General features: G+C 38.3%; 1 protein-coding gene and 1 pseudogene across 2 annotated transcripts; both read left to right on the forward strand.

The window, feature by feature from the left end:
- The first annotated feature begins 784 nt into the window (after positions 1 to 784).
- On the forward strand, positions 785 to 98,983 carry LOC145770158 (beta-hexosaminidase-like). 2 transcript variants are annotated; one of them, XM_082581747.1, is made up of 18 exons: positions 785 to 875; positions 1,931 to 2,109; positions 5,561 to 5,711; positions 18,662 to 18,899; positions 20,551 to 20,699; positions 21,882 to 22,005; positions 31,331 to 31,442; positions 42,483 to 42,569; positions 62,254 to 62,363; positions 64,008 to 64,208; positions 66,533 to 66,673; positions 66,840 to 66,992; positions 71,970 to 72,074; positions 73,001 to 73,139; positions 80,958 to 81,132; positions 82,657 to 82,820; positions 96,075 to 96,223; positions 98,316 to 98,983. In XM_082581747.1, exons 1-18 carry the CDS (start codon positions 836 to 838, stop codon positions 98,593 to 98,595), a joined length of 2,697 nt encoding a protein of 898 aa, XP_082437873.1. In that variant the 5' UTR covers positions 785 to 835; the 3' UTR covers positions 98,596 to 98,983. The 2 variants fall into 2 exon arrangements, with proteins under 2 accessions (XP_082437873.1, XP_082437880.1); XM_082581754.1 differs by lacking the exon at positions 82,657 to 82,820 and having other exon boundaries at positions 98,316 to 98,456.
- LOC145775421 (EPM2A-interacting protein 1-like) lies at positions 44,798 to 46,108 on the forward strand (annotated as a pseudogene).
- Positions 98,984 to 144,179: the final 45,196 nt, after the last annotated feature.

The following is a 144,179-nucleotide window of genomic DNA, read 5'->3' on the forward strand; positions in this document are numbered from 1 at the left end:
ATGGCAAAAGATCGGTAAACTACTCGCTACTAGTAAATGAAAAGTAACGCGCTATCGTTTCCGTTACTCAGATCAAAATAGCGTGTTACTTTTATTTTGAGCTAATATTGGAAATCTCTACTCAAGTACCTTGTGAAGTCAAAATGACCTTGAAAGGAATGATAGTAACGTTTCAGTTTCACATTTGCTTACAATACCATTTCAAAACACGTTCTAGGTAAAATTTTGTTCTTATGCTCCAGTGGTACCATTAAACTCTAAAAACTTTTTTTTTTACTTTAAATTAGAAATTAGTGGGAAGCTGGTAGTGGGAGTGTGACTGAAACAGATGTAGCTCTTATCCCCTACCCTACATTGAAAAAAAAGTGGTGTGGCTACTGCAGCCGCTACTCTAACAAAAATGTAGCCCCGCTCCAGTTATCTCTACTGAAAGAAGGAGCGGCTGCCCATTTCGGACAATGTGCTACAGATTTATGCAGTGTAGGAGGCTATGAGTAAGTTGTTAAGTACAGCAAACAAAAAATAGATTGAAATCTGATTGATTGAAGTTGTTGTGTCGGTATGCCTTTATGGTATGCTTATAGAAACAATAGATTGAAATTAACATCAGGGAAGATGTTATCAAGTAAAAGTAAAGTATAAAAATTTAATACAGTAAATGGTGTGGAAGAGGAAATAATTTAAACACCAGAAATCATTTATTTCCGCCTTTTTCTCTTTTATAACCCACCACTTAATTTTCTTTGTCACAACCTTAATTTCCTATAAAATTTGATAGGTGTAACCGATTTCATTGTACCTAAGATTGCAGTTAAATGTTTCCATCTCTTGAAGAATGAAACTGATCGGGATATTTGCAACAATTTTTATTCAAGGTTTGTTTCTAAAATTTATGTTTTTCCATCTCGCATTTTTCGATGCATGTAATGATACACGTACATTTGAAAAAGATAAACCTTTCGTAACAACAGCCCAATAACATAAATTTTAGCAAAAGAAGTAGTAATAATGATACAGTTTTCTTCGTCATCGCTCTACAATAGCTAAGGTCATTTAATTTTGTATCGGGTTTACGATGTTATCACATTATTACCCGACTTATTCTCACTGCGTTACGCAAAAAAAGAACACAGTTGGTACCATTTTTAAAGTCTTCGGTTTGACGCGACCTGGATCGATCTCTGATCTACCAGCACCAGAGCCCGAAGACAAAGCCACCTCGGCCACTAAGCTGATCGAGAAAAGAGGTCACTTCCCACAAAAGGCAGTTATCTCTTAGATCAGTTAGAATGGTAATTTGTTTAAGTTTCCAGGTATACTAAATAGATTTTAGGCATCTGAAATCATCGCCGGCTTGAGTTCAAAAGTGCTCCATAAACCTTCGTGTCAACGCTACTGCATATAGCTGTATAACGTAATGCGGCCAGAAAAAAACGCTGTACAGCAGGGTTCCTCAACTAATCTTAACAAAGGTCCAGTTTGACAAGTTGAATATTTTTAGCGGTCCGGTGAATAAGTTATTTCACACGCAACCACGAAAGTTAAACTATCTGTACCAAACCACTTTTTTAGGTAAAATGTGACTCGAATTGGATTTCTGAGAAAGTGTTGGGGAGTCTGAGAATCGAAGCCCCCCAGCAACTAGGATAATCATGTGCAGTAAAAATTTCTTGCTCCCAGTAGAAATCTGTTAAAAGAAGCCCTGAAACGTGGCATGGGGTTATTCTTGCAAAAGCTCAAGGTCCACCATTAACACCCAGAAGGTCCGGATTCGGACCGCGCTGTGCCAGTTAAGTAGCCCTGCTTTACAGCATTGCAGGCCACTGTTTATCAATTTTTCTAATATTTTGTACAAATCTTCAATTTCAACTAGTTATTCGGTAGAAAAACCTGATTATTTAGGTTTTTAACCTATTTCTCTATTTTTAAGCTGTTTTATCAAACCAATCCCATGGACGAGCCCAATCAAATGTAGATCAAGAGTTTCTAAATTATGTCGGAACACACTTACAAGTTGTTGTTGAAATATTGAACAATACGAATGGGAATGACATCAATTTTGATGCCGCGATCCATCTGAGCAACCATGGAAACATCGATATTGTCAAGGTATGAATTTTCACTGTTGGTAGAAAATAGAAAATTTCCACTGCAGAATTTGGTACGCAGTGCTACAATTTAGTTTTTACAATAATTCAACTGATAAAAACTATTTTTCTCTTCAACAATTTTTATTAAATGGCATTTCAACTTTTTTGGGCTTTCGCCTTTATGGCACCTCATGCCAGACATTTTAATCCATTTTCTACAACAGTTACTGTAACATTCATAGGTTACTAAAAATTATGCTTAGGTCAGGGTTGGAAGTAACGACTAGTTGTCACTATTCGATAGCGTTATTCGTTACTTTCTGAATATCGAATGCTTATACCCATTTCTTTTAAAAATAAATATCGAATGCGCGTTATTCACTGCTTTTTTATGCAAGCAACGAAACCATTATTCGGTTTTCACTAATCGATATTTAGGAAAACTGCTGAATCATTTTTGTTATTCACTTACTTCGTCGTGAAAACAAATTTACGAGATTTAGTTTTCGGATTACTATCCGACCTAGTCCCATTCCGGTTGAGAGTCGTTAACACTGTTGCCAACCTTGCGGTTTTCCCGCAAGTTAGGGCTTGTTTTTTTTCGAGTTTTCGTATTTTTTTAGAGTTTGTGGGTTGCTTGTTTTTGGGCTTGTTTTTTGACCAGTCAAATTTAGTAATTACTATTCATTGCTTTTTTTAAGGATCGATAGCGGAAAGTCGTTGCTTTTTGGGGCGCTATCGAATAGTGAAATAATTATTGCTTTTTGACTAACGACTTCCAACCCTGGCTTAGGCTATATGCTACCTTTTCAAGGCAAAATTAAAATTACCTCTGCATTATTTGATAGGCTACGGCGCTACACAATGGCCAGTATGGTAGAGTGAAATGTTTTCTTAAATTCAAAATCTTAGATAATAAAAAAATGAAAAAGATTTTTCCGAAGTTTATTTTATGTAGTCACAGGTAGAAATGGCCTTGCTACCCGTGACTTGCTATAAATCCCAGTGGTTTGTATCTTGGAGGAATTCATGAGTTTAAAAAAGAAATTTCTACTTGTGAATAAGTTAATCATTATACTGTGGTGTAGTATTAGAGTTGAATTTTGCAACTAATTGTATCGCTGAAGCAAGCATTTCATCCTCACCACCCTCTGCTGCATTTTTAGCATATCCTAGAACATGCCCTCCAGAAAATCGCAATGTTTCGATCAGCTTTACCTCATCCAACATTACATTGACCAATCGCTTCTGTGGCTTAAGCTAGTCGAATAAGGTTTTGAAGTTGGAGTCCTGTACACTACTAGCAAGCATATGTTTTACCTGTTTTGTTGATGGCAGAATGATTAAGTCGGATCGACGAATTTGTAAGCACTGGGTTTTGTGAAGTTGAATTGCGAAAATCATAGTGTCGGTATCAAATCGGCGACCATTAGGGAGTTGTAACATACGGACGCAGCTGCGACAGAAGAAAGGTGAAATGAGCAAGAGCGTATGCCTCAGTCATCTCACAGAGCTGGCTTATAACACGTTGAAGAATTTCATTGCTTGTATGCTCATAGGTGTTTCCCTGTTCCATTATTTATTTAATCCGGAACCATTTTGAGAGCAAACTATTCTTCTGCAGAAGAAAAGGTTGTTTGGGGACCTCGATGCCATCTTTCTCAACTCTTTTCAAGACTAGGAATCCAAAGGGTGAGCCATGGATCACTGAATCAGTGATATAATTCAGTAATCCATGGGTGAGCTGACTTGTTGAAAATGAAAGAACTGCTTGATCATTTGTCCAGTAGCATCAGTTCTTGATAGGTACAGGCTATGCTGGTCTTTTAGGGCATTAAAGCTAGCGAAATAAGAGCTGATTTGAGCACAAAAGTGATCAAAATCTTGGATCTTGTCTGCAGCCTCTTCAGTTGCCTGCACCTTTTCAGATCTTGCTTCTGCTGTAGACGGTGGTGTTGGGCGTTGGGCTGACGTCACCTGCTTAAAAACTGATTTTGGTACTTTAGGAAATATTAAAGGCGGTTCTTTGGGTTGTTTGCCGCCCCTAACTGACACCCATTCACAATTGAAATGAGTCTCACAAACATATATCTTCTACAAGCGCTTCAAGCTTTCTTTCGCATGTGCCATTGCCAATATCCATCGCTCCCTCTTCTCAGTATCTTTTGGAAAGGATATGACCTTTACATAGGGCGTCCTTTGATACTTGCCTCTGCAACCAAAGCAACTGCAACGACGTGGCATATTGTCACCAAAGCAGAAAACAACACAAAGACCCTACGAAATCACCAGCTATAGGACAGCTTTTGAAAGACAAACAAAATGTACACTAGTAAACGATGATAGATATCAACCAATAGATGCAGTAGGTGCACAATATCATGTTTCGTCACAGACTTCTTTCAAATAACTTTTCTTTGCGAATTAGACGCAAAAATGGGGGAAAAATGACCAGACTTCAGTAATTTGACCTTATATAATATTTTGAAATGACAAATATTTTGAATATTTTGAAAAAATATATAATATTTTGTGAATCCTGGACTGTATGCCCGAAGATAGAAAAGAAGATCAAAGTGCTGAAATTTGGTTCATTCGTAGAATGTTGGGAATTAACTGGATGGATAAGATCACTAACGAAGAAGTGTGGAGACGCTCTGGGTGCACCCCTGGCGTCCTCATCACAACTATCAAAAAAAGGCAAATGACATTTATCGGGCATGTCTACCGCAAACGCGGAATTGAACACTCGGTAATGATGGGGCGACTTCCTGGTCAAAGGCACCAGGGCGTCCACGTTTGGAAATCTTTAAAAATCTTTCAACATGGACAAACCAAAATTTTGCAAACCTAATAAGAACTATGGACAATCGATCGTTGTGGAGACTCACGGTAGCCGACGCCTTATTCAGGCATGGCCGATGATGATGATGATGATGATGATGATAATATTTTGACCGTGAAAATGACCTCAGATGGTGCTGAAAGTAATATCATTGAACTCGCCATCCTAAAAACTCTAGTATGGATTTCAAGATTGTGTGTCTAGCTTCTTTAGAAGTCATTTCAGCCCAGGACTTAAGTTAAACCCTCAGACTCAAGTTATGGGAGGTTCCAGTCCTTAACTAAAGGAGTCTATGGTACAAACATATTAAGTGCATTATGGAAAATTTATTAAACTTTATTTGTTTTGAAAGGAGACAAAGCACAATAAAACAACCATGCAAAGTTACCAATAAAATGTTCACCAAACGCAATAAATCAGCTGTCAAAAATAAGAGTGGCCTTTACAAAAATTGAATTTCAATGCCTTATAGGCCACATATTCTCAGTTTTATGGGTTTATTTTATAGAGGAATACAATAAAAATGAGAGACAAACCTTGATCTACAGTGCAAATTCACACACGTTAAAACAGTCATTCAGATTCACAGCTACTTGTTGACTAACAATGGATTGCACATTTCCAGGGGAATTGGGAAGTTTTCTTCTATTGTTTGTTTATGATAGAGCCGGACCATTTGACAATAAATAATTCTTATGAAGTTCCTCAGACTGGAATTCGAGTTTCGCATGTTAATGGAATCTTGTTCAAAATGGAACCGACGGAAAATTTTAATTGTAAGTTTATGTTCATATTACGTTTAAGTCATGCTAGATCTGTCACTTGTTAGTATGTAGTAAGAGTCAGAGTTAGCGCAAGGCTTATTTTCACCTTTGGAAAGCTTTCACTTTTGCGTCCAATTTCTCCAAAGTTTGCTCTAACAAGTGGACAATAAAAGGTGTGATTTTTTTCGGTTTCAGTAACTCAAATTGTTGTTAGTTAAATTACTTTACGGTAACAAGTAGCAGTTCAAAATGCTGGTCTAAATTCACGCAATGCTGGTGCACTAATACAAATGTCAAAATCTCATTTTTGTGCTTACTTCATTACTTGCAACTTGGTCACTAATTCTCCCAAGTTGATCGCGGAAGCATAACCATCAGACTCGATAGATATCGTATAGTGACTATCAACTATACTATAGTCCAGTGGTTCCCAACCTGGGGGTAAATTACCCCCGGGGGGTAATTTGCCTATTTTTGGGGGGTAACGAGACCCGATTTGGAAACAGTGAAGCGAGTAAAGGTTGTGAAGTTTATAAAAGCGAAAGAATTGACCAGCCGTCTTTTCAAGGAACTGTGCAAGGAGAAAGATACGAAGCATTACTGTACCACAGAGAAGTATGCTGTTTCGTGGCAAAGTGATAATCCACCTGGGAGAACTTCGTGAGGCTATCCATGTTTTTCTGATAGAAAAGCCCGACTTGGCTGAATACTTCACTAACCAACAGTGAATTTCCCATCTGTGCTACCTGGCTGATATCTTTGCCTTTGGTGAATTGAAAATAGACAATTCAAGGCAAGAATGTAACTGTGATCGACACCAAAGTAGCCGTAGCAGCAATTATCACGAAGGTAAAGTTTCAAGCGAGTTGGAAGAGGCACAGTGGCGCAGTTTCAGACGCTCGACAATCGACATGTACTTCCCAGGCAATGGACTTGAGTTGACAGCGTCGTTGAAGGAGGACATAGCTGCTGACCACTTAGGCCAGCTAGCCAAGAAGATTGACAACTATAATTTTCAAATTTGGACATGCACACGGCTAGTCTCCAATGGTGCATTGAGCCCTTCACATGCGATGACAGCCAGGTGGATGATGACGACTTTCCGGCCAAAGAAGAAATTATCACTCTCCGAATGAACGAAGGGTTGAAACTTGATTTTAAGGGTAAAGGCTTGGAACCCTTCTGGATTGGCAGACTCCAGGATGCACTAACATAGCCGGCTACCACAAAGCCCAGGATCACAAAGCTGGCGGCTGAAGTTCCGGCTCAACTTTTGCATTGAATGTTTACCGCACATTGTTATCTTGTATTCAGTGAAACACATAGCAATAAACACCTTTGTTTTTGAAAATTGATCGAGGGGGTAATAGCCTCACTTCAGGGTGGAGATTAGGGTAACAACCAAAAAAAGGTTGGGAACCACTTGTTCACGAAATTATGGCCAAGTTATCTGTCTCCGTATTGTGACAGATTGTCGCGCAATCGCGACGTCATCATTGCGATGCACTGTCACGCCTGAGCGACAATCTCTCGTCATTCTTTCTCTATTTTTCTAACTTGTGTTTTACAAACGTGTTTCGTCTTCCTTTTACGATGTGTGAATCTAACGGACGGACGTAATAAGAGTGTGAAGTGACTATTCCACATCACAATTGAACCCGTCTCATTTGACAATATACCATCTTAACTCAACACATGTGGAACTTGAGTCAAAAGTTAGAAAGAAGACAGGTTGGGTAACAGTTAATGCATAGCTGTTACCAGAAAGAAAGAACATCTTCAATTGTGTTAAACGGGAGGTCACTTCAATCGTGAGTCTGTAGTTACCGATCTTCAATTTATTGTTAGCTGGTCACTTCAATCGTGAAGCTACAAAGATTGTTTGTTGCTGGTGTTGTCAAAACGCATATTGCTGGCCAACAGAAGCGGCCAAAGAACAGCAATCGAAAAAGCGAAACCAGATCTCCAGGTCGAGAAGTCACTAATTCTACTGTGGGGCAGTATAAGCACGGTTACTTTATACTGCCTGAAGCGGCTGGGGAACGGTCACCAGACCCACAATCCGTCGACGATCGAACTGTCCGAGGAGAGCAAGAAACTGTGATATTCCACCGACCACAAGACGAAGCGCGCGACGCCATTTTGAAACTGGACCACGTGGACAAAGGGTGCGACGCTTCTCGTAAGGGCAGTGGTGCGAGGACTATTTCCTGCCTCTGGTCAGTGTGCTACTTAATTTGATTGTGTATGTTATCGAGCTTTTATAGAAAATTTGTGTATCCTACTGAAATTTAGTAGTAAAAGATTAATTTGTTGATTACCGTACATATTCCATTTAATAAGTTACTGAAATAATCAAATAACTATGAGTGCCGCTTCCCTTGAGGACTGTATGTGGGTCTCGGGCGGGCTGGGGAGTGTACAGGAGCCGGTCCGTCGCTCTTTGCTGGGGCGAGGTGGATCTGTCGTGGAGAGTGGGGCCACCGTAGCGCGGCTTCCGGTGAGTGGACCAGTAGTACAATCACAACTGCCCTCAGAGGTTGTTGGAGAGGAGGTTCACCAGGAAGTGTTAGGGCTACAGAATGACAGGGAAGCCCGTCAACGAAGGCGTCAGCTACTTAGTGACATCAGTGCGGCCACGAGACAGCTTGGGGAACTAAGAAGCAGAGACGAAGTCTTAGAATTTGAATCACAGCATGTCAAGGCTCTAGATTGGAGGGTTAGAGACTTTTGTGCCATTACACAGAAGGAGGACTCCGAACCTCGAGTCGTCCCCGAGTTTGAGATGTTGGTGAGAAGATGTAAGGAACGATGGGAGGAGCTAACAGACTCGCTCCCAGTCAATTCAGCTTCCCTGCCAAACATAACCATTGGGGTCCCTCCCTCATCTGCAGGGAAAAGCAGAAGGTCTGCGCATATTCTAGCTCAGATTGATTTGGAAACTCAATTAGAACAGATTCAAATTGAGAACCGCTTAGATGAGGCGCGAGAGACAAGGAAATTGAAGGAGGCCCAAGAACAGGAAGCCCGAGAAGAGCGTAAGCTGGCCAGAGAGCTTAAGGAGGCCCGGAAACAGGAAGCCCGAGAAGAGCGTAAGCTGGCCAGAGAGCTTAAGGAGTTACAAGTACGTGCAAGCTTGCAGAAGCAGATGGCCATGTCGGAATGTTATACAGAGAAGACACATAGCTTGAGCAGTTGTCGCACGCAGGATTCCAAGACGAGCGCCCAGGTGAAAGATGGTCCCCATCTCAAGGAAAGCGAGAAACCAAAAAAAGCCCCTCACTCAGTGTTGTCTAAATTCTGTGCCCATATGGAGGCTGCTAACGAAGCAGACAAGTTAATGGCCCCTAGCTTAAATGTACCTGTCTATGAGAGACCTATTAGATCTCCGCCAGGATTTACTGATACTACTAGGTATATCCCTAAGGGTAGTGCAGTCCATGATGGGTATCATGGCTTACCCCTGCATGAAAGTGACGTGATGGCAAGGGGAGAACAGCAACCGCCCCTAGCCTACGACGGAGCGTGCGAGAAGGCGTCAAGGAAGGACTATCTTGACATGGCCTCGCTCATAAAATATGACGGGTTTTCTATGCCCTTTATTGTTTTTAGAAACGAGATAAATGCTTTGTTAGAAAAATGCCCGTATGAGGATATGAGACTGAGCTTGATTAGAGCAGCATGTATTAAAACTGCTGCTCAAGACATAAGCTTGGTGATCAGTAGCACCCCAGGTTACAACGAAGCAATGCGTGCTAATATGGCATTGGAGCGTTTGTCTTTAAGATTTTCTGTTCGCGGCGGTTTTAATTCTGAGGCTTGTGTTAAAAGTATCCGATTTGGGCCGCGTGTGTCGGGGGCTGACATTACTGGTTGGCGCAAGTTTCGGGCAGAATTACTAGATTGCCAAATATATGCGGCAGCATACAAGCGGTTGGACTACCTTGAAGGGAAATTTGTCTGTGATCTAGCTAAACGTTTGCCCGTTTATGCGTGTCAACGCTTCATTGATTTCTTAGGTGATAAATTTGGTGGTACAGCGGACCCTTCCTTTGATAGTTTGTTGCAATTTGTCATTGCGGAAGAAAATGCGAAATCAACCGACTTTGGCGTTTGGTTAATGAGTGAGGACCATAAGTCGAGCAATAACCATTCTTCTGGTAAGTCGGAGAGTAAAAGGGATGCGGGTGCATTTCAAGTGAAACATACGGCGGCCAAGGTTGACGGCTATGGTAATATAAATTCTGCAACGTCAAAAACGAGTGTCTCGTTGTGTGAGTGTTGCCTTTCGTTTGGTGTGAATGTGGATCATGGTTTGGAGGTATGTCATCGTTTGCAAGGTATGACTGTGGCAAAGCGTGAAGAGTTTTTCTACAAACATTGGCTCTGTTATAATTGTGGAGGAAAGCATCGGGCTAGAGATTGTCGCTGTGCCATGAACTGTGATCAGTGTCAGGATGCTAACTATAAAACGCCGAAGCATTTCGCTATGTTGCATGAATGGGTCGTTAATGATAGGCCAGCAAACAAACCAGTTCCAAAGAAGGTACGCGAGTCCGCTGTGGACAAAGTTGACAAGTCTGCGGTTAATAAAACTGGAGTTCAAGGTAGAGAAAAATCAGTCTCTTTGAGAAATGTGAAAGTGACACCTTGTGAAGTTTTAAACCGAACAGTTGCTGTGAAGGTCATAAACCCGGCAACTGGCTTAGAAAAGTTGGTGTACTGTCAGCTTGATTATGGATCCCAGATAACGCTGGTATCAAAATCTTTGTGTGCAGAGTTGGGGTTACAGCCCTATGAAAACATTTCCTTTACCATGAAAACCTTGAACGGTGACGCGAAAGTTGATACTGGTTTGGTCAAATTTGTGGTAAAATCGTTGTCGACTGGTGAGAGCTTTAACATAGACAATGTTGTTTGTTCGACGCCATGGAGCGATGACATTGAAACCTTGCCCCATAAGCAAGAATTGAGTGGTTACAGACATTTTGATGACATTAGTGTGTTTGAATTAGAAAATCGTCAGACTGTGGACATTTTGATAGGCGATGATTGTCCATTCTTGTTAACTGTGCTTGAAGAGCGAGTTGGTAAGACGTTGTATGAGCCGCACGCGATCAACACACCGTTGGGATGGCTAGCCGGTGGAGGGCGGTCTCCTCTCTGTTCGGATAGTCGTGTCACAGTCAGGAAAGTACAGGTTCGCGATGACCTTGAGAACGTGGACTGGTTAAAACGTGAAATTTTGACGCGCGACTGTATTGTGGATGAATTAAGACAGGAGTTAAAAGAAGCCACGCTCGCAGATTCGCAGCGGAGCATGTCACGCGCTGATAGGAAAGTGCTGAGATTGACTAACGAAAATCATGTGTTATCGGACAATCGTTATGAGATTCCTATCCCATTTAAAGATGACCTTCAGTTACCGGAAAATGAAAGCCTGGCTCGAAAGCGGTTAGGGGCGTTGAAGCGAAAAGCCGTGTGTGACGCCGAGTTGTACAAATTTTTGCTAGAAACTTTTCAGGAGCTAAAGGAAAAAGGATTTATAGAACCCGCTTTGAACGAGTCAACTGAATGTGGCTCTTGGTACCTTCCATACTTTGTTACATCACAAACTAAAAAAAGGATTGTATATGATGGGAAGGCAACATTTAATGGCACTTGTTTAAATGATTGGATTTTCACCGGCCCCGATTTGCTTAACAGCCTGGCGGGTGTTCTTGCGCGGTTTCGTATGGGTCGCTATGCCTTTATGTCGGATCTAGCTAAATGCTTTTTTCAGGTAAAAGTGCCTGAAGCGCAAAGAGATTTGCTGCGCATCTTGTGGTTTGACAACGATGATATTAATGGCGCTATGCGGCCGTATAGATTCACGCGCCATGCCTGGGGACTTAAGAGCTCACCCTTTGTAGCGAGTTTTGCGATTCGTAAGACTTTAGAGGATAATGCAACTGGCGCATCGGACCTGACTTTAAACACTATACGAGAAAATATCTATATGGATGACTTAATATTTGCGGTGGATAGCTTGTGTGATGCAGAGTCGGTTGTAAACGAGTCGATTTCTTTGTTTAAAAGTCGCGGGTTTCATTTGGTTAAGTGGAGTGCTAATGGTGAGGCACTTCCAGCGTTGTCAAATTTGAATGTAGACTCATTAGCGTCTGGTTTCCGAGACCTAGACTTGGATGATGAATGTCAGGATGACATGCCTGGCATGAAGGCTCTTGGTTGTATCTGGGAGACAAGCTCTGATTGCTTAAAACTCAAGTCAGAACTGCAACCTTTGAACAAATACACGCGAAGAAGCATGTTAAGCCAATTAGGCAAGTCGTTTGACCCTCTTGGGATATTTTGTTGCTTCTTCGTGAAGGCTAGATTGATCTTGCAGCAATTAGCAATTGATAACTTTGACTAGGACACCCCGGTTCCAGACAATGTTGTAAAAGATTGGGAAACATGGTTTCAATTGATAAAGTCACTGTTAGACATGTCATTGCCTCGGTATTACTTTGCGAATTCTATCCCAGTGGAGCCCAATGATAAAGTGGTTTTCCAACTGCATTGTTTTTCGGATGCATCAGAGCGTGTCTTTGGTAGTGTTGTTTATTTACGTCGGATAGTAAATGAATCTATATCAGTGTCGATCGTCTTCGGCAAGAGTAAAGTGGCTTTAAGGCATCAGCGCTCTTGGGGAATTCCGCGAAAGGAATTGGTTGCTGCTGTAATGGGTGTAGAGTTACTCCGACAGGCTAAGGAGTCGTTAAAACTAGATAACTGTAACCCCTTTTTGTGGTCTGACTCGAAAACTGTTTTGCATTGGCTAAAAAATGACGAGTTGAGATTGGACAAATTTGTAGCACGTCGTGTTGACAAAATATTATTGTTTTCGGAGTCTTCAGATTGGAGGTATTGTCCCACAGATTTAAACCCGGCAGATGTTGCTTCAAGACCAGATGGAGTTAAGAAGGAGACATCGAGAAGTTTGTGGTTTCACGGACCTAGGTTTTTATCACAAAGCTGCGAAATCCCTCTTGTTGATGATGGTGTGGGTAGGGTATCCTGTCATAAGACTAATTGCACAAAGGTTGAGATGTGCCCTGGTGACGATGATGACAGTCTAGAACAACTCACTGCCTCTGCACCGTCGTTGTATGTTTTGCAGAAGCGTGTGGCCTATAGGGCAGCGTTTGTTCAGTTTCTGTTCTGCAAAATCAAAGGACGCGAGTTTCGTAAGCCGAAGTTAGATGTCGATTATCTTAACTGGTCATTGGAATTAGTTGTTAAATTTGTTCAAAATAAAGTGTATGGGTCTGCTGTGGAATTGATGACTGAAGAATCGCCAGAAGCCTTGGATGAGGCGATCAAAAAGCTAAGCAAAAGGAGTAGCGTACGTAATAAACAGTGGTTGGGTGATTTGAGATCATTACGGAGGTTTAGACCATGCGTAGATGAAAAGGGTCTGTTAAGAATTGAAGGAAGATTGAGTAATGCACCGGTTTTGTCTGAAGATAGAAAACATCCGATTATCTTGCCAACAAAGCACGCGCTCACGCGGCTGGTTGTGTTATGGTATCACAGCCGAAATGGTCATGTTGGTGTACAAAATTCGCTGCTTTGTACAAGGCAGAGGTTTTGGATCATCAAAGGTGCATGTGCGGTCAAAAAATACTTAAAAGAATGTGCGAGGTGTGCGTTGGAGAAAGCGAAGCCCATAAGGCAGCTCATGTCAGATCTCCCAGTAGCTCGTACTGCTACATGTGATAAAGCCTTTGACATCTGTGGCATGGACTACTTGGGGCCAATTGAATTCGTTCAAGGGAGAAGTACACGTAAGGCGTGGGGATTGTTGTTTACTTGCATGGCTTCAAGGGCAATACATGTCGAACTTGTCACTTCGCTGTCATTGAATGAGTTTATATTGGCATTTAGCAGGTTCACTGACGTAAGAGGCTCCGTGACGAAATTGTTCTCTGATAACGGGTCTACGTTTCAAGGGGCAGCTAACCTTTTGCCAGAGTTGCTTGAGTCTTGCGAGTGGTCGAACTCTCTACGTGAAAGAGGTGTTAAGTTTGAAAGGATCCCGCCATATGCCCCATCGCAAGGTGGCACTTGGGAATCCATGGTCAAGCAGTTCAAGCTAATTTTCACAAGAACTGTGCACGAGTTGGCACGTAAGCCAAGCTATGTTGAATTGCTGACGTTTTCCTCGAGCGCCGTTAGGATTGTCAACGAAAGACCATTGGTATCGTTAAGTGATGACCCTGACGATTTTGCAGTGATAACACCTGCGTCATTGCTTACACCCGCCTTCGGCCGTTATGTGCCCTTGGGGGATCCTCAACCCAGGGACCTTCTGAGGCGTGATTACCGGTTTTTACAAGGGCTCTCTGATAAGTTTTGGGGTCACTGGACAGATTTCTACCTACCTCAGCTGCAGGGTCGGGGGAAATGGAGAGACATCTGTCGCAATTTAGAACCCGGAGACTTGGTCCTGGTATGGGATATGAACGATCGGCCTAAACGAGGGGACTACCGAGTCGGCAGAGTGGTTGAAATTTTACCGCAGCATCGAAAGGGTAAAGAGTTTGTGAGAAGGGTGAGGGTGGCCGTGGTAGCATGGGACACTAACACAAAGAAGTCGCACGTTGAAACCGTGCTTCGTGATATTTCTTGCGTTGCTCCGGTAGAGGGCGCGCGGGCACGCACTGCTGTGCTCGCTCCAGTTGGTTCGGGCCCCCCAGATGGACGTTAAGGGACGTCACTCATAGAAAATGTGTTCACTTTTTTATTAATGTTTAATTGTTTATGACTTGTGTGATGTATGATGCTTATGCTCGCTGTTTACAAATTAAATAGATACAATCTGGCTGGAACCGTATGTATTTATCAAGTAGGCTACATATTGTCACTTTGAGTTACGCCAATATCGCTTACAGCAAATTTGCTTGTGATACCTGTGACTAAGCTGAGCATCTTATTCATTCTTTCACATTTAATTTAGTATCTTTATATGACAACTTTGTTTTTGTATAACCGTGTGTAGCCTGTAGTGTGTAAATAATGTCATGTAAACATGGTCCGTTTTAAATACCTTCAGACAGCAGTGCGGGACTACAGGTTCATCTACAATCTACATGACTATGTCGTATGTATGTTATTTATACGACAGTATTATGCGACATTGCAATTATGTTTAATGTGTGGTAGGTATGGCCAATGATTAGTAATTTCGTTTAGGTAAAAATAATCTTCTGGAAGATGGATATTGTAATATTCATCTTGGAGGCTGCTATGTTCACGAAATTATGGCCAAGTTATCTGTCTCCGTATTGTGACAGATTGTCGCGCAATCGCGACGTCATCATTGCGATGCACTGTCACGCCTGAGCGACAATCTCTCGTCATTCTTTCTCTATTTTTCTAACTTGTGTTTTACAAACGTGTTTCGTCTTCCTTTTACGATGTGTGAATCTAACGGACGGACGTAATAAGAGTGTGAAGTGACTATTCCACATCACAATTGAACCCGTCTCATTTGACAATATACCATCTTAACTCAACACATGTGGAACTTGAGTCAAAAGTTAGAAAGAAGACAGGTTGGGTAACAGTTAATGCATAGCTGTTACCAGAAAGAAAGAACACCACTGCTATAGTCATTAGCGTTGATATGAGTGGTCCAGTGTGTAGTTTTGCACCAGGGGCCGGAGTTATTTTGAGTACACAAAAACTTATTGAAAGGCCTGAGATATTTTTAGAAATGTCCCCATTGTTGCACTCCAATAGCTGAGGTAGGTGTTCTCCTTTATGAAATAAACATTTAACTTTTCTCGGAAAAAAAACTTGTTAAAGATGCCTTGTTGTTTCAGAGAAGGTCTAGAATTACGCTTAAACCCGTGCCCGCCATGTCTACAATATCAGTCTGCAGATGAGATTCTTCGCATAGCTTGTAGGCTAACTGCGCTGCCATGTATCTGGTGCATTTTACTTGTAATGTAGGCTATACTTTAAAACAACTATTTTACCAATAAGCAAGAACACCACAAATTGGAACTTGTAAAGTTTGTATTTGCAGATGAACCCACCAAACTTGCAGTTTTAAAACATCAGTGTGATTCTTTATGTCTCTCAAAATATATGTCCTGCAGTTCGTGCGACAAGATTCGAAACATAAAAATAGGCTTATTCAAAGAAAAATCATTTCAAGAAAGTTACAAAACCGCAAGAAAAATAAATTTTTGCCCCTCCTGGAAGGCTGCGCCCAAAGCGACTGCCTAGTTCGCCTAATAGACGCGCCTGAGCAACACCATAAAATTCTTTTCGAGTGGCTATCGTGACCATTATTTTTCAAAAAGTTTGGTCATTGTTATGGGATGTAGTGTAGTACTGGGCCAATTAATTGGAACGCAGCATTTTCATAATACTGATGCTATTGGTTTTTCTGTGAGCACCACGCTAAAGTAAAAACAGTTTTGTATGATAATAAATCTATCACGAACCTTGATTTACGTTGTTTTAACAAAGGTTTTATTGTTAGTGAGCTGTAATTGAACAAGTGCTCTGATGCCTTAAGCTAATGCCTGAAGCCGACGTGTTGATTCACCGTTCACTGTTGGTGACAATATGATTGCTGGGAAGAACCAAGCTGATCACGATCGGAACTTGGAAGAATTTTTTAAAGCCGCGTCGAAAGCCAACTTAACTATAAACGAGAAGAAGACACAGCACTCTCAATCAAAGGTTTCTTTATTAGGATATCAAATCGAACATCAGTCAATCAAACCAGATCCAGACAGAGTGCAACCACTTCTCGATTTACCAGTACCCAAAACGCACAAAGAGCTCCAGCGCCTGGTTGGACTATTTGCTTGTTATGCACGCTGGATTCCTAACTATTCGGACAGAATACATCCGCTTATCAAAGCTTCATTGCCTCTGCCAGAAAGCGCCAATCAAGCCATTCAACAAATCAAGTCAGTGCTGGCTACAGCTTTGTTGCATCCTATCGACAACTCCCTACCCTTGACCGTGGAAACTGACGCTTCCAATTTTGCTATTGCTGCGACTCTTAATCAAGATGGACGCCCAGTTGCCTTTCCCTCACGAACCTTGTCGACGGGTGAACAGCGTCATTCTTCTGTGGAGAAGGAGGCATATGCTATCGTGGAGGCTTTGCGCAAATGGAGACACCTATTAATCGGACGTCACTTCACATTAATCACAGACCAAAAGAGCGTATCGTATATGTTCGACGTCAAACACGCAAGTAAAATAAAAAACAAAAAGATAACTAGATGGCGAATTGAACTCTCTCAATTTAGTTACACGGTCTTACACAGATCAGGAAAGGAAAATATAGGTCCCGATGCACTTACACGTGCATTCTGTGGTGCAATTAGTAAAGACAATTTGCGTGAGCTTCATGTTGCTCTGTGTCATCCCGGTATTACTTGACTCACTTCGTGCGAAACAAGAATCTTCCTTATTCCGTAGCAGAAATACGAGACATGGTTTCCAAGTGTTCCGTATGTGCTGAAGTCAAACCACGCTTTGTCAGATCGGACCAATCTCAATTAATAAAGGCTACCCAAGTTTTCGAAAGAGTCAACTTGGATGTTAAAGCACCTCTTCCCAACGTAACGAAAAATAAATATATTTTGACCATCGTCGATGAATATTCCTGATTTCCATTTGCTTTCCCATTTGCCGACATGACGCCAACAACAGTAATCAAGTGATTAACGGAACTGTTTGCTACTTTTGGAATGTGTTCATATATTCGCTCCGATCGCTGGTCTTCCTTTCAATCTCAAGAATTAAAATCTTGGCTGCACTCTCATGGGGTAGCTGCCAGTCGAACGACCAGCTACAATCCTAGAGGAAATGGACAGTGTGAAAGATACAATGGAGTTATATGGAAGGCGGTCCAATGTGCGTTAAAATCTCGTCAGTTGCCACCTTCCCATTGGGAAGACGTTTTGACCGATGCCCTGCATTCAATCCGTTCATTATTATGCACGTCGATCAACTGCACACCTCATCAACGATTCTTCCAGCATGCTCGACACTCGGTCAACAGAACTACTATTCCGTCGTGGCTTAAACCAGGTCCAATTTACGTCAAAAGACACGTGCGAAATAAGAATGATCCTTTAGTGGACGAAGTGGAACTGCTTGAAGCAAACCCAGGTTATGCTCACGTTCGTTTAAGCAATGGAAATGAAACCACCGTGTCTATTAGAGATCTCTCACCATGCAACAGGTCTGCCGACGACGCTGCTGTAATCCGGCGTGTAATTCTGAAAACGAATCTTTTGCCGAACCTGATGCTACTACTCCAGAATTCTTGTCCATCGTACCTCGAGAAAGTAACACTTCCGAGCCGTCGTTTTCAGAAACGATGCAGCCTGATGATGGACCAAGCGAAACTAATGAGAATAGCGTTGTCCCTCCAAAGCTGCGCCGCTCTGAACGGAGACGCAAACCTGTCGATGACTACGGTGCTGTGCCTTACGTTTGATACAATTTGTGTTCAACTTCACGCTATGGCACATGTAAACATTAGATGTTGTAATAACGGTGTACCTTCAATTGCAATTTTAAGTTCCAATTGTTCTCTTTGTTTTTTTCAACTTTTGGTGCTGTTCAATTTTATATGGGGGAGAATGAGCTGTAATTGAACAAGTGATCTGATGCCTAAAGCTAGTGCCTGAAGCCGACGTGTTGATTCACCGTTCACTGTTGGTGAAATTGTATTTCTGTTCGCAGTTTTAGTTTGTGCAAGTTGGAGTGAAGGGTGTTGATTTAGCTGGTCTGCTGTTAACTTGAGTTGTGTTATAGAATGATTATTTATTTTGCAGATTCGAGTTTTAAGTTTAATAAAGCCAAATAACGGTTACAACAGTTAGCTGTCCTAATGATTCTTTTCCATGGAATTGTTTTATTTTCTTTTTTGCGTGCAGCCCTAACAGCAAATGGAGAAAGGCTTACTATAAATCTTGTTATCAAGTTTTGGAGTGTTTCTCGAAGTGACGTCATGCCAAGATGGTACGTCACAAGCACTGGTTTAAACCCTGTCGTCATTGCTTCAACTGAGAATATAAACAGCGAGTTTGTGGTTGACTTGACTAAACCATCTCAATACAAACGATATTCGTACGACGAGTATCAGCCGTACACCGCGGAGGAGAGATTTAACAGGTTAGTTTCGATACTTTCAAGTCGTCAATGCAAAGTAGGTAGGCTACCGAGAATCGGGGAATGATAAGATAAGGTTCTTATTATTGTCGGCCTTTGGCACTAACGAGAGTAGAGTGGCTAGTTCCTTCCTCACACGTCTTAAGCAAGCCTCTTTGGTTTAATGTTGATTATATAAATCAGCGTGGTCCAACTTCTTTTCATCGCGGGCCAAAAACTTTTTTTTTTGGGGGGGCATTGTTTTTAAACAGCGATTCATAGGCTTATTGCTGGCAAATTATATATAGTCTATGGCATATAGTTACTATTCTCTAAAACCTCTACAGCTAGTTTCACCCTAAAAGGGGGATCATCTTTAACTTAATCAACTTTAGATTTTAATTTTAGACAATAGCGTTGGTAGTTGTATCCACGAGAATCGTAGTTGTGGTCATGCGAACGCAAGCGTAAAGAGCCTCGTTTCCAAGTTGATTTCGAATTTTGGTTTTAATATTGTTGATTACCGAAAACGTACATTCGCAAATGTATGTAGCCTACTTCAAAACATCGAGTGGCCTACAGGTTCAGAACAGCATCTTTTAAAAGGGGAAACTTCTTCTTTAACACTAACTTCCAAAAGCTTGCAGGATTTTCCATTTTCTTTGACAGCAAAATCGGATCGTTCTGAAGTTCACATAATTGGAGTTGAAGCTCTGGGGGCTGTGCACTAACTCTCACACAGTGGTATTGTAATGCATCACAAAGGATCATTCACAAAGTTTTTTTGTCAATTACAATAACAAAGAAACAAAAATTGAAGTGATATTGCTAGATTAAAGCAAAGCTGACTATCAGTTCGAGGGCCAAAAAAACGGAGCTCGCGGGCCAAGTTTGGCCCGCGGGCTTGCAGTTGGACCACGCTGATATAAATGACTAATTTTTGTCGCTTGAACAAATTTTTTGGTATTTCTTTGCATTAGGATGACGCAGCCGGTAAGGTGTTCGCTTTAATGACGCCCGATTGAAGCTAGTTGTTGATAAATGCCGTTCAACGATACCTAACGAGGCTTGCTTAACAGTCGCATGAGGTACAATCTTCTCTGACGAATGAATCAACTGACAATTTAACCATTGCAATATTTGACAAAAATCCAATGCTTGATTTTAATTTACCAAGTAGGTGACAAGCTAGCCCCGCAACTTATTAAAAGTGCAATGATCCAGAAAAAGGCAACTAAAATATTCATTGAAGCAGATTTCAAACACCTTTGTCAAACCAAAGCACTGCTAAACATTTAATTGTAGGCTTTGAAAATGTTTTGGTGACACTATTCCCACTTAATATAACACTCACACTTTTATACCCTTCTTTTTTGGTTTCAACTTTTTTCTTTTTCGTTTGACAGCCCTTCTATTTTTTTGTCTCTTTTTCGTTTTTCCTTGCAACTTGCAATTTTCGTTTTCCCTATGAATCAGATGACTGCAGACTGCAGTCATTGTGACCTTTCTAGCACTCAGCCAGAAACTTGATTCTAGCTTTGAATGATATGTAAATAGCAATATGACACAACAAGAAAGAAGAAAAACGAATGCAATGTCCTCTTAACCTATGCATTTCTGCCCATAACGTTAAAAAGTGATGAGAACTTTGTGAAACATGTTAATGTTTTTTTAGGTACGACAAATGCAACTCAAACGCAGAGCCTAAGCTCGTTATTCCGACTCCTTGGAAATTGAAGGTGAACGGAAAAGAAACAACAACTATTACAAAACAATGGAAGATAGTTTGCCGGAACTTTTCTCGGGAATGTCAATATCTAAGTGGTGACGTATACATTATACGAGCATTAAAAACTAATGACTAAAGCGTAAAGCTAATCACGTCGAAAGTTTAGTTGATTGAACTGAAAGTATTTAACGTATATTAACGTAGGATACCAATTGCAACAATCTCTATAAGTTACTCTTCACTATAAAGTAACTGCTTCTGCTTAAAGCATTTGCAATATCAACAATATTAACTATTTAAAAAATAAATAAATAAACAAAATCATAAAATCATTAGGCCTACAAAGTAAAATATTCGATATAACGTATTTCAAAAGTAAAGTATCAATTAAAGCAGTAGGTAAATATTAGTAACCTCTCAAGTAGCCTACATGCAGCTCCACGCAGAGTGAAAATTATATGACTTTTAACTCTCTCTTATTTATAAACAGATAAAACCAAGCAGCCACACGGCATTTAACATCATACAATTAGAGTGAACATAAAACTATAAACTACAAACGTTTTCGGCCATACTCAAGTTAGCCCTTCTCAAGTAACGAAAATATCTGATTTTACAATAACATCTACATTAAAAAACATTTTCAAAGGTGATTTTGTCTTGCGTTTGTTTTCTATGACGTGGCCTGCCTGCGGATGCCAGGCATTTTCACTCATAATCGCTTCTGTTGCCTGCCAAAAGCCATTGTGTTTGAGAAGCCAGGTAACCTTCTGTGTTAAATTCAGTATTCGTTGACAAGCGAAAGGATGCCAGGACGCTTTTCCAGACTGTGTGCTATTAGTTTTGATTTATAACTATGTGAAATCCTTAAGTGTGCAACAAAAACATCAGGTTTTAACATCATCAGATGTTGAAAAACAAAGACAATTTGATGTCGAAGATTTTAGTCAGACTGTTAATTTTTCAATAACAGTCTGATTGAGCGTTTTTCAATTCAATTTTTCTCATTTGCTACTGCTTCCCCAAGGCAACAAAAAGCTTTTATATCATTAAGAGACAGCAAAAAGTAAAAAAAAATCTCAGAAAATGTCAGTCAAACACTAGCAGTAGAGGTAATCAAAATCTGCAAAATGTGACAAATCAGGCAGGTGGCCATGGTACACCTAAAATAATTGCAAATGTACTTTTAGTGACTTTGTGGGATTTTCACTGGTCCGTTGGGCAAGTTTAAAAAAAATGGTTTTGCTGCATTTTAATCAATTGCCTTTCTTCCACAGAGCGTCTATCACTAGATATCACCTACGACAATCCTACAACCTTAATAATTCTCATTCAGCAAGGTGATGTCCAAGTAGATAACTCTCTTATCCAAGACGAAAGCTATATGCTTCATGTTGAAAGGTGAATATTACTGCATTACTACCTTATCTACTGACATTTTTAATGTTGCAATTGAAATTCTCTGCCCAGGGAATTTTATTTCTATTTCTACACTTCAACATAAGTTAAAAATAATAATTTGTTTGCAGTACATCTTTATTCTTATCTTCCATTATGTATAGCCAGTGGTGGATTCAAGTTTAGAAAAGTCTTTCATGTAGGGGCACGAGGCAACTACTTGACTCATCTTTGCCTAAATTCACCACTGGTTACACTGCAGTAGAAGTTCGTATTCTCTTCATGCTTTTCATATTTTCGTGGCCTACTGTTTTGTCTCGTTGTGAGGCAACGTAAAAGCAATGCAGAGAAGAGCATATGAAAAGAGACCATCTAGAAAATGGTTTACCGTGTCATTTCCGTTTGTTTTGTCTGCTTGTTGAGTATTTTGGGTGTATTAAATCAACTACCATATTTTTTAAAGGAGTTCTTCTTGTTGTCCGAATACAATTTGTTCAGCCCACAGGAAGGCTTATCCTTTGATAACGAGAGCATAGTGCTCAGCGGTTGTGAACAACTTTGGGATACAATAAATTCAAAACCTATCTTTTGCAGAGTGCCAAGCAAAACTGAAGTTGAGTACCACTTTTAAACCGTCTTTGGTATGACCCGATGCAAAGTCAATCTCACATCTACCGACGCAGAAGCGGCACTTGAACCACTAAGCCATTGAGCAGGAGCACTTCTGTCCAGGGCTGTTCGAATAAAAATCATAAATAGGCAAAATCATAAAATAAAATATCAATAAAAATCATAAAATCTACTTCAAAAAAATATAATTTTGTTTCGACACAAATGTGCTTCATCTTAGTTCCGTTTAGTTTCAGCTTCTGAAGAATTACGTAGCCTACGTTTCATAATATATTTGAAACGAGAAACCAAACAAGCAAGAATCTCGAAAATAAAAAATTTCACAGTGTGTGGCTTCGAATCGTTTTTTTCGCGAATTTACTAATTAAAAAAATATTTCAAAGAATTATAACAAATCAAAGAGAAAATTCGGTCGGACTCAAAAATAATTTGTTTCTTGGTGTGAAGATTTTTTTCTCACTAGTAACAAATTCGTTGCGAGTGCATTCACCTCTGTTCCGTTACATTCAATCATTCTTTACTTTTACCGTTTATCTTCCCTTCTATTAATGATCTTTGAGTCTAACGAGTGCCTTATTGTGTGTCCGAAATACTTCAATTTTCTTCTTTTGACTATTTTTAAGGGAATTTTTCTTGAATTGTATTTGTTTGTTTGTTTTTCCATATCTTTATCCTGCATTGCGGGAAAGCGGACTTGAGCGGTATGCATCGGTGTACGCCTTCCGACGTACACCTGACCTATGCTGCAGCCGACGGCAATGTCTGTTTCCGGTTGTCTACTCTACTTATGACTTAAATTTGGTACTACCCATTACTCGAAATCGATCACTGGGTAGAGGCAATTATCGTAAAGTTTCTTGCCCAGAGAAAAAACAGCAAGTGCGGGTGGCTGGAGTCGAACATGCAGGCTCTCGACTGCGAGCCCAACGCGCTAACCACGCGGCCACTGCTGCCACAATTGGAGAGTGCTTCATCGTTAGTGATCTTTTGTTTCCATGAAATTTTTATCATTTGCCTGTATGTCCAGAGCTCGAAGGCATCGATCCGTTTCTCCATTTTTTGTGACATTGTCCAAGTTTCAGAATTGTATAATAGGGTTGACCAGATATAACATTTCAAGATCCTGAGACGAATTGATAAATTTAAACGTTGATTGGTTAAAATATTTTTCATTTGTCCAAATGTAGTTCTAAATTGCTTAGTGTAACATTAAATCAACATTTGTGTTTGGAAAAGTTTGTCAGTGACACTGTTAATCTTGCTTTTTTCCTCTCAGAAGCATTGGTTTTATCAGACAGTTCATAAATGTTGATGCTTGCAAAACCTTAACTCGTGCACTTAAAACATCCAGGCCTGATTATTCAAATTCATTGTTAAATAACATTCCACATTGTACCATTTTGAGTCTTCAAAGGGTTCAGAATGCTGTCGCTCGGTTAATTACTTTAACACGTAAACATGAGCATATTACTCCTATACTAAAATTCCTGCATTGGCTTCCAGTATTGTATCGTAGTCGCTTCAAAATATGTCCATTAATTTATAAAGCTTTCCCTGGTTTTGATCCAAAATATCTTGACACTTTGCTTGTTTATTTTCAACTTGCGTTCTCAATATCAGTTGCTCTTATGCAACCTTTCATGTAAGACACAATATGGAAATCGTACCCTCCCAGCTGTTGCTGTCAGTTGCTGGAATTGTTTGCCTATTTGTGTAAAAGAAGCTGAAAATTTAAATGTAGGGGAGATGTGGGACCTATCGGACAAAATTGACCTAACTCCTATTATTTCTAATTTTCAAAGCGGTGTTGAATGTTCTTACGTGTTTTTGTTTACTTACATTTATAACGAACTCATACTGACCCATAGACAGCGGTTCCCAATAATAACAGTAATTTTATTTACATATGAAAAAGAAGACTCAAATGTCCGAAGGGTCACCACCGGTGGGGATCTTTCGGACACAGGGTGGGGACCTTCCGGACATAAAAAAAATGAAGTAAAATATCATAAAATAATATTTTTACAGCTTTAACAATTACCGATGTTACAAATACTGTGAAGATTGGCTATATAAAAATCGTCTTCAAAACACGATTTTATTTACAACCCATACAAAGCCAGATCAGTCCCAAACCTAAAAACTTCACGTAGTCGTTTCGTAGTGGCAACTGGGATGGTTTGGGAAACACTTAAACAATGTTATTCAACGTAACTGATGCTGCATCTACTTCTTTAGGAAAGTGAAAGGCGTCTTTGATCTTCTGTGATCGCTTCACAAAATTTACCTCGAAGCCACCATCTTCATCAGGCCCGGCACAGATATTTCCGATAAAATTTTTATGTTTTCCCTCTGATGAAAAATCTTTAATGACAGCAAAATCTCCAACTTCCACCTTGTGTTCCATAGAAGTTGGACCACCTGACGTGACCTGAGATTTCACTTATTCAACTTAAGATAGAATCATCGTCACTTACAGTGTCCGATGATAAGTGTACAAATATAGCCTATCACTTTCGCTGCTGGAAGAAACAGCTCTTTTTGGGTGTTTCGTCGGCAGCTTGTTGCGACGTGAAAGAATGATTTCTTTTTCTGGAGTATCTGTAATTATTACATTCTTGCATCTATTTTTATTGGAACGTTTGGAACAGTGGGGACCTTTCGGACAGTGTCTTTTTATCCTGTCCGAAAGGTCCCCTGACCTCCATTTTGACCAAACTTACAAAATTTTCTGAAGTGAGAAAGGCGTTTTTATCTAAACTCTATTCCTTCTGTGACCATTAAACAAACTTAACCAAACAGCATAAATAAAGTTACAAGAATATTTAAAAAATGTCTCAAAACTCTAAAAGTATCTGGTTCACTATTTTTACTTTGAAGCATGAAAATCACTTTTCTTTTTACAAATTTACACCTCTTGCTTAATGTTTACAAAAACATGTGGTCTGATAAAGAATGAAATCTCGGATCCATAGAAGAAAAAGAGAGCGTGACGGTCACGTGGTATCAGAAATATGCCGCTGTCCGATTGGTCCCCGTGTCCGATAGGACCCACATCTCCCCTATTCAAAACTCGCTGGAAAACGTTCTATTTCACTGAACGTTATGACTGAAAGCACCGTATTATACTATTATTTATCACCATTGTCATGTACAGCGCCCAGGAGCATAGTTTGTACTGTGGATGTGGCGCTATATAAATACTGTAATTATTATTAAGATGTAAGCAGTGAAAATTGTCAATGCAGGGTAGTAGTCATGCAAGGGCATGGTTGCGTCTTGCGTGGCCCTGTTCGGTGGCGGCTCGTGAAATGGTGCTGTGGCGCTGCAGCTCCACCAACTTTTTGAGCTCATTCTGCCCGTAAAACAAGTCGGGATTTTTCATTATTTTTGTTACATTTGTTTTAAAAAAGTTTGCAGACCTTTCCAACTTTTTCGCTTTATTGACTGGAAACTTCTTCTCAGAGAGGGAAACTACCCCGTTGTCACATGACTTCCACTCAAGCTTGACCGCTATGATTTCGCCCTGTGTGGCGCTGCGATTTTCTGTGAGCCGAAGCGCGAGCCTCATAAAAGCAAACAAACCAAGTCGAAGTCACGTGACAATGACCTAGTTTATCAGTCTGGCAATGCTAACGTTCGTCGTTTTGGCGCTGTCTTGAACAGCACGCCTAGGGTTGCCATATTGACGACTTTATCGCTAAATTTAGAAAAAACTGCCCATTTTCAAAGGTGTTTGTCTACATATTTGGAGTTTGGTTATTTGGTTCTTTTTTAACTATATTTTAGAACCGATTTAGTCTAATTAATTGTGTTTGGCGATTTCCCAACCTATATTACTTGCAGAACAATACATTACAAAAGTGTTTAGCAACGTTTTCTGTCACACTAATGGCTGCAGCCAATTCACCAATTCAATTTATTTTTCCTTGTTTTAATACAAAAGAAACGATATTGTGGAAATAAAACACAGCAACGAAACCAACAAAAGGAAAAGGAAAAATTTTAAACCACGAAAGTTTTATCTTAACTTTTCATTACAATTTAGAGCTGAAGATGCGCACAGAATGCATCAAATTAAGTGTCATTTTTCAAATTTTTCTGGGGGAGGACCCCCAGACCCCCGTCGTTTTACTCGCCTTCGACGAAGACGCAGCCGGGCTGCGCCCATCCGCAGCACCACCACTTTCACAGCTCACCAGCCGCCACTGGGCCTGTTTACTATTCTGTCTCCGGCGGTATTTCTCGGTGCAAAGTGTTAGAATGGGCTATCATATCAAAAGTAAGATAAGCGGTAAGCGTCGTTTTTAATTGCTGTTAAAACGTGCTCATAAGTAGAGATGGAAATGCAAAAAAACGAAAAACACTCGTTTTTTGGTTTTTATTGTTTTTTTTGTTGTTTTTCTGAAAAAGTTGCAAATTTTTTACAATTTGCAGCTTAGTTTCAATAGTGCTCTTGAAAAACATTAAACTAGTAAAAATGGTTTTATTGGTGTGCTGAAATTCCTAAGTGTTTGTGCTTGGCAGCATATGTTTTTTGCATAGCCCTATAGCCTACGTTGTTTCACTTTCTTCTTCATTCTCAGGCATATTTGTGGCAGTAGACCTGACAAACATTGAATTAATGCAATTTGATACATGACATAATGTAGATGAGTTAATTTCTTTTTCCTTTTATGGAAGTGCCCTTTATGGAAGTTAGCCTACGATGTTAGTTGTAAGTATACCGGTACTGGTTATTCTTGTAGGCTACACAATTAATGGATTGACGAAAATTTGGCAAAAACAAGATGGCAGTATTCAGATCACACATTACCTTGTTTGTGGTAATTTCATCATGCAAGCTATTGCTAATAGCTTGTTTAAACATGTGTTTTAACACTTTGCTCCTCAAGGGGAGGCCAGATTTGGCCCCCCCCTCATATTTCCTTTGATTATTTGAAGCACAGTAACGCCATGCACTTGGTTTTTCTTGACTTTTCCTAAAATTGCCAGGCGGATCTGATGATATTAAATTTGATGCTAAAAGTTGTGTAGTTTTCTTGTAAATTCAAGATTTTGGTGAATTTTTGCTATTTCTAGCTCACTTCCAGCAAAGCGTGAAATGGATTACATTGCGATAACAAGCCATAAGCTCATAATTGCTTCGTGCATCGATATGCGCGAGCAGAGAGAAACATCCTCTTGTTTTCCTTTGTTTGGTTTGACCTCAATAATACAAAGCGCGTTATTTCTTATGCCACAAAAGAAAAGCCAGTGATCACAAAGCTGTAGAAACAATAATAGCAAACGTTTTTTGCGTTATTAGCTCTACAAAGAAGAATAGCAATCCACGATCAAAATAGTAGGCTATGTAGGCCACAAACTATTCAAACCAGTTGTTTCAAGCAGATAATATTCATTGACGAATAAAAAACGTTACAATAAGAAATCTTCTCTTGGGTAAATGCACGAAAACCTGGTTTCGAAATAAACGTTCTATGGAAATGCTCTCAGTGACAAAACTTGCAATTGAGGAAATGTATCACCGCAAATGCTTTTGGGAGAGGCCGAAGAAATGGCGTTTTTGCAAACAGTAATTGTGAGATACACTCAAAATTATGAGATAGGCTCCATTTACACGTAGCAGCTAACTCGATGGCTACATGTCCCTTCCCTGCTTTATGTTGCCTACTTGTTGTTATGTCCTGCATTTTTGTTTCACAGCGCACTGTGTGTTGTTCCAAAGAGCGCAAAATAAAGATGATAATGCCTCATCTACATTACTAAATATTTTGTAATGTAGAAGAGGCATAAAGCTAGGCGTCACATCAGATAAACAACAAATCAGCTTTTTTCATCATTGATTCAACATCTGAATACGTTGCGCCAATGTATAAGAGGTCGGCTATTGTGAAGACCCGCCATTTATAAACGATCCGATTATACCAAAAGTGGGACAAACTAGTGGATCAAAGAATGAATAAACAATGCTGAGAAAACTAAATCTAGGTGACGAACAATACCGATGTCTTCATTTATCTTGGAAAAATGCTGCCTAAACTTATCAACAAAAAATACCGTAAATAACGGCAAGGACCCGAAAGCAGAATTTTCTCGACTTTAGCATGAATGTGGTCAGACATCTACAGTAATAATTCCACACATACAATAACGGGCACTCAACGGCTGTAAGATACATAATAATCAACCTGGTTCTGGGCCGTTTGTGTAACAGCTTAGGGGAAGACACTACTTGAAATGATGCACCACACAAATTATTTTCAATGAAGACTGAGTCTAAAAACCGATGTGGATTGTGCTTCACAATGACTTCAAGTTTCGGACAGAAAAGGCACAAAAATATCACGATAAAAATAAAGACCTTGTGGGAAATTTTCGAGAATCATAACACGATGCAAATACCATAAACGCGTAGTTTGCATGCTGCTCTAAGCTGGCCGGCAACCACAAAGGTAGACAATACAGGCAGTTTATAATTCGAACAACGCAATAAACATTATAAATACGTAAACCGACAATTTTCTTTTACAAACGTTTTACGTCTAATGGTAAATTTTCCCCCAACAATTTTTTGTGAAGCGCTTGCAAACCACGGTTTTGTAAAATAATTCATCATTATTATTTTTTACTTCTCGGATATTGTAAAACGTCATCAGCAAAATCACAAAAAAAAATTTTATTACTTCAATGTAGTAGGCCTAAGAATTTTTTATAGAATTGTAGCCACGTTGTTTCAACAAAGAAGCCATTTTTTGGCAATACAAAGTTATAGAAAATAATTTGCAATCCTGCAAATGTTTGGAAAGAATCTAGGAAGTCTTCTCACAATCTGGCACAAAATAATTATGTTTATTGTATCTCTGCAATATTTTTTACGACAAACTTTGAAGCTTCGTTATAATCATTTTTATCTTTGAAGTCAAAAGTTAATTTTTTTTGGCCAGAAACATAATCGCTGCCTTGCTGATGTTGTCGCCTTTACGCGTATTTTTTGTGTTTCAAACAATGACGACCCAGTCAGCAATCCAGTCCTTTTACATTGATTCAACATTTGTAAACGTTAAATTTATGTAGCTTTGCTGACTGTGGGTATTTCACATTTCCTTTGTTTACGCATGTTGATCAATTCGCTGTTGCATTGTTTCGACGCTGGCGAACTAAAAATGTATTTTCAAATTGATTGACACAATCTTCAATAAAAAGTTTAGCTTCGAACTTAGCTTTGTTGAGGTAAATGCTGTATTGTTTGTGGATGTAATTTATGAGTCATGTTTATAAACACTCGTAAGCGAAATGAGTTATGATGTAGCCTGCATGATATTTGTGATGCGACTTGACACAAATCCACAATTTCAAAAGCACCTAATTTGAACTTAGAAATTTCAGATAAATTTCAACAACTTGTTCAATTGTCTTCTCTCTACTAAAAATATTCATACTACAAACTCAATTGTAGACCTAAAATACACAAACGAAGATGTAAACAGCTATTCAAGCAGGCTAAGCTGTTACTTATGAGAAGTTTGGTTCCATAAAACTAGAAGCTGGCCATGAGTTTGGGAATGCATTAGTTTAGGACAAAAATGTAAGACAACAAACGCAGTTTTTTTTTTCAAATTCGTGTAACAATATTACTCTGATTGTAACTATTTTAGAATCAGTGAGTAGCTTACAATAAGATTTGCTCGCAAGTCGTAAGTAAATCTTTATCAATGCAATGATTCGGCACACCGCACACACACTTCGTGCGTTCGCTCGAGCTCTTTGTTATTCAGAACTTTGCATGAAATCGGATTAGCACGGTAATTAAATAGCGGCAAGATAAATCAAAATTGTCGTTTTTGGGTACCTTTGCAAAAATTGAAATATCAAGTTTAACATTTAAAATTTTAAAATAATGACTTTTCAAACTTATAGACAAATGATTTTTTTTCACACCAGTGCAACTTCTGTTGAAATAGCACCAGCGGATAACACGTAACAGCTGATTGAATTTTATCCAAAAACGGCCCCCCCTTGAGCAGTTAACTTCCAAAAAAACGTTGAAAAGCAAAGGGTTAACTAATAGCTTAGCAACGATGTATATACTTTATAAATGCTGAAACAAGTACCGGTATTCCTTTCGTGTGTTGTAAGGTCTTATAGACACTTTGTCATTGATGCTTCTTGCAGATCATTTGTGACATAATGCAAGAGATCTTATCACTGATATTTTTAGCTGTCAAAAGTAAGTGCATTTGTCAGAAAAGGTTTAGGTTAATGTTCCTTCCAAATGCCCACCACCCATGTAGACTATTGCTAGTACCATAGGACACTGTTACTACTATTTGAGACGATGAGAAATCTTTATGGCTCGTGTGTTGAGACTTGAGATCTACAAAATTGCAATGAAAAAATATAGCCTATATACCAGACATATAGTCTGATTTGAAGTAAGTTATACGAGTTATGAGACGGTTTGTTTGTTGAAAGAGACGCTATTGCAATGAGTTTACCCTAATTGCTGCATATTGTGACATTTAATGTCAAAATAGGTAAAAAAAAAAAACGAATAAAAAACAAACAAAAAAAAAAACGACAAAAACAACAAAAAAATGAGCTTGTTTTTTTACATCTCTACTCATAAGCCTTGCAATTAATTTCACCAAAGTTAAACTAAACATTGCCAAGAGTAAAAATTGTTTTTGAATTGCAGTAAGAAGATCGAACTTACATCTCCCAAAACGGCTGGAGCTTTCTATGCAATCCAAAGTCTTCTCTCCCTGGCAGAATCAAACAAGCGCATTATACCCTTTGTAGATATAGTGGTAGGCAATCTATAAGTCAACATTACTTGGCAAACATTTTCACAAAATACAATAAAATTAAAGGTTGAATCAAAGTGTGTTAGCCAATCTCGTACCCCCCTAACGGGGGGGCTTAGACGGCCCAAAATAAATGCAATTTTCTTGCTTTTTTTGCAACAAAATCTTTCCTTAGCAATGACTAGGGCAAGTTTTTATTGACCTAAAAATGGAAAAAAAATGACTTTATTGACCTAACGAAAATTTGACCAAATGAACTATTGATTCTTGCATTTACATAATAAGACAGCTTGAACAACACTGAAATCGTCGACATATTTTGTTTACTTAATAAGGTTGCCATAACAACGCTTTATAAAACATAGCTAAGCATAAACGTAAAGTAAGCACCTAAACTCTTTACAACCCTCACAACACAACTGAACTGAAAAGTAGACGTTGAGAAACGTAAACAAGAGCTTTACAAATCACGCCAGAAGCCAACATGTGGACTGTGTACAGAACAACGCCAGATCAATTATACACAAACAATCAGAAGAGAGTATCAGAAGTTTTACAATATTCTCGAAAACTTTTATATTAAAGCAAGAAATATTAAATACACTTTACAATCGTCGGCTCCAGCTCGCGTCCGAGCATTGGTTTGTCTTCAAATCGAATTTAGCTTTGGATGGTGATGTCGTATGTGGCTTTGGGGGCCCAGTCTATGATGGAAAAGACGTGAGCAAAAGGCACATTGTATGGAGGGTGGGGGGCGTGGTAGTTTTAGCTTTTCTTTTCTAATGTTTCGTTTTTCTTGGGCTCTTTGTATCATGTTCTTTTCGAAAATTTCTGTGCCTTCCCTAGTTCTTTTTTTTACAATAATTAACTAATAACATTGAACGATCAACGGGGCGTGGTGCACGAGTAGATCGACGTAATGGTTCAGGTGCGAGTGCGACAACATTTCGTCCTTTTGTTAGATCGTTTGCAACAGTCCTAGGCTGTGTATTCTCAATTGAAGTGACAGCTACAGTACTTCAGACAAAATTATTCTGTATCTCAGACAAAATTGGTGTATTATTCAATTCCGATACTCCTAGAGGAGTTTCAATGATGTCAGCTTGGTGGCCGACTTTACTACTACTCATAGTATTTTCTTCATGGTCAACTTCATCATCTGGAGTAAACACTCTGTCACAATTGGGTATGATCTCCAAATTTTCAGAAGATCCTCCATGCGGTGCTAAATGCTTTGTAACTACTGTTGAGGTTCGTCCATCTGGATCTTCAACACGAGCGTAATGTGAATTTTCTTCAATGAGTTGTACTTCATCAACTAACGGGTCGTTTTTAGATTGACACACAAGTTTTTAAATTTGATTTTTAGACACACAAGAAGTATTTGTTACGATTACGTGATGGGAGAGGTCCTAATCTATGCTTAAGCGTTCGAATAGTTGAGTTTCCTTTACCAGGTGTCGTTCGTCTGGGCGGTGAAAACGAGGTTTCATTTCACTACATATTCTGCAATTAGCTATAGTTTGGTTTAGATTGTCAATTGAATAAGGCAAATTACGTACCTTCGCGAATTGGTCCAGTCTTGTAACTCCAGGATAATTCATGCTATCGTGTATTTCGTACAAGACTTCTCTTGAAGGAAGAGCACACAACATTCTTGACAAGGCATCTGGAGCTACATTGTCCTTTCCTGGTTTATGCATAATGTCAAAATGGTATCCAGCCAGTTCAAGTCTCCATCGCATAAATTTGTCATTTTTGGTTTTACCTTTGTGTCGTTGATCAAACATGAAAATGACACTTTTTTGATCAGTTTTTAAAACTAAATGACAAGCAAGGTAAGGGCACCAATGGCGAATGGCTTCTGCAATTGCTTGTGCTTCTTTTTCCACATCTGCATGCTTTAGTTCCGAGCCTCTACGTGTCCACGAAAAGAAACCAACAAGTCATCCTTCTTGATTCAAGGTGAGAGCGAGGGCGTTTTCTGAAGCATCTGTCTCAATTTGAAAGGTTGCGTCATTGTTCACACTTCACAGCTATTATCACAGCTTCTGCAATAATCCGTTTAAGATATTCAAATGTTCGTTTGGTTGTTTCATTTAAAGGAAACGATTTACATTTAGTGAGTGTCTGTACATGTACATGATGAGAAAAACGGGGTATCCACTTAGATTCCTAGAATAATAATAAAAAAATCCCTAACAACGACTTAACTCTTTCGCATCAGTTGGCGTAGACATTTGACGTAAGGGTTCTAGTCTGCCAGGGTCCGGTCTAATCTCAGCTTCAGAAACTTCGTAGCCAAGTATTGGTAACTTCCTTGTTGTCCGAATACTTTTCGCTGCATTGAGGACAATCCCTTTTTTCTTGAAAACCTCGATAAACTTTTTGAGGTTCTTGTCGTGATCGTTTTGATTGTGTCCACATATAGTTAATAGTTACTGTATGTTGTCTAAACATGGGCAGACCTCTTCGAAGTGTTCTTCTTTGGTGATTTCTCGCCGAAAACAAACTACTTCGTTACTGACTCCAAACAGCAGCCTTTTAATTTGTATAACTTACCATCTGCTTCCAACGCCGTAAATTTTCGCTTTTCTATTCGGAGAGTGCACTGGTTAGATCGACCGTACTTGTCGTCGTCGTCGTCGTCTGAGCTTCTGGGGCCGAGGGTCTATCCTTTTACCACCCCAGATTCACGATGTTCCCGGACTACACTGGAAGGCTGCTAGAGAGCAGCCAGTCTTTAGTTTCATCATCCATGACGCGCAGACCTTCCACTCCGTTAGGTGGCTTGAAGATGGTACAGTCATTGATGATGTGGTCTGCGGTCTGTTCCTCGGCACCACATTCACAGGAGGAGGAAGAAGCCATTCCCCATTGGTGCATGGTTGAGCGGAAAAGCCCGACGCCCGTACGGAGACGGTTGAGGCGCACCCATGCCTGTCTCTCTAGTGTCAGGCCGATGGGGCGTGTGTCGGCGTCGGGGATGAATGAGTGGAGTCTGGTGGTGCTTGACCTCCATTCAGAATTCCATTTATGGTCCGCCCAAGTAGCCGCAGAGATGTCTTGTTCATCAGCTTCGTTGATCAGAAGCCGAGCGGCTGGCACGAATGGGTGTCTTGATTTCAGTCGGCGGGGGTGCTCGTTTGGGAAGGCAGAGATCTTGTGGTGGAGAAAATGGTTAGGCTCCAGTGCCCGTCGACCGAGGGACAGAGTGGCTTCTTCGTGACGAAGCTCAGCAGGTTGGATGCCAGCGAGAATGGGGAGATTATCTAACGGTGTGGGACGCAGGCATCCGGTCACTGTGCGCAGGGCGCTATTTATGGCAGTGTCGATGTTGTAGCAGTGAGCACTGCGGCACCAGACAGGTGCACAGTACTCTGCAGAAGAGTAGACAAGGGCTAAGGCTGCTATTCGCAAAGTGTCAGCCCTCGCCCCCCAGCTAGAGCCTGCCAGGCGCTTCAGTAGTGCAGCGCGGGATGTCAGTTTCTTGCGCAGTGACACCAAATGGTGGCGGTATGTGAACGATCTGTCTAGTGTCACCCCAAGATACCTTGGCTCGGGGCAGAAGGACAGAGGTTATCCGTTGTTGTGGACATGTAGCTCACGATCAGCTTCCCGATTGTGTAGGTGAAAAGCTGCTGCCACAGTTTTGGTTTCACTGAGTTTCAGTCGCCAGTTCTGGAGATAAGCTGAGATGGTTTGCATGTCCTGGCTCAAGGTGTCTCCTAGATATTCCCACGACTTTGTGGAGTGGAGAATTGCCAGATCGCCCGCATAAGCGTATTTTGCGGAAACCGTGGTTGGCAGGTCGTGGGTGTAGATGTTGAAAAGAAGTGGAGCCAGGACCGATCTCTGTGGGACGCCGTTTTTCAGGCGTCTCAGTCTGCTTCGTCGTGGATTGCCGGTGGTGAGGGTGAAGCTTCGATTCCTGACAAGTTCCATAATCATATGGACCATATGTCGGTCAGGAAGCAGGCGAAGCAGCTTGTAAGTAAGGCCGCGATGCCATACAGTATCGTAGGCAGCTGTGAGATCTAGAAAGACAGCGCCCGCCTTCTTTTTTGCCTCAAAGCAGTCCTCGATGTCTTGGGTCAACAGTGTGACCTGATCTACAGTGGATTTTTCGCGCCGAAACCCAGCTTGCTCTTTTGGAAGGAGCGGGTCGATGATTGGGTTCACGCGGGCATAAGATCAGCCTTTCGAGGATTTTGAAAGGAACGCAGAGGAGGGATATCGGACGATAACCCCTTGGGTCCTCTGGTGGCTTGTGAGGCTTAGGGATCGCAACTACTAGAGCTCTTCTCCAGATTTTTGGAATTGTGAGGTGGTGCAGGCAGAAAGAGAGGAATCTACGTAAGCAGGACTTGAGGGCATGGCCAGCATGGAGCACAAGCTCAGGGCAGATCTTATCCGGCCCTGGAGACTTGTGTGGTTTCACCAGGCGGAGGGCGGCAGCGAATTCCTCTGGAGTGAAATCTCCAGAGATTGTTTCTTCTTGTGGTGTTACCACTCGCCGCAGGGCAGACACTTCCTTGGCGACAAGGCGGGATGTCTCGCGGTCTTTTGTCTTGTAGACCCCGTTCTGCACTAGCTGGGAAGCGATGGCATTTGCAGAAACGGGGCACTGGCGAGAGGAGTTTGCTGAGCGCCCAGTGAGGTTGTTGATGATGCTCCATGCTTTGCGGCTTGAGTGTGAGAAGTCGATGGTTTGGACGGCTTCATTCCATCGCTCAAGCTTCTTTGCGTCCAGCCGCTTAAGTAGTCTGGTGGCGGCGGTGTTAGAAGCAGTACCCGGGGTGGCGTTTAGGTAGGAGCGATAGAGAGCTTCACACAGAGTCCCAGCATGGTGTATAGCTGGTTCGATGGCCACGTGGTATTGTGGCCTTTGCCGCAATTATTATAGCATTGCAGAAGTCCTGGTATGCCTCGTCTGCGTTGCATGTTTCAGGTGGTGGTAACTTTGCAGTAGACTCATTGGTCAAGAGGCTGTATTGATTCCAATCGGCTTTTTTGAAGTTCCATCTCTTCACCGGTGAACTCGGGACAGGAGCCACAAGTTTTGGGGCGATGATGAGGGACGGCCGGTGTTGGGACCGCGGGAACTTCTCAAGCACACGTCTGTCTGGAAGAGAGCTGTCGACATTCGCGAAGGCCAAGTCAGGGTTTGTCCCTGTTCCCCAGCGGCCGGAGTGGAAACTGGCTGGTTCCTTTGGATTGAATAGGAGGGCAAGATGGTTTGTAGAGGCCCAGTCAGCCAGCAATTCTCCGTCGCTGCTTGTGTTGTTGTAGCCCCAGTTGATGTGCTGGCAGTTGAAGTCGCCAGCGTAGAGACTGGGGGAGGGGAACGTTGGAAGGGATGATAGCAACATTCGCGAGGGTGGGGGCTTGTAGATGTTGACGATGTTGTAGTCTGAGATACATATGCACACCCACTCAATCTCGGCATCAGTTGGAGATTGGTCGACAAACGTCCACTTCAGGCTCTCATGCACAAACGTGGCAATGCCGTGCTTCCTGCTTAAGGTAGACCCGGCTAGCATGTAGTTGGGAATAGCTAGCCTATCTGCAGAAGTGCAGTGGGTCTCCTGGAGGAGGATGACGAGTGCCCGGTTGGTATAGGCAAGCTGCTCCACAATTTTGGTCTTGCTTGTTGTGTAGCCTTCTATGTTGAGCTGCAGAATGGTGGGGCGTCTGAACTTATCAATTGCCCCTTGCAGCTGTGCCGTCCGGGTGGAGGCTCTTTGTTGACAAATTTCGTTTCTCATCTGGTTGAAAGCAGATGATACTCACAGGATGGGGTACGAGGAGCCATTTGTCGTCCATCCCAAATCGACCGTACTGAAAACTCGGTATTGAGCAATTTCGTTTGCTAATTCTCTCATGTTAGGCAACTGGAAAGCATCTATTTATAGTTTGTGAGTAATCGATAGCTAACCTTTTTTTGGTGTTTTGTCCTTTGACAACCACCACTTGAGCTCCAAGGTAACTGACCTTTTTCAGTAATCGATTCTTGTAACAGACGAGTGGTTTCTGTGCGAATGAATTCCCGGTCAACTAGAGAGCATTGTGGTGATTTCATAGTGATGGGGTGACAGTCTGTGGTTAGATGTTAGATGTTTGAATGGTTCTGGGGGTTAATTTTCAAATAGAAAAACTGCAGACAGGCACAGAAACACTCGGGTTTTCCCTCCATAATTCTCCTGCAATCGGATTTTCTCTTCCATGATGAAATGTCACACTTTCATGTTGAGATTGAAAATCTGATTCGAGTATGACATCCGCGCATAAGACGTCAAGTACACCGAGCTTCATACCTAGGTATACGTGGTTTTGGTAGGAGGCGTCTACTGTCACATACCCCAAAGGTTCAGCGGAACACTTCGAAGATGCCAGAGCTATAGTGTTCTATTGTGATGCCAAATTGAGGTTAATATACTTTAAAATGTGAGGGTGAATGAAACTCTCAGAACTTCCGCTGTCAAACAACGTAGAGACAGTTTTGTCGCCCATTGTAACAGGGGTCGCCGCCTTTGAAAGAGAACTAGGAACAAAACCTTTTATATATCCAAGTGTACGTCTTGGTTTAGGATACTGTTTGAAACTTACTCCGATTGTAGAATGTGAAATGGAAGCAGATATTTTAGTTGGTTTGTTTTTCATAACATTAGCACTTTTCTTTGTACGTCGAACATTACCAAAATGTCCTAATTTATGACAATTAAAACAATGTTCTTTTGCTGGACACACATATCGGCAATGTCTTGCTCTCCCACAAAACATACACTGTTCCTTATCGATAGAGGCCGACAGAGAGTTTTCCAAAACATTTTCCATGACCGATACTTCGGGTTAGGTGGCATTAATAGCGTTCTTAGTTGCATACGATTGTGAATCCTTTACAACCGCTTCTAAGGATTTTTCTTGATCCGTTGTCTCACTTAAAGTAAGTGTTTTATTTTCTAGGAGCCACTGAAGGATCCACGAAGAATATAGGCAATCCCTCTTATGAATGCATCTCTAACATATTCGTCTTGGTATTCTTTTCTTGAGACTTGACGAAAGTTGCAGTTTTTACACAACTCTTTTAATGCACGCAAGTATGCGGCAATGGTTTCGGATTTGTATAGGTTTCGAGTTGGGAGTACATGGCGAGCATATATTTCGTTTTTTGGTTGAGCGAAGATTTATTCAAGTTGAAGCTTATCTTCCTCGTACGAAGTTCAGTGGCGTAGCCAGGAAAACAGTTTGGGGGGGGGGGCAAATATTTGATGAATTGAAGAGAACGACAAAGTGTTTGATTTGAGCCATTGCCATGTGATGTGCAGTGGCGTATCCTGATGGGTTGAGCAAGAGAAGCAATAAAGCTGATGGGGGGTTAGAGCGTGCCAAAGGCACGCGTTTTCTAGGGGGTCCGGGGGCATGCCCACCCGGAAAATTTTTGCAAAATTACCCTCAAATAATGGATTATAGCGCATTCTGGAAACACTTTTAAGGTAATATTTGTATGAAATTTATTAGCAGATAAAAAGCTATTAACTTATTGAAGGTAGCTCTTACACACGAACAGGCAAAAACTACGGCTAAACTTTGAGAACACCAAAAACTCAGCTACACAAAAACTCAATAACTACACAAAAACCCAACAGAGTAAGCCATTCTGAAATTGCTTCCACAAATTAGTTAAAAGAAACGTAAATCGCGTAAATTTTGCGCGATTTACGATTTGCAAAATTTATTGGTGTCTTTCTGTGTGTCTAAAACAAGTCCTTGGGGGTGTTAATAGCCAGATCTTTTGGAAAACTTTGTAAATTTCTACAAATTTTATTATATTTTCAACAAAGGTATCAACTTTGGAATCTAAACTTTGAAAATTTGGGGAAGGCCATGGCCCCTTTCGCCCCCCCTGGCTACGCCTATGACGAAGTTGTATTGCTAATAAAGCAATACACACGTGGAAACACATAATTGAATAGAACACTCAACTTGTTCAAATCTTCTTGGGATAAAATCGCTCAAAAAGTCTGAAAAGTGCGTATCCAATGCTGCCACGCCCATTCTGTTTCCTTCTCGGTTGGAACAATATCGAATTTGTCTGGTGTCAACACTTAATTGATTTCGTCTATTTATCTTTTCAAAAGCTATGTTTTATAAATTAACACATTTTAATAATGTGGTTAATTTACCATAACAAGGCTTTATAAAACATAGCTAAGCATAAACATAAAGTAAGCACCAGGGGCGTATCCTCAATGGAAGCAAAGAAAGCATTGCTTTCTCTGTCAAAATTGAAAACAGAGAAGATAATATTTTTCAGTAAAACGATTTCGTAATTTCTTTACCTGAATACGAATTAGAACAGTTTCTCACTCATGTCCCCGTATGATTTCAGCTCGGTTTTAATTTTTAAAAAGTTGGAAGCTTACGAAAGCAGAGATTTGTACCGCATCCGTTGCTCTCGTTTTTTCTACACGAAGAAACAAGTGAGAAACAAAGTAAAAAAGCAGCGCAAAGTTTACGTGATTTACGTGTCTTTTAACTAATCTATGGAAACAATTTCAGAATTGCTTACTGTTGGATATTGTAATCTCGTTTTTGCTATACGAAGAAACAAAAGAAAAAAGCTGCGCAAAGTTTACGCGATTTGCATTTCTTTTAACTAATCTATGGAAGCAATTTCAGAATTGCTTACTGTTGGGTATTGCAGCCGCGCGTAATGAGAAAATCTAAGGCTTCAGGGTTATATCTGTCTCGCAGTGTTGTACGTTGATGCCGTCATCTTTTTGTTGACGCTGAGGCTAGCACCGTCATTTTTTTTTAATTGACGGAAGTGATAGCGCCGTCAACTATTTTGCCGATTTTAAGCGTCAAGCGCTATGCGTCATGTTTTGTTATCTCGTTTCACAATGTATTTTGGCCAGCGGGACTCAACCGAATTACCGGCTTTCGCGTTGGTTGGAATGGCTACCTGGAATACAAGCGGAAGAAGTTCGCCAAATGGTGATCAATGATCACTAGGGCCATTTTTATTTTGACCTAAAAAAAATTTTTTTTGATTTTATTTTTATCAAATTGTGACTTTATTTTGACCTAACAAATTGCTTATTTGTAGAGGCTACAGTTCTTCCTTGAATTGATACCAGTTAACCAAACATAATATTTTGTCGATTTCAGACCCAAACGTGTTCCATAAAAGGGGCTTGTTCAATAAAAGTTTGCCTTGATTGCGATGCTTGTCGCTCCAATCCAGCTTGATGGCGTTTACTTTTCCTGTGGCTTTCAACAAAATACTTTTTAACGCACTTCACTATAAACTCGCAAAAATTGCACCTTAAATCACCCCCGGCAGTTGCATTAAATTCATTAGGAAAATCTCGACAAATCTGTCTAACTCTTGCTCAAGACGATTTAGCTTGCTTAGGTATTTTTGTATTACAGAATGTCAGTAAGCTATTCCTAAAATCCAAACTGTTGATCTTCGAAAAGACCATGTTTGTGAAGAGGAAGTGTTTTATAAGAATTATTTAAATACGTAACATAAACAATGGACAATTTGCGATAAAAGTTACTGCTGATCCAAGTGGGCATTGTGACATATTTCCTGCTTTTGTGGGTTAATATGATTTAATTGGGTCGCCGTTCTTGATTTACAATGCTTCTACGAGGATTTAGATCCCTGATTTAGACAAAGAACACTCTCAAGAAACACAAAAAGTTTGCCAAAAGCCATAATTTGACAAATTTTAAATTTATTGAAAATTTTGACTTTATGGTCAATTTTGACTTTATTTTGACCTATAAACTTCTTAGAAACAGTCCCCTAGGTGCTGAAAACAACTTTATTCTTTGATTCGTGGACAGACGAGGTCCTTAAAAAATTTTGACTTTATTGACTTTTGCGGGCCCTATAGTGATCACTCATATCGTGAGCAGTAGCCTATCGAAAACGAGAGATCAGAGAGAGAAAGCGAAAAATCAATGAATGTCATCGCGGAGGTTGAAGATACTTTATTTCAAGAGCTCTATGCCCCTGAAAAGAGCGATTTTGTTGCAGTGGACTTCGTTAAAAGATTTATATATGCTAAACCATCACAGTACGCTTGGAACAGTGATACCTTTCCGAGTAAACGTTTTTAAGGCTTGTTTTTGAAAAACAACACACCAATAACATCCAGCGCTGCTGTGTAACACATGTTTTCACATGGAAAGGACATTATGCGTCCCAAACGCAGCAGATTGTCAGGCAAACGTTTCGAAATGCTTGTGTTTCTACAAGGAAATAACTAATAGGCTAAGCAGCTAATTACAATGCAGTCTCAAAACATAATATCTGCTCTTTATTCATAGCTTTTGTTAACCTAAACTTGGTTGGAATACTTCTGTTTTGTGAGACCCTGGCTAAAATAGCGCTAGAAATTAGCTCTGACGCTGACGCCGTCAATTTTTTTAAGAGCTGACGCAGTACTTTACGCCGTAAAGTTTTTAAGCAATTTGCGCTGACGCTGACAATTTATTTCATTGACGCGTACAACACTGCTGTCTCGTAAGGAAAAGTTTAAGCCTAATGTTAGATTTACACTGTTATTCTGGCTACTACAGCAGTAGGTAGCTTTAACTGAGCAGTTGAGCTGAACCTTTAGTGTTCTCTAATTTGAGCCGCAGTTTTTACCCGTTCGACGTTCATGTAAAAAATACCTTTAATAAGTTAATAGCTGTTTATCTGCTAATAAATTTCATACAATTATTACCCTAAAAGTGTTTCCAGAAAGTACTATGATCCATTATTTGAGTGTAATTGTGCAAAAATGGGGACCGGGTCCAGAAGTACTTCTGGACCCTCCTGTCAACGCTACTGCTCCCAAGGTGCAAAAAGTAATTTAAGGATATTGATGTTAGCTGTTGTATGGTTTACGTATGTAACTAGTAAAGGCTACAATGTCTAGGCTACATCATGGAAAACTATATATAAATATTACCTCTGCTTAAACAAGGTTAATTTTAGGCTGGCAAAGAACACTCTGACGCAGCTATCGATTGTTTCAGGATGCGCCACGTTTCGAGTACAGAGGAATGCACCTGGATGTTGCAAGAAACTTTCTACCAAAAGATGACGTTATTACCTTGATAAAAGTAAGACGACTTGAGTAGGCTAGTTTCCAGTACAAAGCACATTTGCTAGATTCTATTTTCTAACAAGAAGTACCATGTGAATTTTGAGCTCACAAAGCCTGCTTTGCCGAGCACCAAACTGTTACTGCCGATACTAGAAGGGTCTTTCATAATCCGATTAAACTTTTACACCCCATTACAAGTTTGTTTGCTTGTTATAAGTATGCTTTCAACCAGAACCACCACAGTTTACATGGATGCAATTACAAAACTAACCTCTCAAATCTTACATACCTTTACTTGCCCTAATAATGACTAAAAGAACAAATGGGGTTGAAATGTGGGCATTCCTTAAAATGCAGAGGATTTCCTGGATTGACAGAAAAACAACCAAAATATTTTAAATCAAATTAATCAAACAAAGAATCTACTGAAAAATATTGAAGAAAAATAACTTAATTTATAGGACATGTGCCGCGTAAAGAAAACTTGAAACATTTCTCTCTCACAGGCAAAATTGAAAGAGAGCGTGCACAAGGCAGACAAAGATTAACTATCTTAAACCAACAAACAAACAAAAATAGCACCAACATAGACAGAATGCACACAGCAATTGAATAGACCGAGAAACTTGAAAACGTTTCATAAAAGAGGCAGTCAATGCTTGGAATCAGGTGAAGCAAGTACATCCACGTGGTCGTCCGCGCAAGCATCAACTTGGCAAACTAAACTTGCTATAACTGTCACCATAAAATTATCATGCGAAAGAAAAAAATGTTCGACAATGAAAGCAGAAGAATACTATTTCTTCGATATAGTTCACTTTAACCTGGAGTTGCGGCCTGATTTGTCACATTTTGTAGATTTTGACTACCGCTACTGTCTGCCTGAAATTTTCTAAAAATATTTACTTTCTCGATTTTTTACTGGCTTGTGATGACATAAAAGCTTTTAATTTCTTTAGAGAAGAGAGAAACCTTTTATTTTGTCTGTTGCGGGAATAGTATATGGTGCAATTATAAATAACATCAATAGAATAGAACCCTAACAATCTACATGCCACAACAGACAGGAAGCAGCGAAAAACTATATTAGTCATCTAGTCAGCTGCTTCCCGTGTTTTTAATGTGACAAATGTCAAGCATCGGCAAATCACGTTAAAACAAAATAGGCTGATGCTTAGTAAAAATGAAAATAAATAGTTGTAGACTGCTGCGATAGTCCAGTGAAATCCTGTGGTTTCATTCAAATAGCAAAGGCTATCATGCCCTACAAAAGTAGTATGAAAAAAAGGTGCACGGTCGTTTGGTCGACAGACATTTGGTCGACAGGACGTTTGGTCGACAGGACGTTTGGTCGACAGGACGTTAGGTCGACAGAACGATTCATTTTTGGGTTAGGGTTAGGGTTAGAGTCAGGGTTAGATTAGGGTTATGGTTAGTTAACTAACCCTAACCCTAAAATAAATCGTTCTGTCGACCTAACGTCCTGTCGACCAAACGTCCTGTCGACCAAATGTCTGTCGACCAAACGTCCTGTCGACCAAATGACCGGGTACCGAAAAAAAACACCTATGCAAAAAAAACTGTTCTGCTAGCGTAGACCGTAGAGCAGGCATGCACAACATACGGCCGCGGGCGAATTTTTTTCCCACGAGATTTCTGTCTCATTTACATATTTTGGTAAAAGTTTGTATTAAAACCGTGTGAATGCAACATTTTTTCGTTGGCACGGTTGGTTCAGTGGTTTCATCCTCTGCCTAGTGATCGTGAGAACGAGGGTTGGACGCCCGTCGAAGTCAAACTTTTTTTTTCTTGAAATTAATTTTTGCGGTGCACAAGAGCTTTTCAAAAAAAGTAGGGTAAGCTTATATTTTATTTTCATTGCAGAATTTCATTGGCAAATAGTTATTTTGCAATCTGAATCAACCAATCTCTCAAAACACTTTCGGAAAATCTTACTTTTAGAGTGACTAGAATCAATGAGACAGAAATCTCGTGGGAAAAAAAATTTTGCGGCCCGCGAAACCTTTTCATACGGCCCACGAGATATTCCGTGATTTCGCTCATTTTTGCTGAAAAATTTTACAAGAACAATCCAACCTTTGTTGCTTGTTTCTGCAAAAAGTGCGCGGATGAATATTTTCAATACGCAGTGTCTGGTGCCGTAGGTGTCAGTGTACATCAGAATTTTACTGTTGGTTGAGTTGTCAGCATTTTGTGAAATATACAGTACCCCGTAATCGCGTTATGACTGAAAACAAGAGAAGGAAGATTGAAAATGAGGGCAGCAGTGGCGGCTCGTGGTATTTATAGCAGGGGGTGCTGCAACCGGAAGTAGCCTATACGTGAAAGAGCGAGCGCCAAAGGCGCGATGCCAAGGGGTCTAGGGACATGACCCCCATAAAATTTTACCTTATTTTAGTGGTATTTTATGAATTCTGAGGCTATTTGAGCACTTAATTTCCTGATGTTCATCAAGTTTAAATAGGCTGTTTTAGCATGTGACCTTTGGCCTTAACTTATTATCGTAAGTTAACAATGAACCTAGGTTACATTTAGTTTATAAAAAATCCACCAGGTTTGGTAACTACAAAAATTTATTGGTAGAGCTTTTCTTAAATTTAATTTAACAACACTAATGAAAACCTAGTCTAAGCTTTATCTTTTTGTGCAGAAAGCAAAGCACATTAGTCTAACCATGTAACAGCATCAGTCGCAGCCACCTAATATCGTGCTTGAAAACAACAGTATTTGCAACAGTAGCTAGCCTGACCACGTGACCAGCAACTGCAAAATTTGCAGTTCGAAATTGTGGGATTTGAAGCAACCTCAGCCAAAATATGACGTCACAATTTCTCTTTGTTCTTCTTTTATAAGATCGCAACTGCAGGGCTTGCAGTTCAGAGCTGCCAAATACAAAACTTAAAAAATCATCATATTTTTTAAAACCCAGAAATTATGAAACTTCCAGTCGGTAGGATCTATAGAAAACACGAAAAAAAACGTTAAATTAATAAAAAAAATAAAATACTGAAATGTGCAGGGGGTGCTGCAGTTTTGCAGTTTCTATGGACGAGCCGCCACTGGAGGGCAGAATCTTTAACCCAGAATGGACAAGTAAATACTTATTTACAGTAACAAACTCGAAAATACTGTGTCTTGTTTGCCGAAATGTGGTTGCAGTCCCAAAGGAGTATAATCTGAGACGCCATTTTGAATCGAATCACCCGAACCTAGCTGAATTAGATGCTACTGAAAGGAACCTTAAAGCAGAGAGTTTACTTAAGAATCTTTGCTCGGAACAAAACTTTTTTAAGCGTCCGGTAAATGTTACCGCTACCAGAGTTAGCTTCGAAATATCAAGGGAAATTGCTGCTGCAGGAAAAAGTTTCACTGAGGGAGAATTCATTAAAAAATGCATGTTGAGTGCAGTTTCTTCGATTTGCCCGAGAGATCGAGAAATTTCGAAACGTTAGTCTTTCACGTACAACTGTACAACGAAAAGTTGAAGATATTGCGGGAAACTTAACAAATCAACTAGCCTACAACAAAAAGTAAATGAATTTCATAGTAAATGAATTTCATTGTAAAACCGTCGAAACATAGTTACAAGCTCTTGACAGTAACCATCTTCTCAACGATATCTCTTATTCGACGGTTAATCGGTCACATTATAGGCTACACTAGAGTAACCATATTTGAAAAAGCAAAATTCCGGACAGTGCATGATTATTTTCATGAGACCATATATGCGCTACCGAACTATTAGCCATTAGAATTAGTCAAGGATTCTATATCAAAAATTCACTAGGCTTCCTCCTCTATGACATTTCAAGTAAATCTCTGATTATATGTGCGAAATCGCCTGCTTTTATAGACTGTTGGAATGTTCTAGTAATTTTCGCAGCATGTGATCTATATCTAACCAATTCTGATTCAGCACAACAGTCAATAAGTTCAAGAAAGTTCCAAAGCTCAAGAAAGTTCTACGTGGTAAACATCATTGATAAGGAAAACGCTCTGTTACATCATAATTCCGTACAACTCGTAGTAAAAAAAATGGCAGTGTTGCACAGTACGATTGCAGATGCAGTGAAATGAGCTGGCTGAGCGAATTTTCTAAAAAAAAATTTTCTAATTCCCCCAAAACGCCCATCATAAAATTCCGGACATTTGAGCATTTTTTAAAATTCCTCCCGGACGCAAAATTTTACACTAAATTCCGGACATGTCCGGAATTTTCCGGACGGTATGGCAACCCTAGGCTACACGCTAGTTACAACAACGTTAGCACGCGGCCCGCGAAAAATTTTTTTTTTCTAAAACGGCCCGTGTACTGTTTTGAGTTGTGCATGCCTGCCGTAGAGAACGGAGCAAAAACACTAAAAGTAGGCCTAATCATTGTTTATAACTTCATACTCTAACACAGTCAGTCAGTTTATCATCATCATCATTTTGTTCCTTCCTCGTATGGAGGGTTGGATACAATGCGCCATTGTTCTCGACCATGAGCTGTGCGTACTGCACATTCATAAGTTAACTTTGTCCATTTTGTGATGTTTGTTGTCTAAATCATTCTTGGTCTGCCTTTACTTCTTTTACCGTTTATCTTCCCTTCTATTAATGATCTTTGTAATGAATTTTTCCTTATTGTGTGTCCGAAATACTTCAATTTTCTTCTTTTGACTGTTTGTAAGAGCATTTTGCTTGAATTGAATTTGGAGAGTACTTCATCGTTAGTGATCTTTTGTTTCCATGAAATTTTTAACATTTGCCTGTATGTCCAGAGCTCGAAGGCATCGATCCGTTTCTCCGTTTTTTGTGACATTGTCCAAGTTTCAGAATTGTATAATAGGGTCGACCAGATATAGCATTTTAAGATCCTGAGACGAGTTGATAAATTTAAACGTTGATTGATTAAAATATTTTTCATTTTTCCAAATGTAGTTCTTGCAATTTCTATCCGTCTAAGAATTTCATGGTCACACCTCCCATCTTCAGTTATTAAATGACCAAGATATGAAAAAGATTTTACTTTTTGTATAATTTCGTTGTCAATTATAATTTGGAGTACTGAAGTGTCTGGTGATTTTGAGATTATCATTGATTTGGTCTTTTTAGCGTTAATTTTCATATTAAATTCTTTACCAATTGAGTTAACATTGTCCAATATTTCTTGAAGATCTTCTTGTGATTCAGCCAACAGAAGAGTATCATCAGCATAGCGTAAATTTGTTATATTCAAGCCACCAACTTTTACTCCTCTCATATCATCAATGGATCGAAAAATCATTTCTGTATATAAATTAAAAAGACATGGAGAAAGTACACATCCTTGGCGTACTCCACGCTTGATATCAATTCCTTTAGACAAATCTTTTTCCATGCGAATAAATGCTTTTTGATTCCAGTACAAATTGATAATAAAACGTAAGTCTTTGCCATTCATACCAATATTGGACAAACAATGAATCAGTTTCTCATGGTTAACTCTATCAAATGCTTTCTCATAATCAATAAAACATGCATATACACTTTTATTTACTGCATTGTAACTCTCACAAATTGTTCTGAAGTTAAGTATACCCTCTCGTGTTCCTTTACCAGTTATAAAGGCCAATAGTCAGTTTATAGTCAGTTTATAGGCCAACTTAAATAGAGTCTGTAACTAAGATGACGGCCTATATAGCACGTAGTACCAAAAATGTTCAATTTGCAGTAAAAAATAAGAATGGTAAGTTAAAAAACGTTCAATCAGATTGGGACACCGCAAAACGCGTGTTTCAAAGCATCATAGAATAAAAGGTTATGGATTTGGTCTAATTTCTAATACATCTAAATCTAAACAAAAAACAAATAACTGTAAATAATGGTAATGATAAGTGACTAAATGTGAGTTTGCGTGATGGTCTGGGCTACGGCCGTGTGACACACGATCAATCAATGATTTTATTTTTTGTCATTAACGCGTCCGGGACGAAAAAGATACTAACTACAAAAATCGATATAAACGTACCAGCACGTTAACGAACGGGAAAAGGTGGCAAAACCTTGAAAGGTTTAAAACGTGCCTGAATGAAAAATTATGTAGTAGGCTATAGATCAGTAGTTAGCACGGCCACAAAACCCAAAAAAAACAAATAGCAAAAAATAAAACAAAAACAGAGAGAAGCACACATGTAGTAATGAATGACAGCCTAATGAAAAGTGTTGTGGATTGAATTTGCCAGTTCCAGTATTGATGTAGATGAGCAGTCATAATAATAATAATAGTATGGAGAAAGAAAACCGGACATAAAAGCAGTGATGTACGCGCATACAAAAAATATTGACGCCGTCAGCGCAAACGCAAACGTTCGAAAAACTATACGCCGCATGCGTCAACGCAACTTGTAAAAAAAGTTGGCGGCGTCAGCGTCAGGGCATACACTAGCGCAAACTCATTTTGTTTGCTAGGTGCCAAACATTCACACGGTATAAACCACTCGAAACAAACAAGTTTTATTTTGAATTTCCACGCAGAAACACAAGCATCTGAAAGTGTTCATCTGACATTTTGCTGCGTTTTGGTTTCAATATGTCTTTGTCCATTGAAAACATTCTTTCAACCGCAGCACTGGAAGGTATTGGCGTGTTGTAGCGAAAAAAAGTATTTTGGAAATCTTTCGTTGGAAAAGCGCGCACGGTTAATGGTCCTTTGTGTGGCCTCTCTTCCAAGTACGCTTTTACAACCTCGTCTATGCTGTCTTCGCCAGTGTCCTCATAAAGAGCATGGAGTAGCCCACGGGGTTCGTTGTCGCTGGCTTCCTTCGTCTGGTTGCAGTGGCTCTCAGCCTCAGAGTTTTTTAACAACTTTGATATGTGGCGAGTGCCTATCAAGAAAATTCTAGTATTATACTAACTGTCGCTCCTAGTAACCTACTAACTGTCGCTCCCTAAAAATCCATTATAAAAAACACTATTTTTAAAATGATTCCGTTTGAATAAGACTGATGTTGCTTTTAATGCCATAGTTCTCTCAGTAAGCTCTATGCTTTTTTCTGATAAGATTTTTAAAAAGTGGGTTAATGGAAGACAAAACTGCCAGACACAAGCAAGTTTAGATTCTGAACTGCACAACTCTTTGTTATTAGCATTCAGGGATAGTTAGCATTGGCCTACTAGTGTTATTAGCAGTAGGCTACTCAAAAGCCTCTCACAATTGGCCCCTGGATGCATGTTTTGCTAAACTGCTCATCAAGTTACAAAACATATATAATTACGTAGGCTACTTACGCAACAGAATGTATAAATTGTCAAGTAAAAATTACCTTAGCTTGATAGCCTACTGTATGTAGGCCTACACATTACTACGCTACATAGGCCTAGCCTACAACAAGAATAACCGGCAAAGGCAAAGTAATGTACTACATATACCATACAGAGTACAACATCATGCAAGCAATCACGGTCGGAGACCAAATATTTGAGTTTGTTTAGATACATAGGCTGCACTGCTCATTGCCTGAGAAGTTTCTCATTTGCCCCAAAATGCAAGACTTAACTAATATAAATTAAAGTGCTCACAATAGCTTACAAACGCCTTCAACACTGCTTGACTAAAAATACTTCACACTACGAAGCCAAGTCATTGTTGACATTTTACATGGAGCGACATTACCAACCTACCTACTTGCTTGCTTACATTACATTCCTGTTCTTACCCGTAATTTACTAATTTTTCAGTAGGCCTAAGTTGTTTTAACTAATTCTTTCTTTTTTTCTGCAAGACTTCAGTCTCCACGTGGGACTCTAGCGTCAAAGGCTGTAGTGCGATATACAAACAAACTCCAGCTGACTGAACAATAGATGACACTGTGACACAACACTAGAACAATGGGCAATTGCAAGACGTCAACATTTCGCAGTTTGACAAAAAAAATTGCAAACAACAACTAAGACATTAAAAAGTATGCGTTGACGCTATGCGCTAAAAAACCGCGAAAACTTTACGGCGCAGCCTCAAGCGCAAACTCACCAAAAAATTGTGGCCGCAAGCGTTAGCGCAAGCAAAAAGTCTACGCCGCAAGTATGCGGCGTAGAATTTGCGGCGCATACGTACATCTCTGCATAAAAGAAACCCATCCTCAGGCAAACGCCCGTTTCAATGTGGCCCAGGAGAGCAGATGTTGAGCTCTTTCTATGGTTAGACTGCACATCACACAGTAGCCTAAGACGATTGAGGTTTGATATCCAGTTTAAGTTATTGTTTCTTGTCCTGGTGGGTGATGAAATGGATGAGCTGGTAGATGATGATGATGTCCTGATGGTGTTGATGAAGCTCTCATCCCCTTTTGCGACGTGTCGTGTTGATTATGAAGTACCGGTATTGCGTTTGCTGTTAATATCTACAAACATAAAACTACAGCACAAGCAATCGATATTATTGTTGGGTAGCCTAAGCCTAATCTTTTGTAAATAATTTCGGATTTCCACTAAAATCTTCACAATGAAGAAGAGTGACTAAACAAATAATTGCATACGCACTGCAATACTTTTGTTTAGATGTATTAGTTATTTCTTAGTGAGGGTAAAGAGTTCTTGCCGAAAACGTTTGAATTTGTATTATATTATTATGTTGTTAGTCTGTTAATGTACTGTATTGTTTTGAGTAATGCTATTCAATCTTATCAACGAAAACAGAAGATCTTTTAACTATGACAAAACTGCATCCAATTGCAGCAATAATAAAATCAAAAGTTTTAAAACTGTTCGGCCACACTAAAAGATCACAATTCGGAATCAGCAAAGTTTGCACAGAAGGCAAGGTAGAAGGAAAAAGAAAACGTGGCAGACAACCAAAACGATGGCAAGACAATATCCAATCATGGACCGGACTCAACTTGGCGACATTGAGCGAGTTGGCTCAAAATCGCCACTCTTGGTAGCAAATAACCCATGTTGATGCGCAATCTGCTACAGGCGGAGATGACGACTGATGATGATTCAATCCTATTAAGTTATTGTCAGTCATCTGCTTATGGTATTGTAAAATTATTTCTTTCTCAAACCTATACTGTCCTATACTATACGTTGTCCTAATCAACTGCAGTATACCAGTCAGGCACAATATAAAATCCTTTATGAATTTCTTCAATATTGGATTACATTGCATACATTATATAATTAATATAGGTTATTATAGCCTAACATTAAAATTTTAACCTAAGAAATATCTAAAAATTTTGATGTTTTCGCAAAATGTAGGCTAACAGACATTTTCGGAATCAGTATCTAAACTCATTAAGAATCACTTATCGCGACATACGTTTAAAATGTGCTATTGACCAGTGTTGTTATTATTTACCTTGCAATGAAACAGTTTTCATTTTCTTGGATTTGTCTTCAGCAGTTTGTCTTTGTACCACTTTTATAATGCTGGCTACGAGATTACGTACGATTTTATTGTGTAGGCCAGGGGTCACCAACCTACGGCCCGCGGCCGGAACTGGCCCGCGAACTAATTTCATCCAGCCCGCCACGTGCTGCGGAAATAACAGCTGCACTACAACTGTTAAGGAAAAAAGTTACCAAACTTTTTGTAAAGGACTGACGTTGCTGTTGAGCTACACGCAACCTGCTAATGATTTTTCCATATTGTTTCTTCTTATGACATCACAAACTTTGTTGTTCAAAACACCAATGTTTCATCAGTGTAATGTTTTTTCAAGAGCGCGATGCCCTGTAGTGTATTACAGCAGGTGATAACTTTTCCAGCAACCTTTCGATTTTCATCACAACTTTGCTATTCCACCGCTGACTTTGTTATTTATTGTTCCTCAATTAGACCTTGAGCATGGAAAATTAAAATCAAGAAAGCAGCAGTATACTTATTCAGGATGCAGTTTGTTACAAGTAAAAAATCTATCAAGTGGAAAGTACAGTTTAGAGACAACAGCTTGGAATGAGTTATTAAAATTGAAAATCAACAGGATTAAGCCAACCAGGAGAGGAAAGAAAGCAGGAAAGTGTTTCAGAAGACCAATTTCAGTTGTATGCACAAAGTCATCTGGTAGGCCTATAACTTCTCATCGAAAACAAAGTGACTTGAACTTAACTAATCTATTTCCAGTCCAACGTTTTCCCACTTCTAGTAAATTTCACTCCCCCTTAATTATTGGATGTTTAAATATAAGATCAATCAATAATAAATCACTTTCCTTAACTGACTTTATTTTTGACTCTAAAATTGATGTGTGTGCCCTGACTGAAACTTGGTTAGGGAGTTCAATTGATGGTCATGTGTTAAGTAACATCACTGCTAAAGGTTATGACATTTTGCATGTTCCCAGATCTCAAGGAAAGCGTGGTGGTGGTGTAGGTTTCTTGTACAATGTCTCTGCCAAAGTTGACAAGAGTCAAATTTTTGCTAGCTATCAGTTTTCTCAGTTTGAACATATGGAATGTATTTCAAAGCATGGTAATATTCCAGTATTAATTTGTGTAATTTATCGACCTCCTCCCTCCATAAAGAATGGATTTAAAACAAGCATATTTTTTAATGAGTGGTTTAACTATTTGGAACAATTTTCTTTATGTAATAATGAAATTATTGTTACTGGAGATATAAATTTGCATCTTGATAATATTGGTTCAGTGGATGTTGTGCAATTTAACAATATTTCATCTACATTTGGTTTGAAACAATTGATCAATGATCCAACTCATGCAAAAGGTCACATACTAGACTTCATGTTAGTGCGTTGTCATACAAACATTGTTGTTGATAAACCACTAGTCATTGATCTATGTCTGACCAATGTTCAGGGTACTTTCTCTTCTGACCATTTTGCATTAATATTAAAAACAAATCTATACAAACCACCTCGTCCCAAGAAGCAAGTAAAATTTCGCAAATGGAAGAACATTATTGATATAGATTTTGCTTCTGATGTCTGTCTTGCTTTTCAATCTTTAAAATTGAACTGTTCTTGTGAAGAACTTGTAAAATTGTATAATTCAACTCTTAAATCTATTTCTAATGATCATGCTCCCATCTGCTCCCAATTGCTCACACTCAGAACAAAATCTCTCTGGTTTACTATGGAACTCAAGAAAGAAAAACAAATTCGAAAAAAGCTTGAACACAAATGGAGAAAAACTAAATTATCTATTCATCGAGATATTTACAAAAAACAATGCAAATATGTGAACATGTTAGTACTTAAGGCCAAGAAAAATTACTATCTTAATTAAGCAAATCAGTGAAAGCAAAACTCCAAAACAATTCTTCAAATTTTCTAAAACATTGATGGGCAAAGGTATAATTAATAGAAGTGTTCATCCAACTGGAAAGTCTGCTCAAGAAATTGCTGAATCATTTAACCAATACTTTTCAAACAAAATTAGTTTAATTAGGAATACTCTTCCATGTCTTGACCATATAACTGGAGGAACTCAGTCAACAGATCCTTGTAACCATAATCACATTGATTTTTCATTTTCTAGTTTTTTTGAAACGGACAAGACTGAAATTCTTAACATTTTAACTGCATTATCATCTGCATCTTGTGAACTGGATCCAGTACCCTCATGGCTCCTCAAAAAGCATTCATCATTTTTTCTGTCTATTCTGACCTCCATCGTAAACAAATCCTTGACAAGTGGTCTTGTTCCCCCAAAACTTAAACATGCCATTGTTCGTCCACACTTAAAAAAGCCTAGTCTAGACAAAGAAGAGTTCAAGAACTATCGCCCTGTGTCCAATCTATCTTTTGTGTCAAAAATATTGGAAAAAGTAGTTGGCAGACAGTTAAATGATTTCTTAAACGTGCAAAATTTATTTGATATCAATCAATCTGCTTATCGTCAACATCACTCCACAGAAACAGCTTTACTAAAAATCCATAATGATATTGCTACCGTACTTGACTGTAATCACAGCGTTGTTCTACTTTCTCTTGATCTTTCAGCTGCTTTTGATACCATTGATCACAAAATTCTTCTAAATCGTCTCAAATCAGATTTTGGCATTACAGGAATGGCACTTGACTGGTTCTCTTCTTATCTTTATGATCGAACTCAATCTGTAGCAATTGAAAACTCAATGTCTTCTGCAACATTCCTTTCTTCTGGAGTTGCTCAGGGTTCTGTTCTCGGCCCTGTCCTGTTTTGCCTCTACATAAAACCTCTGTTTGACATCATAAAGCGCAGGCCCGTAGCCAGGGGGGGTTCTCGGGGTTCCCGGGAACCCCCCCTTGAGCCAAAAAGGTCCACATTTTGGAGAAGGTGTAGTGTACATACGATCACAGGATCAGCTACCTATGATCAGCTGAAACCTTCCAGATAGTTCTGAATAAACATGTTAATATATTGTTGCTTGTTTAGAACAGGGGTCCGCAAATACTTGTTGGCACGACCCAAAAGACAATCGTTCGAAATCTTCGCGGCCCAAAGGTTTCAGAAGCATATAATTTTGCGCAAAATCTTTTGCAATTTAATATCAATTTCAATACGGTCGTCCCCGCTTATTAAGCCCACATCGGGACCGGACAATTTTGGGCTTATTGAGCGGGGGGAGATTTTCTACCACTCCTATACTTTTAATAATTCAGAAATGGACCAAATTGGGCTTAATAAGCGAGTGGACCTACTAACTGTGGTCGTCGTCATGTAAGCCTCTGGGACCGAAGATCTACCCTTTTATCATCCCAGATTCACGATGTTCCAGGACTACACTGGAAGGCTGCTAGAGAGCAGCCAGTCTTTGGTTTAATCATCCATGACGCGCAGACCTTCCACTCCGTTCTAAAGTCATTGATGATGTGGTCTGCGGTCTGTTCCTCGGCACCACATTCACAGGAGGAGGAAGAGGCCATTCACCATTGGTGCATGGTTGAGCGGAAAAGCCCGACGCTCGTACGAAGACTGTTGAGGCGCACCCATGCCTGTCTTTGTAGTGTCAGGCCTATGGAGCATGTGTCGGCGTAGGAAATGAACGAATGGAGTCTGGTAATAGGCTACTTGACTTCCGTTCAGAATTCAATAGATGGTCTGCCTAAGTAGCCGCAGAGATGTTTTGTTCATCAGCTTCGTTGATCAGAAGTTGAGCGGCTGGCACGAATGGGTGTCTTGATTTCAGTCGACGGGGTGCGCGTTTGGAGAGATCTTGTGATGGAGAAGATGATTAGGCTCCGGTGCCCGTCGACTGAGAGACAGACTCGCTTCTTCACGACAAAGATCAGCGGGTTGGATGCCAGCGAGAATGGGCAGATTGTCCAATGGTGTGGGACGCAGGCATCCGGTCACTGTGCGCAAGGCGGTGTTTATGGCAGTGAGCACTGCGGCACCAAACAGGTGCACAGTAGCCTATACTCTGCTAAAGAGTAGACAAGGGAAAAGGCTGAAAAGTGTCAGCCCTCGCACCCCAGCTGGAGCCTGCCAGGCACTTGAGTAGCCCAGTGCGGGATGTCAGTTTCTTGCGCAGTGACACTAAATGGTGGTGGTATGTGAGCGATCTGTCTAGTGTCACCCTAAGATATTTTGGTTCCGGGCAGAAGGACAGAGGTTTTCCATTGTTCTGAACATGTAGCTCACGATCAGCTTCCCGATGTTTTAGGTGGAAAGACGAAACTCAGTTCGTCAAAGAGTAGGCTATATGATTGTATTTATTTTTGACATACAAGTTATATTTATAGTAAGTTTAAACCCTTTTGCGACCCACTGTGGATAGTCTCGCGATCCAAATTTGGGTCGCGACCCATTATTTGCGGATCCTTGGTTTAGAAGCTCGCATAGCGTAGACAACTTAGGCTAAAAGCGAAAAGCAGAAATTGTTGTATTGCAAAATGTGCAGTAGTTTACATGACCTTAAAAGGGCATCCGTCCCCTCTGCCCCCCGCTTCCGGCGTCCCTGTAGATGTGCTATTGTTAATGTGAAAATTGTTCGTAGCCTATTTATTTATTTTGTTTTTGTAATGTTGACAATTTGAAGTTTGTTTTGTTTGTTGGTCTACATATTATGTACTGCCACTTCTTATGTTTTGATTGCTTGCTTGGGGACAGGCAAAGAAGAAAGTGTTATCAAAAGGTCCATATTTTTGGATTTGGGAACCCCCCCTTGAAAATGTCTGGCTACGGGCCTGTAAAGCGACATGGGCTTTCATACCACTCATATGCTGATGATATACAATTGTATTTGCGTGTTACTGATGAAGATTCATTGTGTTGTATTAAGTCAAAATTCCAAAAATGTATGGTTGATATCTCAAATTGGATGTCTTATAATATGTTGAAACTGAATCAAGAAAAATGTGAGTTTATTGTATTTTCTCCGAAACGGTGTATTTCAAAGTTTAATGACATGACCCTTACCCTGAGTAATATCAATCTTTCTTCTTCTAACTCAATTAAATTGCTTGGTGTAACATTAAATCAACATTTGTGTTTAGAAAACTTTGTCAGTTCCACTGTTAAATCTTGCTTTTTTCATCTTAGAAATTGTGGTGTAGCGCGTGTCGTCACGCACCACATCTCTCTTGCCGACAGCGCAGTGTGGGTTTGCCGATTGCCTGACTTGGCTTCTCTTGGTTTCTTTCGTGTTGGTTCATTCTCTAGTTTTCAGTTAACAGTGTAGCAGTGCAATCTGCAGTTTAAGTAGAGTCTTGTTTTAGTTTGTCATTTAATACTTTCTGTTAACATTCTTTAAAGCTAGTTTTCAATTGCAGGATATTCACGTTTTAAGTTTATTAAAGCCTACTTTACTGAAATGAGTTTGTTGGTTTCAATGTAGGTCATGTCAATTTAATAAACTTATTTAAGCAAGAATCAGAAAGATGGACAGACATATTCCTCGTCCTAAAGACCTTTCAGTTGATCCTAACTCCGCTGACGCCCCTACCATTTTCAAGTTCTGGTTTCAGACTGTCACTGACTACATCGCTACACTTGAAGAGGTTCGCCAGGAAGGAACTCCTAATATCAACAAAACTAGAATAATACGTAGCTTCTTGTCCCCAGAGGTATACCTCTATGTCGAGGAAGTTGACGACTATGATGCAATTGTAGATACTCTCAAGAGAACATACGTAAAGAAGAAGAACAATGTCTACGCCAGGCATTTACTAATCAGCCGAAAGCAAGCCAGTGGAGAAACGGTCTTGGAATACCTTAGAGCGCTAAAACTACTCTCTAAGGACTGTACTTTTGACGACGTTTCTGCCCAAACGTATAAAGAGCAGCTTATTCGCGATTCTTTCATAAATGGCTTACAGTCTCCTGTCATCCGCCAACGTCTTTTGGAAGAGAATAACATAGACCTTCAACGTGCTTCGGAACTGAGCGACAGTATAGAAAGAGCACAACAACAATCTTGCATCATGGGGAGAGCTGCAAACACTTCGATAGCCTCAACGACAAATTATGCGCGAGAAGGTAATAACATGCGTCCAGAGCACAAGGATCACGACGTTTCTGCTGCCACTTCCAAGTCCAAGGTACAAACCAGAAAATCATGTTACTTTTGTAACGGACCACTCCATGACCGTTGGTCCTGTCCAGCACACAAACAGAAATGCTACAATTGTGGAAAACTAGGGCATTTTTCCAAGGTCTGTCGCAGTAAAAGTTCATCAGTATCTTTGGCTTCTGCTGCAGAAAACCCAGTTGCTAACGCGGATTCTCTTAATTACTCGTCAACGCTTTCCAGGCACAGAGGCCCGTTATATTTTGCTGGAGCTCCTAACTGCCTGCATCGCACAGTGGTGGACGCTTTGGTAAATGGACATCCAGTTAAAGCCTTGCTGGATTCAGGTGCCTCGGATAACTTTATTGATAGAAAATTGGTAAACAAGCTGAAGATAAACCTTACGAAACAACCTCACACTGTGACCATGGCGTCGACCCATCACTTGGTCAAGACCGATGGCTGCGCTTGTTTGCATCTTGAACTCCTCGATAGAAGTTATCCAAAGATTTGTTTCGATGTCATTCCAAACTCTTGTGCTGATGTGATTTTAGGCCAAAATTTCTTTCAAAAACACGAGAAAGTCACCTTTCAGTTTTGTGGCCCCGAAAAACCGCTTGTAATTTCCGCAGCAACACCGAAGCTCGCAGCACTTACCTCAGCTCGCGTGGATCCACCAAGTCTTTTCCAATACATGCAACCTAATTATAAACCTGTTGCAGCCCCTTCCCGTTCTTATTCAAAAGATGACGTCGCATATATTGAAAAGGAGGTGGAAAGACTATTAGCCGAAGACATAATTGAACCTTCAAGATCTCCGTGGAGATCGCAGGTGCTCGTTGTCCGGAATCAACATAAATGCCGCCTTGTGATCGATTATTCACAGACCGTGAACCGCTTTACACTTTTGGACGCGTATCCCCTTCCGCGAATTGAAGACATTGTCAACAAGGTTGCAAAAGATAAAATCTACAGCTCTCTTGATCTGCGGTCTGCTTACCACCAAGTTTCCCTCTTGCAAGAAGAAAGACCATTTACAGCATTCGAAGCTCTCGGCCATTTGTATCAATACAAAAGACTACCTTTTGGTGTAACAAATGGAGTTGCTGCCTTTCAGAGAGTTATGGATGACTTCATCAAAAGATACAATCTGAAGAAAGTTTACGCCCATTTAGATGATCTGACCGTTACAGGGGAAACTGTACAAGAACATGATGAAAACTTGAATGCCTTGCTTGATGCTGCAGAGAAGAGTGGATTTACTTTTAATAAAGACAAATCGAACATTAGACAATCTACAATCAATTTACTTGGCTACCAAATCTCGCACAACCAAAAGAAACCAGACGCTGAACGACTTCGACCACTGTTGGAAATGCCTCCACCAAAAACTCTGAAAGAATTGAAAAGAATTTGTGGTATGTTTGCATACTATGCCAAATGGATTGAAAGATTTTCATTGAAGGCTGGTCCACTCTTAAAGGCTGTTATACCTTTGGACGAAAATGCTTTGAATTCTTTTAAAACACTAAAGGAAGAATTGGCGGCTGCTAGTCTGGGAACTATTCGTGATGACCTAAGTTTCGACATCGAAAGTGACGCTTCTGACTACGCTATAGCCGCAATCCTCTCCCAAGGCGGTCGCCCTGTCGCTTTTATGTCCCGCACCCTGAGTAACTGCGAACAGAAGTATCCGGCTATCGAAAAAGAAGCTACAGCTATCATTGAAGCCGTTCGAAAATGGGCCCATTTTTTAAAGGGTCGCACCTTTTCACTTGTCACCGATCAGCAATCGATCTCGTATACGTTTGATAGACGCAACCGTGGGAAGATCAAAAATAACAAAATTTTGTTGTGGCGTCTAGAGCTAAGCCAGTTTCATCATGAAATCCGTCACAAGCCCGGAAAAGAAAACATAGCCCCTGATGCACTATCAAGAGTGTCTGCAAGTCTGAGCCCTGGCAAAGACTTGCTTTCTTTACATGAATCACTTGGACATCCAGGATATGTTAGATTGTATCACTTTATTCGATCCCGCAACTTGCCGTACACCAGCGAAGAGACTAAAGCAATTTGCAACCAATGCCAAACTTGTGCTGAACTCAAACCACGTTTTTACAAACCACCAAGAGGAACTCTTATCAAAGCTACGCACCCATGGGAACGACTATCTGTTGATTTCAAGGGTCCTGTTAAAGGTTTGAAGCCCTATTTGTTAGTGATTGTAGATGAATATAGTCGCTACCCATTTGTGTTTCCATGCAAAAGAATGTCTTCCGAGTCCGTCATTGATTGTTTAACTAACTTATTTTGCCTGTTTGGTTTCCCTGCTTACATCCACAGCGATCGGGGAACTGCTTTCACTAGCCGAGAGATCAAAGATTTTCTTTCTACGCGTGGAATAGCTACTAGTTGCTCATCACCTTACCATCCTCAAGGAAATGGACAGTGCGAAAGGACAAACCAAACGGTATGGAAAACAATAAAACTTCTTTTGAGAACGCACCATGTTCTGGAGGACGATTGGGAGAAAGTCCTTCCACAGGCTTTGCATTCTATTAGGTCATTGCTATGTGTCGCGACTAATCAAACACCCCACGAGAGGTTATTCTCATTTGCACGACGAGCCATGTATGGCATGGCAATGCCTTCGTGGCTTTTGGACTCCGGTAAAACAGTTTTATTGCGACGCTTTATGCGTAATAAAGGTGAACCTGTCTGTGATCCAGTAATATTACTCAATGCGAATCCTACTTATGCTCGTGTACGATATCAAAGTGGAAGAGAGGCGACTGTTTCGACTTCGGATTTGGCACCCTCTCCTCAAACTGAGGTTGATGCAGAAGAACGCCTTTCTACAACGACGGATCTTACCTTAAATGTGCCGGAAGAACCTGAAATCCATAACATACTAACAAACGATTATAACACGCCGTTAACAGACGCTCCTTCGAATTTAACTACTGACGTTCGCGAAGACAGTAGGCCTACTTGTGATATTACAAACCCGATCACATCAACTAATGAAGGGTTTACCGACAACAGTACACCTATCTTGAGACGTTCTACTAGAATTCGAAAGTCACCAGAAAGATATGGCTTCTGAGTCAACATCTTGTCTGGTCCTTTTCGAAATTTATTTGGCGGGGGAGAATGTGGTGTAGCGCGTGTCGTCACGCACCACATCTCTCTTGCCGACAGCGCAGTGTGGGTTTGCCGATTGCCTGACTTGGCTTCTCTTGGTTTCTTTCGTGTTGGTTCATTCTCTAGTTTTCAGTTAACAGTGTAGCAGTGCAATCGGCAGTTTAAGTAGAGTCTTGTTTTAGTTTGTCATTTAATACTTTCTGTTAACATTCTTTAAAGCTAGTTTTCAATTGCAGGATATTCACGTTTTAAGTTTATTAAAGCCTACTTTACTGAAATGAGTTTGTTGGTTTCAATGTAGGTCATGTCAGAAATATTGGTTCCATCAGACAGTTTATTAATGTTGATGCTTGTAAAACTTTAACTCATGCACTTGTGACATCCAGGCTTGATTATTCAAATTCATTGTTAAATAACATTCCACATTGTACTATTTTGCGTCTTCAAAGAGTTCAGAATGCTGCTGCTCGGCTAATTACTTTAACACGTAAACGTGAGCATATCACTCCTATACTAAAATCCCTCCATTGGCTTCCAGTATTGTATCGTATTCGCTTCAAAATATGTCTATTAATTTATAAAGTTTTCCATGGTTTTGCTCCGAACTATCTGGACACTTTGCTTGTTCATTATAAACCTGCCAGAACTTTGCGTTCTCAGCATCAATTGCTCTTGTGCAACCCTTCATGTAAGACACAATATGGAAATCGTACCTTTCCAGTTGTTGCTGCCAGTTGCTGGAACTGTTTGCCTATTTGTGTGAAAGAAGCTGAAAATTTAAATGAATTCAAAGCTTGCTTGAAAACGTTCTATTTCAATGAACATTATGACTGAATGTACCGTATTAATTATCACCATTGTCATGTACAGCGCCCAGGAGCATAGTTTGACTGTGGATGTGGCGCTATATAAATATTGTTATTATTATTATTATTATTAATTAAAGTCAATGGAGATTCTAAATAGTTGTATATCTTTTCGCAATTTGCATCCGGCCCGCAGCTGTTAATCTCGCAGCAATCCGGCCCTCAGAGAAAAAAGTTTGGTGACCTCTGGTGTAGGCTATCTATTAAGATTAATAATTACCTAACTTTTAATTAATTTGTATTCTCATTAGACAATGGCTATGTACAAATTAAACAAGTTTCACTTTCATTTAACCGACGATGAAGGTTGGAGAGTAGAAATGAAGTCGTGCCCTGAATTGGCAAACGTTGGTGGAAAAAGGTTCAATAAACTTTAAGCTAAAACAAACATGTGCAATTGCATAATCAACAGTTAGTGGGTCAAAGTGGGCCTTTCACACCATTAGTATTTGCTATTCCGTTCTTGTATTAGAGCAGGGGTTCCCAAACTGGGGTACATGTACCCCCAGGGGTACATTTCGACTTTTCAAGGGGTACATTAGATTAAGTATAAGGATATTCTTTCCATAACTTCTAATCTGCCTTAAAATATTTTTTATCACCTGATGATGTTAATAATTTGAAGACCTGAGATTAAGAACTCCTTAGTAAGTCACATTTTCACCCCAGTAGAAGCTTTAACTACAACTACAGTATATAACTACCAAGTTCACATGACTTATTTTGTCCAATCACAGCACACAAGACAAAACAGCTGATTGATTGCTATGAGAACCATAATTACAAAGGCTAGCCTAGAAAGCAAATACAGTCGACCAGTCGTCCCCGCTTTTTAAACAACATTCAAGCACCAGTTGTCTTGCCAATCGGTTACGGCACAAATCAATGATCTGTGATGAAACAGTTAAGAACTAAGTCAGCAGACTAGAATGCATGAGTTTCAGGTGTAGCCTAAGCCTACCATAGGATAAGACTGAAAAAATTGAACATGAGATTGAAATAAGTTTGCAATGTTTTTCAAAACTTCAATTTTCTTTTTTTCAAAAACTTTAATGTAGCCAGTTCTTTAATTCAGGTCTTCATTTGTTTTTAGGTTCAGTGTGCAATATAAATTCGCTTAACGATTAGCTAATCGCGCTGCTGAGTTTTTTTTGTTTTGTTTGTGGTATCCAGGCTTACACCGGGTGGTTGAAGATTTAGATTAAGTGGACGGGAAGGCAAGGAAGCCAATCTTCGTGTCCACCTTCAGGCATGCCTTTAAGTGTCCTGCCAAAGATACAGCCACATGCTCTTGAGCGGTGTCGAACCGGCGACCTTTCGATTGCCGTTCCAGGGCTGTCACCACTCGGCTATGCAGCCGACGCTGCTGAGTTCAAAAACTTTTATTGTTTTACTTGAAATCTTTGTCTATTTTCGGACTTTCTAAAAAGCTAAACAATGAGTGCCAGAAAAAGCAAATATTCAGAAACCTACTTAAAGTTGTAGTGTTTGTTTAAACTTGGATTACATTGTTATGAATAACTTTGTGTGCTTTGATTGGTACAAAATATCATGTATGCAGTCTTCTTATGCAGCTCTACTGTTAATTTGTTGCAATATCTAAACTTTCTAAAGCCAAAAATATGAGAAAATTTTGGGGGTACATGAGCGAATCTATAAATTGACCAAAGGGTACCGATGAACAGAAAGTTTGGGAACCCCTGTATTAGAGTATGTGTTAATATCTTGATCTGATGAAATACTTTTTCAAGCAAATTTTTGTCGCTTTACGAGGCGAGATTTTAAACCACGTCTCTTGAAGTCCTAAAGAAAATGTTTTATACTGTAAAATAAAATGTTCGTATAAAACAATAAAAAAGAGAATTTGAATCTATGAAATTTGAAATACTGTATAATTTTCTACGAAACAATTATGTATGATACCATATAAATCAGCTAAGCTATTAAACGTTTTTATACTGTAATTCTGATAAAAATTATTGTAAATACATTCTTGTTCGTGCAGACTTCATGATTTGTCTGAGACTACTGGAATAATTCCTCAGTTGGGATCTGGTCCAAACAACGACACCAACGGGTCTGGCTATTACTCAAAATCTGATTACCAAGAGATATTACAAATAGCTGAAGAAAATCACATTCAAGTAATACCAGAAGTTGATCTACCGGGTCATGCTCATGCCGCCGTTAAGGCCAACCTAGCCTAGTAAGTTTACTGTTTCATATGCATATTTTGAATAGTGTTTTCTATTTTTGTTGCAGACAACATGATGTCCAGCATAGAGAACAGTTTTTGCGTTTTGATATATTAAAAAGCATATTCCAGTAAAATTATTTGCTGGAAGGAAAGTAAGCTATTTGTATTAAAACACGTGAAAAATACTCTCTTAATATGTACTCTCGCTATTTGTGGTCTACGTAATAGGAATTTGGGTCACACTTCTCTTCTTTAAACTTTTTTTTAAAGACTAAAAGTGATTGCAAAATCAGATAAAGTTTGTTAGATCGAGAAATTGCGGAGTTGTTCTACCTCCCAATATGTTTTCAGTGCAACATCAATCCGAAGTACCTTAGCTATTTCAAATTCGAAAATTGATGTCCTTTATTTAGGATGGGTATTATGATGTATAGGATGGGTATACATGATGATGGGTATAGGATGAGTATTATTTAGGATGGGTATGGTAATCCTGTTTAGGCTAATATAAGTAAATAGTTTTTTTTTCAAATGAAAAAATCTGATGCCTCACCCCTTAAGAAAATCGATTTGAAGCGTCGTTTTTAGGATGACTCAGATCACGCATTGCAGGTTGAATTTGGGACCGATTGAAGTACTATCACAATCGCCCCTTTTAGTGGGGTTGTTGCATTTTTGAATAAACCACTGTAGTTATACTAGACTTTTTCCGAACTATGCGCTGTTGCATAATGGTATGCCGTAGATTACAGAGGTGACAAACCTGCGGCCCGCGGGCCGCATGCGGCCCGTCCAAGAATTTTGTGCGGCCCGCAAAACAATTTGACAATCGCTCATGCATTAAAGACAAAAACATCTCAAAACTGTTTTATGCCTTCACTGGTACACCTTTCCTTTGCTAAGTATTAAATGTCACTAAGTATTTAAACGACTTAAATGTCCAACTTCAAGGGCCAGATCAACTGTTGCACTCGATTGTTTTCCAAGGTCAAATCTTTCATGTCAATGCTGACCCTTTGGGGAAATCAGTTGAAAGATAACAATTGCGCGCATTTTCCTACATTGAAATAACGCAATCCAACTTCATGTACTCAATACGCGTTGGAATGTTCAAGTCTTTTGGAAAGTTTTAATGTTAGATTTCAGGATATTAAAAGCAAAGAACTGGAGCTTGATGTCTTTTCTATCCCCTTCGGCCTTCAGTGTCACACCTGCTTCTGCACCTTTTGAGCTCCAACTTGAACTCATAAAACTACAGAGTGATGACACGCTAAAAGCGATGTATGTGAACAAGTCGTTGCTTGAATTTTATCGTGTATGTTTATCAAAGGAAGAGTTTCCAAACTTGGGAGCTCCCGCTCTCAAATGGTCATCTGTTTTTGGCAGCACGTAGCCTACCTATGCGAACAGTTCTTTTCTAAAATGCACTTTACAAAAAGTCGTTGCAGGTCGAGGCTGACAGATGAAAATCTTAGTATGCAGTTGAGAGTAACCACATCGTCTGTTCGACCTAATATTGAACGCTTAGTCAAGCAAAAAACTTTCCAAAAATTCCACTAAGCAAAAAAATTCAATGCTTCTATGCTATTTTTTAAATATTTTATGCTTCAATGCTGCATTAGATAGCTTCAGCTGTATGATTCGCATGGGCTTTTATTTGTTGTTTGAAAAAGAAATTTCATTAACTGATTTGTTGTTTCGGAGCATGGTCGAAACAAGATATAGCCAAAAAAAGAAGATATAGCCCGAAAAAGGATAGAGCCAAAAAAAGAAGAAATTATACTCATGAAAGCAAACGCTTCGAAAATTAAACTGTCTTCATTATCAGTGCAAGTAGGCCTACTGTTGCTCTATCTTTTTTGCTCAAGTTGATTTGTTTTTATTTTTTACTGTTGTATGTTTCGATTCTGCGTAAGATACTTTCAACTGTGTGGGTTTTATTACTTTCATCTGCTGTTTGTTACTTTTCATGAATAATATCTTGAGTAGCTTCTAAAAGATTTCATAGTAGGTTACGATTAAAAAGTTGTGTGGCCCGATAAACTCATGTGTAATTAACAAAGTGGCCCGCGACCGCAAAAAGGTTCGTCACCCCTGCCGTAGAACTAGAAGGAAAAAGTGCATCACGGAAACCTGAACGATTTGAGAAAAAGTTTATTAAAACATTTGAAGATAATTGTGCAAAATATGATGCAGTTGATACAAATTGTTTGGATCATTTGATTAATTGTTCACAATTAAGTTGCACGGCTGAGTAGTGAGGGCGTCAGCCGCGCCCCACGAATCACCGTAACAAGTTTGTTATCGCAATTTAACTTTAGCGATTATTTCAGCTTTCAACGACTACGTGAGGAAAATGGAGAAGAAAACCTCGAAGAAATACTAATTTCCGACTTAAACGACACTTCGAAATATTTTTCTGTTCAACTCTTCACTGACAATGCTGTAAACCCATGTATAAAAGGAACTTATTTGTGAGTTTCATAGCTTGTTTGAAAGTTTCATGATAGAAAACAGGTAGCCTACACTCTGGATATCTATTATACAAGCTCTGGAAAAATAATAGTGATTGATAAAGAATAAGCCGTAACTGCGGATAAATGTCGCATATTTTCTTTTAATCTATGCATCTGTTTTAAGATTTATCCGAAACATAGTGAAAGACTTTGTGGATCTGCATTCCAACTACCAAAACCTTACAATAATGCATCTCGGAGGGGATGAAATATCTAAAGCATGGGTAGACTCGCCGAAATGCAAAGATCTTTACAAAGAAAGTCAATTTCCTTCGAAGTAATTATAGAAATACAAACTACATTTTTTTCAGTAGCTATTCCTTATATGTTGTAACTATTGTGGTTTAGTAATAAGAGTTACATCAATTAACATATAAACACAGAATCTTGTAGAGTTCCAAGAACGCTTTGTTTCCTTTCATCTCAAAAGCGTAACACTGGTATTTGCAATGACTTAAGTTTTTTGTACACAATAAAGATGTTTTTGCGGGTATACATATTTCCTGCAATCCGAAAACAGATCAGTGTTAAAGCAGTGATTTGCAAACTTTTTGAACTATGACAAACCAAAGAATTTCGGAATCTACCGCGATGCATTGACTTAGGCTACTGCGTCGCTGTGTTGTTCTTAAATATTGCATTGCACTAAATTTTTGATCGGAACTGTTTGCCCTACATCTAAAAACAATAGCCAGACATGATAGAAGTTACTTCAAATTAACTTTCGTTTAATCAATGTATTGTAGGCCTATGCTATTAAATTCATTTGCTAATATTGTAATGCTACTGCAATGTGAAAGATGTACCTGGTTTTTGTACACAAATAGCCGTAATTCTGGACGTGATCCTGATGTGCAGAAAATGCCGATTTGGACTTGTAGTGTGTTTTAGCTGTGAGGAACAATCCAGCTTATTTTGAACATAGTAACTGTTGTTGTTACGAGTTGTTATCGCCTTCATCTTTAGTGCTGGTTGATCTGAGATCGATTCCATGTCGAATCATACCGAAGAGTTTAAAAACGGTATCGGTTGTACTCTTTCATTCATAACTATTACCGATTTACTGCTTTTTCATATTTTTCCGTACCTACTGATAATCCCCCTTTTAGGGTGAAAGAGGCTGTAGAGGTTTCAGAGAGTAGCTTAATTACTATATTTGATGTCGTTGAGTTATACACTCATATACAGGGTCATCAATAACTAACATTTCAACTTCAAAAAACTGTACAGTATTTAACAAATGGTAGACAATTTTTGAGTAATAAACATATGGTATTATTGTCAAATAAATATATATTTAGGAAAAACAATTTTTACTCAATGTGTCCGCCATTTGCGTCGATAGCAAGTCGGAGACGCTTTCCGACCTGCAAGAGTCACGAATAAATGTTTGAGGTATTTAGGTCCATTCTTTTTTCAGATTAGCTTTCAGCGCTTCCAAACTTTGGTGGTGTTTAGTCGAAACCTTGTTCTCTAGGTAAGACCAGATGCCAAAGTCTATGGGTTTCAGGTCTGGGGATGAAGGAGGCCATTCTTCCTTGGAAATGAAGAACGGCACATTGGCTGAAAGCCAGTTTTGCGTTCTCTTAGCTCCATGTGAAGGGGCAGAATCTTGTTGGAATGACCAATGACGTGTTTTGAAGTGTTTCTTTGCCCAAGACAACAATGAACTCTCAAGAATATCATTTCGATAGTTTTCTTGGTTCAATTTCACTCCTTGGTCCACAAAAATCAATGGACTCCTTCCTAATTCGTTGAATGCGGCTCACACCATCACTGATGCCGCCCTTTGTCTCCGAGTGACTTCCCGGAGTTCCACGTCATCGTCTTGACCAAACACGATCATTCTGACTGCTAAAATGATGCTGGACACTTCTTCTATTTTCATCCACTTACTTGTGCGGAAATGTTTTTTCTACTCTCATGAACATAAAGACAAAATCTAGACACAAACTTGACTGTGAAGCCGATCTGATATGTGCATTTTCTGCTACTAACCCTCCAATCAAACAAAAAACAGTTACATCCTTCGCATTAATGCAACTTACCTGGAAACGAATTGCTGTTCTGCTTAATTTTTTTTTGATTTTGAAACATAGTGGGGCGCGAATTTTGTTAGAATTGTAAAAGGGAGGCGTGTCTCAAAAAGTTTAAGAACCACTGCGTAGGTAGATCAGTACGGTCCAAAGTTGGACCGTACTGATAGCCTATACTGATAGCCTTAGCGATAAGCCTATTTTGTAGAAAACACAGTTTGATTGCTTTTGCTGAAAGGTGATTAAATCGCTGTAAACCAGAGGCGTTTGAAGCAAATCGGACAAAGGACTTTTTTCGTTTGAGAAGTTTAACTCGAAAAAAAATCAAGGCAAAGGAATTACGGTATGTGTAAAAAAAAATTCTAAATACACCGTGTTTTGAATGCAACAGTTCTACGCAAAACTATAGTTCATATATCTTGGCAAAGCATTTCACATGCAAACTAGCTCATTTTGAACTTCGACGCTTTCTGGGTTGAAATAATCTGCATTTTTTTTAAAGCGCATTTTGAAACTGAATTGCTACGATGTCGAAATGAAAGAAGGCAAAATATTTTGCTACAACGAAATTTTGTGGTAGACCTAAAAGATTTTCAACATAAAACCAATAACAAACTCATCAAAATAAGATGATTTCTGGAAATTTCACAGGAACTTTTAAGAAATTTCTCACAGAAAATTTCTTGGCTATAATTGCTTTTATCAAAACAAAAATTTATGTCTTTCTTAACTTTGATGTAGACAAAAATAATTAGATCTAATAATTAAATTAGCGCTGATAAAGAAAAATAAATAATAACTTTAAAATGCCACAATGGCAATAATAAAACGATAAAATTCCAGATATCTTACTCAATGGGTGCGGTTGCCTCTCAAACCAACAAAGATAAGATTTTAGTAAAAATGCAGAAACTCATACAATACCTTTATCCTTGAAATTAGTAAAGTTTGCACGTCGAGAAACAGCAAACCTTTACTCAAATGATTTTGAACTTACTGACTTTCGCTATCCGAACAGTAGGCTACTTGCACGATCATGATGTTAATAATACGTTTGTTGCAACTACTTGTTGGTCACAATGTTTTGAAAAACCCAACTTCATAAGTGACGTTTTCTTGACATTGGCTATTTCTTTAAATTGCCTTCGAGTTTTTATAAAAAGAAAAGTTTGAAGTGGGTGAAATGCGCAGTTTAAGTGAGCGGTGACCCCCATCCCCAACATACCTGAGTTCATAATCTAGAACATTTTCAAACCAACCTTTTAAAAAAAACTCAAGAAACAATAAAAAGTAACTCTGTTATATTTCAAAATGATTGGGGGCATTGCACCTCTTCTGTACTTGACGTTGCGTTACTGATCGAAGCGTTGTATCAATAAGGTGTAAAATTGTAAGATATTTGCAAAATTTGTACATTTTTATCACATTTTACCTACTTATTTCTGGCACCTTTTAAAAGTAAATCACTACAAGAAGTATTGTGATTTAAGAAGAAAATTCACACTGGTTAACCATAAAACAAGCTTTCTTCACATTACCTCATCTAACAAGATACAAACAAACACACAAATTATGTTCACGAGCGTAGCCGTCCATCTATTGAAGACTCATCCGTGCAACTTAAATATTCTTTTGTCTTAACCTTTATTTGTCCAAATAACTTATTCAGTCTTCTTCTTTTTCGTGTTAACTGTGTACAAAAATTAGACTCAGTAAACAACAATCCTGACACTACACCATGAATAACACAGAATGGACCAACTAAGACAGCAAACAGTCAAATAAAAAAAAGCATCGAGCCTGTGCGATTAATTTTGAAAATGACGTAACTGGAACAACGCATTCTGTAAAGTGAATTCATGTAGTATTGTAGTAGATACATAAATACGAGGAATCAAGGAATCACACCCAGATGGTGTGATGATGATCTTAAACGTAACTCCCAGAAAATTAATTTTGTAGGCTACTCCACATGCCAGACCATCCAAACACTGCGTGCGATAGGTTATTGTGAATTGCATTCACATTGGCATTGCTTACTATACGAAAACACACTTTCGAATTTCTTAACCAAAAAATGTAACTTTGGTTAGATTAAGTGAACAATTTTACAGCTCTGACCATGAGTATAATAATACAAGCCTATATGTTGTAACCTTTTATAAGCTAAGTTTTGTTTTTACCGTGGAATGAAAATTGGTTGTTATGGTTCTGTTTAACGTATCTTGACACAATGTATTTCCACAACCTTCAATGGAACTTTCTGCATAACCTACACCAGACCAGTGATATAAAAAGTGTTTTTCCCAAGGTTTATGCCATTGACAGTATGGGCCTACTGGCAAGTTAGATTCTCAGTACTTCAGCTTCGTGACTATACTATAGGAACTCCAACCAAATTTCTATATAATCAATCAGTCTTTTAAAACCCGTTTGCTGAATTCAAGAAAATCAAGTATAGCTTGCTGAATTGCGCACATATCTTCATATCGTGTTGTGCATACCGTAGTAATTATATTGCAAACTTGCATATAATTGTATTATTACAAATCCATCAAATTAGAAAGATGAAGTGGCCAAGGTTTATTCATCACCATTAATTAAGCTCCTTCCTCTCGTCGAGGGTTGGAGGCAATGAAGCGCCAAGTTTCTTTTTTGTGCGATTTTTCTATTATAGTTTTTAATCAAGTCCTGACCAATGATCCAAATCGGTGGTGATTCTCAGTCGTCTGACTATCAGTGGTCTTTCATATTTTGTTTTCAATTCATTTTTTTTTCTTTTATTTTTATGAATAGAATTATTGCGAATCACACTGCCGAAATATTTCAACTTTCTTGTTTGAATTGTATTTTAAATTTCCTAATTAGTTTATTACAGTTTTCAGGGTTTATTACAAATGCGTTTATTGGATAATGGATCATTTTTTTTTAATTTTGTTGCCTAAATTGTACGTTGTAAAAAACTGGTTGTAAAAAATAAAGACGTCGAAAGGCAATGTGCCGCGGTAAAGACGTCGAAAGGCAATGTGCCGCGGTAAATAAAGACGTCGACAGGCAATGTGCCGCGGTAAATTTCGAAATTTTTTGATGAGCCATAGATCAAAAAAGTTAGCTTGAATAACGCGACTATAGTGTAGACTAGTTATTGTTTTCTAGATCTAAAAAGAATGATGTTTTGGTTTGGTCAAACATTATTTTTGTTTTTCTCTTGAGAACAGCCATTCCGATCTTCTCGAGTATTTCTGGCAAAATGCGACTTGTGCTGCAAAAGAAGCTACTGATGATCATTTGGTTATCGGAGTCTGGGAAGATGGTTTTTTAGGGTGAGTGTTAGGGTGAGTGATCCTTAGTTGAAGAGCGTAAAAAAAAGTATTTGTTAAAAGAATTGGATTTAAATTGTAGAACGTTTGTTTTAAAGCTGTTCGAAACGAACCTTTTTATCTAAATGAAACGAAAAGTGACTGACAATTTCAAAGAAAAAAAGTTATTGCCCGGATTACGTCTTCTGTGATGTTTGCTGAAGCTAAATTTTCAATAATTTTGAACAAGTAACCACAGTGTAATTTGTATGTACTTTGTATTAGGAGTAGTAAAATGCTTGTAAAGCTTAAAAAGCCTTATGTTGTAGTATGTTTAACTAGAGCACCGGTCATCTCTCGTTTATTGTATTCTATAGCAAAATTACTCAACGCTTACATGCACACAAATGACTGGAAGTTATTAAACTTGGTTAAAAAACCTAAAATTTGCAGTGACTTATTCATATTTTTTTGTTGGAAATTGTCAAATAGTGTATTTTTGGTTGACGTTTCGGCACACTTGAAGTACGTACAACTGGAAATTGAAAAGTCAATGATTTCGCTTCTCTGGTAACTTCTGTACCGCGATAACTACTGCACGTTAGATTAGATAGGCGTATTGCGTATTCTTTCATGTTTCAATGCTGATCACTATTGAACTTTGAAAGAACAAGGTGCAAAATCGGTTAGAAGTGTGACTTTTTTGCGCTTTCTACTGTACGTTCTGAGATTCTTGTACGTTTTGTTTTAAGTGCGTTACGAAATGAAATGCCTTCAAACTTGAAACGAAGTTTATTTTTTACTAAGAAAGTTATTTCGAAACAAAACGAACAAACCAAGATAAGGAATTTTGCCTCAAATCGAAGTATTTCAAGATTGCAAAGAATTTTCCAAATATTTTTGTTTCGAACATCCCTACTTTGTTCAATCGTTTTTCATTTATATTTCAGTAAAACAGAAGATGATAAGGACATTCCATACAACAAGAGTATGTTATGTGACAGCGACATTGTTGCTTATGCATGGCAGAATATATGGGAGTGGGGAGTATCTAATCGAGCATACCTACTAGCAAATGCCGGTTATAAGGTCTGTTATAGCTTTCTTGAAATAGTTATAGAAACTTATAGTAGGCTATAGGTTACAATTTCGGAAGAAAATAAACTTATTTTCTAACTATACAATAAACGTTTGAAAATGAAATACTGTAAAGCGAAATTCAATCTATTACTGACTTATACTGTAATTAAGTTCTACGACATTGTTCAAACCGCAACAAAATTAACAACCGAACAAATTAGAATGTTATGGACGCAGCACTGTGTGCTGGTCAGAAAAGTACTAACTTATATTAATATAATCATAGGCGTCGATTGCGTCGATTGCTGAAGTGAGCTAATTCCAGAAGAGGCTATAATTCTCCACTAGTTCTGAAAGTGATTTCTTAAAGTTGCCGATTTTCAGCCTAAGCTCTAAGTTTAAACGATTATATTATTTAGGCTACTATTTATGGACCTGCATGTCAGTCTGTGACGACTGTTGTGCAACACTTTAGCCCTACAGTGCCAAAAATGGGAAAAACATTTATTTTTTGAGATAGGATCTTTTAACTTTCCTAAAAAGTTAAAAGTTGTAGTAGACTATTAAAAACATACATGTAAAAAAAAATTGAAAATAATGACGTCACACGGTCGCGCTGGGCGTTTCTATGGTAATCGATGGCCATTATTACTAAACTCGCCATATTTTGATAACCGCTTGAGATAGAAAGTTAAAACACACATCAAAATCTGCAGAAACATCATGTTTATATATGCTCACTTTCACTGTAAAAAGTCTAGAAAAATAGTTTTCAGCAAAAAACGAATTTTAGTTACAAATTGCCTAAAAAGAACAGTCTAAAACAGTCCAATTTAACATTTTTTTGAAAAACAAAACATTTTACTTTTCACGTCTTGCAGGCAATACTGTTTAGCGCTGTGGTTCTTAAACTGGGGGGCGTGCCCCCTTGGGGGGGGGGTGTGAGGCTTACAAGGGAGCGTAAGAAATTGAAAAACTCTGCTTGAAATATGACTAAACATGTCTTCACAACTACGCTGGACAATCGATTGTTGAAGATGAAACTTTGCTTTACAGTAGTACCAGTGTTTGTAGAGCGTGTTATTGTCACATCTCGCATTCTTTGTGATGTTTTAGTCGTTGCTAAATATTTCTGCGACGCCTTAACTCTCGTAACACAACGGTTTTCTGGCACAGCAGCCTCGAGCTCTAATTGTAATAATAATGGAAACGACTGACAAGTACCAGCGGCTAGAAGTGCAGCAGTATCCCCAACTCTACAACAGTAGGCTACCATGGGTAAACTTTTTTTAAATTTTAGCATTGATTTAATTACATGTAGGTTTATTTTTAATTAATCAATTCTATTGACATAAAATGAGTGGAAAAAACAAAAAGTATGACAAAGATTATCTGAATTTTGACTTTATAGATGCCATAGTAGGCTAAATGACTAAGTTGTACCACAATGCGTCGTATGTTTTCAAAATCTGAGTAACGACGTTTTGAGACCAACTCGTTCGCAGCGTCACCTTGAAAAAAACACCTTGACCATCAAAATAAACCTTCAGCTTTTTTCCAATGCAAGAAAGACTTTAAAAAAAAAAATAAAGATTGCAAGTAGCGAGTGCTTTCGCAAATCGTCGTCGGCGGAAGTTGTAGAAGCGTCTTTCGGAATTGCTCACATGATAGCTTGGGAGAAGAAACCCCACAGGCAATTTACAAGAGGAATTCTTGGAGCTAAAATGAAATTCTACTGAAAAGAACGACTTTGAAGCAATGCCACTAACTGAGTTCTGGGTGAAACATGTCCAGACATTCATAAGAGTGTGGGTGCTGTGGTTATACGCACACTTCTTCCATTTTCATCCACTTGTGCGGAAATGTTTTTTCTACTCACATGAACATAAACAGAAAATCTAGACACAAACTTGACTGTGAAACTGATTTGAGATGTGCATTATCTGCTACTAATCATCGAATTAAACAATTGGTAACCAAAAAACAGTTACATCCTTTGCATTAATGCAACTTACCTAGGAACGAATTGCTGTTCCGCGTAATGTTTTTTGATTTTGAAACAAGGTGGGGCGCGAATTTTGTTAAAATTGTAAAAGGGAAGCGTGTCTCAAAAAGTTTAAGAACCACTGCTGGTTTAGCGCATCAGATATTCTTACAGTTAAGATTGCGGGTTTTCGTAAGCATAGCATAGTCCAAAAACAAAATCAAGAGAAACTGAACCATGATCCAAAAATACATGCCAAAACTTTTAAGATAAGGACAGTCCAAAATTATTGAAAACTATTCGACATGCGAATTGCATAATTTGTCACATTAACACTGAAATAATTTCACTTCAATTACCAGGTAAAGAATACGCTCTTACATTTACTCTCTATTGAAACTGCTTAGCTAATCAAGTGATTATATTCAACCGCATACAAAGTAAATATATAGCTTGAAATTGCAAGATTTTAGCACTGAAAACAGTGTTTTTCGTTTTATGTCTGTCAATAAAGAGTCTACATGAAGCAATACTTCGAAAATGTGTCTTTGGTATTTGTCACCTCAACTCCAGTTATAATCAACAACGGCAATGGCTTTTTTAGTAACCTGCCCTGATGATGTCGCCAAACTTCCAAGCTTTTCTCTCACACCTTTCACACCTTTGAAATGAATCCTTGAAAGACCTATTAAACAGTAACGTCCAGGACCTATTATACAATGAGTTAAGGCACTTGAAAAATTAACTTTTGTACGTTTTAAAAATAAACCTAACTTTTCTAGCAACATTATATTGCATGTAGGCTAAGCTCGAAAAGTCATTTCAACAAAACCAGTGAATATTGTCCGTGGCGGAAAAGAGTTTAACAGCCCCCTTATGAAGACATCTCTTCCCCAATTGAGAGCGATTGATGTAATGCTAATTAATTTTATTTTGGCAATTAAAATGTTTATAGACACTAAGTATTATTATTTCACATTTGTATGTGCTTGTTTTTGCAATGAAAGTGAAAAAACATGTTTTGTGTTTCAATGTTTGCTTGGCAGGACCGATTATACAGTTATACACTCTTTAAAAAAGTTTGTATAAACTTTAACCTTACAAAAATAAATTCGATTGTCAAGATATTTACACAGTCAATAAACATTGACCTTGGCCGCATTCTCTAAAAATTTTGTCTTTTTTTGATATGAGCTGAATAAATGAGAGCAAAAAAGAAAAAAATGTGTAATAGGTCATGCATCTCCCCTACTACAAAAAAATAGTAAAATTCAGTTTTTTACTTATAAATATTTTTCGAGTAGTCCTAGAATATTTACTGCATATTTAATGCAAAATTTGCCTAAATTTGATTCATGCCGATATACAGTTATGTTTAGTTTTGCTGTTCCAATGTAAACTTCTGAAACCAAAAACATCTTTTGCGATGTTATTACGGCTTTTATTACATTTCCTCAGATTATTATTTCCGTTTTCTATCAAGCTTGGTTAGATTTTTATAGGAGAAAAAAATAATGAGAATAATCTGCATTTTCGCATTTCCATCGGTTCATTTTCTTGAATTTATTGCAATCCTTTATGGATTTATTCAAATCAGTTTCAGTGAGATGGTTGGTGCTGCATATTTTTAACAATTAAGCTTGTCAATGCGTGCACCTGTTGCTGAAAGAACTTTCAAACAAATTAGCTGACACTAAATTTGTTCAATGCCATTGGAAACGAACTGAGAGATCTATATTTTGCATAGGATTCTAAAAAATCTCCCCAGACAACAAAATCCGTCAATTTTACATTGATTCATCGTCTACAGACGTTGAACTAATGTAAAAATGACGGATTTTGTTGTCTGGATGAATCAATGTAAAATTGACAGATTTTGTTGTCTGGGATCGCTTTATTGCCACAGCGTGGATACTGGTTAATTTTAGTTTGCGCAAAGCAACGTAGGTCCGACGCAGTAAACCTAAAGTAGATCATCACCTATGTCTTTTGTATGCAGCAGACTGGAGATCACCTAATCAAAATGGTACGCTTGATTTGACCTTGCATTTCGACATATCATCCATTCAATCTTTCATCCACACATTTCTCTCAGCAAACACAAACCACGCTATTCTTGGACTTTTTAAGCCAGCATTATTTCAATATTGATGCTGCTCGCCGCACAGTGTCATCTCCAACAGAAGTCAAAATTCAACCAAGCTTCCCGAATTAGATAATCCAAATTATGACGATTTTTCTTGCAATGGACTTTTAAACTTGTTTCCCAAATTGATTTCTGAATAAACACAAGTAAACAAAAAATACCACCCTTTTGAGCACACAATTGAAGTTTCTGTCCCTCCTGTTGCATTTCGTGCTCGATGTTTAAATCCTGAAGCATTGGACAACATTTTAGATGACCTTTTAAGTAAGCAATCGTACGCCCATCAAAGCCCCCTACTCCTCTCCTGTGCATTTGGTAAAGAAAAAAGACGAAACATATCGAACCATTATCGACTAACGTTCAATAAACAAACAAATCAAAAAACAAAATTATCCGCTGCCAAAAATTCAAGACTTTACTTACACTATCAACGGCCCCACCATATTTACTTTAATCCATCTAAAGAACGCTTTTTGGCAACTCGACGTGCGACCACGTGACTGAACGTACACGGGATTCTGAATTTAACAAAATGCCACAAGGTTTGACGTACGCGTCCAACTCCTTTCAATTGTTTATCAACAATTTTTTAAAAGGTACTGAAACATTTTTGCATTTGTTGATGACATTCTCATCCATTTCTCCAACATACAGCAGCACAAGGAACATCTTCATGAAATTGCAAATAGCCTCAACCATGGCCATGCCTCAACGCATACGGCCTAACATTAAATATGAAAAAATGTGTTCTTGGTGTCAGTCGTATCGACGTACTTGGCTACAAACTATCCAGTAAAGGTTTTAGGCCTTTCGATAGCAAAATTCAGGCCATCCAAGAATTTCCTGAACCAAAAACTATTCTCGAACTGCGTCGTTTCATCGGTTTAGTCACATAACAACGCCGTTTCATGATGCAGCTACGATGCTGGAACCAATGCATAAATACTTACGTGGAAAAATTAAGAATAAAGACTTTCCTTTGGCGCGAATGCGCAAGTTGCCTTTCAGAAGATGAAATCTGCCTTGGCAACCACCAGCTATCTTGCCCACCCACGTGACGACGCCACACTTCAGCTAAAAAGCGATGCCAGTAATGCAGATGCAGCTGTTGGATCCATTCTTGAACAAACCTACAATGATACAACCGAAGTTTTAGGATATTTCTCCAAAACTTTAACAGGCGCAGAAAAAAGATTTTCAACATACGATCATGCGATTTTCAACATGCGAATTGCTTCGTGTCTACTCCAGAGGAAAGTATTTTAAACACATGCTTTTAGATAAGCCCTTTATAATTTTTACAGACAACAAAAGCTTGTCCAATAGTTTTTCTAAGCCCTCACAAACTCATAATCCACGACAAGTACGTCAACTCAGTTATGGGTCAGTCCATCCTTAATCAACGAAGGTTGTCAACCCACGTTCTCTGAATTTTACGAAACTTGGTACACTGATTCCAACAGCTAAAAAAATAATTTTCTCCAAATTTGAGCATCCTAGCTCGAGCGGTTTTGGAGATGTCGCATTTTGAAATTTCCCGCCACTAGGTCCAAATTGCGTCACGCTTCAACGAATTTGAGCTTCTACAGCTTCCCCCTTACAGTAAATCGATGGAGTAAAATGCTATTTCCCCATTTTTGAGGGTGCTGAATCCAAAAAACTGGGTTAGAACATTCTAAATAGTTGCCTTCATGGAGATTTTTGCTGTTTGAGGTGTCTCACTTTGTGCACATATTCCGAGCCGCTATCATACTTTATGAAAAAATGAAAAGTCATTTTTGGTAGTTGAAAGATGATATTATTTGAATTTAGTGAATTTAAGTTTTGCATATGGTTGAGTAAAAAGTTATCAGCAATTCGAAAACGAAGTGTCATATGTTCTACATTATAGGTGAAATTAAGCAATTATATATTCTATCTATCAGTAGCCCATACTCTGTGTTTAATTTAGTAATGGATCCCTTGTTCAATTGGTGTGCACTTAAATGAAAATGATGAATGTCATAAACAAACTCAAATTCGCCAGAAAGGCTTTCTCTCATTTGAAGAATTTGGTAAAGAACAACTGCAAATCTCACAAATGCGAGCTAAACTGGATGACGACATTGTCTTGCAACATGGGAACATATGCTTTCACCATGAAAAGATTTTATTGCACAACTATGCGGTTCGTTTTTCAAAATGTTGTAACATATTTAACACACATTCAAGACTTCGGTCTAATAAAAAGCCAAAGGGGTCTCATAAAATCAATCTTTCCCACGCTTTGTTTCTGAAAAATAAAAACCTAAAAGCTATTCCTGGACAAAACATTTGTAGGAAATGCTGGACTCTCCTCACAGAAGATATGACAAATAATGATTCATCCAGCACATCCTCGATAAGTGACAAGTTATCTCATATCTCATCATCTGAAAGTGAACTAGAAACAGAGCTCCATGGGAAATTGGAACATGTGGATTCATTAAAGAGAACCAATACAGTTTTAGATGCAATCGGCACATCTCCCATTACATTAAAATCTAAAAATAAGCGTCAAAAACTCCCTTACAATACCGAGAAGCTTGGAAAAGTTACAAAACAATTGAATGAGACATTTGCACAAGCAGTTGGTGTATTGGCAATAGATATTCAAAGTACTTCGCAGGATGAAACGATTGAAGATCGTAAAATAAATGCAGTCAAAGCAAAAGATTCAGATCTCATAATGGATGAATTAAAAAATAAGCTTTACAATGCTGACCGTGATGATAAGTATTCTATTTTAACTTTAAAACCAAATTCTTGGATTTACATATTAAATAATTTACATGTTTTTTCTATATATTTTTTCTAATAATTTCCAAATTTACATATTAAATAAATAAATGTCACTTAATGTTCAAAACCTCCATATGTTTGCTTTTTTCTTTTCCCTTTCTTCGTAGTTTTATGCATAAGATATGGGGGTTTTAGGAGGTTAAGAAATGGAGTTAAAACGCTTGTTGCCACTCTGCTGGTTGGGTTGAGTTGAACTATGGTTACTTAAAATAGTTATTTCTTTGTTTACAAGCGGGCGCTTAATTCAATGAGTTGTCGAAGCAGACTTGTTTTGGTTTGGTTTAGATGTGGTAGATGCAGTGTGTCTTTCTGAAATGTGTCTCGATTTGGTGCACGAGGGTCTCATTGGTACCGGACCCAAAATAACCTCTCAACGGCCCTGCCTGTGAGTCGTGAACACATGTGGGGCCGCCTAAACTTTTTCTGGGGTTGCCATAGCCCACCATGTGGTTGCGGCTTGTCCAATTTATGTGTACTTAAACTTAAAATATTTTTCTCCATACCGAAAAACAATACCGGGTCACGTGTAAACGCTAATTTTATTTCCTTAAATTGGGGTCGCTTCTTATAAAGGTTGGAAACCACTACTCTAAACTCTTACACTACATAGCCTACAAAAGTCGTAAGCTCTTACACTACATAGCCTACAACAACAAACAAACGATTCAAAATTGCCCAACCGCGATCCGACTTCGAGCGAAGGCAATAAGGCATATTTATAAAAGAAATTTAGCTATAATAAACTATTAGCAATAGAAATTGTCCAACGCTGTGCCTTCAAAAATGTGACTCTCCTCATCAATCTATTCTGGTTGGAATATATGAGGTAAAAGTTGTATGTTGTCGTCATACCAGGAATCTTTATTTCTTTAAATAGGTTGTTCTATCCTCGGCAACTCACCTTTACTTTGATCAACCATACGAGCCGGATCCAGAAGAAAGGGGCCTCTACTGGGCATCACGTTTCACTGATAACGCTAAGGTCTTCTCATTTATGCCTGACGACTTGTATAGCAATGCCGACGTTAAACGTTCTGGGGCTGCTTATCCAGGTAGGCCATAGCGTATTGAGACATTGAAAAATTGTGTTAAAGTAATTTTTATACAAAGAAATCCTAATTATCCATTAAACCATACAAAAAATGCCTAAGGTTTCTCACCGTCTTTTTGTCATAAAAGTTTTTTGAAATATATTAATGAAAGTCACATGTATACAGTATATACTCATACCATACTCATATATATACACATACAGCAACGTAGCGTCTAAGGGGCATGTGTCCCCCGAATAATTTTGACGTTGTAGTAATTTTTTTTGTTATTTAAAAAATATATATTTTTGGAGATTGGTTTGAAAATTTTCTAAGTTATGAAGTATCAGGAGTATGGGAGTCACCAGTTTCTTAAATTGCGCAATTTATGCACTTGAGCACTTTCTGTTTGAAAACTTGAATCTAAGAAATAGTAGTGACATTCCAAAACCACGTCAATTAGTGTTTTTTAAAACATTGTTGGCTTACCAACCATTTCACAAACGCATTTGTGACATCATGATCGACTTTCGGTCACATCAGAGTTTTGATCAGTTTTCATCTTTTAGTTGTCAGCTGAAGTCAAGCAGACTTACCTAATTTTGAGGAAAAAAATATTTCAATGTGCTTCTGCGTTGCTAAAATCTTTGTCTTGCGTGGTAACGGGTCAACCGCATCCATTCAGGGGAATTATAATACACAACACTTTTCATTATGCTGTCATTTATCAAGTGTACTTCTCTTTGTTTTTGTTTTATTTTTTGCGATTTGGTTTTGGGTTTTGTGGCCGTGCTAACTACAGACGTATAGCCTACTGCATGATTTACTATTTTAGGCGCGTTTTAAACTTTTTAAGGTTTTGCCGCCTTATCGCGTTTATCAACGTGCTGGTAGGTATGATATCGACTATTGTAGTTAGTAGCATCTGATTCGTCCAGGACGAGTTAATGACGAAAAATTAAATGAATGCATGAATATCTAAACTTGTTTATCGTTTTATTGCCGTAATAGTTTTTTTTTACATGAGGTATAATTTATTTTTTTGTATTACTCATAAGCGCAAATTAATTATTAAGCCTAATTATTTTTTCTACATCAAGGTAAAGAAAAACATAAATTTTTGTTCTGAAAACAGCATTTACTTATAGGCTAGGCTATAGCCAAGAAATTTTCTGTTACAGAATAAGTAACAAAACGTCTAGCTGGTATTGAAATTTCTAAATTTTGCGCCTACTTTAAGCTTAGTTGGGCTGCATTAAGCAAAACTAAATTTATGTGAAGTTAAATATTTGTGCTTCTGGAGTGGACCCCAATCAAACGAGTCGCGCTACGCTACTGTATATACTGTATATCGGTAAACTCACATTTATTGCCTGATAAATTTGAAGCTATTTTGCAGTTAAAACAAAGAGTAAAAAACTGCTTTTCTCACAGTGCCTGTCTAGTTTAGTTTTGATGACTCTGCGTCGTGAGATATGGCGATATACATTTAAGCTTACTTGTTAAAATTTTATTTTATATAACTTTCCTTTAAACAATTTTTAGAAGAAAATTTATGTGATGATTTTGAATGTATTCCTCTGAAACAAAGCAAAAACATCATTGGAATTCAAGGACAATTGTGGAGCGAAACTTTAAGACATTTGTCGCATTTCCATTACATGATGTTTCCAAGACTGTTGCCTCTATCAGAAAGAGCTTGGCACAAAGTGAGCACAGTACTCATTTTTTCGTAATAGATTTTTTCTAGATATAGACGTAATTTTACAGCAATTTGTTACACTAATGACCTAATATTTCAAGATCACACAAAATCAAAATAGCCCGAATGGGAAAACATGAAACAATACATGAATCATAGCAAGTGAATTACGTTATTGAAAAAGCTGAATAACAACCTCCTGTTTCCTATAATCACGTTCAATTAAGTTTTGTTTTAGGTATGTAACAGTATCATCGTCATCATAGTTCGGGACATCCGAAAGTAGAGAAAAGGGCTAGTTTTCCCACCGTTACAAAATAAATCTAACCACTACCTATCTCTTAGCTGATGTTTATGCCTCAGTATTGCGATATTAGTATCAAAACGGTGCCAGTGGAACTGTTTTTGTCATGTTTGTTCTCCCATAAAAAAAGTTTGGATTCCTCATGGATTATAATGCTGCCATGTTTGAGGGTCACAACTCCCGCACTTTAAATAAGCCATGTATGACGTCACGATCACTAGATTTAGCGAACGAAAGTGCTAAAGTAAGGACTAGTTGGGATAGTTTCAATGGGTGTGCATTGTACTTTGCAAGATTAAGGCCACGATCGAACGAACGAAAATATAAATCGCCATACTCGAGTTTCACCCTTTTGAGATTATCAGTAGCCTACTGCATATCTTGAGCCACGCGTTTTAAGCGAAAGTCGAACTTCCAACTTGATGGAAATTGTGGACATACTGCACGAGTGGGAATTGCACTTTCGTCGAGATTGTACTGCGGTGTTCAACTGTTCAACTCATTCTAATAAATTCAAGACAAATGTACGACTAGTCCAATTGATGTCAAGTTATCTTGTTGTGTATCGCGATTTCGAATAATAAATTCTCTTCAGCACAACTTTATAACAGGCATAGTAAAATCTTCAGTAGGTCAGTTTAAGAATGCAGCAGTTAAGTTTAGAAAGAAATCAACAATAGTGTTTTTCGGTTGCTAAGAAACAAATAAATTTAGTCTGCGAGCAGTAGTGACAATATTATTTAAATTATGAAGGGAATTAAGTCATACATTAGTAAAACGGAGTGACAACGCCAGGGAGGGATTCTGGGGAGGCAAGCCATCCTCGCACAAAAGTGACACAAAATTGCCCTATAACGGATCAAATTGATACAGTCACTATCAATTAAATGCAAAAATAATGAAAAAGGCAATATAACGCAAGAGAACAACTGCACGCCCAGCAAGCTGATGCAAGAGAGAGGCCCAATTACGGATCCATAGGATGCACTGCCAAATAATTATAAATTCAAGACAAATGTACGACTAGTCCAATTCTAATAACATAACATTCTAATAACCTTGCGTATTGCGATACAACACAGGAACTAAGCGGTGCCAGCGTACGTCTCCAGGGAAAGCACCGACTTTCCATTGATTCCTTCCAAACGCATTAGAATAGCTGACATGGAGTACACAAGGGTTGTGACATTGATGACACAGTGGCATTGTTTTCATCACATAGTGGCGTTCTGAAGCTTTGCTTTTCTCATTAAATAAACAACAATAAATAATAATGTCAATTTGACACAAAATAAACAAACAAGCAATAATACTTAGCTTTCACTGGTTTGTTTGACTACCCTGCTTCTTGCTTTGTACTGCCAGAGGCAGTAGGCCTACTGTGAGGGGGATGCCTTTTTCATAAAATAAAACAAAAAGGAAATAAATAATGTCCCTGCTCAGCTTTTAAGATTTGTTTGGCTACTCTGCTTCTTGTTCTACTTTTTGCTCTGCCGTGCCAACACTACCAGGATTCAGCTTTTCTCATAAAATAAACAAACAAGAAATAATACTCAGTTTTTACTGTGCACTGCTAGCGTACTTGCTCTGTCTGGGTTCAATTTTTCTCATAAAATAAACAAACAAGAAATAATATCAACTTCACATAAAATAAACAAACAAGAAATAACAGTTAGTTTTCTTTCACTACCAAAATCAATCAGGCACAAACGTTTCATTCAGAACATGAATAAGATGAGAACATGATTAAATACGTATTCAAATACACACAGGGCCGGATTTAGCCTAAGTGCTGCCCTAGGCAAATAAGAAAAGTGCTGCCCTCCAAAAAAAATTTTTTGATGGTGCGCTACGATTTATATTTTCAATTCCTTACAAAAAAGTTATTTGCCCTGCTTATTTGAATACATCAATGAATGTCATTGTATAATGAACTAATTGTTTAAAATCGCTTCCGGCGGGCTTTTTCTCTTGCAAACAAATCAATAATTTCTTCAAAGTCTATAGAAATAAGTAAAGATGAGTTAATGCTCAAAAATGTGAGATCATTCATGTGATCATGCTTCAACGTAGACCGCCGTGCATTCTTGATCAGCTTCAAAATAAAGAATGATCGCTCTGCACTGCCTGCTAGCCTGCAACTTTTCCATCAACCTAACATTGACTAAAAACATTTTTTCTAGGCTCTTTTAAATTTACTAGCAGTGAAACAAACCGAACAAAGATTAATAAAAATTTCATAGACAAAGCCTAGTCCTCCATACTAAGCGAGACAGATAACTAAAAGAAGCGCTAAGCAGCACATATTGTTGAAAACCAATCAAGCGTGAGAAGTACTCTAGGGGCGATGACTTGCCATACATGACTTGCCGCACTGTTTATAAATGTGTGTGATGTGATAACATATTTATTAATTGCTATAAATCTGTTGTGAATTATTATATTCACGTACAGTATTATCAATGTAATATATTCGTATATTTTGCCGCCCCCAATAATTTACCGCCCTAGGCAACTGCCTACTCTGCCTACTGGTAAATCCGGCCCTGAATACACATAGACATAAAACGGTCTCACCTACTTTTACTCCGGATCATCCAGATGGTATAATCACAAGTCCACTTTCTATTTAATTGTGATTGGTTTACTATTGTTGAACGTTTATGTATGGAAATAAAACATCTGACGCAAGGACTGTGACATTGATTCACACGGTGGCGCTCTTCAGCTTTGCTTAAACGCTTAAACAAACAAGAAATAAGACACTGGTAGGGCATTAATAGGACTCAGCTTTTCAATCTGCTAGGGCTCAGTTTATGGCTCTGTCAGGACTCTAACCAGGGCTCAGCCAGGGCAGTGTTATTGCACTTGCTCTGCTAAGGCGCTGCCAGAACTCTGCTTTTGGCTCTGCCAGCAGACAACGATCGAACCATTTTATACTACTCGGGATGTAGAAAGTGGTGTAGGTCCTGGTCGAATTGTAACAATATTTTATTGTTGTGCTCTACTTGTAAGGACTTGGGATGGAACTGAGCGACGTCACTGTGAGACCCATCTTTGCCACAAATAACCTGTTTATTACCACCACTGCTATCTGAAGCACCCGTATCGTCATTTGTGTTTGCACTTGCTATCTCTTGATCTGAATCTTCATCAGAATAATTCTCATTGTCAATATCCTAAATAGCTGCAATTGCATTGATCACTTCATCAAATTCGGACTCCGAGTATGTTCACCATCGAAAGAGTCCAAAGTAATATTTTGTAACAATTGTAACGCTTGTTCAGCTGTGGCGAGTGGAAACACCACAAGAAAAAACAATCTCTGGAAACTTCACTCCAGAGGAGTTCGCCACCGCCCTTCACCTAGTGAAACCACACAAGTCTCCAGGACCGGATGAGATCTGCCCTGAGCTTGTTCTCTATGCTGGCCCTGCCCTCAAGTCCTGCTTACGTAGATTCCTTTCTTCCTGCCTGAACCACCTCACAATTCCAAAAATCTGGAGAACTTTATAGCCTAGTTGCGATCCCTAAGCCTCACAAGCCACCAGAGGACCCAAGGAGTCATCGTCCGATATCCTTCCTCTGCGTTCCTTTCAAAATCTTCGGAAGGCTGATCTATGCCCGCATCAACCCAATCATCGACCCGCTCCTTCCAAAAGAGCAAGCTGGGTTCCAGTGCGGAAAATCCACTGTAGATCAGGTCACACTCTTGACCCAAGACATCGAGGACTGCTTTGAGGCAAAAAAGAAGGTGGCGCTGTCTTTCTAGATCTCACAGCTGCCTATGACACCGTATAGCATTGCGGCCTTACTTGCAAGCTGCTTCGTCTGCTTCCTGACTGACATATGGTCCATATGATTATGGAACTTGTCAGGAATCGAAGCTTCACCCTCACCACCGGGAACTCACGGCGAAGCAGACTGAAACAACTGAAAAACGCCATCCTACATGGATCGGTCCTGGCTCCACTTCTTTTCAACATCTACACACGCGACCTGCCAACCACAGTCTCCGCAATATACGCTTATGCAAGCGACCTGGCAATTCTCCACTCCACAATGTCCTGGGAAAACTTAGAAGGCACATTGAGCCAGGACATGAAAACCCTTTCAGCTTATCTCCAGACCTGGCGACTGAAACTCAGCGAAACCAAAACTGTGGCAGCAGCTTTCCACCGACACAATCGGGAAGCTAATCGTGAGCTACATGTTCAGAACAATGGAAAACCTCTGTCCTTCTGCTCCAAATCAAGGTATCTTGGGGTTACAGACAGTAGATAGATCGCTCACATACCTCCACCGTTTGGTATCACTGCGCAAGAAACTGACATCCCACGCTGCGCTACTCAAGCGCCTGGCAGGCTCCATATGCGCAGCTGGGGAGCGATGGCTGACACTTTGCGTATATCAGCCTTAGCTCTTGTTTACTTTTCAGCAGAGTACTGTGCACCTGTTTGGTGCTATGCAGTGCTCACTGCTACAACATCGTTTCGATACTGCCATAAACAGCACTCTGCGCACAGTGACCGGATGCCTACATCCCACACCATTGGACAATCTCCTTATTCTCGCTGGCATCCAACCTGCTGAGCTTCATCGCGAAGAAGCCACTCTGTCTCTCGCGTCATGGATGATGAAACCAAAGACTGGCTGTTCTCTAGTAGCCTTCGAGTGTAGTCTGGGAACGTCGTAAATCTGGGGTGGTAAAAGGATAGACGATCGGCCCCAGAGGCTCACACAACGACGACGGGCGGTACATCTTCGAGACATTTTACATACAAGAAATATTATGACAGTGATTTACTTAGATTCTCCTGGTGAAGACAAAATTATTTGTAGAGGCTATGTTGAAGTTCTGCACAGACTGTCTAATCCCCACTGTTCTTATAGCTGTAACAATAAAAACTTTACTCCTAGAAATATTTTATCTAAATTCTAGACCGCGGTTCCCAATCTTGTTGTCTTGGCAGACCTTTTGGTGCCTTGAAGCGGTTGCGGATTCCTAAAATAATTTTGGCTGAAATTTTGGTATAGTACATGTATATCGCATTTCTTAATGGAATCAAATGTTTCATAAGTTTCGAAGTGACACACTTAAAAGAATTTGTTGAACTCGCCACGCACTTATGACGATTAACCACATTGACGAAGTTATATTATGAGCTATATGTTGGCACATAGGATCAAAATCATTAATCTCAGTGGTGGATTTCCAGAAGATTAGCTTCCGGAAAGTTAGTTTTTTATTTTCCAAATGCGCTAGGTGCCGTGGAAGAGATTCAGAAATATACCCTTATAAGACTTTGAAACAACACACTTGATGTACATGTTTAAAACGATGCTAAAGTAAATATCAAAGTTTATAGATGATATTACGTTGTTCAATGCAAATAGCCTATTCTTATTTGAAACAATAATACAAGTTCCACAATTTTTCAAGACATTTATCGTATTTAAAACTATAAGACCTTTGGTGACTTCGGGTCTCAATTGCCGAGTTACTGTACATCTCTGGCGCAACCAGGATCCAACATACTTCTCTGGTATAACTTTCTCAGTGGAGGACTGACCATTCATATAAAGAGTAAACTTGAAACAGTTATAGTGTGTAGAGAAGCACGGTCAGATGTCAGCATGAGGTTCATTTGTGAAAATCCGCGCTCACACTTGCTGGATAAAATTAGAATGGATTTTAGACGAATTTGACGTTATCAAATTTTGAAGACTCTGGGATCTTTTTTTGTAGTTTCATATTCACGAAATCCCCTCACAGCTTCGCGTTCATCTAAATGCAAACTCTTTGACACTTCAATGATTTCGTTTTCTCCGTGTGTCATTACTGTGTCCTCCGGCCAAGTAGTTGGATCAAATATTTTGCAGGCGTTAATAAATGATGAGTCTGTTGAATTCAACAAGCGATCTTGGATGGAATTTCCTAAGTGATGATAGAAGATGCGGGGATTGATTGGCGGGCTATTTCTGCAATTGTTCAAATGCAATTCCACACCTTTGAACTCTAGCCTAAGTTTTCTTCAGCATCCTTGGCAATGCGATAATGTCGCCCGGGTTCGTTCCGACGTATTTCAAATAATTTTGCAAGATTAATAATTTTGTTATCTGCATCCCAATAAGTACATGCTCTGTTTTGTAGTTCGAGGCTTATGCTACTTCGGATAACTCTTGCGAGGAATTGTAAACTACATCAAAGCCAAGTCCAACAAGAAATCCATGGATGTTATATTCGACTAGAGTCCTTGATATTTTGCACGTTCCCGAGAAACTCTTGTGTCGCTACGAGTTCCCTGTTTGAAATGATTGACAAGTGCTGGGAAATCATTCCAGACGGCATTAGCCTAACTGTGCGGAAACTCGAGGCTACCCAAAGTGTGTCCAGTACCCTTCTGATTTTTAACAACTGCACTTCATCAGCCGCTGCACATTCACCCAATTTCCTGCTATTTTTAGGAGAAGCGTGGTAAAGGCTACAGAGATTGTCCATGAAAGATCGAAATCGATTCACATTACTGACTGATTTTACAACATCACCAACCGATAGGCGATAGTTCCAATCTATGGTTTGCACAATGCCACACCACAATGTCTGGAAATTCATCACGAAGGTCGCGGAATAAGACTGTTCTTATTGCTACTCTTTCCAGTTGGTACCACGACTGCTCAGACATAGGCTACAGGGCTACTCTGAATAGAGCAAGGCATGCTAAGAGTGGTGCTTAGCAGCGGGAAATAGTCAGTAATAAAAGTGGAAAATACAGGAAAAACTCATTGTGACGTAATAAGGTGGCTCAATCAAATATCGAAGTGCAAACGTCAGGCTGTGACGCTGGGACAGCTACCTCAAGGTTGCACAAAACAAATCAAACGAATGATACAAATTACAAACACCATCTTAACGCTACTCTGAACAGGGCAAAGCATAAGAGCATAAAATGATAAAAGCATAAAATATTTGAGCTTCCGGACAAGTCAAGTTTTTAATCGAGCTTCCGGAGCGGCGCTCCGGACCGTTCCGGCTGAAATCCAGCCCTGATTAATCTATATGCTGATTTAATGTTTTTCTATAAATTTTATCAAAAATTAATAGAATTTTTGCGACCATTACAAAGAATTTCTCCCTTGTTTCATTTGTACTGCTATTTTGCATTCATCAAATGCTGGCATTTGCACAACAATCTAACCTCTTAGTGTAATTTATTAAGTTAAGAATCGATTTCGTTATAGTAATAGCATCTTCAGCTTATTCAAATAGATATTCAAATATTTTGTTGTAATCACAATCATGGCAAAACTGTCAGTGCTGATAGCCTGCTGACTAACGTTTGCATTTCTAAGTTAAGCATTGATCAACAATCCGCTGTCTCAAAAGAATTAAGTTGAACATAGCCAATATCGCCTTATTAGAAGATTTAACTCATTTATATGATTTTTTTAGTCAGGAAACCAAACTTTTGTGCAATGTCCTTTGAAATTTCAAACGACATTGTTGCGACGTACAGTTTGAGAGTCACGGTAATACACAAATAAAGGACAACCAATCTTGAAGATCAAGATCACCAAGAATACGTGATCTTGAAGATCAAGATCACCCAACAATGTGATCATGAAGATCAAGATCAAGGCCGAGGGTTATTTTTGGACTACTTCGGTCGTGTATAATCGAACCGTATTGGATGCCTGCGCATAATTTAAGCTGCTATACAAATACAGTTATATCTTCATCAAGGGTTTTCAGACCATCCAGCTCTGATAAAGGTAGGTGCAAATCAGCGGCACCTAGTGAATGGAGTGATTAACGGTCAACAACACCAACAATCAGAAACTTTACTCAGCCTATCTCGATAACCGGGCCTGCATCAGTGATTCAAAGCCTCAACAAGTATGCGAAACTGCCAGGATCAAGCTCTCAAAGATGGAATAATCTCAAAGGGGAATATTAATCAGAAGAACATTTTTGAACTACACCATTTTTCATCAAACCATTGTCTGGTTAATATTCAAACTTTTATTCCTATTGCAAAGTAGTTGTCGCAAATTTTGATTGGGTTATATCAACAATAATAATCGCACTAGTTACCCATCTGGCATAATTGGTAGGCTACTGCTGTGTCTGGCTGTGTGCTATCAAAAAAGCTCAGAGATCTGAGGTCAGATCAATCGTTTCAAACAAAATCAAAAACTATATAAAAAGGGATAAAGCATCTATTTTCACGCTTTATGTACTATTTTTTATTTCTAACCTATATTATTCTAAACAATTCTCAGTCTGGTTGGTGCACTGCAGTGTGAAATAAGCCACTTCACGTGACCAAAGTCGACCAGAGTTCAATTTTTTAGCATTGCCAACCTAAACTTTTCAAACATCTAAGATTGGATCAACAAAAGCAAACAAATTTTGAGAATTCACAAAACATTAATGTAAACAAATTTTAGTCATTTTTTGTCATTGTTTAATATACAGTCGCAGGGATATCTAGAACAATGGGATTGCTGACTTTGCAAATTTCGATAAAGCGATGGACACTAGAAGGGTCAGCGCTGTTAACGCCCGAAAATGAAAAAGGCGAAAGCGCGTGTCAATTACGCTGTTGAGAAGTCGCCTTTTCTAGATATCCCTGCTGTGAAGCTAAAATAAGGTCTTGAAAGTGGGCACTCCTAGGCATCTTCCCTAGCAACGCCCATAGCAACAACTAATGGCTGGCCTTGTCTATAACTTAAGATCATCATTTTAAAGCAAACTTTTGCTGTTAGTCATCCAAGACTATTGAGTATTGAACACAGCTTTAGTTTTCATGTTTAATTGATTATTGCATCACTTTTGGGCAAGTTTTAGTCATCAAAAATAGGAAATAAAAAAAAACATGAAAGAAGTAAGAAAATTCAATTTCGTGGTATGGCTAAACAAAGAAAGTTGGATAAGGTTGGTTGTAAGTCTAACAATGGTGGTAGACTTGATGAACTTTTACTGTAACACAAGTGTAACCTTTCCTGTAACACCAGAAAGCCATCCAACAACAGCTAGAAGATCAAAGCCCTTTTTGCCAACTTTCTACTTCAGTAAAAAAAAAATAGGAAAACAAGACAGTGGCAAAACCTCTGCATATTCAGAAATCTGCCAAATACTCGACAAGTTTTGACTTGACAAATCAAGAAAAAGAAGCTTCGACACATCCAAGGCCAGGAGAAAAACATTAAAAGCACTTAAGAAAAAATTACAAACCCAAGCAGAGGCAAAAAAAGGGTCTACTTATGATAAAGGAGGCTTTAAGGTGTTGAAAATGTTTATTGTTGTTTTTCGTAAAATGTGATTTTTCACCAAGTAGCCTACCAAATTTTAATCCCAAATATCTCTATCATTTATTTGCCAATCGCTTTCAAATTTTTAACAATATCAGACAGAGTAAACATGCAAAGCCTCTGGTCAAAGAATTTTGGAAATTTTGTCCATGATGCTGTCGGCACCCATTTGTTTCATGTCCGAGGATCAAAAATTTTTGAAAAAATGCAACAATTCGAATAACTTTTTATTTTTTCAAAATATCTTCATTTCCTTTTTCCTTCCATAGAGCTTCAGTCTTGATACTTATAAACATTCTGTTAAAATTTGATTCAAATCCAGTAAGTGGTATTAAAAATATTTGTGTTTAAAATTTGTGTATTTTTCACCACTTGGTGGCGGTTTGGGGAAAAACGGCCACATTTTCAAATTTTCTTTTGCTTTTTTTAAATTATTTCATCTTCAAGCATCATTTTAAAAACAAGAAATGGGTTGTATGTTGAGAAATCCGCATTTAAGTTTGTGCAGTAATGATGCAGTAACCCTCCTATTGTCCACTTCAAAACAGAGTCAGCAATCCCGTTGTTCTAGATATCCCTGTACAGTCGTAAGCTAGGTTACAACAGAAAGCTTTTTCAATTTTGAAATGGCAACACTAACCAAAGTCGATTGAAACTTCAAATCGATTTTTATTAGACGCATGAGGCCGCATGTGTCATATTAACAGTAGTTAAATGGTAGTAGGTAGTAACCACTAATTAGGCTACTTTGTGCGGTACCAGTTCAAAAAAAATGTCTCTACAATGTATAGTAAGTCAACTTAAATTCCAAAGTGATCTTGATCTTACTGACTTTCAAGATCAAGATCACACACAAAAAAAGTAATCTGAGATCAAGATCAAGATTACCAAAATAAAAGTGATCTTGAAGATCAAGATCACGCCCATCTCTGCTTGTAGGACAGGTAGTGCCAGGGGCGAGGGAAGTAGGGGTGCTCAAGGGGCTGCAGCCCCCCTAGAACAAATTCAGTCCCCCCCTGGAATTTTCAATAATTGCTTCAGTTTCCCCTACAAAATTCTGACAATTTAAGATAGGCCTACATAACATATTTTCAGAAGTTTTTTCGAACAATAATTGCTACGATGAATCAAGTTCCTGTTACGTGTGGTTGCGCGCTCATCATTTGCAATAAAGAGTCGTCAATCACAGGGAGCTATACCTCGCAGTAGCGGTATTAGCTACCCTCCCTACTAACACGGCGGTCCATCGTTTATTGGACATCTTTGTGCAATATTTACATTTCACACGTAGGCTAATTCTGAACATTACAATAATACATGATATTGCTTTGTCATGTCTGACCCACATGACAGAAGATAGTGCAATGAGAGGAGACGCACATGCAAACATATTCGTCTTGGTAAAACAAGCACGCACGATGGGGCTTTATTTTGCGATTACCTGCAGCGGTGAAGTTTTTCAGCCTGCAGAAGCCGTCGCAAGACAGCTCCAAAACAAGAAGATCTCTGCTTCTTCAGCTTTGGAACCCATCACTATTCTCCGCGAACGGATCAAAAATCTCAGAAAAGATGAATTCGTTTCCAAGCTTATGGAAGCAGCGAACGTCTTTCCGTCTGTCAATGACCTAAAGACGCCAAAGGATCCCCGAGTGAGCAAAACTCCAGCAAGATTTCGAAACACAGAGGAATCGGATACTTTGTCGTCTGCGAGAGAAGGAGCTTGGAAACGGCAATACATCGAAGCCCTTGATTTGGTTCAAGCTGAGCCTTATCGAAGATTCTACCAGGCGGATTTGCTTACAGCAGCGAACACAGAGAAGGCCTTTTTGAGCTGTGCAAACGGTGAGGAAAGATCTGATACTGATATCAGCTTACCCGATGCCATCGCCTAAAAACGGAACTTACTTTGCTCAGCGATGTTGTAAGTGGAAAAACGGCAAACTCCGTTCAAAAGGTTGCTGAGATATTATCGCAACTAAACCCTCAAACACTAGATCTTTTCAAAGAAACGCGAAAATTTGTGGAGCTCTGCCTTTGCCTCTCGGTTTCAGCTGCATGATCACCACGTTCTTTTTCTGCTCTAAGACGCCTGAAAACGTGGTTGAGAAGTTCAATGACACAAAAAAGACTTATGGTACTTTTCTTGCGTTGATGCATGTCCACCAAAACATTTTGGACACTGCCGATGTCAAAGAACTCATGACACAGTTCTTAGAGAAAACACCTGAGCGAAAATCAATCTTCGGTAGCGTGTGAGAGCACATTTTCACAAACTGTCGTTTTCATATCACGTTGTTCGTTTTCATTCTTCATTTGTTACAATTTACAATGTGTTTGTTTTGGTGCCGTTTTTTTTTATACAGGAGGTGACGGAATGCCCACTATCAGTTTAAAATGTTATCCCACATAAGGGGGTCTGGGGGGCTTCGCCCCCCAGAAGATGACAACACTACGGCAGCTTCAGCCCCCCCACCCCCTAGAGAAAAATAGTTCCCGCGCCACTGGGTAGCGCTGTAATTTTCTCGGTGACCTTTGTCTCCAAAAACAATAATTTTGATCAGAGTGTATATAGTTATACACCAATGAAAAAATACAAGTCAGGAAGTATGAAGCAATAGAGTTTTACAGAACAGAAATTGTAAGCGCTTAAAAATAAAAAAAACGTCAATTGACGGGCTTGGTCCTTCTAAGTTAGTGCTAAAGAGACTAAACACTCCGTCACTGAGCTGGTAGAAATAAGACAGATTATTAAAATTCAGTTTTTACAAATACTGAACCACCATAATAATTCAAGAAATTCTTCCTTTTGAATTTCGTTTGCTACTGCTCCTATGAAAATCTGAAGTTAATCCAAAAAAGTTAACAGTAGATATAAATAAATAGTATAGCTTTGGTAGAGAGGTACTTTTTAAGAACCATAGACAGACAATCGATAACAACTTAATAACATTGAATTGCATAATTCAAAATTAATACAGAAATGAAATGGATACATAATTTCAAACGTTTTCGGCAAACTTTCTGCCCTCTTCAGGAAAATATCTTAATTCATATAAACAAAACAATTATTCGTGAAATGTTAATAATAAATGACTGAAATTCAATAAAACTGCACTGACCTGCGTACAAGCAACAAATGACGAACAAACACAAAAGGTGGTAGCAATCTGTCATAATTATGCGGGAGTGTATTATTAGTATTTTATGTTATGTTGTCCGCTCACTATCTTGTCTCATGACCACATTTCCGCATAATTATGACAGATTGCTATCACCTTTTGTGTTTGTCAGTTGTTGCTTGTACGCAGGTCAGTGCAGTTTTATTGAATTTCAGTCATTTATTATTAACATTTCACGAATAATTGTTTTGTTTAGATGAATTAAGATATTTTCCTGAAGAGGGCAGAAAGTTTGCCGAAAACGTTTGAAATTATGTATCTATTTCATTTCTGTATTAATTTTGAATTATGCAATTCAATGTTATTAAGTTGTTATCGATTGTCTGTCTATAAATAAATAGCTAAGTTAATAGTAAAAAGTGTTTATCAATGTATTTTTTTTACCACAAATCAGGAAATGGATATAAAAAGCGGGAGTGTTAGTTAACTAACTATTAAGCAAAGAATCTTTTTTAATTTTTAGGCAAGCTGGGAATCAACCGATGCAAGCAGTCTAAATCAGGCAGCACGAGACACAGACTGGGAATCATTTGCTGCTACTTTGGGAACAAAAGAGCTTGCCCGCCTTGATGCAAACCGCATTAAATATAGAGTTCCTTTACCAGGCGCAAGGTAGCAGATTTTATGTTAGCTTGTGTTGATATTGAGATGTTACATATTTATTAACCTTTTGCGATCCAAGTACATCCCTGGGATGCAAAATAAAATTATGTAATAGACTACGGTCCAACGTCACCCCTGGGATGATGTCTACATATTGCTGCTCAACAAAATCCAAGCATCTCCGTAGGCTGCTTTTGGAAGTTTTGAAAAAAAAAATTGGACCTGTACGAACCAAAACCGGAAAAAAATTTGGACCTCAAAAGGTTAATAAGCTAAAGTTCTTATAATAAAATAATACTTACTTAAAAATTAAAAAGTAGAAAAGTTTAAATAAGACCAAAAAAGTTGTTCTGTGTTTGGGTATATTCACAGTAGTTGCGGCTACCATGCTGCCAAAGTGGCTAGATTCTAAATAGAAATATACTTTATGCCAAATAATATTAAAAAATATACTAAACCTAAAAACAAGTGGTTTTAAATTTTGAAAGTTCAAATTTGATGACCTATGAATCAAACACAAATTGCTCAAGATTTGGCTGCAGTATTTTATATAATTGTGATTCCCAATTATTGTAGTACAATTGTGTTGAGATTCTTAGTTAGTTAATATAATGATATATTGCTATAAGAACATTGAGGAAAGTTTTTTAGCAAAAAAACAAAACAACCGGAGGCTGTGTTTGTTGACCTAATAGCAGCAAAAAGTAACTGCGCAAAAAGCTAACATCTCGAGTCGCCTTACTGAGACGTTTGGCAGGCACAACTTGGGGTGTATGTGCTGACACCTTGTTCACTGCAACTCTGGCTTTGGTCCACTCCGCTGCTGAATACTGCGCCCCTGCCTGGTATTGCAGTGCCCACACCCGCCTCATCGACTGGCCAATCAACGATGCATAGCGTACTGAGACTGGTTGCCTGCTCCCTACTCCAACAGAGTACTTACTCATCCTTGCAGGCATTCAACCTGCTGAGCTTCGCCAAAAGGAGCCATTATACACCTGGCTAGCCGGGCAGAAGATCCTAACCACTTGCTCCACACAAAACTCAGCGTCTCACCTCAGGAATCTTCCTCGCGATTAAAGTCAAGACACCCCTTTGCACCAGCTGCCCTTGAATTATTACAACCATTTAGTGATCATACCACCAGTGCAGCACATTATATGGAAAACACTTGGAACACAGCATGGTGTACCAGCGATACCAAACTCCGTGGTTTTACTGCATACCTCACCCGGTGGCGCGCCCATCTGATATGGACCTGCCTCGGCCGACTTGAGTCAAGCTCAGCAACAACAGCTACACTCACCTGACTTTCCATCACCTGCCTTGAAATCTGAACAATCCTGTCTCACACTAAAGAAAAAGAAGACCAAACAATTTACAAAGTACCAAACCATGCAACATGTTTCACAGGGGTTTGTGTGACTCACCAGTCTGCGCTGGTGGCGAACCTCAAACAGCACTGCACATTGTATATCATTTAATTATTGTGCAATTTTCCGACCTACAAGACATGTAGACCTAATAGATCCCAACACTGAAACAGCGCACTGGTTGCAGAAGCTAAGAGATGACGCCAGAATTGCTGTCTTATAAGCAAGAAAAAGAATTTACAAAATACATTGATTGAACAGATTTATTAAGTCATAGCTTCACCTTTGCTCAAAATGAAAGTTTAAAGCAGCACGGTAAATACGTTATTGCTGAAACACAAAAGTATTATCTGTGGGCCTCCTGAGATGGTGGACTCGGTAGATGGCCCCCTTTGGTATCGCCGTGACACAGCACTGTCTGTGATGCCCTACCTCCCTCACACCGGTACTGCATGATTCAAAAAAAAATTCAAACAAACCATATGAAAATATTTTCTTCAAATAATAATAAAACTTTTACTGAAACATCAAAATTATTGGGAGGAACACCCTCTCGTGCCTCTTAGACGTTACGCTACAGCTTTTTTCATAAATCATGTGGCTTACCAACTGGCATATTCAGAATGTTTTATTTAGAAATATTTAATAAGTTCTTGATATAAAATAGTGCCATAAGTACAAGAAAAGATTCATCATGTTGTGGTACCGTACACCTTTATTCTATTTAGCATTCAAGGTGAAAATCTCCTTATTGCTTGCGAGTTTCCTGGAATGACAGTTCGATATAAAAAAACAAACGAAGAAATATGGAGAGAAACCGAGTGCCCAGGATCACTTCCTTATGTTCTTGGAGAAAAGTATGAGTTGCAGACAGTGTCGGTGGGATCCACGGAACGTCGGTTCAGTCGGTCTATTTTTGCCATCCAAACTTCAGGATCTAAAGCTGCAGTCGCTCACGCCTCTTTCTTTTTCATCGGTGTCATTATTGCTCTTTACAATTGTTTTTAGACGTACCAAAGCCTCAGATTCTTGACTTAAACATTTAAATGAACATTGTTTTGTACGACGTATCATAATTTTATTCTCAATCGACTTAGCGTTTCTTGTAAATAGAAAACCCATACTATGACATGGCAATCTGCCAAGCTTAACCCGTTAAGTGCACAATTACTGTTTAGCTACTCGTGTTAGTGTGCGCATTTAACTTGACAATTTCCAGTATTTTTCTATTTCATCGCATTATTACTTTCTAGAGTGTTATGGAGCCCCCAGGGCAGCAAGTTTTCTTTTAATTCTCTTTGCAGTTTTTGTTTCCTTTTGTGGTTTTGACTATTCCGAAGAATTGAGCTATCGTTTTCTGATGTGGGCTATTCGAATTAAAATTGCATTAATTTTGCCAGACTGCAATTTTCATTGGAAACAATATTCCTCAGTTCTTCAAACGGTAGCCACTTTAACAAGTCGAAATTCTGCCACTGAAATTGACTAGAATGAAACCGCCAACCAATCATAAGCTACGGTTTAAGTGACGTAAAAAATGGCGAAAAGAAGATGATAGAAAGCAAATTAAGTGACGGATTTTTTGTCAGCTGGTTGGCTTAGGGGTTAGGGTTAGGACTAGAAAGTAGTCATTTCATTGACGAGGGTTCGATTCCCATCACTGCTATTGCTCTTTTTCTTCTGTAATTATCAAATAAAGTTCAAAACAAGCATTAACTTTCTAGATGAGTGCTAGAAGGGTCACAATTGGACGATAGCCTCTCATAACATGTTCTGATTGGTTGGCGGTTGCATTGTAGTCATTCGCAGTGGCAGAATTCTGACTTGTTAAAGTGGCTACCTCTTCAAACGCTGTAATAGCACAGTCTCTATATTATTACTAGTCTGGAAGGCTAACGAAAAAGGCAGTGTCATCGCTCGTGAAACAGCGCCCTTAAGTGGTGGCAGAGTATATTATGAAAGCAAAGCGCCAGGTATTTCCTCAACCATAAATTAAGGGTAACTTACTGTTTGTGAGATACTGTTCTGTTGTTACACTGCAAATGGCTATAGCCAGATTAGGACAAATAAAAAATTATCAAAATTGTAACCCCACGAAACTGCAATTTCAATTGAATTGAGATGCTGTTTGATAAAAAAAATAAACTCAACCTATTTGATCTAAACCTAATAGTAATAATAAGTTTACTTTTTCATTTCGATAATTCTTATTTTGCACATGCTTTAAGGTGTTGCGACCGTGCCATATTTTAAACTGATTGTCCTGCTTTGGTATCATCCACGCTATAACGTCCACGTTTTGTCGCATCTACCTTTTTCATAGTGTTCATTGAACACCTTGAATATACGCCGCTGAGTCCCTTCCAGACAAAGACAAAAAGGAGGAAGTGAAATTAAATGCGACATGAAAAGCTACGGTATTGAAATCGAGTATTGTAGCGTTGCGCTTAAGTAATTCTCCCGAGATCTCTCTAGAAGCAAAGCATCCGATTGTTTTGCCTTCGAAACACCCTTTCACTAGGCTTGTTGTACTGTCGCATCATAATGGAAATGCGCACTGTGGAGTACAGCACACTTTGTTGTCCACGCGACAAAAGTTTTGGATCGCTAATGGTAATGCCTCCGTGAAGAGGTATCTTAATGACTGTGGTGTATGCGCGATTGAGAAAGCGCGACCTATAAGGCAGCTCATGTCTGATTTACCTTTGTCTCGCACAACTGCGCATAGGAAACTCTTTTTTGATTGCGGCTTAGACTATCTTGGACCATTGACCTTTGTTGAAGGTAGGAGTCACAAAAAAGCTTGGGGACTCTTGTTCACATGTATGGCATCTCGCGCTATCCATGTTGAGCTGGTTACGTCATTGTCGCTGAGTGATTTTTTACTTGCCTTTACTAGGTTTACAGATTTACGTGGGCAGGTTAATGCTATCTATTACGATAATGGAAGCACCTTTCAGGCAGCATCTAAGAAGTTACCCGAGTTGATAGAATCAGCTGAATTTCACAACGCCCTGAGACAGAGAGAGATAAACTGGGGATTTATACCTCCGTATGCTCCGGCGCAAGGTGGCGCCTGGGAGGCAATGGTAAAACAATTTAAAATTGCATTTTTTCACATTTTGGACTCTTCAATACGTAAGCCCAATTTTATTGAACTGCTTACGTACACAGGCAGTGCCGTTCGGATCGTGAACGAACGCCCTTTGGTACCTTTGAGTGACGGCCCTAGGGATTTAACTGTCATCACCCCTGCCTCACTTTTGACCCCATACTTAGACCCATACTGCGCTGTTGGGAAACCACATAATCGTGACCAATTAAGAAGGGATTATCGGTTCAATTTGTCACTTTCTCAGCAGTTTTGGAGTAAATGGATCGATTTTTACTTGCCAGGTCTTCAGAGCCGGAAAAATGGCTAAAAATGGCCGAGAATTTGGAGCCTGGTCAACTTGTAGTGGTGGGTTCTCTCCAAGACATTGGTAAACGTGGGAAGTATCAACTTGGGAGGGTGCATGAGGTAGTTCCACAAATTAGGAAAGGGAAGCCTGTGGTTCGTAGAGCTAAAGTTGCCGTCTGCAACTATGATGAGAGTACGGGGAAAGTGAAAGTAGACTACGTGTTGAGGGATATTTCGTGCCTCGCCCCCGTAAAGAACGCTTAAGTGTTAGGGTTTGAGCCTGGTTTTGTCTGCGGTGGCCGACACTTGTCTGAGCCCAGAACAGTCGGTTATTATCGCAACCATTGTATATAGCGTCATTTTAGCGTGTACCTATGGTACCAATTTCATGTATCGTCGTGTATTATTCTTATTGCTGTTCATTCTTTGCATACCCTTTGTATTTGCTTATTAACTTAAACGTGAGTGATTCAAACAATTTGTGTATCGTGTGTTTTTATTCATTGGCTCAAAATTGTCCTTAAATTCTTTTTTAGTTATGCCATGTTAGACTGTCATAACTAGGGGCCGCTATGTTACAGACAATTTTTATATCAAACGTCATATAAAACCGTTCAGGTCTACTGAATCTTGGCGTCTGACGTAATGGACTATTTCTAAAAAAATTAGCAGATTGCACTATCGCTTGCAAGACCTGTGAAACATTGCAGCTGCAGCATAACATTACATCATCGTTAAATCTTTAATTACCTGAACAAGTGTAAGCCAAACTCGAGCAGGTGTGAGCTAGACTTGAGCAGGTGTGGGCCAAGCTTGAACAGGTGCTTGAATAACTTATCATTGCTTATCATTATTACGTCACATAGCTGCTTACGTGAGTTTGAGATATTGAAAATTATTTTTGTCATTCGTAAAATTGTTACTTGAGAGTTGGTCGCATATTTAACTGTTTTGCTTAGTGCTTGCCAGCTGGACCAAATTTCCGTCTTTTATCTAAGTAGTTTGTATCGCAGTGACAAATTTTTAGTGGCGTACGGTGTTGCGTCCCAATTTCGACAGCTTTGAGGCTATTTTTACAGAAATACAATTCTTGAATAGACGTTTCCAGAAGAGTGTTTCTTTCGGTGATTGCATACAGACGAACGGATCTGGGAATCTTATGTTACAATTTTCCCACAAAGAGATTATGGTTTACCGCTGTGACCACCTACATAAGTAACAACAATAAAAAATATTCAATTAGCACATGTAGCAAATCTTTCAGAAATTTGGAGCGTTAGTTGCAAATTGCCGATACTTAATTGTAAATTCAATTCAATTTTTTTTTCTTTGTCGGTAAACAACAGCAATGATAAAGTTACCAACAGTTTACGGGAATAAAACCAACAAAAGGAAACGGCGGCAAAACCAAAGAAGTTTAAAACGTGCATGCGATGTAAATTTAAAGGATACGTCGATGAAAGTAAATTTAAGCACGACCACCAAACCTAACAGTAATAGATGAATTAGTTGAAGGAATCAGTTGCATCTACATACCTAAAGCAACTGGAGGTCTGGCAGTTGATGAAGCCATGCGGGGACAACTGAACCTTACAACCAATACAAAAAAAGAAAAATCAAAAACACGTGCATTTAAGAATAAACGTACGGTGAGCTTATTATACAAAAAAAACTATGTAGGCCTACACTGTACAGTGTTTCGTTTTTAAATAAAATGAAGTGTTCGCAGCAACGACAGTGGTGCAGTTTTAAAATAGGAATCGATATCTGATGTGTTCAGGAATATACATTAAGGTAATTATTGTTTGAACATGACATAAAGTGATGATCATAAATGATGAAAAATGTAGTGAAGAAGATACAGTATGAAAATGGTCTTGATGGCATGCGGGTAAGTTCGGTATCGGAGAGGGATGGAGTTTCTTGGCGTTTTTCAAATGAATTTCCAACCAAACTGCTGGAGAGTGATGCAGCTTCATTGTTGAAGTACCGTGCTCTTGACAAACAAATCTACACAACAAAGTAACAGAGAGTCAAAAGGTTCTTTGAACAAGTACAATATACGTAGTTCGGCTAATTAAGGGCGTATTGCGTTGGTAACATATTAAATCGTTGTAACATATTAGCATCTAATAGCAGCCTATTGAAACTGAATAATTTTAGGCGGTGGTGGCAGACGCACGACAGTGACTGCTGAAATACGCTAAGCAGATACTTGGTGTCAAACAGTAGTAGCCTACTTGAAAGATTAAATATACAAAAGTTGACGCATGCTAATCAGCTTGAATTTCAGTTCGCAGATGGGTTTTCAGTTTTCTGCAGAATAACGAAAATGTTTCGATTTCAGTAATGTTTTTGGGGAGATCGTTCCAGACTTTAACTCCACTGAATTGGATGGATTGTTGGGTTAACTTTTTGGAGTAATAGGGAAGAAAAGATCGATTGCTGTTTCTGGTTGATATGTGATGCAAGTTGCTGTTAAGTTGAAATAGTGAGTTAAAGTTTTTTGGCAGTTGATTATGTTTCAGTTTAAACATGAATTTGCCAGTTTCAATAGTAAAAAGGTTATCAATTGTGAAAAAACTGTCAACATTGTAGGCTATTGTGGTTCATGCTTAGTGATCATTTTTATAAATTTGTTGCAAATTTTTTGCAGTTTATTTACAATGGTAACATGACCAATGCTTCCAAGCACTAATGCAATATCTTAGATTGCTTTCAATGAGTGAATGATAGAGAGAAATCAAGTTTGTGGTGTTTAAGTAAGGTTTAATCTTGCAGATTATTCCGAAATTTTGTCGCACTTTTTGCAGCAAGTGAATCATAATATGAGATTTCCATGACAAATTTTCATTCAGTAAAATGCCTAGAAAACTAACAGTGTTAAGACGTTCAATGGGTTGATTATAAACAGATAATGTATGGGTGAAGTTAAAAGACTTTGTATTATTATTATTGCTAAATAAAATGTGCTTAGTTTTATTTACATTTAACGACAGCCTATTTGCTGCCAGCCAGTTGGTTACCTTTAACATTTCCATATTGGCAAGTCTATAAAGCTCGCTAATATTGTTACCACATAAAAACAAGTTGGAGTCATCAGCAAACATTACAGATTCAGAGTGTTGTAAGCTGTTACAGAAATCATTTATATATATCAAAAACAGTAAAGGTCCTAGTATTGAACCCTGCGGGACTCCGAAACATACTTTGCGCGTTTAGTAGACATTGATTGAAATATTTCTACTACTTGAAATCGGTTTAGTAGGTAACTGCTGAACCAGCCATGGGCTGCACCCCTGATACCGTAATAGTAAAGCTTGTTTAACAAAATTTGGTGATCAATAGTGTCAAATGCTTTGGACAGGTCTAAAAATATACCAAGCGTGGCTTCTTTTTTTTCAAATGCATTTGAAATTTTACTAACAAGATGCAAAACTGCGAGGTTAGTTGAATGAGTTTCTCTAAACCCAAATTGATGGGGGTAAAAAAAAGTTATGGTTTTCAAGAAAATTATACACTCTGTTGTACATTATTTTTTCAAGTATTTTAGAAAAGGAAGATAAAAGACTGATGGGGCGGTAATTACTACAGTCTTCAGTTTTGCCTTTTTTAAATATGGGTATTATTTTATATGTTTTAAATGCGGTTATAAATTCGCCGTTAGTTAAGGATAAATTGAAGATGTGTGTCAGTGCTATGATTATGTTTTGTGGTGCAACTTTTAATATCTTTGTTGGTATTTCATCTATTCCGCAACTAAGTTTGGATTGAAAAGAAGAAAGAATTTGACTTCCTCAGCAGAAGTGGGGCGCAAAAAATGGATTGGCTGGTAGGATTTGAAAGATAATCTGAAAATTTGGTACTTGTATTAGGAAGTTTATCCACCAGATTTGATGCTATTGAAGAAAAATATTCATTGAAGTAGTTAACCTTTTCATTATTTTGTATAAGTACTTCGTCACCTCTAACAAGATGGGACTGTTCATTGCATCTGGTTTTACCTAATAATTGATTTAAATTGTTCCAGGTTTTTTTCAGGTTATTTTTGTGCTTTAACAGTAAAATGTTAAAATAGTTTTGTTTTTTGAGCTTTAGTGACCTGGTAGTTGTAATTAGATTTGTTTTTTTCAGAGGATTTTCTAAGGTATTTTTTGTATGCCAGTTGTTTCTTTCTGTGAAGATCACTGAGTTCATGATCATACCAGCATTTTGTAGTTACATTTCTTACAGATTTCACTGGAAAACTATTTTTAAATACTTCAATGTAATTGTTGAAAAGCATGTTATGAGCTACATCAGTGTTGGTTTCATTCATGATGTCATTAATTCTGAGCTCAGATAATTTTTCAACAAAATGACATGTGTTTAAGTTGCTGAAGCATCTTTTCTCTTTGATTAATAAAACTTCTTCTATGGTACCTAATTAAGAGCATTGCATTAAAGGCAGATGGTCAGCGACGCAATCAACAATTATACCAGCATTTGTTTTGGCATTATAGACATTTGTCCATATGTGATTAATAGCTGTGGTACTGCATGAAGTAATTGTAGTTGGTTTAGTTATCAATGGATGGAAGCTGTGTTCGAACATTGCATCAACATAGTTACTGGTGTGACAATTATCATGATCCAATAGATTGTAATTAAAATCTCCCATTATAAAACATTGTGCATTTGATTTTGATATTGTTTTATTGTAAGAAATCACTCGCTAAAACGCAACCAACATTCTAGACCAGTGTAATCATTATGATTTTACAAACAAAACTATTTTCGTTTCTAGCACTAGTTACAACGTTCATCTGATGAAAGTAAAAGCAACAACAAACAGATTGATTTATTGCTTCATTGACGTTTCGCGCACCATAACAATGCGCATCCTCATAGCGAATAACATACAAAATAAATTTTACAAAGTTATATATTTTATCGATGTCATGTTCAAGTTCTTTTTTTGTACTACACAACAAACAAGTAGATTAAACTGTCCACCAGTTATGAACACTCTACCAGACTATAATGAAACTATTAGGGCTACTAGGATGATACAAAAACAACAATTTTTCTCTTTCTTTCTTAGGTTTGGTGGCTGTGCATTTTTAAGATAGTGTTTTTTAAACCAGGGCATCCCAAACATTTTTGCTCGCGACCTCTTTTAATCTCCTAAAATGTTTCGCGGCCCCTTACGATTAAAACGACGAACAGTGCGAAATATACATTTGTGATATTTATTGAAAAGCTTAAATCTAACGAAAACCAAAAACCCTTTACCGTTCTCAGTTCAGTTTGTTTTTATTTATTTCTGACCACAACAACGAAGCCTATGGGCAGTGGACAGCCTACTGGAAACAAAACAAAAAAGCAAACACATTTATTCAGTGTGAGGGGTGTGACTGTTTTCTGCCACAAAGCAAATCTAGCCGTGGCTCAGTGTTTGTTAATGCAGGCAGTGCCGGTCTAAGCTGTGCAAACCGTGCTATCACACCGGGCCCGAAAATTAGGGGGCCCGCAATTTACTACTAGGATGGGGTCCGCAAAGTATATTTATTGGGGCCGAAATACCCTAAGACCGGCACTGATGCACGTCTCAAGGCGGTTTTAATTTTGTTTAGGCTGGAACGGTAGGGGAAGTGAGAACATTTCAGATAAATAATTTTGAACTATTTGTCTCCAGATGTTCAATTTTTGAATGAACGCATTAAATTTATGTTACAATGCAAAATATTGATGTCTTTTGTCAGGAGGGACAAATTAAATTCAGTTTTTCAAGCAAATCTGACATTTGGCATAATTCCAAAAGCTAGATGTCATTGGATAAATGATGGACCAAGACTGAATCTATTCTGTAGGAAAAATCACGATTTCGGTTTTCAACATTTATTGGCTTTGACCATTAAAAGCCACCTCACTTCACGATGCAGTAAAAGAATTTTAAATCGGATTCCATTTCACCTCTTAAATTTTCAAAAATACGGGCAGCCTATTGAGTGCGTGACTCTTAAAGTGCAACTGCACGATCCAATTAACATTGGCTAGAATTCATTGCCAAGACATCCGGTACGTGTTGAAAAACTTACTTCCTTACAATTGAGGCCCACAGCCAAGAAACCGACCTTTTTCCCACGCTTTCTAGCGCTTCTCTCTCACGCTACCTGGAAGTGACAAACTCGTCTACGCCACCTAGCGATATGACGTCACTTGTAGTCGAACTTAGTGGAGACTAAACTAGACGCGATAGGGAAATGCGCAAATTTACAAGGTATCTATAATGAAGACGCATCTTTCAGCCAGCATATTATACAAATTTAGTTGTTGATGCCTGTGTGCCAGGAGTGGTTTGCGATGCCCATCGCCGAAGGCTAGTTTCGTAGATTGGAACCGGCAAACTTGGTTGTATCGAAAAGATTTTGTATTGTACAATAACGCTTCAACAATCATTGGGGCTGTTTTTTAAATCCAGCATAATCCTCATCGTCGCTAGGGTATTTTCTGCGAATAAAAGAGACAATGCAAGATGGCAGCACGACTCTTTTCGACTTGACCAGAACTTCTCCATCCAACAGCCACTCCAGCACGTGCCTATAAGCGACCAGCCTGAATTGCCTGAGTTGTTAATTCTAATTTAGAGGTAAAAGGTGTCAAATGTCAAAGTAAGTAAGCAACACAGTAAGCCTATTGTTTTGCAAGATGGTGATCTGTTTTAATTAGACTATAGCAGTGGTACCGGTTACATAACTTCTTAATCGTTCTGAGCAGATGGCACATTCTATGTTCATAAAATTTAAAACAAGTAGGCCTAAAAACGTGAAATAGGATATTATGCGCTATGCAGTCTATAGCTTCTATTGTGTAACTACAAACCTACAAACCTTCTGTATTGTCTATTTGAATAAGTTTCAGGGAATGCTGGAGTAGCAAACATTGTATAGGTTCCTATATTTTTACTGATAATATCATATTAAAAAAAAAATAAAAAATAAAATATTGAACTGCAACATGACTACTGAGGACAAGGCAAAGATTGATGAGCTACTGAAAGGAATGGCAGAGATTATAAAAAGTCAAAAAAGGTATGAGCAAAAGTATGATAATGTTTAAACCACTGCTGCACCCCCTGCTGTTGTTGTGTCTTCATCTTTTACAGATGGACTTCACCAGGCCCAACACTCGGAGCTGACGGAGCTATCTAAACAAGTTTATGCTCTTCAAGAACAAGTTTGGGAACTCCAGCACTCTGTATACAGGACAGAGCGCAAGCTGGATGACTTAGAGCAGTATGGGCGAAGCAATTGCCTCATACTTCATGGATGTACTGACAGCCCAAACAAGGGAAGTAATGTTGATTACTCGAAATATGTGGTAAATAAAATTAATCAAGTAGTTAAACCAACTAACTGCCTTACTATGAGTGACATAGATGCATGCCACCCCTTGCCATCTAAAAAACTAAACAAACCAATAATTATTAAATTTGTTAAAAGGATGACAAGGGATGAAATTTTTTATTCAAAAAGCAAGTTAAAAACTGATGATGGTCCTAAACTATCGATCACAGAGTCCTTGACCAAATGGCGTCTGTCATTACTTCGTCAAGCGAGAGATACTTTTGGTTTCAAGGACGTCTGGACATCCAAAGGAACAGTGTGGTGCTTCTGGAATAACAAAAGGCAAGTGATAGATGATTTTTCAGATATTTCAAAAATTTTCAACCATAAGGCATCTTAATCTAATTTGTTAGGCTGTAACATTATGCAGTTTTCAATTATCATTTTGAAGCTAAACTAACCATATCACATGATACATTATTACCAATGACAGTAAAACCAAACTCAGGAACCCTTTTACTTTATCCATTCTCTTAAACCTTAGCTTAGCTTTTAACCAACCCTATTTTATACATACCTTTTTGTTTTTCAATTCTACGTTTATATAATACATGTCATTAAAGCCAAAATGTAACTATTGCATAAAAACAATCAGAAAAAATCAAAAATTTGTTAAACGTGTAACTTGTCCCATTGAAGTTCATGTCAAATGTTATAAAAAAAGTGCAAATTATCATGACACACAAAATTGGACATGTACCATGTGCAGTGACTGGATTCTTCCTTTTGTCCACCTATCCAATACTGAATTAATTACACTGGTTGGAAGCCACAGTGTATCAAATCTTACCTTCAAGCCTGACTATCTAAATGTTATGTTTGCTAGCACATCTTACACAAACAACAATGACATAGATGACCTTTTTATGCCTAATATATCTGAAACGTATGTAGACTCAACAACTGTCAATAAACTAAAAATGGACTGCTCACTAGGGCCAGTCTTCTCTTCATTATGTATCAATGCTCGGTCCATTGTTAATGTAAAAAATTTTACCAAACTTGAGGCCCTGCTGATGTCTATAAATATTAGTCTTGATTTAATTTCTGTAGCTGAAACATGGATTCAGCCTAATTCAAAAAGTCCTTACTTAAACCTACCGGGCTATACATTCATATCAAATGCTCGAATAAACAGTCGCGGTGGAGGAGTAGGAATATACTTAAAAAGTGATATTATGTATACCAAGCGTGATGACCTAACCATTATGAAAGAACAAGTATTTGAGTCTATTTTTATTGATATTTTTGTTGGTGGTAAACAAGTGACCTGTGGTAGCATTTATCGAGCACCTGCATTGGATGCTAAGTCAAATTTGGAATTTCTTGATCTGCTTAGTGAGTGCATTAATAACATAGGTACGTCAAAACAATGCTACATAATGGGAGATTTTAATTATAATTTATTGGACTATAAAAACATCAATGTAGGCAATTTTACAGACTTGATGTTCTCAAATTCTTTTTACCCACTAATTAATAAACCTACTAGAATAACTGACACCAGTGCAACGGTCTTAGATCAAATTTGGTCCAATGTGCAAACAGGTAATGAAAGTCGGTGTGGAATTCTAATTAATGCAATCTCAGACCACTTCCCAGTTATGCATTGTACAAATATTGGAAAACCCTCAATTACATGTCATCAATATACCAGATCATTTAATCTCTCAAACATACAAAATTTCTCAAATCCTCTGGAAAATATGGACATCACATGTTGCTTAAATCAAACTGATGCTGATGAAGCTTATGAGTCATTCATAGGAGAATATACTAGTCAATTTAATAAGCATTTTCCTTTGCAAAAAACACCTTTAAAAAAGAATAATTCTTGGTTTGATAGAGAACTACTACATCTATTACGAAGAAAAGAGCGTTTGTTTAAAAAGTACATAGCAAATAAAACTATTCACTCCAAAAAGAACTACACCTCTGCAAGAAACTTATACTTCCATACAGTTCAAAAAAAAAAAGAAGGAATTTTATAAATTTAAATTTGAAAAGCAAAAGTTTAATATGAAAGCTACTTGGCAAACAATCAACAATCTATTAGGTAAATCCCAGTCTAAGACTAACCATAGCATCAAAATAAATGATAGTACAGTCATTGACAGATTAACTATTGCAAATCACTTCAATGATCACTTTTCCTGTGCTGCCCATTCCCTTACAAAAAAAATTCCCAAATCAAATACAATATTTCAACATATCTTGATTCTCCATGCTCTGAGACAATTTATATTTATCAAACTACTTTGAATGAAATTAACAATATTATTCATGCTATGCCAGCAAAAACTAGCAGTGGCATCGATGAAATACCATCCATAGTTGTAAAGTCAACCCCAAACAATATACTGCATGCTTTAACCCATATATTTAACTTATCTTTAACGAGTGGAAAATTTATAAATTCATTTAAGTTGGGGAAGGTGATACCTATCTTTTAAAAGGGTAGCTGCAAAGATTCAAACAACTACAGACCAGTCAGCCTACTACCTGTTTTTTCAAAGATATTAGAAAGAATCATGTACAACAGATTATACTCGTTTTTAATTAGACATAAAGTTTTCTGTAACAATCAATTTGGTTTCAGAAAAAATCATTCCACAAGCCATGCTGCTTCAATGCTAATAGAAAGTATCACCAGTATACTCAATGACAACCATCTTGCATTAGGAATCTTTCTTGATTTATCTAAAGCATTTGACACCATTGACCATAAAATATTGCTAGCTAAATTATATCATTTCGGAATAAGAGGCGTGGCCTATGACTGGTTCATGAGTTACCTGAGTAATAGAAAACAAAGAGTGGTTTTCAATGGCACACCATCTTCTAATGTTAACAACATATCTTTGGGTGTCCCACAAGGGTCTATCTTAGGCCCTCTTCTATTCCTGATTTATCCTTCAACACGGAACTGCAATTATGTTTGCAGATGACACCACCATTATATATAAAAATAAAACCGTTTCTACGGTATATGATGCGGCAAATCAAGAGCTTGTATGCATAGATCAATGGCTATCAACAAATCGATTGTCTCTAAATGTCACCAAAACCAAACATATATTATTTTCAATTCAAGGAAGCAAGACAATATCATGCAACCCACCCTTAAATATTCGAAAAAACAACATAGAACAAGTTGCCTCAATAAAGTTTCTGGGAATAATTGTAAACGAGCATTTGTCATGGAAATCTCATATGGCAATCTTGCTTCAAAAAATAAGATCAACACTCTGCGTGACATAAAAAATTAAGCCTTTTCTAAACAAACAAGCACTTCTCTCCATTTACCATTCTCTAGTTGAGAGTCAGATATTATATTGTATCTCAACATGGTGTCATGAAAACAAAACTTCATTGCAAAAGCTGCAACGTACATGCAATAACTTTCTTCGTATTGTATTGACCGCAGAGAAAGCATAAAAGGTGTAATGGAACTCAATGATTTAAAATCAATTAACCACATGCAAAATACAGAGATTGCAACTTTCATGTTTAAATATTCAAAAAAGCTACTTCCCACAACATTCAATGATATAATTATGTGTAAACAATCAAGTAGTCTAACAACAAGAAGTAATTCTCCTTATATTCCGATATATTGCAGAATTAACACTTGCAAACAATCAATACGGTACGTGGGGCCAACAGTTTGGAACAAGCTTCCCCCTACTATAAGAAATGAATGCAAAACTGTAAAAGGCTTTAAATAAAAAATGAACAAGCTAAATCTTCCTTGAAATAATCCTATCTAAGTATAACATACACCAAACTTACTAATATTTTTTTTTGCCCAGAAATGATAGGCCAATGTGTGTAGATTTATTAGCAAAATAGTAAGGTTGTAAGTACTCCTACTGGCCTTCTGGTTCTTGTGTTGTTTTTTTTGTCCACAGAAGTTCTACAGAGTCTGCAGAAGTTTTTCCATCCTCTTCGACCAATCGCCATCTTTCGGTGAAGTGGTGGCCATGTGCTCCAACCAGTTGTTTTATATCAATATTTTGGACTGGATCGTCATGCTATTGTCTGATTGTTTATCTATTTTTCTAACATGCCGAATTGGATTTTTTTTTTCACTTTTGTTATGGTTTAACGTGTAAAACACATGGTAACCCAAATTTATCATATTACTGTGACATGCCACTACTACATCCCAGCTGGCGATGACTGTCGTTTTTGCATTAATTCAACGTTTGCTAACGTTGGATCAGTGTGGAGGTGACGAGTTTAGCTGACAGAGGTCTAAAATTATCGCTTTATCAACGCAACTTTTATCAAAGCACGCTTGATATCTTCAAGATATAACTTCCCTGGGTAGGCTATAATTGAATTTCCGCAAGATAATGATGTTGTTTTTGCTAGTTTGTTTTATTTGTTTTTGTCATTGTTTTCATGTCGTCAAGTTATAGCCTATCTATTTTGTGAGTCGTGCAAGGCCTATGGTGCGTTGCGCTTGAAATGGCTTTGCCCGTGGTAGGATTTCTTTGTGGGGTTTTCTTTGCCTGCCTTGCTCTTTGCTATGAGCTAAACGCATCAAGACGTGTTTCCCTTACGACCATCAGCACTCTTGATAACGCACCATGGCCGATCTTCATAGCAACTGTCCATACAAATCTTAAATATATCAGCTAAAGCTATGTGGGCTAATAAAGCTATAGCCTAAATATATGTTGTTTATCTGTTTTTTTTTTGTAACTTATTCTTTTTTTATTTTCCCTTTATAGGCCTATCTTAAATTTTTCTGAAGGTGTTGCGACGGTGCCAAATTTTTTTCAACTCAATAACTTACTTCGGTCTCAAGCACGTTTTAACGTTCGCGTTTTGTCGCTTCTACCCTTTTCTCGACCTTTGCTATGTTGACGTGTATTGTTTTGATATGATGGTCAGAAATAAAAACAACTGAACTGAACATCTCTATCCAGCTTAGAAGCAGAAGCATCAGAGGTAGCAGAAATACTACATTTTATGGTAGGAACAGCAGATTTATTCAGATTGTAGCCTAACGTTTGCAAAATCCCATATTAACTGCAAGATAATTTTCAAAATCATGCTCAAGAAAGTGATTTGAGCAGATAACACTGCTAGGGAAGGGTCCATTCCATTTACGGACTTGATGAGCAAACTTGCACCACTTAATTCGCAAACGTTGATCGCTATGAAAGGCAAAAAATGTCACCTTGCAACCAGGAACAGATTTTGTGTGACAGATAGAGCAAATGTTCACCATTTTAAATATTTAGCTCAGAACTACAATAATCTAAGAAACGAAGTTACGAAAGAAATGTTTTCTTTTAAAAGTTCATATTTCCAAGAGATACATTTGAACGAAAGACTTAAAATTTACAAGAATGTTACATAACATTGGTTAAGACGTAGCCTACCTCGCATGCTTTCCTTATGGGCCTATGACAGCTTTGGTCAGTCTCTTAAACCAACAATCTCAATGAACAAGACAACAGACCTGGCTTATTTTTTCAAACTCTAGATTGCAAAGAGCCTATACTACTTGCTTTCACATAAAAAGCACGTGCAACAAGATCGAAGCAGCGAAAAAAACCTCTTCCCTCTAAGACGAAGACAACCAAAGGACTTGCAAAACCGATAGTCGCTCCGAGGTCTGACTACAAGTGACGTCATAATCCGCGTGTTGCGCAATGCAATCTGCCATTGCAGAAACGTGGCCAAAAATACAAGCGCGCGGAAAACCATGGTTTTGATAATTTTTATTGAGATAAATATAACCTTAAAATGTAAGGGCGAGGTTGGTATTTATAGATTGAAACATGCTCTTTCAGATAAAGTGAGGTCAAAGTCATCGTGCAGTTGCACTTTAATAAAGTTAATAACTGTCACAGCATTTCGTACAGAAGTGTTAATATGCAGTAGCCTACCTTGTGCAAATTGGTATACTTTCTGCGACCCCTTGGGGGGTCGCGACCCCCAGTTTGGGAAGCCCTGTTTGTTGGTATAAAATTCGTGGGTTTACTTTATCATTCTCTAAGTTACTTGTTTGGTCAGCAATGATAAAAAATTGAATTGAATCTCACTGCTTGGATCTCATTGCGGCGTGTTTACAATTACATCACCCGCAACCGCTTGATATCTGTTTCTTTTCTGTCAAAACTACCGACATGAATCTCGCTTCGGTCAGTGCGTGTAAACAGATGAGCGTCATAAACAAACCGAAAGAAAAATCTTTCATTTCTATCGCAATAAAACGTCATGTGAAGGTAGCCTATGGGTAACAGTTATAGCCTAGGTTACGAGTAGCCTGGAAAACTGTGCCAATCGCGTTGCATGTATGATCGCAGTGTAGCCTACTATAGCAATGGACGCCAAATATAACTTGAATATTATGATTAGCCTACTATGTGAAGTTATAAAAGGGCGGACCTCGAACCGCACAGGATCAAATTAGTCGCCTACAAAAGTTAAGTTTTATTTATCGTCTTCAGCTCGGTTTTTAGAGAACCAGTAATTCGTGAACTCACCCAACCATGGTCTAAAGAATTGAGTACCGGTACTGATTCCCGAATGTCTGACTACCAGGCATGGAGGAACCACGTGGGCCTGGGCCTACCTACTTTATTTTCTGGGTGGGCCCAGGCTCACCCACTTTCGAAAGCCAAATTTCTTTGAAAAGGAAGCGAAAACGGCAAATCAGAGAGGGAGTTCCTAAAAAAGGTCTTCACTCATTTGATACACACTAGTTTAATTAGCTTCGATAGCTCAATGATGAAATCCAATCTTTAAACCAGTGGTTCTCAACCCGGGGTCCGCGGACCCCAAGGGGTCCGTGAAGCGATTTCAGGGGTCCGCGAAAGTTTCCGAGTTTTCAGCATGATTGATAAATTGCGAAATTTAAAAATTGTTTGTGCTGTGTTTAACAGTGATTCTCAAACCATAAGTCGCAAGCCTCGCAACGCACTAATGGTGTGTCGTTTGAAATTGCAAAGGACATTGCACGAAGGTTTGGTTTCTTAACAAAAAAATATCATATAAATGACTTAAACCTTTTAATAAGGCTATATGTTGGCTAATGGCTAAGTTCAACTTAAATCTTTTGAGACAGCAGATTGTTGATCAATGATTTATTTGGAAATGCAAACGCTAGTCAGCAGTCTATCACCACTCACAGTTTTGCAATGCCTGTGAATATAACGAATTAATATAGATGACAAATGAAAAAACGGAGAAGTTCTTTGTGACGGTCGCAAAATTTATACTGTATTTAGGCTACTTTTGATAAAATTTATAGAAAAACATCAAATGAGCATATAAATTACTGGTGTTTGATCCTGTGTGCCAACATATAGCTCATATAATTTCGTCAATCTCATCAATCGTCACGTGCGTTGCGATTTTGCAAATTTACAAATTCCTCTTAGTGTGTTGCTTTCAAAACTTGTGTAGCATATGATTCCTTAAGCCTTAAGGAGACGCGATATACCAAAATTTCAAATATAAATTTATAGGAGTCCGCTACCGCTTCGAAAGCACCAAAAGGGGTCCACCACCAAGAAAAAAAGGTTGAGAACCACTGCTTTAAACAATTCTGTTGAGCCCACTATTGATGGGCAGCACATGTGGGTGTGGTTGTGTGTGATTGATGGAGCAATCTATCAATCAATAGCCTATAATTATTCTTTATGGTCTCTATGGTTAAAATAATGATATCATTACATATGCACGTACTGTATAATGCTGCAGATTATTACTCCCAGGTGGTACATTATAACTGTGTGTGTATTGTTGCCTTTTTATTTGTGTTTATATCGCCATATTTTGCAGCGCTATAGAGCGATTTTGTAATTTTTTGGCCAAATCGGGCGCAAAAATGGGAAATTTTCGCTTGTTGGCAAGAAAGGCAATCATGAAAACACAATGTATAAACGGTTTCAAGTATTAGGAATGCAACAATGTTATTGGGGGTCTGGGGGGCTTCGCCCCCCAGAAGTTGGATCGACTTTGACTACTGCTGTTCTGGGCCCACCTACTTTTAAAATGGTTCCTCTATCCCTGCTGACTACCAATTATTGCGTTAATATTAACTTTCAATATGTCAATTTGTCCGTCCCGTTAGCTCAGTGGTTGCGCGCCGGCTCAAGATCACGCGGCGCTGGTTCGACTCGCGGGGTGTGCGCTTGAGCAACGCACTTGGTTGGTTTTAAATCTTTATTCTCGGACTGACAAAGCCTTGATTGGTTATTCCTGGTAGTTTTCGCATACTTGTAGAGGCTCTTGACGCAGGGCCGGTTACCGAGATTGGCAGAGTGAATTAAGCTTTCCGATTGTTAAAGTCTTGTTGCCGAGAAATTATTCCATTCACTAGGTGCTGCTGAATGGAGAGCAGTCCTGAAATGCGTTGCTCAAGCGCACACTCCGAGAGTCGAACCAACGCGGCGTGATCTTGAGCCGGGCGCGTAACCACTGAGCTATCTGGGCGGACACTTCAGGACTGCTCTCCATTCAGCGGCACCTAGTGAATGGAATAATTCCCCGGCAACAAGACTTCAACAAGTCTTTGGATAAAGATTCAAAAACCAAACCAAACCAACCAATCTCTCACAAATGTTGATCGCAAAGGCATTGCTTTAAACGTATTTACATCAAAACTAACCATAACCAACAAAGCAGAGATTTTGATAGCTTTTTATAGATGAAAATATAGCATCAACCATCAATACTAAACAAAAATAACATATTCAAAAGGGTTTTAAAAACAGGCTCGCGATAAATAAAACGCCAAGAAATTAAAAAAGTACAATTAAAAAAATACCATCTGGTAGGATTGCCAGATTGGGTGCTTTTACGCCCAATTGGGCTACTTTTGATTTCTCCAAACGCTAAAAATTTGCATTGGGCGCGCTTTTTTGGCTGGCGCCCAATTGGGCTACTTTTTTTTTAAATACAATGTAACTTTTTATGTAACAATTGTAGCCTACCTATCATGCTTAGGATTTTTACCTGATTCGTAGTTATTTCATTGAGAAAGTTTTCTTTGTGTTATAAAGTTTAAAAATAAAAAATAAAAGATGTTATTATTCGCCTTTGCACTTGCAAGTGTTAATTGTAGGACTATTTCACAAAAAAAAATTGTTTTCTATCTCGCTTCTAGGTTTGGTGGCTGTGCAATTTTAAGATAGTGGTAGGCCTAACACTATTTTATCGATGTATATTTTAAACTTTTGGGTTTTGCCATCTTTCCCTTTTGTTGGTGTCAAATTTGTATGTTTACTTTGCCGTTCTGTACATATTTGCGCCAGCAACAAAAAATAAATTGAATTGAATTGAATTGAGGAGCAGCGTTTTTAGAGGCCTCGGTCAGGCAGGGTTACCAATTTGGTATAAAGATGCCAATTTTCAAAAATGTGAATGTTTAGACTTTAATATCTGGCAAGCAACCTTGGCAACCTAAGTGATCTAGGTTTCCATGAAAATGCAGTCAACATCAGTTCAGTTTGTTTTTATGTCTGACCTTCACAACGAAAAACGATATAGGCCTATGTCAAACATAGCAGGGGTCTAGAAAAAGGTAGAAGCGACAAAACACGGACGCAATAACGTGCATGATGCCAAAGCAGGACAATCAGTTTAATATATGGCATGGTCCCAACACCTTAATAAAGTTTTTACAAATTTAGAAAGGTGAGAAAAAAAAGGCTAGTGATTGTTTTTTAAACAATTAATATGAGTAAAAAAACAAGACAAAAAGATAGTTGCTATGTTGATCGACCTTGGTGGGTTATCAAAACTGTTGATGGTCTTGAGGGGAACACTCTTAATTTATTATTTATTTGCGTCAGACAAAGTTGTCCATATCCAAAACAACGAAATAATACACAAACTGCAAATGCATAAAGGTCACAGAGAGCCACTTTGGATGCCGTCGGTTTAAAAGCTCACTAGCCTAAATGGGCTACGGTATCTACTATTACAAATTTACATACAATGAGCGTTGGAAGAATTGAAAGTATTCAGAACGATAAAAACAATCAGATGACATCAAGTCTGATATCAAGCGATTTGAGGAGTGAATGCAACGGTTGATAAACGAAAACATGTTTTTCCTCAATAAAGCATCAAACGTTGTTATATTATTCATTACTTGATATTCACGGGCACTGACATAACGAGGCAAGTTGTGCAATATTCTAAAAGAATCATTGTAAGCAACACGTAATCGTTTTATACTGGAAGATCTAAACTTGTTCCACAACTGGAATGCGTAAAAGGATATACAATAAGAGCGAAAAACAATGTTTTTTACAGTTGGTGAGCGTTTAGCGAAATGAGATTTTGCACTGTTTGCAGCACAGTAGCCTACTGAGAGCGTACCTGCCTTGAAATATCATTTTCATCTGAGAGAGAACTCTCAATAAATACACCCAGGTATTTTACAGAGTCTGTGAACACAACTTCAGATTTCCCTAGATGTAGCAGAGGAGCACGTGAAAGATAAAAGTTTTTTGGCGAAAATAACATACCTGTTCCCGACAATTTTGTTCATCAAATCAAACGTCATATAAAAAACCGTTATGGTCTACTTAACCTAGCTGGCATCTTACGTCATGGAAATTGCTAGAAAATGTCCAAATATTGCACCATCGGTCGTAAGACCTGATGAAATATTGCATCACTACCTTTGAACAACGGTTTGAATTGCGTGACAATGTCTTTCATTATTGCGTCACAGTTACTGTCTACGTGCATTTGAGATATCGCAAATTATTCTAGTTATTCGTAAAATTGTTTGTTGGAAGTCAGTCGCAAGTTTAACTGTTTGCTTGGTGCTTGCTAGCTGGACCAAATTTTCCGTCTTTTATCTAAGTAATCTGTTCTGTAGTGACAAGTTTTAGTGGTGTACGGCGTTACATCCAATTTCGACAGCCAGGTGGCTAATTTTACAGAAATACAAATTTGAATAGACGTTTCGAAGGAGTGTTTCTTTTTCGGTCATTACATGCAGACGAACGGATTCGGGAATCTTACGTTACAATTTTCCCACGAAGAGATTATGGTTTACCGCTGTGACCAATACCAAATGACTTTTTAAAATTGAAAGTAATTTCATGTTCAATAGCATACTTGTGGCAAACATCTAACAAATTTTGTAAGCCACACAAACTAGGCGAGATGCAGCAAATGTCATCAGCAAACATAATATGATTTAGACAAGAGTTGCCAACATAGCAACTAACTTTTGTTTTATTGAGCTCATAAGAAAGCTGATCAATATATACTGTAAAAAGATAGGGGATTAACACCCCACCTTGCCTGACCCCATTGGACACATTAAATGATTGGGACAGGTGACCTCCCCACCTCACTTGCATGGTTTGTTTACTATACCAGTATTCCAATAAGCGAACAAAATACATAGGCACGTTGCGTGTGATAAGCGTTTTAAACAATAAATGATGATTGACTTTGTCGAAGGCTTTTGAAGCATCCAAAAAGACAGAATATACTGGAGTGTCATGACTGATATAAGAGGACACTGCTTGTTTTAATAAAAAAAACACTCATGTCCAGTGGCGTACGCAGGGGGGGGGCATTGGGCCATGCCCTCCCCCTTAAAAATGGTTTAGTAGTTAACGACGTAGATTAAGGCATTTAATATGTTTTGCATTGCTTTTTCAAAGCAATCACTGTAACAATGTTGTTTTATAGATTAAGCCAATGCGAAATACATGGCCCAATCCACTTACCCCACCCAAGGTATGCCAATGTAGCATAGTGTTCTGTAAACCTATTATAGTGATTAGTGAGAGAGAAATGGATAAAGTCTAAACTAAAACCATACTGGGATATCATGAAGACGTCTGGGATATCAATGGCCAGTGGCGTAGCCAAGGGGGAGGGGCGGTTGGGGGTTACAACCCCACTTTGGCACGTGTGTGACGTCACGATATTGAGAATGATGCTTTCAGTCTCTTAGACTTAGACTTGAGACTTAGCTTTATTTCCGAAAAATGCCGAAGAAAACATGATCTTATCCTTTTGCTATGCCACCTGACAGCACCATTTTACAGGAATATTCATACCCACATTTTTGTTGAAAATGCTCTCAGAATGCACCAAATTCAAAGTAATTTTTTAAAATTTTCTGGGGGAGGCCCCCCAGACCCCCCGCCACTGGGTGTCCTCTTAAGAGAAAACGCCGACGGGCTTCGCCTGCCAGTCGTCAAAAAGCCCCCTTTCGAAATTCCTGGCTACGCTACTCTCAATGCCCCCCCCCCCCCCCTTGAGAAAATCCTGCGTACGCCACTGCTCATGTCAGTACTATGGCCAGACTTAAACCCAAATTGATTGTCACTGGTATTCAAAAAAGGCAATAGATGATTCAAAATAAAACGTTCAAACAGTTTTGAGATTACTGTAGCTACAGCAATAGGTCTATAGTTACTTGAATCTTGAATGTCGCCATTCAAATTCTTTACAATCGGGACTAAGACAGTGTCCAAGCAAGAATTTGGTACAATACCATGACTAAGGCACATATTAAAAAGTACACTAACATAAAAACGAATAGAATAATCAGCATAAACAAGATGTTCAGCTGAAATTTTATCAGCACCAGCAGCGCGATTTAATGGCAGTTTGGCAAGCAAGGGACCAACTTGTTCCAGACAATGGTTCACCTAATCAAACGTCATATAAAAAACCGTTCAAGTCTACTGAATATTACGTCATGGAAGTTGCTAGAAAATGTGCCAAAATTGCACCATCGTTCATAAGACTTGTGTCAAACCTGTTTGGACCTGTTTGGGCCTGTTTCAGTTTGAAACCTGTTTAAACAGGAAATATTACATCAGCTTTAAACACCTGTTTGAATGACTTCATAATTGTCTTTCATTATTGCGTCACAGTACTGCATATGTGAGTTTGAGATATTGCTATCTATTCTGGTCATTCGTAAAATGATTGTTTGAAAGTTGGCCGCACATTTAACTGTTTGCTTAGTGCTTGCTAACTGGACAAAAATTCCGTCTTTTATCCAAGTAATCTGTATCGTAGTGACAGTTTTTAGAGGTGTACGGCGTTGCATCTCGATTTCGATAGCCTCGGGCTAATTTTACAGAAATACACTGTTTGAAAAGAAGTTCAAGTGTGTGTTTCTTCGGTCATTATGTACAGACGAACGGATTCGGGAACTTTATGTTAAAATTTTCCCACGAAGAGATTATGGTTTACCGCTGTGACCACAACTGTGTCCATGTTACAACGAAATATTGAAAGATTATAATATTTATCCCTAGAAGAAATATACGAGTTAACAAATTCTTTTTCAGTGTTGGTTTTGCTGGAATTTGCAAAGCACTATAATGATGCTTCGGTGCAAGTATAGAATCCGCCACCCTGGTCAACATGACGTCACAAAACAGACGCAACTACTACATAAGGGGTGAAAAAAAGGATGCTGAAAAGCGGCGGAATGAAGGTGATAAAGCGGAATGGATATGGATTTTTTGACAATTTTACTGTGTTTTTACAATAAAAACATTAAACCAACGTCGAGTGTTGAATATAACTACCTAGAATGACATAAAATTTACCAAATTGCATCAATTCAGCTAAAAATTTACCCAATTAAACTTTAAAAATAAAAATATGAAACGTTTGCAACTAAATGTGTTGTAGCTATCTAATTTCAGCTCGCATTTTAATTTTTACAATAAAAGTACCAATCTAACGCAACTGCAAAGAGTATGTCTTGCTTTATGCACCTGGAAAGTTTCAGGTTTATATCTTATCTACAAAACGGGCAATCGTCGTTCAAACGTAGCCGCTCGGCGACACTTTTTTCCAATGCATTGTAAAGGCGAATCGATCCTTATTCAGTATAAGCCACCCCCTGTTTGCAGTGATCGGTAAATAGTGCTTCCACTAAACTTGCTGTAGTTTTCTCGTTTCTGCTTGGATTTTAACAATTTTGCCATCGTTGGAAAGCACGATCATACATCTACACGAATCAATTAAACAGTAGCACAAAATAGGTACTAGCTTTATCTTGTGATAACTTAAACTTCACCAACTTGTAACGATTCTCAGCAATTTAATTTTTACAATAAAATCATTAATATTTTGCAAACTAAAAGAATATGTCTTGCTTTATGCACATGAAAACTTTCAGGTTTATATCTTATCCACAAAACTGGCAATCGTCGTTCAAACGTAGCCGCTCGGCGACACTTTTTTCCTATGCATTGTAAAGGCAAATCGATCCTTATTCAGTATACGCCACCCCCTGTTTGCAGTGATCGGTAAATAGTGCTTCCACTAAACTTGCTGTAGTTTTCTTGTTTCTGCTCGGATTTGAACAATTTTTCCATCGTTGGAAAGCACAATCATACATCTACACGAATCAATTGGCTACAAATCCAAAACAAGTACTATCTTTATCTTGTAATAACTTAAACTTCACCAATTTGTACCGATTTTCAGCAATTTAATTTTTACAATAAAATCATTAATCTTTTACAAATTGAAAGAGTATGTCTTGCTTTAGTCACCTAGAAAGTTTCAGGTTCATATCTCATCTACCAAACGAGCAATCGTCGATCAAACTTAACCGCCCAGTAAAGCTTTTTTTCAATGCATTGTAAAGGCGAATCGATCCTTATTCAGTATACGCCACCCCTGTTTGCAGTGATCGGTAAATAGTGCTTCCACTAAACTTGCTGTAGTTTTCTCGTTTCTGCTCGGATTTTAACAATTTTACCACCGTTGGAAAGTACAATTATATATCTACCCGAATCAATTAAACACAAGCACAAAGTAAGTACTAACTTTATCTTGTAATAACTTAAACTTCACCAAGTTGGACCGATTCTCAGCAATTTAATGTTTACAATAAAATCATTAATATTTTGCAAATTGAAAGAGTATGTCTTGCTTTATGCATCTGAAAAGTTTCAGATTGATATCTCATCTACCAAACGAGCAATCGTCGTTCAAACTTAACCGCCCAGCAAAGCTTTTTTCCAATGCATTGTAAAGGCGAATCGATCCTTATTCAGTATACGCCACTCCCTGTTTGCAGTGATCGCTAAATAGTGCTTCCACTAAACTTGCTGCAGTTTTCTCGCTTCTGCTCGGATTTGAACAATTTTGCCATCGTTGGAAAACACGATCATACATCTACACGAATCAATTGGCTACAAATCCAAAACAAGTATCATCTTTTTCTTGTAATAACTTAAACTTCACCAAATTGTACCGATTCTCAGCAATTTACTTTATACAATAAAATCATTAATATTTTGTAAATTGAAAGGGTATGTCTTGCTTTATTCACCTGAAAAGTTTCAGATTTATATCTCATCTACTAAACGAGCAATCGTCGTTCAAACTTAACCGCCCAGCGAAGCTTTTTTTCAATGCATTGTAAAGGCGAATCGATCCTTATTCAGTATCCGCCACTCCCTGTTTGCTGTGATCGGTAAATAGTGCTTCCACTAAACTTGCTGTAGTTTTCTCGTTTCTGCTCGGATTTTAACAATTTTGCCATCGTTGGAAAGCACGATCATACATCTACACGAATCAATTAAACCAACGAGATATAACACAATGAGTGGAAACTCACTCTTTTCTTAGTGTTTCTCTTTTATCTCTCTCGTTTCTCTACGTCGTTCGTTTCATGGTTCACTGCTTGCACATGGAAGGCTACAGACTGCGGCCGTACGGGTGTACGGTGTGCTAAGAATGCACTAAAGCAAGGCTAAAGTGACGGCGAATACCACGAAGCAATTGGACTGTTCCGACCATAGTATTATTGTTAGGTGGTTTAAAAGTTTATTTTCGTTACCGCTTGTCTTTTCAGATTATTGTGTGAAATTTTGAAGTAGGTTAATCAGGATGTTACAGGTCAATAAGCAGGGTAAATACATAGGCTCTTGCTAACAACAATATTAAATTAGTATAGGGCAGGGATACCTAAACTACTCGGGGATGCGAAACTACAAATACGAGGCGCCAACTGAAGGTACGACGTTGTCGCGATAAAAGCCATTGCTTTTCTAAGCTATTTTCAAAGCCTGCAGTTACCATATAAGCACAATGATGATTAACGTTTTGCAATATACAAGTGACTGACATTTTCTTTTTTTTATTTCCAACGTTTTGCATGTGTAAACAACTTGTATCTTCAGTAACGTTGTTAAAAAACAATTGCAAAATCAAGAAATATGTGGTGAGGTTCTATGATAAAATAAAGCCAGCACATTAAATACAACGCATATCGACCAAATAAATTAGTTATTTCTAACGTTAGCCTATGCAAATGCAAACGACTTGCATCTTCACTGCTACTATTTCTAATGTTGTGCAAATGCAAACGACTTCTATCTTTTCAATTAGTTCGTCAAAAGTAATTGCAAACAACAAGGAGTAAGTAGGAGCTTACAAGTGTAATGTTACACAGACTTCGACAACTACAACATGACTCCGACACTAAGTCGATTGAACTTATAATTGTAATAACGTAATAAATGTCAGAATGTAAGAAGAATAGGGCAACACTGTCAAGGAAGCCTATAGGCGACCAATTATGATGTCATGAAAAGCGCGTAAAGCAAAATGCGAGACACTGGTAAGGGCGAATTCCCACACAAAATGAGTGCAACAGTGCGGTTCCAATAGATTACATCCCCCTTTGTCTGAAGAAAGAAAGGAACTATCTAACGATACACAAACAGATTAAAATTATGGAGGGGAGTACACTATCAACTGCAGATGCAATAACGATGTCACGTTTACTACACAATTTTCCAGTGACTCAAAGTGAACAACAAGCATTAAACTTATAGTTCGTATACTCTCGTTGTGCGAACTCCGACAACAGTACAAGTCTGCATTATATGCATGATGCACAACACGAAATCTCCACCTATCACTGTACAACACGATTAAAGTTACACAAATACCATATCTATCAGGCGGTTTCACTATCCGGCCAGAACAGGTCGTACACGGTGCTGGCATATTATTTTCACATGGCACATTGGGCTCGTTGTTAAAATCATCAACAGCAACGTTTTCGTTAGCAAAAACGTTTCATCAGCAACAACGCTTTCATCAGCAACAACAAGTAACTGTATTTTTGTAGATTTGACTGGGGTAAAATGGGCTAGACGTACGGTGATTAGTTTTCCTACTATCACAAAAATTCGCAAATTCGAACGTTAACTCGACCATCTGCATCTACTTTTTAGAATTATCTGCAACATTTCCTTGTTGGAAACATCTCTGACTTTGTTGCTTGCATCGAATCCATCTCTGACACCATGTAATGTTACACAGACTTCGACAACTACAACATGACTCCGACACTAAGTCGATTGGAGTTATAATTGTAGCCTACAACCGCTTTATAGGCTATGTGCAAACTCAGCTGTGCATTGTTCTCCCAAAATATGTTCAGCACCAGAAACATGAGGAATGTGGAATCGCTTCTTATTCACAAAATTGTTAAAAATATTTTTAAAGTTGTGGGTGAAGTCAAACAAGAGAAATAAACGCTCTCCATTCCTTGAAGGGTGTGCAATGCTGTTTGAGAGCTTATTGTTTCCACATAAATCCATAATCAACTTCCTGAAAATGCATAACCTATTAGAAATCACACATAAATTTTAGCATGTAATATTAAACCAGTTTCATTAAATAGACAAGATGTTTCAAAAAACGTGGCACCATTTCTTTCAATCAAGGTTGTTTAAGTTTTGCCAGCCAAAAAAAAACTGGCAAAAAACACTTTGCAATAAACTTGTAACTTTTCTCCATATATTGGGACTTTAGTACAGCAATTGTTTGTATAAAAATTATTACATTTTAACTATTTGCAGTCCAAATTTTTTTGCAAAATTTTTCAGATATCATAAAACCGGTTGGACTTTGATTGAATGTGAAAACAATAGCCTAATGCTTTAGCATGTTATTATAAAATGATAATTAAGGTGGAACGACAATTCTGAACTGCATTTCTTCTATTTTCACATTTTCATAAATTCTGTTTTATGGACGGGTTGTGAAAAACAATATTGAAATAGGATTAAAATATAATCAGTGACAGGGTGTTTGAAAAAATTTGACACCATTTACCTTTGAAATGTATTGAAATCATTGTTGTAAAAAAACCATAAACATAGGATTTTTCACAACCTTGATTTAAAGGCATTTAAAAGGTTAATGGTGTTAAATTTTTGAAACACCCTGTAATCCTATTAAATTTGCTATAGATAGTTGTCATCAAGCATATTATAAGCTTACCTATTGCACACATGATTGTCAACTAGCAACAACAAAGAAAATTTCATCTAGAGATTGCATCACTTTGTTAAAGAAGGTTCGAAGCAGCTATGTACTTATCTTTTCAATTGGCACCAGGCACACAGCATCTATATACGGTACTTTTTGCATACTGATTGCACCACAAATGTCAACACAGTTTTCGCTCGTTGGCCTTCCTCTGTTAATCCAATGAAAGTGCCATTGCAATATTCAACCCTCTGTGCAGTGTATACCTCATCAATAAGCAAGGTTACCATTTTTTCTCCTTCAGATAAGTCAACAGTTCATTGCTTCAGGTATTGCAAATCTATAGATTTAGTGTCTACATTGCAATCACTTGAAACTTGCTGGAGTCTTCTCACTGATGGCAGTATAAAAAACTCACTAAGTTTTTTGTATAGTGAGTTGCTAGTAAGCTGCCACAGAAACGACATGGTTAGTAACCTGGGTGAATACCGTCGACCATTTTTATCTATGTACAACAACTGAAGTTGCTCGGACACAAATTAAATTAGGGGTAAACCTTCATCTTGGCTTTCGTTTTCTTCCATGTTTGCTTTGCATTGCTCAAGCGCTGCAACAGCCGACTTGGCAAAAGTCTTACTATTGTTACCACTTGGTGATTCTAGAAAGCTTTTGCAGAATGCCAGAATATTGCAAAGCTCTGATACTTTGCTTAATGAATCGGAGCTCATCAGATGCTGAAATGTTTCTTGTGGCACAGAAATAGAACATACAAATGCATGCACATCTAAACTTTCCCCTACCACCAAAGATGTCATTAACTTAGAAGAAATGTGGCTGCCATTGTTATATGTTATAAAGTGGAATTTCAAAGAAGATTCTTTGAACAATTTGATATGTCCAGAAGGAATAACCCCTTCATTGAGTTTACAGTATCTTTTAAAGAACCCAAATCACAACAAGAGTCTTGCAACAGAAATTCTTCATTTTGATTCTGAAGTTTAGCTTTGTCTTTTTTCAGTCTTTCTGTGGCAGTTGCAGCAGAAGTTGAGCACTTAACTGGAGCCGGTTTTGTCAGATAGTGAGGCAGGCCAGCAAAAATGCGAGGCACTGCTGATGGCTTCAACGTGGCTGATTAAGTTTCACAGACTCTCTGCATTGTTGGCGATCTAAGTGGCTATCGATTGATGTTGTTTCAAAATCATCTCCATAGAAATGCTTACCACAAATTCTTGTGTGTGGTGTCACAGTTAAATTTTCCCTGGATATTGCTCTAATCCAAGCCTTACGCAATTCAGTATCTGCTGGAAATCAAAACATTGAAACTTTTTCCCCAGTTCTTTTAAACGCACGATTAAAAACTTTGCACCCTGGAGCGCAACAATAATATCCCATATTGCATAAAAACTCTTATAATACTGGAGCAGAATTTCACCTTGAACTGTAATATTGTACAAGTAGAAAAGCTACAAATAAAAGAATTACTGTTTTAGGGAGTTACAATAGGGTAAGCAAAATTGTAATGTTGCAAAATTGTATGTTTGGTTAATAAATAGCATTAATAATTTCTATTCTGCAACATATGAAATGTGTTTTGCAAAGGATGCAACCTATTTCGTCCCCTGAACAATTCGTACTTTGATTTCGTCCCCTGAAATCGGGGTAGCCTACAAAGTGTTCAGGGGACGAAATAGGTTGCACCCTTTTGTAAAGCTCTATATTTTGTTAGGCTATAGTAACATATTACATATGATTAAAAAAAAAATACAGTAGACAATCATTTTTTAATGCCAGATTAACCTCAATTTTCTCTTTGCAAAATTGGACAGTTAGGCCTGACACCACTACACATCTGTTTTCATGTGCCACTTATCAGTAACTTTTGGAAAGGGTTAGGCTTTATGCATAGAAAGGTCAGTTAATCTACTCCTCCTTGAATAATACTGATTTTAACAATAACCACAAAGTGAACACCCTTATAAACCAATTGTAACCTTAAAATATATTTCTACTCACAGGCTGCAATGTCTCTGTAAATTGGCTTTACAATTACACTAAACTATATTATACAGTAGCCCACAGATCAGGTTAATCACCGATAACCGTAGACTACTGATTTCCTGTGGTCACTGACTGCTGACAACTGATCGAGTGACTGACAAGTGCTGACTGCTGAGCCTGAGTAGGCTACTGTGCAAACTGCAAATGTGCCATCACTGCCATGCGTAAGTGTACCGTCAGTTGGCGTCAAAAATGATCACTAGGGGCGTAGTTGCGCATCCCGTATTAGTTTTGGTATCCCTGGTATAGGGTAGCAAAGGTCTACGAAATACGATACAAAACGACTGACTGCAGGCTATATGGTTATCAAAGTTTATCTTATCCAGCTATAAACAACCAAAAGGGCTAGAAGAAGTTTGGCTTTTTATAACAGTGCAATGGAAAACAGTTCTGATAATTTAACCGTCGAGTATCTTGTGGAAACAATCGAAGATGAAGAATTTAAAAGTATTCCCATTTCAACGAGCGCGTCTACAGTGCAACGTGAATTTGGGTAAGAAAGCGTTTCAAAGGACCTCGCACCTCTAATTAAATTGTGCAGTTGTGTGTTGAAAGCTGAATAAAATTGTTTGGATATATTATCCGGTATTTTTGCAGATGTCACTTATGTCCGAAAACTTACAAAACCAACGGGGGATTGCGTTTTCATGTCAAGTCAAAGCACGCTGGAAACACATGTAATAACACCAGAAAAGGTATGGTACTACAGTTCCGCATATTACCTGCCTGTAGACCGGCAAGACAACTTTATAGCCTGAATCGTCCATTTACACATTGTTTCTACGTCTGGCGACGACGGACCAACGTTAAAATCTGACTGCAGTCAGCCACTTGTGTGTAACAATTGCTGTGGTAGGCATATCCAGTCTGCCAAATTAAAACATATCGCAAATATTGCATCTATTCAACACCTGCCTACGTCGAATCGACGTAAAAAGGGGAAATTGTTAGACCACATTCCAGACGTCAAAATAGCAAAATGAGGCCCCTAATTTCTTGAAACGGAGGCCCATACCCCCTTCAGGTTGCAACTAAGACATCATATATCGCGTTTTCGTTTGCAGAGGGGGCATTGGTCCCCCTGACCCCCCTCTCGGGAGCCCTGATTCTACTGAATAGCGTCATTACACCAATATATAATGGAAACATAAGCTACCGGGACGCATCTTTTGAAAATGTACCATTACATAGGTGTATAGAGGGAATGGACCAATCAGAGGGTTAGGGAAAAGGATAGTAATAATATAGTTGCTAAGATCGAGTTTTCGACCAACCAACATGGCGTAGAGAGTATGCTATTGGCCAGAAGACTGGAGGTCGTTGGTTTGAATCCTCTATTTTGGTTAAGATGTCTTTGATTTGGGAATTTGTAGACAAGTTTCCTTTTAGGAAACGTATTGTGGTACACTTTCAAAAGGTGCTACCGGGACATCCGCCACTACATGTAGTATTCATTACACACTTTGTATTTTTTTAGTGTCTGAATCAACAGTACAGAAGATGTGGTTACAAATTGGTGGTTCACTTGATAACTTCACTGATGCAGCTCTTCAATATTACATTCGTGCATTCGAATCCACCACAAATGGGAGCGAACTTTTTCACAAGTTTAGCTGTGATGCAATTGAAGTGATCCCAGCCGCTCTGATATCAATCATTCATTAATCTGAGCGGGATATAAATGCTATCATTATTATTATTATTATAATTTCACGATTCAACTAGCAACAGTGCAAGACTATAGCCTAAGGTTTTAAAAACATTGTAAGACTTACGACGCTAGTCTAGACGGCTTATTAGAAATTCAGGTTAGGCTTCTGACAATAACATAATGTTAAATAATAGGTTGAAAATAGCCTAACATGTGGATAGCACCTTACCCATGGTACAAAACTATATTACTAATTAGCCAAGCACCTTAGGTGGTGAGATAGCTCAGTGGTAGAGCTCAACGCATATAAAATCGAAGGAACATCCCATCTAAAACTCTTGTGATGTCCGTTTAATCTACTGCGCAAGTGTCTGTAGTGAAGCGTGACGGCCGACACGTAAAACGGAGCAAAAAGAGGAGTTTCCACTCATTGTGTTATATCTCGTTGATTAAACAGTAGCACAAACTAAGTATTAGCTTCATCTTGTGATAACTTAAACTTCACCAAATTGTACCGATTCTCAGTAATTTACTTTATTCAATAAAATTATTAAAATTTAGCATATTGAAAGGATATGTCTTGCTTTATGCACCTAGAAAGTTTCAAGTTTATATCTTATCTACAAAACTGGCAATCGTCGTTCAAACGTAGCCGCTCGGCGACACTTTTTTCCAATGCGTTGTAAAGGCGAATCGATCCTTATTCAGTATACGCCACCCCCTGTTTGCAGTGATCGGTAAATAGTGCTTCCACTAAACTTGCTGTAGTTTTCTCATTTCTGCTCGGATTTTAACAATTTTGCCATCGTTGGAAAGTACAATTATATATCTACTTGAATCAATTAAACACAAGCACAAAGTACGTACTAATTTTATCTTGTGATAACTTAAACTTCACCAACTTGTACCAATTCTCAGCAGTTTAATTTTTACAATAATATCATCAATCTTTTGCAAATGGAAAGAGTATGTCTTGTTTTATGCACCTGAAAAGTTTCAGATTTATATCTCATCTACCAAACGAGCAATCGTTGTTCAAACTTAACCGCCTAGCGAAGCTTTTTTAATGCATTGTAAAGGCGAATCGATCCTTATTCAATATACGCCACTCCCTGTTTGCAGTGATCGGTAAATAGTGCTTCCACTGAACGTGCGGTAGTTTTCTCGTTTCTGCTCGGATTTTAACAATTTTGCCATCGTTGGAAAGCAAGAGCATACATCTACACCAACGGTGTTCAACCTGCGGCCGTACGGCCGCATGCGGCCGTCGATAAATAATTATGCGGCCGTTAACACGTAATTTAATAAGCATGTGTTGGCGGCCGTGCCCTGTTTTTGAAATAAAAAAATTATTTCATTAATAAAAATGAAATGTATTTTAAATATTATACAGGGATATCTAGAACCACTGGATACCCTTGTAGCTTGTAATTATATATAATATTTCAAATTTTAAAACTTGAAAAACATTTTCATCATAAGTTTTTGTAGGCTAGGCTATATTGTTAAAATCGTTTTGAGACAAAACTTTTTCCTCAACCTAATTTCATTGTAACGGTAGCCTACATTCAGTGCCGGTCTTTGGGGTGTGCAAATCGTGCGATCGCACAGTGCCCGAAAATTAGGGGGCCCCGCAATTTAGGCTACTCAAAAAATGCAGTAATTTTTGTCATTTCCAATGGAAAAAAATTCAATTCGATTCACAAGCAAGTACCGGTAGCCCATTCCTTGAAGTCATAGTTGCGGCTTTAGGGTGAGGCAAGTGCTGAGGGTGAGGCAAGCACCATTTTACAGTAATATTCATACCCAAATTTTTGGTGAACATGCTTTCAGAATGCACTAAATTCAAAGTAATTTTTCAAAAATTTCTGAGGCATTCCAGTCCAGACGCTGGGTGTCGCATTCGGCGAACACGCCGTCAAAACCCCCTCCCCTTTCAAATACCTAGCTACGCTACTGAATTGGATCATTGTCATTAGGGCCCGCAAAGCATATTCCGCACAGGGCCCGAAATACCCTAAGACCGGCACTGCCTACATTGCATTATGTCCTTAAAAAGAAAAAGAACACTAGCAGAGGAGAAAAGGATATTCAATTCCAAATGGGAGTTGGGTTATTTCATGATGGAGACGGCAGCGCATACTATGATGTGTCTAATATGCAGTCAAGTGGTTAAAACTGTTAAAGGAAATAATGCAAAACAGCATTTTTGTCGTCATATGTCACACCATTATGCAAAATTGGAAGGCGAGTCGAGGAAAATCTGTGTCGAAAATTTGAAGAAAAGTGTGAGTCTGCCTTTTCACGAATGAAGTACCTACAAAAACGAGTACCGAACAAATCAGGCTAACTGAGACTGGTGTCTTAACCGGTGCTCGTATGCAAAATCAAGGGAGTTGCAATGTCGCAGACTTTTATTGAATAAATTCATTTCAAAATGTTTGATATTTCATGGTAGGCTACTATTAGGTATAGCCTAAGTATGATAAGTTTAGTAAATATTAACGAAAAAATTTTTCTCTTAGATAACGCAAATTGAAAAAAAAAATCATTTAAAACTCATTGGCGGCCGTGCTTTATAGAATTAATCGGAATGCGGCCGGCAATAGCAAAAAGGTTGTGCACCCCTGATCTACACAAATCAATTGGCTACAAATCCAAAACAAGTACCATCTTTTTCTTGTGATAACTTAAACTTCACCAACTTGTACCGATTCTCAGCAATTTACTTTATACAATAAAATTATTAAACTTTTGCAAATTGAAAGAGTATGTCTTACTTTATTCACCTGAAAAGTTTCAAGTTTATATCTTATCTACAAAACTGGCAATCGTCGTTCAAACGTAACATTTTTTGGTAATAGAGCTAAGTCGCTATGTTTTGTTGTTGCGTATTCCTGGTTGAGATATTTGAATGTTTGGTATTGGCAAAACTCGCTCTTTTAATGCAGTTTCGTTTAAAATTAGGCAAACTTTGTTTTAGAGACGTAACGACTGAAAGCATCATTTTCAATATCGTGACGTCACACGCGTGCTAAAGGGGGGTTGTAACCCCCAACCCCCCCCCCCCCCTTGGCTACAGAACTGGTAGGAAGGCTATGAGCTACCCTCCAAACAATCCCAATTCAAAGGGTTTAAATTGTGTTGCGTGTTCTTTAAATTGGACGAATGACAAAAACGGCTAGCATCTTGCTCTTTTCCTAGATGTGAGATGTATCAGTGTTGTCCAAATACGAAGGACGATTGCTCGCTTTATAGATAAGACATAAACCTGAACTTTTCAGTTGCATGAAGCAAGACATACCCTTTCAATTTGCTAAGGTTTAATGATTTTATTGTAAAAATTAAATTGCTGAGAATCGGTCCAACTTGGTGAAGTTTAAGTTATTACAAGATAAAGTTAGTACTTGTTTTGGATTCGTAGCCAATTGATTCGTTTAGATGTATGATCTTCCTTTCCAACGATGGCAAAATTGTTAAAATCCGAGCAGAAACGAGAAAACTACCGCAAGTTTAGTGGAAGCACTATTTACCGATCACTGCAAACAGGGGGTGGCGTACCTACTGAATAAGGATTGATTCGCCTTTACAATGCATTGAAAAAAAGCTTCGCTGGGCGGTTAAGTTTGAACGACGATTGCTCGTTTAGTAGATGAGATATAAATCTGAAACTTTTCAGGTGCATAAAGCAAGACATACTCTTTCTATTTGCAAAATATTAATGATTTTATTGTAAAAATTAAATTGCTGAGAATCGGTACAAAGTGGTGAAGTTTAAGTTATTACAACATAAAGTTAGTACTTGTTCTGGATTCATAACCAATTGATTCGTTTAGATGTATGATCTTCCTTTCCAACGATGGCAAACTTGTTAAAATCCGAGCAGAAACGAGAAAACTACAGCAAGTTTAGTGGAAGTACTATTTACCGATCACTGCAAACAGGGGGTGGCGTATACTGAGTAAGGATCGATTCGCCTTTACAATGCATAGAAAAAAACTTTGCTGGGCGGTTAAGTTTGAACGACGATTGCTCGTTTGGTAGATGAGATATAAATCTGAAACTTTCCAGGTGCATAAAGCAAGACATACTCTTTCCATTTGCAAAATATTAATGATTTTATTGTAAAAATTAAACTGCTGAGAATTGGTACAAGTTGGTGAAGTTTAAGTTATCACAAGATAAAATTAGTACGTACTTTGTGCTTGTGTTTAATTGATTCAAGTAGATATGTAATTTTACTTTTCAACGATGGCAAAATTGTTAAAATCCGAGCAGAAATGAGAAAACTACAGCAAGTTTAGTGGAAGCACTATTTATCGATCACTGCAAACAGGGGGTGGCGTATACTGAATAAGGATCGATTCGCCTTTACAATGCATAGGAAAAAAGTGTCGCCGAGCGGCTACGTTTGAACGACGATTGCCAGTTTTGTAGATAAGATATAAATCTGAAACTTTCTAGGTGCATAAAGCAAGACATACTCTTTCAATTTGCAAAATATTAATGATTTTATTGTATAAAGTAAATTACTGAGAATCGGTACAGTTTGGTGAAGTTTAAGTTATCACAAGATTAAGCTAATACTTAGTTTGTGCTACTGTTTAATTGATTCGTGTAGATGTATGATCATGCTTTCCAACAATGGCAAAATTGTTAAAATCCGAGCGGAAACGAGAAAACTACAGCAAGTTTAGTGGAAGCACTATTTACCGATCACTGCAAACAGGGAGTGGCGTATACTGAATATAGGGATCGATTCGCCTTTACAATGCATTGAAAAAAAGCTTTGCTGGGCGGTTAAGTTTGAACGACGATTACTCGTTTGGTAGATGAGATATAAATCTGAAACTTTTCAGGTGAATAAAGCAAGACATACCCTTTCAATTTACAAAAGATTAATGATTTTATTGTATAAAGTAAATTGCTGAAAATCGGTACAATTTGGTGAAGTTTAAGTTATTACAAGAAAAAGATGGTACTTGTTTTGGATTTGTAGCCAATTGATTCGTGTAGATGTATGATCTTGCTTTCCAACAATGGCAAAATTGTTAAAATCCGAGCGGAAATGAGAAAACTACCGCAAGTTTAGTGGAAGTACTATTTACCGATCACTGCAAACAGGGGGTGGCGTATACTGAATAAGGATCGATTCGCCTTTACAATGCATTGGAAAAAAGCTTCGCTGGGCGGTTAAGTTTGAACGACGATTGCTCGTTTGGTAGATGAGATATCAATCTGAAACTTTTCAGGTGCATAAAGCAAGACATACTCTTTCAATTTGTAAAAGATTAATGATTTTATTGTAAACATTAAATTGCTGAGAATCGGTCCAACTTGGTGAAGTTTAAGTTATTACAAGATAAAGTTAGTACTTACTTTGTGCTTGTGTTTAATTGATTCGGGTAGATATATAATTGTACTTTCCAACGGTGGTAAAATTGTTAAAATTCGAGCAGAAACGAGAAAACTACAGCAAGTTTAGTGGAAGCACTATTTACCGATCACTGCAAACAGGGGCTGGCGTATACTGAATAAGGATCGATTCGCCTTTACAATGCATTGAAAAAAAGCTTTGCTGGGCGGTTAAGTTTGAACGACGATTGCTCGTTTGGTAGATGAGATATGAACCTGAAACTTTTCAGGTGAATAAAGCAAGACATACTCTTTCAATTTGTAAAAGATTAATGATTTTATTGTAAAAATTAAATTGTTGAGAATCGGTACAAGTTGGTGAAGTGTAAGTTATTACAAGATAAAGATAGTACTTGTTTTGGATTTGTAGCCAATTGATTCGGGTAGATGTATGATTGTGCTTTCCAACGATGGAAAAATTGTTCAAATCTGAGCAGAAACAAGAAAACTACAGCAAGTTTAGTGGAAGCACTATTTAGGCTACCGATCACAGCAAACAGGGGGTGGCGTATACTGAGTAAGGATCGATTTGCCTTTACAATGCATGGGAAAAAAGTGTCGCCGAGCGGCTACGTTTGAACAACGATTGCCAGTTTTGTGGATAAGATATAAACCTGAAAGTTTTCATGTGCATAAAGCAAGACATATTCTTTTAGTTTGTAAAGATTAATGATTTTATTGTAAAAATTAAATTGCTGAGAGTCGTTACAAGTTGGTGTAGTTTAAGTTATCACAAGATAAAGCTAGTACCTATTTTGTGCTACTGTTTAATTGATTCGTGTAGATGTATGATCATGCTTTCCAACGATGGCAAAATTGTTAAAATCCGAGCAGAAACGAGAAAACTACAGGAAGTTTAGTGGAAGCACTATTTACCGATCACAGCAAACAGGGGGTGGCTTATGCTGAATAAGGATCGATTCGCCTTTACAATGCATTGGAAAAAAGTGTCGCCGAGCGGCTACGTTTGAACGACGATTGCCCGTTTTGTAGATAAGATATAAACCTGAAACTTTCCAGGTGCATAAAGCAAGACATACTCTTTGCAGTTGTGTTAGATTGGTACTTTTATTGTAAAAATTAAAATGCGAGCTGAAATTAGATAGCTACAACACATTTAGTTGCAAACGTTTCATATTTTTATTTTTAAAGTTTAATTGGGTAAATTTTTAGCTGAGTTGATGCAATTTGGTAAATTTTATGTCATTCTAGGTAGTTATATTCAACACTCGACGTTGGTTGTACTTTTTGCAAGTACACTTTTTTACCTTCTGCCAAAATGACTTTTGTGAGCTGTCCAAGTTGAGTGCTGAGGCAAGTGCATTAGCTCTATGTTGTTCAGAGCCTAGAGGCATTTTTACAACGGCGAAAGGCTTTTTTAAACTCCTTTCGTTTGTTCTGCATCAACTCATACAGATAACCACTTCGTTGTTTCCCATTTTTCACCCACATGATGTAAGTTTCTCTGGCAATAGCATGAGCCTGCTTAACATTATTATTCCAACCAGGGACAGAAAATTTGTTGCATTTCTTCTTATCAACAAAGATTTGATCAGAAGCTGCTTTGAGAGCAGCAGGTATACTATTATAGAAAGAGTCTATTGAGGCAATATGAGAAGCATCTGAACAATGAGAATTATTGCATTCAATACTTTCAGTTGGCAAAAAAATTTTAGATAGATATTTTTTTAGATTCCAGACCAAAGACATATTTTTGCTCAGAGGAGACACAGTTCCAATTGATCGTAGGCTATTATGAGAAGAGACATTTGAATAGGGTTGCCAGATTGGGCGCTTTTACTCCCAATTGCGCTACTTTTGATTTCTCCAGGCGCCAAAAATTCGCGTTGGGCGCGTTTTTTTGGTTGGCGCCCAATTGGGCTACTTTTTTTACAAATATAATATAACTTTTTATGTAAAAATTGTATTATGTTTTAAGATTTTTACCTAATTCATAGTTATTTCATTGAGGAGTAGCGTTTTTGGAGGCCTCGGTCAGGCAAGGTTACCAATTTGGTACGTATAAAGATGCCAATTTTCAAAAATGTGCATGTTTAGGCTTTAATATCTGGCAATCCTGGCAACTTAAAGTGATCCAGGTTTTCATGAAAATGCAGTGGACTTCAGTTCAGCTTGTTTTTATTTCTGACGATCACAACGAAAAACAATATATTTCAAACATAGCAAGGGTCTAGAAAAAGGTAGAAGCAACAAAACACGGACGCTATAACGTGCATGACGCCAAAGCAGGACAATCAGTTATGGCATGGTCGCAACACCTTAATAAAGTTTTTACAAATGTAGAAAGATGAGAAAAGAAAGGCTAGTGAAATTTTTTTAACAATTTATATGAGTAAAAAAAAAGATAGTTTCTACGTTAATCGACCAAGGTGGGTTATCAAAACTGTTGATGGTCTTGAGGGGAACACTCTTGATGCGTTAGCTCATCACGAAAAGCAATTAAACCATTTTTTGTGTTGCTTGGTGTGGAACCGGTACTTGTTTGTAGTTATTTTAACAAACAGTTGAGTGAATGCATGGTTGCCAATCTGTCTGAAAGATGTGAAGAACTGGAAAAACACTTATAATTTGGGACTGATGATCAAGCGTTCTTGAAGAATTTTGTATAATAGCCTATTTCTTTGCTTGGGCCACAGTCTCTATATTACTAGTCTGGAAGGCTAACGAAAAAGGCAGTTGTCGTCGCTCGTGAAACAGCGCTCCTAGTGGTGCGTCAGAATATTATGAAAGCAAAGCACCAAAGGTATGCAAATACAGGCATATTGTCTACTATCAATGGTGAAATTGTGCAAGATATTGTGGTTGCAGACTTGTTTTTAACTATTGTAGAATGTTTAGGATGTTAGTTACAGTATTTATCTAGTAAAATTCGTTTGTTCTACTTTTCTTAGGCTTAGGTTAGCATGAACATAAGTAGTTAAAAGATGATGTTAGATTTCAAATTATAAAAGAATTGAATTTTGACTTCTTCAGCGGAAGACCAAAACATAGGTTGTTGAAAGGCTGGTTAGTTGCTAAACTTTTCTGCCAGAAATATTAGGCACTGGTTAGTTTAAAGGAAGGCACTTGTTGCCAATGGAAATTGACCTAGACTCAAGATTAAACAGTACTTTTGTCTATTCAAAGTTTATAAATGTATATGTACAGGCATTTATTCTGAAGAATTTTTAAAAGATATTGATAACCGGTACATTATGTAAATCTAGATAAAGCTATATCAGACTTGTGCAAATTATGATGCATTGGTCAAATCTATACCTGTCACAATCAACAATTTTGCTGTTCATTAAGAATATGTGAATTACAGTACAGTAAAAAAATTGCCCATTCTTGTGGCTAGTTTTCTAGGTTAGGCCCTATAAGTTCATTCTAACTTGCCATTGAATATTTATTGCTGTCAGTTTACTACAGATTGCAGATATACTGGCAAAAAATTTGTTTGTTTACTACTGATACAAATATAAAGTTACGTTATGTATGTAATCTCCTTTCTTGTTCCACTTGACACATTTGTAGCCTATATATTATGAGTTCTTATTCACTACCATAACCATGGTTGATTTTGAGCCAATTCCTTAAGCAAAATAACTATGTTTGCGTTAAACACCGTCGGGTGGGCTAAGGTATTGGTAACTCACTTTTGAATGCAAACGGCTAGCTTCATAGAAAAGGAAATACAGCACTTCTATATTTCAGATATGTCACATTTAGCATGTTACTCGTGGGCCACTCACGACATAGAAAACAATTTATATGCATAATACAAGCAGAGCATGTTCATAAATACAGTATATAATATATATTTTTTACAATGCAGCAATAGGGTACAGAAAAGTTTTTTATTATATTGTTTTAAAAAGTCATTAAAATGTTGTCACAATGTTTGGAGTCTTTTCAAGACAAGAGTGAACAAGAACTTACAATATGTTTTCATAAGGTATGTTGAACTACACTTGTTTACATGCAAAATACTATTCATATATCTTACTAACTACGGTAAGTCTCTTTAAGACTTCTATTCATAAATGCTCTGCTGCAATTCTGACGCTCTTATCAAATCGTCTTATTTCAAATGTGCCATTTGCAGCTTACTCATTAACAATTCTCCACAACAGCATTATTATATAGGTTAGCCGGGTTATTATGATTGTTCTTGTATTTTTTGTTTTTGTCTTTTTGCATGTATGGTACATAATTAATATGGACTTATTGGCCTGATGCAAATAAATAGTAATAATAATATTAATAATATGGTATGAAAATTGGAAATCTAGCCAATGAAGTACTTAACTGCTTCAGGGTTAGCCCGTGTTGGAAAAGTTAGCTTTCAAAAGCATACTATGCAATTATATATACACCATTACGATGGTGCTACTTTAGAAGTACATTAATTCAATAATTCCGTAGCTATATTTACGTTTTGAGGTACCGGTAATGAACGTTCTTCCTTGGGTGCCAATTTTTTGCATACTACGTATATATAGCAATTGAACGTGACTTATTTTACACATATGCATTACGTACATTACTGGTATGCTGGCACTTGATGAAAATGGTGCATTACTGAATTCATTTGTACTTACAGTTGAATGAAGATTTGGAAGGTGAAATTCGCCAATGACAGGGAAATTCTCTTCAAAAAGTGGGGTATTACAGTATTACACCGACATATTGCGCAATGAAATCAACAACCTTAATCTGCCTGATGCATATCATGACAATTGTGAAGAAAGCTTATTGCCGGACCTGGACTGTGCAAGGTATACAGCAATCCATTAACTGGAAACTCTCTACGAAGGCGCTTTTGAAGAACTTTTCTAGACCCTTGTTATGTTGACGTGTATTGTTTTCGCTGTGATGGTCAGAAATAAAAAAAATGAACTTATAAAAAAAGTGCTGGAAATGCGAATGAGGAGGTTATATTTTTGCCACTACAAGACTTCTTACATGGTAGAAACAAAACAGCTAAACAATCGCATAAGCCGAAGAGTGCACTACGTAGCACTCTGAAAAGTATTTAAGCAATTCTAAGTATTTAAGCAATTCTGAAAAGTATTTAAGCAATTCCGGTGGCTCCAGGTCCCCTGCTGCCATGGGCAAGCATATTAACCCTTGAAAGGGGGGTATCGCGACTGCCACGTCGCTCATTGTTGCCTGGTTTCGGAGGATGTTTGAAGTTCCTTGATTGGGGGGGGGATCGCTACACTAACATATAGAAAATAATGTAGTGCAGTCGAGCATCTGTAGGAGCAGACAAACCTCCATGATCAGCTAACTCAAACAATGGGGCATATTCCTCTGGTACACAGTCTTGGATTTTATGTATATACATTTATAATCTTGCACAAGCAATTCTTTGCAAGATGCTTTGGATGAGTAAAAAAGCCTACCTGTTGCATACATGGTTGTCAAATTCATATGTTGTCACATTCAAATGACCTTCGCAACCCCCAAAGGGGTCGCGACCCCCAGGTTGAGAAACGCTGCTATATATACAAGTTAAATCTCAGAACTTTTAATCTTTGTCGCTTTAAATTACTGAACCTGCATACTTACCGGTACCGTACTCAAAATTGTCTTGCTAATGCTCTTTGTTTACAAATTATTTTTGGGAGTGACTATTTTGAGTGCCACAGATTGAAACATATCAACTTTTTGTTGTATCACTAAATAAAACAACTTTATACACTTTTTTTAAATAAGTGTCAACTGAATTAGTTGATCAATCAATGTTTTTGGAAATGATGCTGGCTAAGTAGCATCTGCCAATTACGGTACTAATTTCAAGCCTACTTCAGCTTAAAGCTTCCACAAATATTTAGTAATTAAACCCTTCAATTATATTAAGCTGCTGTATATACTTGGTACATAGAAACTTATGAACTTTAAAGACCACTACTTCAAACTATAAAGTAATCAATTCCTTAGTAATTTGAAAACTCACATCATATTTTAACTATTTGTAGTCATGCTAGATATTAACTGTAACAAACATCCTAAACATTCTATATTAGTTAAAAACAGTCTGCAACCACAATATCATGCAGTTTCACCGTTGATAGTTGGCAATATGCCTGCATTTGCATAGCCTACCTTCCAAGCAGATTCTGTGATTTGACCACAGTCTCTATATTAAAAATTTAAGACTAACTTAGTAGGATAATCTGGAATAAGAAAAAATAGCCTAGGCCTATTTAGCGGTAATATGTAAATAAGAATTTAGCCTACTTAAAGTTAAAACAACCTGCAGTTGACATTACTCGGCTAAACCTGCCTAGACTTTTGGCTACGAATTGCAAAGTACTGACGTGCCACTTGAGGCGCTGTCTCAAATGCTAAGACACACCCTTGCATAGCAACGCCATTGAGCTTCCAGACTAGTAATATAGAGACTGTGCTTGGGCTTCAATTTGGGCTCTATTTTAGACCCCCCCAAAAAAATTGGGCTACTTTTGGACTTTTTGCATAAGCTTGGGCTCTTTTTTATATTAACCTCTGGCAACCCTACATTTGAAACTTCTTCAAGAACAGGTATGTTTTGTACAAGAAAAGTACACCGAAAGTGGTCTATGATCCGAAGAGATGAAGTCATGCAGTATAGTCATTTTGGAAATTGATTGATGAACAGAAAAAGAGGTTAGGCAGTGATCAATCCAAGAAGTTGAGCCATGGCAATCACTGACATATGTGAAAGAGTCTCTAGGGAGCAGCTCTTCATCAGATATACAATAGCCGGTGCTCTTGCACAAGACGCCCTGTTGGTCAACTGGACAAAATGATGACGTTAAAAACGTCACACACATTGGAATATACTATTATGAAAGAGGAAGTGCGGGGTGGAAATGCAATGAAACACACCAGAAGGAAATTGTCTCCCATTTATTGATTTGTTGTTCAATTTAAACAAACATGCGTTTGGTGAAAAGCACAAGCATAGATCTAACCAAAAAAGTTAATACCAAGTCCCACTATGCTACTAGCTCCATCTGGTGGCCACCTAAACTTGACCAAATTCAAACCATTATCAAAAGTTTATTTGCAATGATAAAAACATTAAACGACAGCCAATTAAAAGAAAATGTTACTGTTTATTGAAGGGCTAACTTTCATTTTTATATCTTGTTTAATATGCGAGCAATCGTTGTTCGGAGACAGCCCCCCAACGAAGCTTTTGCCCAATGCATTTCAATGGCGAATCGATCGTCTTTCAGTTCACGCCCTGCGTGATCACGATAATTAATTGTCTCCCATTTATTCATTTCTTGCTCAATTTCAACAGATTTGCTACCGTTGAAAAGCACAAGCATAGATCTAACCAAATAAGTTAATATCAAGTCCCAAAATACTACTAGCTCCATCTAGTGGCCACTGGTCACAGCGGTAAACCATAATCTCTTCGTGGGAAAATTGTAACATAAAGTTCCCGGATCCGTTTGTCTGCATATAGTGACCGAAAAAGAAACACTTCTTGAAACGTCTATTCAATAAGTGTATTCCTGTAAAATTAGCCCGCGGCTATCGAAATGGAGATGCAATGGCTACACCTCTAAAACTGTCACTACGATACAGATTACTTGGATAAAAGACGGAGAATTTGTCCAGCTAGCAAGCACCAAACAAACCAGTTAAATGTGCGACCGACTTCCAACAAACAACTTCGAGAATGAATCAGAAAAATTTGTGATAACTCAAAGGCACGCCAGCAGTAGCGCGACGCAACATTTCATGTTTAAACCGGTTTCAAACTGAAACAGGTTTAAACCGGTCTTACGGACGATGGTGCAATTTTGGCTCATGTTTTAGGAATTTCCATGACGTAATATTCAGTAGACCCGAACGGTTTCTACATGACGTTTGACCAGGCGAACAACCGTCTGGAACATAGCGGCCCCTAGTTATGACAGTCTAACATGGCATAACTAAAAAAGAATTGACGACAATTGTGAGCCAATGAATAAAAACACATGATACACAAAATGTTTGAATCACTCACGTTTAAGTTAATACGCAAATACAAAGGGCATGCGAAGAATGAACAGCAATAAGAATAAACACGACGATACATGAAATTGGTACCATAGGTATTAGGTACACGCAAAAATGATGCTATATACAATGATTGCGATAATAACCGACTGTTCTGGGCTCAGACAAGTGTCGGCCACCGCAGACAAAACCAGGCTCAAACCCTAACACTTAGGTGTTCTTTACGGGGGCGAGGCACGAAATATCCCTCAACACATAGTCTACTTTCACTTTCCCCGTACTCTCATCATAGTTGCAGACGGCAACTTTAGCTCTACGAACCACAGGCTTCCCTTTCCTAATTTGTGGAACTACCTCATGCACCCTCCCAAGTTGATACTTCCCACGTTTACCAATGTCC

The sequence above is a fragment of the Aplidium turbinatum genome, chromosome 1 (assembly GCF_918807975.1).
Source record: "Aplidium turbinatum chromosome 1, kaAplTurb1.1, whole genome shotgun sequence".
NCBI classification, from domain to species: Eukaryota; Metazoa; Chordata; class Ascidiacea; order Aplousobranchia; family Polyclinidae; genus Aplidium; species Aplidium turbinatum.

Coding starts and splice junctions, on each gene's coding strand:
- LOC145770158 (XM_082581747.1), top strand. CDS start 836: ATGAAACTGATCGGGATATTTGCAACAATTTTTATTCAAG. Junction 2,110..5,560: donor GAAACATCGATATTGTCAAG/GTATGAATTTTC, acceptor GCACATTTCCAG/GGGAATTGGGAAGTTTTCTT. Junction 81,133..82,656: donor TTCTGGGGCTGCTTATCCAG/GTAGGCCATAGC, acceptor AACAATTTTTAG/AAGAAAATTTATGTGATGAT.